The sequence below is a fragment of the Bos taurus genome, chromosome 7 (genome assembly GCF_002263795.3).
Source record: "Bos taurus isolate L1 Dominette 01449 registration number 42190680 breed Hereford chromosome 7, ARS-UCD2.0, whole genome shotgun sequence".
NCBI classification, from domain to species: domain Eukaryota; kingdom Metazoa; phylum Chordata; class Mammalia; order Artiodactyla; family Bovidae; genus Bos; species Bos taurus.
Genome location: NC_037334.1, coordinates 27,356,008 through 27,477,903, shown reverse-complemented (window position 1 = coordinate 27,477,903; position 121,896 = coordinate 27,356,008). Strand labels below are relative to the sequence as shown.

The following is a 121,896-nucleotide window of genomic DNA, read 5'->3' as shown; positions in this document are numbered from 1 at the left end:
CACTTCCATAAGAACTCTAGAGCTCTGCAGGTCCCAGAGACTCAGCACCACAGCACACAGCCTCCTGTGTGTCTTACCAAACATGGGCTATTTATTTCCTATACGTGTAAAGGTGTCAAGCGCATTCCCTGCCCTTTTGATCAGACTCGGGAGGTTAAAGAAAACATTTCTGCTTTTAATGTTTCGTTACTGCCTGTCTCTGCATCTCGGTCTTTTAAGTCTTTGAGTTTCCATAGACGTTTCTGCCTAAATCCAGAGTCATATGGTGTTCCTATTAGTAAACTGAAAGCTGAGTCTGCCAAACATGTTTATTTCTCCTTCAGAGCAAATGTGGGTAGGATGAAAACCACTCCATGTTATACTTACATGTTACTCATTAACTGGCTTCAAAAAAAAAAAAAAAAATCACCTCAGCTAGATTAGGAGTCATGTGAAGAAAGAGCTTCCTGCAATGCAGAAACCGAACAAGGCTGAAACTCAGAGATTTTCACATTATTGGGGAGCTTCAAAAATGAGCCCTTGAGTTTACTTCTTGAGTTGGTGATTGACAAGTGTACAATGGTGAAGAAAAGGCTCTCATCAGGCAATGATACAATGTTCCGGTCTGAGATTCCAGGCAGCCCAGGCAAGTCGGGTGCAGAGGCCCAGAACAGCATTCCTGACAGCCCCGGCTCAGTGTTTCTCAGGTGGGTACATCCTCTCTGCCCGCCCCCGACCCCATGGCTTTGGCCACCCAACAGATACTGCTTGGAGAGCTCCTTCCTCATCCCCAAAGGGAGGACTCTGCCAAAGAGAAAGAGAGGGCACAGCCCAGGCCCCTGGGCTGGTAGATTTTAAGGGAGTACCTAGCAAAGGATGTGATTTGTTGAACAAATAGAACTCTTATCACCATGAAGGGACAATAATTGTTGTTGACTTGTTAGCACTATTTAATACGTACCGGAAAACTCGCCAGCTATGCGGTTACTTGATTCCTGACCCACTCTCAGGTTCATAGTAAGTGAAACCAAATTGTTGTTGGTGGTGGTGCGGTGGTTGTTGTTTGGTCGCCAAGTCATGTCCAATGCTTTGAGACCCCATGGAATGTAGCACTCCAGCTTCCCTGTCCCTCACCATCTCCCAGAGGTTGCCCAAGTTCATGTCCATTGAATCAAACAGTTAAACCAAAAACCTCCCTTTGCTGTCAAAATTATGGTATAAGTATCAGAATATGCTGTGTGCTTAGTCATTCAGTTGTTTCCAACTCTGTGTGATCCCATGGACTGTAACCTGCCAGGCTCCTCTGTCCATGGGGATTCTCCAGGCAAGAATACTGGAGTGGGTTGCTATGCCCCCCTCCAGGGGATCCAACCCAGGGATCAAACCCAGGTCTCCTGCATTGCAGGCAGCTTCTTTACCATCTAAGCCACCAGGAAACCCAAGTATCAGAACAGTAATTATTAAAATATCAAAACAGTTTCCTTCTTTGGAGCTTTCTAAATTAAATGTTAAAATAATACTGGCTGTGGTCTGGTCCTGCTACTTACTGTAAAACGATTTATAGCAGCTTTGACTAGATTCAGAACATATCTTTTTTAGCTATAATTGTTAATACCTACATGAACACCACTCTGATAATTTATATTTTTAATGAAAATTCATTTATCTACTCTTCATTCATTTGTCTCAGAATAATTCTCCAGCAACTTATACAATGGGGAAACCAAAAATCCATTACAAGAAAGTTTTTCATCCAACTTTTTTAAAATTGAGGTTTAGTTGATTTACAAAACTATGTTAGTTTCAGATATACAATGCAATCAAATTTTTACAGATTATAACTCATACAACCTTGGTGTAAATTTTTTAATGGAGGTGATGTTGGTCTATAATATTATGTTTCATGTTTATAACATTTTATTTCTACTTCTATATACATTACAGCATGCTAACCACCTAAAATTTACTTTCCATCTAATGTAAATGTTAATGTAACTTCCATGTAAAGTAATCAAGTCAAGGTAGAAGAGGAACCTCCACATCTAAACTTCACTTTTGCATAGCACCGTATCCAGAAAGTCAATCATCTGATTTATTTTTTAATCATTTTAAATCATTTATGCAAAAAAGTACTCAAAATTATAGCTTTTAAAAATTAAATAGAAAATAAAGAAATCCCACTAATAGCATTCACATATTAGACTGTCAGTTTAGGAAGACAAATTCATTTTTTAAAAGTTTTTGACATCAAGAGCCTGAATTTACATAAAATGTTTCTCAATACATCTATTTAAAGTTAGTTTAATTTTTTTATCCATCAATAATATAAATCTACCTTACTTGCATTATAATTGTTTGAGTAAGAGTATAATTCTAATTGAAAATGTAAAACTCTTGGATTATTTCCATATTTTCCTGAAATTTGTTTCTTTAATTACTTTGCCTACCCAATCCTTCTTTTACATTGACTGTAGTGCAAACTCTTCTTGTAGCTCAAGATCTAAACAGGAAAAATTAAATTAAATGTATAAAACTATTAAAATGTATAAAATATGCAAAATATAATTTAAGTAAATATAATACATATGACTTAAATAAATATAGATAAATGGAATACTAATAAAATAAAAATCTAAATCAATCCATATTTAAGACATTTTTAAAAGAGCCCAGGCCTATTTTACCTGCATCTTTGAATATTCAAAATTAAATCTATATATTAGTATATGTAAGGGTTTTTTTATGTGTATTGGAACCTATCTTAAAACATTATTCATACCTCCGAATATTTTGGCTCTAGAATTTTAGTCTAGTTGAAAGATCTACTTAACATATTGTGTATAAAATCTTTTAAAATAATTTTTTGAAGCACTCAGTCATGTGTTGGTTAATTATTTGAGGTCAAAAATCAGATAGAAACCAATAAGGACCTACTGTAGAGCACAGGGATCTATACTCAAAATCTTGTAGTAACCTATAAGGAAAAAGAATCTGAAAAAAATATACGTATACATATAACAGAATCACTTTGCTGTACACCTGAAACTGACACAACCTTGAAGATTAACTATACTTCAATTTAAAAAAGAATCAAAAAAGATAAACACTTTCCTTTACCTTCTAAATAAATGTTGGGAATTTATGTGGCTGTTGTATTATCCCATTATCTTTCCCATGAACTAAAGCTAATCAAATGTACCCTCAGATCAACAAACTACTCAAACAGACACATAGAATTTATGCAGTTTTTTAATTAAACATTCAGTTCAACAAAGATTTATTGACTAAGTATTATATGCCAGGCTATGTGGAAGACATAGCAAGTCCAATCAAAAGCAAGATAGACCTATTCTGCTTCATCAACATTGCCATTATCTAAATTTTCATTTTTTTCTAATCTGGAGGGTGTGAAATGGCATTTCAAAATAAACGGTTTTAATGTGCATGTCTCTTATTAAGACAAGAGAAGCATCTTTTCAGTATGTTTATTGGTCATTTTCATTTCCTCGTCTTTTAAATTACTGTTTATGAATTTATGACCCTTTGGGGAAGCAGAAATGGAGAGAGATTACTAATTTTTCCTTATTTTTAGATAGCTTTTGAAATACTCCCAATACTGATCTTTTGTTAGCTTTGTATGTTGCAAATGTTTTATTCCAGCATATGACTTGTCTGTTCAAGTTGCCTATTATGTCTGAGCTCTTATTTTTAACTTATTAGTTTGCTTTTTTTAAATTGAGGTATAGTTGACTTACAACATTTCAGGTGTACAACATGGTAATTCAATACTTTTATAGACTGTACTCCATACAAAGTTACTATAAAATATTGACTATATTCCCTGTGCTAAACATTACATCCTTGTCAATTATTTATTTTGTACCTAGTAGCTTGTACCTTTTAATCACCTTGACCTATTTTGTCCCTGACCCTACCACTCTCCTCTCTGGTAATCACTGGTTTGTTCTCTATATCTGTGAGTCTATTACTGTTTTGTTATATTTTTTCATTTATTTCTTAGATTTCACATATAAGTGAAATCATACATTCTCTTTCTCTGACTTATTTGATTTATTTCACTAAAAATAATGTCCTGCAGGTCCATTCCTGTTGATGACAAAATTTCAATCTTTTTATAGTATATGAGTAATATTCTGTTGTATATATATACCAAACATTTATCCATTCTTCTGTTGATGGACACTTAGGTTGCTTCCATATCTTGACTTTTATAAATAATACTGCTATGAACACTGAAGTGCATACATCTATTTGAATTAGTGTTTTTATTTTCTTTGTATTAATACCCAGGAGTAAAAATACTGAATTGTATGATAGTTCTATTTTTAAGTTTGTGAAGTACCTCCATACAGTTTTTCATAGTGGCTGTACCAATTTACATTCCCACCAACAGTGCATGAAGTTTCCCTTTTTTCCATAGCCTCACCAATGCTAGTTATTTGTTGTCTTTTTGATAATAGCTATTCTGACTGGTTGTAAGGCAATATCTCATTTTCTTAATAATTTGCACTTTCTGTAATTTAAGAACTCCTTCCACTCTGAGGTTATAAGAATGTGCTTGTGTATTTTCCTCTAAAAATATGTTTTCTTTTCAAACTAGGATCCTTTATGTATTTGGAATATATTTTTGTTTCTGGTGTGAATTAAGGCATCATCTAATCATTTATAGGGATAATGAATTCTTCCCTGATGGCTTAGACCATAAAGAACCCATCTGCAAGGCAGGAGGCCTGGGTTTGATCCCTGGGTTAGGAAGATCCCCTGGAGCAGAGCATGGCAGTCCACTCCAGTATTCCTGCCTGGAGAATTCTATGGACAGAGGAGCCTGGCAGGCCACAGTCCAGGGGGTCACAAAGAGTTGGACATGACTAAGCCACTAAGCACAGTACAGCACATGTATTTGGAATTATTTTTGTTACTGCTGTGAATTAAGGAATCATCTAATCATTTATATGGATAATGAATCCTCCCACCTTATTTATCGAACAGTCTTTCCTTCCCCATTAATCTGCAATGCAGCTCTATCACACGTTGCTGTCTTCATTACTGTCACTTACAAGGAAAGTTTTTTATCTGATAAGACAAGACTTCTTACCTACTTCAGAAGTGATTTGCTACTTTTGACCCTTTGCTCTTCCATTTAAATTTTAGAATGTGGCTTGTCAAGTAAAGATTTATTTTAAAAGTTGAAATTGCAGAAAATCTATTGCTCAATTTGAGAAAATGTGACATTTTATGGTGTTCAATATATCTACTCATATACATGATGGGGCCTCCATTTATTACATCTTTAATATCCTTTGATAAAGTTTTAGAGAATTCTTCACAGAAGTCTTGCACATCATTTGTTAGACTTATTCCTAGGTACTTTACACCTTTGTTGTTTTTAGAAATTTTAATTGCATTTTATTTTGTTGATGTTGTACAGAAATATAATTGAATTTCTAAATGGATCTTATGTTCCACATTCTTGCTAAATCTTATTAATGTTAATAATCTGTAGACTGTGTTTTTTGTAGACAATAATATTATTTGAAATTTAAAAAAATTTTTTACCTTTCTGAACTTTAGTCCTTTTAAATCTTTTTTATTTAATTATACAATAAGAAACTCCATATAATGTTGAATATAAATAGTAATTCCAGGCTTTTTCATTTTGTTCCTAATTTAAAAGGGAATGCTTTTATTTCAGATTTTATCAACTTCTCTGAGGTTAAAGAAAAACCTCTTGTTGAGGTTTTTTAAAAGGTTGTTGAAACTACTGAGTGCTTTTCCGGCCTCCACTAAGATAATCCTCATTTGAAAATCTATATAGCACTTCATCTGAAGTTCATGAGAAGTCATCATTTCCCAAAACACAGAACACTGGAAGGTCTTGAAAAACACAAATTGCTTTAATCTTCATAAATAGACTGGAAAAGGCTCGGATGAATTAACAGTTCAATAAACTAGTCATTCAGCAAATAAAAATCGGGTATTTTTAAATTAGTTTTTGGAGATTTACTATACAAATTAGCCATTAGGTCTATTGCTTTTAAAAAATGTGTTTCTCCAAAATATTTCATTTTAGATTGTCAGTCTATTTCCATTTTAGACAAAGATGAAAGTTGCCCAGTGAAGCTAATGTGTTAAAAGGAGCGCCATGGGCTTTGGGGGCATAAACAAGGGCCAGGATGACAACAAAAGAGGGCAAACATGGGGCAGTTCCGAGCTGGAATGTGAAACTAGGATGGACCCAGTGCTGGGCTATGGTTTGGGGAACCACTCCAGGCTGCAGTGGACGATGAACTTGGTAGGTTCAAAACAGCCTTGAGTCACTTTCACTGTGCCCCCTCGTAGTGGCTCCAACGACTCTGCTTCCACTCCTCTGCTCATCAGATGTCATCAATGAGTGGTAGAGGAGATGTTGACCCTTCTTCCTTTCCACTCTCCCCTCCCAAGAGCCTTGCTTTTTCTTAGCCAGTCCCATTTCTGCAATTAGGGAAAGGATAGAAGACTATTTGGTACTTGAAGAACAGGAACACAATAGATACTATACCTTGATCCATTTTTACTAGGTAAGCCCCATGGCCTCAGCTCCTGTTCACAGGAGTTGAAGAGTTAAGAGTGATATTTAGAAGCTAAAGGGAGGTTGAGTTTTAGGAAATGAGCTTCCTTCTCCAGGAACAGGGGTGAAGGGTAGCAATCAAAGAAAGCAGGACTGTGTTAAGGGGAAAGATAATAGTGTCCTGAGTACGAGGCAAGTATTTCAGTGAATGGAGTGAGGTGAGGTGGGGTCAGGTGAGCAGGTGAGGGCAAGATGGCAGGATCAGTGAACTCTGCTGGGCCTTGGGGTACAATGATGTAGTAGAAGTTAGAATGAGGAGGTGACATACAGAGGAAGAGGCCTCTTTGATGGAAGAGTTAGAATTTTCCAAGAAGAAAAGAGAACTCCCCAGCACTAACATTGCCAGAAGAGGAGGGACCTACAGTCTCCTTCCCAAACTGTGCCAGACACTTCCCTACTGTCTAATGATTCTCACAATACGCATGCTCAAGCCTATTACCAGGCTTTTGTAAATGGAGTAAGTCTGAAAATTCCCATTCACCTTTCCAGATGCACCTCCTGAAAGGTTTAGTATAACATCAAAGCTCTTCCCTTGCCCCCTTACTTCTGCCCTCAAAACTAGAAGCCTTTTCTTATTATCCCATATTAACTATGTATCAGAGTGTATTGTCAAAAGGGAAGTATTTATTATGGTTATATAAAAAGAAAAGAAGCTTAATCTTCTACCTTCACTTATTTGGGCCCTTCCAAGGCCCTGGGAATGTCCCTAGCAAGATATTCATGTAGTTGTACATTTTAATAAACTTTTCAGATAATATTTTAACTACAATTATAATTGCCTTCTCTTCATTCCAATTTTCTCTCTGTTACATGTCCCCTCCAGTCAGGTAGCCAAGGGCATTTTTGGCACTGTGAACTAAGGGGAAGTTGTTTGGAGATACATTTAATTAGAGATAGGGGAATATATTTATGTGATTTGCCATCATTTCTATGTGCTAAGTTATCACTAGTCCTCCTAGCTTCCAGGAATACTCCACTAAGCAAATTCACCTTGCTTGGTGACACAGAAGTGCAGGAACAGGGACTACGCTGGTGGTCCAGTGGCTAAAACTCTGTGCTCCCAATGCAGGGAGCCCAGGCTTGAATCCTTGTCAGGGAACTAGAACCCACATGCCACAACTAAGAGTTCACATGCCACAGTGAAGATCCCGCATGCTGAAACTAAAACCTGTGATGGCCAAATAAATAAATAAATGTTAGAGGGGGAAAAGGTGCAGGACCCAAGATGATTCCATCATATAAACATGTCCTACAAGTGCCATGCATCAGAAGCGCGTAGGTAATAGAAGAGAAATTAAGTTGGAAATGTACAGAGCCAAAGGTTGTCTCCGGCAAGGTCTTCCCATCATCACACATGTAAATTGTAACTTCTGGGTTCTGTTCTCACTAACACCAAGTCAAACCAGAAATTCTCTCTCCTGTTATGACTTGATGCTTCATAATGCAGCTGATATAAGTATACCGAATTTTATTTATGCTCATTGCACAATTTGTCAGAATTCTTTATGGAGCACAAACCCAAGGTAATACTAAAAGCAGCCATTGTGTCTGTGTATCACATAGTACATCTTGCTGCTGCTGCTGCTGCTAAGTCGCTTCAGTCGCGTCCGACTCTGTGCGACCCCATAGACTGCAGCCTACCAGGCTCCCCGTCCCTGGGATTTTCCAGGCAAGAACCCTGGAGTGGGTTGCCATTTCCTTCCCCAATGCATGAAAGTGAAAAGTCAAAGGGAAGTCACTCAGTCATGTCTGACTCTTCGAGACCCCATGGACTGCAGCCTACCAGGCTCCTCCACCCATGGGATTTTCCAGGCAAGAGTACTGGAGTGGGGTGCCATCGCCTTCTCCGCTTAGTATGACATTATCAAGAACAGGTTTGAAACTGTCTGAAAATGTCTAACCTATTGATAAAACTCATGGCTTCCCCGGTGGCTCAGATGGTAAAGAGTCTGCTGGCAATGCAGGAGTCTCAGGTTCAATCCCTGGGTCAGGAAGATCCCCTGGAGAAGGAAATGGCAACCCACCCCAGAATTCTTGCTTAAAAAAATCCTACGGATGGAGGAGCCTGACAGGCTACAGTCCATGGGGTTGCAAAGAGTTGGACATGACTGAGTGACTAACACTTCCAATTTCAAACTTTTTCTAAAGACTGTATTATCTCTAATTGAAAATTACAAAACTTGTGCCATATGAAAGGATCAACAAGTACCAGTTAAAAATAAAACAGCATAGAATATGTCAGGCAGTTAATTTATAAGAGTGTTACATTAGTTTTTTGGATTTGGAGATATTGATGGAGTTTGTCAGCTATTTCTAAACTAATAACTTGACTTCCTTTCTCTTTCTAAATATATATTCCCTTTCATGCCTAATTTTTTTGTTCCTAATTTCTCTTAAAGAAGACCCTAAAGTAGTATAAGCCTTCGATCCACAAACTCCTGATATACTCCCGATTGACATACTCCTGATTCGAATTGTTTCTGTATCTGTGTTCTCCAGGAGATCTGAGCCTTTTAGTCTTAAAACTTCATGTAAATCTATGGATATGGATAAGTTTAGCTTAAAGTCCCACTTTCATTAAGAGTTTTTTTGTTGTAACAGATTTTTAAAAGTCAGACTCATTTCCATGCCTTCATCTCTTTCCTCCCCTCTCTATCTCTTTTTCCCTCCCTTCCTCCCTTCTACCTCTCCTCCATGTTTAACCAAATAAAACCAGCCAAAGGTAACTGATGTGGAAATTCTAGGAGTTTCCTCCATGTGTATCTATGTGGGGCTGGATGAGGGAGATTGAAAGCCCTGCCAAGAAGTACATAAGTAATGAGTAACTGTTTCTACATAAGCCAGCAGTAACAATAATAGTCTCCTCTATTTGCAGTGTGGCACACTCATGGGAACTTTTTAAAGATATGACCTTATAAACTTTGGTGGCTTTTTCCTGTGATAGATGGATTATGGTTACTCTCTATGTTGCTTAGGTGAGGAAAGCAAGTAACAGAAAAGGAAGAGAAGTTTTATGTTGTTGCCATATGGCAAAACTGAAGCAGTGAAATGAGTTCATGCAGTGAATAGGCAGCCAGTTACAAAAGCAAAATAGTTATCCAACTTCATTAACCAATTTATTCACCTGGCTTGGCTCCAATTATTTGGGTTACTTCCAAAAATCAAATCCAAACTTCAAGGGTCATTTCATTCAGTTTCTTCATGGTGATTTTTACAACCCCAGAGGGGACACTGGTTTCAGAGACAGGCATAATTCTCTGTTTGAAAAAACGAAGTTAAGAAGACTTTTCTGGGATTCTGATTTTTACATTTAGTCCTTTTATGATCCTGTGAGTTTCAGTTAAATTTATGTTAAAAGACAATGGTATTTGCTCCATGTACTTTTGAGCAATAACAAAAGAACAAGTATGGTGGGTAATTTCATTTATTAGAAAGTTATAGAATACTTTCTAAGATGTCTAGGTAAGGATGCTCTGTCTAGGGAGTATTGCTTGGTGTACATCTGGTTTCATCACTTTCTAAACTGTGTAATTCCTCAGTGCCTCACTTTCCTCAACTGTAAGACAGAGATAATCATAGGATTGTGGAGAGTATTAAGTGAGATAATACAGAAGGTGCTTGGCACACAGCAAATGTTCTGACACTAGCTGTGATTATTATAAGGCAATGGGAGAGTAATAATGGTGATATTCACTTGTCACCTAGAGCTCTTAGAGGCTAGGAACACATCCTTGTCTCTGTATCCCTAGCACCTAGCACAAAGAAGAAACTCTATGATAAGGAGAGACTCCTGTGGAGTAAAGAAATGGCTAAAGAAGGGATGGGATGGGGAGGGAGGTAGGAGGGGGGTTCAGGATGGGGAACACATGTACACCCATGGCTGATTCATGTCAATGTATGGCAAAAACCACTACAATATTGTAAAATAACTAGCCTCCAATTAAAATAAAAAGAAAAAATTAAAAAAAAAAAAGAAAGAAAGAAATGGCTAAAGAGTCAGATCCTATTTCCAAGGGACTTCAGTTTCTGCTGGAGACAGACACACACTCAGACAACCATAAAGCGTAGGGAAGGTGCATGTACCTTGAAGATTATTGACTGAACTCTCCAAGCTATAATTTCCCACAGCATATTTCCTGTTAATCTCAATGTTGCAATACTTAGATCTAGAAATAAACTACACATTCAAAATGTTTGTGGGACAGAATAAACTTTTCCTAATGTGGAAGTCTCACAGCTGCCAGGATGATCCTGGAGGAAAAGAAACTTTTACTTTATTCCCTCCAACAAACCCAAAGGGGCAGAACAGGATGCCAAGAACAAGCCTCACTCCAAGCGTATGTGTTCAGTCATGTCAGACTCTGCAACCCCAAGTAGCCTGTCAGGCTCCTCTGTCCATGGAATATTCCAGGCAAGAGTAATGGAGCGGGTTGCCATTACCTACTCCAAAGGATCTTCCCAACTCAGGGATCGAACCCACTATTGAATCTCCTGCTTTGGCAGGTGGGTTCTTCACCACTGTACCACCTGGGAAGCCTTTCTCACTCCAACCATGCTCCTGCAAAAGGAAAAAGAAACTTGGAAGCAGGAATGGTCGTATCATACGAGAGTGTTGATTTATCTCTGAGCATTGTCCTTTGGACTGTGAGGAGGGCACTCTGTGACCTGGTCGGCTTCTCTGTCACATCTCTTGCCCTGTTTGTATCCCAGAGAGATTACATTCCAGCTACACATGCTAATTCTGGGCCTTTGAACCTTCTTCTCTGCCTACAAGAGTGGGACACAACTGACTGACGAACACACACACACTGCCTACGACACACGGGCAGAGTCAAGTCTGAGCTGTCTTTCAAAGCTGGACCAGGTACCACCGCCTTCAGAAAGTCTACCCTGACCTCATCCCCCTTTCTCTGGACTTACATTGTACCTTTTGTTTACTTTCATTACTGCATTTATCACACACTCAATCTTACTTGTTGTTCAATTTCTGGGTTGGGAAGACCCCCTGGAGAAGGAAATGGCAACTCACTCCAGTATTCTTGCCTGGGAAATCCTATGGACAGAGGAGCCTGGCAGGCTACCAGTCCACAGGGTCCCAAAAAGAGTCAGATATGACAACTTAAACAACAACAATAAATAATACCAAAAGTCCATGTGCCCAATACACAGAGAACAAACAATACCAAAATGTCACAGTTTGGAACAGAGAAAGGTTTACTGCAGGACCATCAAAGAGACAGGTCAGTTATGACTTGAAAACCCCCAAGCTCCCTGAAAGTTTTCAGCGAAGCCCTTTTGTAATAAGTTTTGCAAACTTTTTGGTGTCACATCCTTCATTCTTGAGTTCGGGTCATGGTCAGGTAAGGATGTTCCCGTAAATCTCTATCAAATGAATGTTTTTCTCTGTTCTGACAAGAAAGGGCAAGATTCCAAGGCATAGTTTTCACCCTCCAAGGTCCCAGTCCTGGCTAAGGAGGCAGATATCAGTTGGCAGCTCCCTCAGGGCCAGGTTCCCAGACCCTGTCCAGCCAACTGGCCCTCAGGTCCTCAGGCCACCCAAATGATGGGAGCCAGGTCCCGAAGACTGCATCTTAAGCAAACGGCTCCTGCCATTAGGTCGCAGAGGCAGGGATCGGGGAGAGGCTCCACCGTGGCCCGACCAGCCTTGCTGAGGGCTCTAGAGCCCTGCAAAACATAGCTCTTAGCCTGTTCCCTGGGCCCGCCACCCCCAACCCCCACCCACCACTCACCTGCTGGCCCAGAGCCTGTGAACTGGAGGGTCTGGGGTAGAAGGCCAGGAATGGCCTCTTACATTGCTCTCTGTATGAAGACTGCCACTTTGCGCAGGCCCACCATTGATTCAATGCACTCGCTAACCGGCGGCTCTTTGACGGTTGCTTGTGGGCAAGTCCAGCTGCGGCGCTGACCAATGACTAAGTAGGACCACGAACAGTCCCCCTGGCTCAGCGTTCAAGACTCTGCCTGCAACGCAGGAGACCCGGTTAGATCCCTCTCACTTTGACTTTCACAACCGTTGTCTGGTAACAGGGTAGGTAGGGGCTCTTGCACGGGTGATGCACAGGTGTGGATGTTTGTTGCTCAGTCGTGTCCGACTGTTTGTGACCCCATGGACTGGAGGCCGCCCGGCTCCTCTGTCCATGGGATTTCTCAGGCGGGAATACTGGAGTGAGTTGCCATTTCCTTCTCCAGATCTTCCCAAAGTCAACTAAACAATAAAACAATTCAATGAGAGCTAAAAACAGGGGGGTAAAGTAGATGAAGCTAAAAAAAAATACTTTTTTATTTATTTGAAACATGGAAACACTTGAGAATTTAAGATTCAAACTTGAAGAGCCAAGCAGCTGTCAAAGTATTTCATTTCTTAATTGTGACTGAAGTCCATGTTATGATGGTCTTAGAAAAATATGAAATAAGAATTTAAAAAAAAAAAAAAAAAAAACAACCGATGCTGGGCTAAGTAGTTTCCTCAAAATTACACTACTTTGTGTGGAGGCAGGGGGCAGGGAGGGATGTGATTATCTCTAGGGAAAAAAAAAAGGTTCAAAATGTCTGTGTCACATGAAAATGAAAGGTTTTCCCAACATTGCTACCAGTTACAAGGTGAAACAATGTTCTATACTCAGGAATTCGACACTTTGGGCTTTGAATTTTGTTGTAAATTTGTCCAACAATGTTCTGTACTCAGGAATTCCACATTTTGGGCTTTCACTTTGTTGTAAATTTGTCCCAGCTTAGCTTCTTCTCCAGTAAAGTAACACTAATGACCCTAAGAAAAGAAGCTTCTTTGTGTCTGATACAAAATATTCTTTCTTCAAATTCATCTGCTGAAAAGAATAGTGGAAAGACCCCTAACAGGCTTCTGTGACATAGAGCAAATCACTGACCCTTTCTTCTTCCTCATCTCACAAAATGGAGAGATCTGTTGTGAATAAAGTTTTTCCAGACAACTGAGAAATTAAAAGGAGAAAAAAAAATCAGATGAGGTGATATATAAAGTTTAAAATTACAAGATCCTTCTGAGGAAAAAAAAATGTGAAGTACTCTTTTGGGGTATTTTATTCTTGTGGAATTTTTTTCAAATTTTATTTTAGTTACTATCTGAAGTGGTGCTTTATCATTTAGGCTAATTAAGCTGAAACTTTTAGGGCCTATCAGAATGAAGCACTTCTAATTCAATATTCATTCTTTGCACCTAATTTTGTAGTGCTTCTGAAAGAAGTCCTCCATATTGTTTAGGCTTTAGACCCTACAAAACTGAGCCTGCTGTAGTTGCTGAAGTTTTCAGTCAAGACTAATAGACATTATCATCAATATTTCATAAAAGCAAAATGGGAAATAATCTAACAGTTTAAAAAATCTATGCAGGAAGCTATTGTGATGGTATGAAAGGGTATTTGCAAAATTGGAAAATATGGAAATAAAACGTATTCCCTACACAGACATACTTTGAAGGAGACCATTCATACTGTCATACAAGATGACCACATTATATAATCCATATATACTACAGTATGTGACATATGCTTAATGTAGAATGTAATTTTAGAGTAAAACATAAAGGTGGTAACATCTTTAAAAGAGAGAAAGGAGTTATCAGATCTTTTATTTATATGCATTATTATATCCCACATCTGGGGAGTTTTGAAGAAGTAGAGGTTCCACAAATCCAAAAGCTACTCTACTAATAATAATTCTTCTCTGAGTTAAGAAGTAGCGTAGGAGAGTAGTTAAGAAGACCAATTCCTCAGCCAGATTGCCTGGGAGCCCACCTCATTTGAGTAGCTTGTCGTGTCTGTACTTCATTTGCCTCTCCTATTAAAGTGGGGGAAGGGTGATAGCACCTACTTCAAAAAGCCATTGTAAGGATTGAATGAATAACTGGATTTAAGTGCTTAGAAATCTGCCTACCATATATAAGTGCTACCTGTGAACTTGTATGCTCAGTCATGCCCAACTCTTTGCGACCCCATGAACTGTAGACCACCAGGCTCAGCTGCCCATGGAATTTTCCAGGCAATAAATGTTACTTAACACACCTTTGGCTGATTTCTAACTTTGGCTATCACCTCACAAATTGCTTTATCAACTTTATGAAATGTTTCATCTTATCCTACTGTCGTTCTCCCATTAATGATAGTATGTTGCCTCTAGATCACCTACTGAATTGCCAAATTTTTAGTCAGAAAGAATGTGTTATTCATCTTTGTATCCCCTTAAGTTTATTGGCTAGTCTTCTGGCCTTATTAAGGATGGAAGTAATCACTAAATATTTCTGAATTGCAACTTAACAAGTGAAATAGAAAATCGTGTGGCAGAGCTTAAATGTTTCGCAGCATAGGATTATTATGGGTTTTTTCAAAAGGGTTTTTAATATTTGCTAAATTTTCCACATTAAGAAGTATAATTATGCCAATTACTGAGCAAGAGTTGAACTTTTCGATGATGAATAAAATAACAAAATTTTAGGTCGAGTTGGTTAAACAGAAGATATTAAAAAGCTTCTTTCTCTTAAGTTATCAATAAGATATTTCTACTGGAAACTGCCTCATTTATTAGTCTAACTGCCACACAGGAGAAGCCTATTAAGATGGTTTTACTTTGAACTTTCCCCAATACCTGGGTTTTTCATAATAAAACAGAGTATGTTTTTATGCCCTAAACTACTCTGTTTATGTGAGCACTAAATGAATGGGTTAGTTCTAAAGTGATGTTGTAAAGTATGGAAAATATTTAATGGAAATATTGAGTGACCATTCTTAAAGTCCCTTACCTAAGTGACAGGTAGAGAGTTTTGTTCATTTCATAGTTGTATAAATGGCCCTAAATTAATGATAAATAATAAGAAACACATGCTGATGCTGACACCACAGTTTTTTGGGTCTAGGTCTCTTCTTTGGATCCCAAAGAGAAATAGCTTTGTTTATTCCTGAATTCAAAAGAAATAAAATTATCCCTACTGTGTGCCTATCAGGTTTTTCCATAGTGCTGGAAAACTATATAATAATAAGCAAATCTGCAGTTCTATGTAGTTTTAGCAGCCTATCCAAAATACACAGAAACAGAGTGATAGCTCTACTTCTACTTAGTAATTCTTGATTAGGTCCAGGCTCAGTTCCACCTTCTCTTAATAAAAATGACAATAGACTAGTGTATATTAGATACCTCCTATGTGCCAGGTACCACGGTAAACTCTTTTTGCAGTTTAGCTAATTCAAATTTCACAATGGCCTTATGAAGTAGTAACTACCCAATTTTGCAAATAGAAAGCTGAAGTTTGGAAAATTAAGTACTTATATTCCATGACAGATGAGTTGGGCTCAATCTTTAGATTTTAGGCGCATGCTCTTTCTATCTCGCTATACTCTAACCCCTTCCACTTTTAATCTCCTTCCATCATGGAGTAGCAGTACTGGCTAATGGGTGTGGACATTCTAAAGTAAGTGGGGTGATCTAAATCCCCACCAAAACTGGAGAATTAAATGTGACGCCAAAAGCCTAAGTTACAAAAGAAATAATAAATTGGACCCCATCAACGATAAATACCAAAGACCATCAAGAAAATGAAAACAATCCACAGAATGACAGAAAATATTTATAAACTGTGTTTCTGATAAAAGTATAGCATCTGGAGTATATAAAGAATTTCTTACAACTCAATAATGAAAAGACAATTCATTTTTAAATGGGTAAAAGATTTGAGTAGCTTTTTCTTCAGAAAAGATGTATAAATGTCCAATAAGAAGTAATATGGTGATCAACATTATCATTCACTAGGAAAATACAAATTAAAGCCACAACGAGATGCCACTTCCCATCTAGTAGAATGACTATACTCAAAAAAGAGAAAAAAACAAGTGTTAGTGAGCATGTTTGAGAAACTGGAACCCTCATACACTGTTGGGAGTGTAAAATGGTACAACCACTTTGGAAAAAATTTGGCAGTTCCTCTAAAATCTAAACTTAAAGTAGCTGTGTGACCCATCAATACCACCCCCAAGTATATACCCAAGATAACTGAAAACACCTGTCTAGGCCAAAACTTGAACATGAATATTCATAATAAACTAAAAAGTGGAAAAAACCCAAATGCCTATCTATTGATCAATAAAATGTGGTATATCCACAAGATGGAATATTATTTGGTATAAAAAAGGGATGAAGTACTGTTACACGTCACAACATGGATGAAAGAAGTTAGTGACAAAAGACTTCATCATTCTATTTATATGAAGTGTCCAGAAGAGGCAAATCTATGGAGATAGAAAGTAGAATAGTGGTTACCAAGGGCTAAGGAAAAGGGACAATGGGGATTTACTACTAATGGTGACAGGGTTTCATTTTGAGGTAATGAAAATGTTCTGGAATTAGTGGTAACAGCTGCATAACTCTATATAATGATACTAAGACCCCTGAATCACATAGCCTTCAAAAGAATGAACTTGATGGTATATGACATATATCTCAATTAAGCTGTTATTTTTTTAAATGCTAGTGAAAGATTATAAGAAATCATTTATTTTTTTTTTGCAAGTTCATATTCTGTAAGTATAAAGTATGTAAATAAGTTTTCCATGACTGATGAATTGGCTTGTGCATGCGTGCTCATATCCGACTCTTCGTGACCCCATGGACTGTAGCCTGCCAGGCTCCTCTCCCCATGGAATTTCCCAAGCAAGAAAACTGGAGTGGGTTGCCATTTCCTACTCCAAGGAATCTTCCCAACCCAGGGATCAAATCTGCATCTCCTGCATTGGTAGGTGGATTCTTTAACACTGAACCACCTGGCAAGCTCTTTAGATTGGCTTCCTGACTTTTAAAAGGAATGACATGTTTTTACTGAACCAGATCTTCTAGATCAATATTTTCTTTATTTGCCACTTAACTTTTTAAAAATGCTTCCCTTTTACCCTTTCACCAGAATTGTGTAGCATTAGGATAGGAATACTAGAGTACTATAAGAAAGGGGTTGTGTCAGAGGTCCCCCAGAACAGCCCACACTCAGAGATTCATATTGCAGGGAGATTCTTTACCATCTGAGCCACCAGGGAAGCCCCAGAAAGACTCACAGAACTCAGCATATGGTTGTACACGTGGCTAGGATTTATTACAGTGACATAGTAAGTTGGGCCATAAGGGGAAAAGATACTGGTGGAGTCAGGAGTCTGTGTATAGGATTCCTAATGCTCTCTCCCTCCCTGGGTTACAGGGAATGCATTCCTCCCCCAGCAACAAAAATGTAGCAAGATGCTTATGATATTTCTGCCCAGAGAAGCCCATTAGAGATTCAGGACCCAAGGTTTTTATTGGCAGCTAGTCACTTAGGCACCCTCTGCCTAGTTCATACTCCAAATACAAACTCTCAGAAAAAAAGGCAGATGATCAGAGAATTCTATGGTGGTCCAGTGGTTAGGACTCGACACTTTCACAGCTGAGGGCTTTGATTCAATCCCTAGTTGGGCAACTAGGATTCCACAAGCTGTGTGATGCAGCCAAAAAAAGGCAGATGATAGGCATAAATTATATTATCTGTATATTCTAGGCTCAGTGAGGTGGAGAACAGTGGAAATACCCCAAAATCCAAATTCCCAAATGCCAACTACGAGTCAACCTTGCAAACAGGTCTTTCTTAGAAGTCTCAGACATGCTATGTTACCTCATCTCTGCACAGGAGTGGAAAATGAAGATCTCAAAACCAGCATCCCATGAAAATAGATTCGTGAGGGAAAGAGGAAGAGGATTAAGAGTTTTGAAATAGACTCAGAAGGATTTCAGGGCCAGGGGGACACTGTAAGCTTTGGTTTTCAAGTCAGAAGTCTATTGACTCCACAACCTTGGCAAGAAGATTGATTCACTAGTCTTAGGACCACTTAGGCCTGATCACTTTGAAGTAGTCCCAGGAGTTTCTAGCTTAAAGTCCTGTCTGTTACCACCATCATGGCCTTCCACTCTCCAGCCTTCCAAGTGAAAGTAAACCCCTGATCCTTTCTGGGCATCTACATGTTCCAACAGAAAGAAGAATGTCTGAATTACAAACATTCTTTGATTCTTACCAAAAGGTAAGAATGGAATGCCCTGGCATTCCATAAAGAATCCTCACAGATGAACAGATGCTGAAATGGTTATCAGTAAGAGCAGAGTTCATGACACACCCTCGGAATACTTATCAGCCCAGCAGTTCTTATTAGCCCAGATGTGATCATCAAAGATGTAACCTTGAGGAATAAGCCCTATGCAGGAGGGCTCCAATTTAGTCCTTTTCTTTCCTGCAAATACTGAATAAGAATAATCTTCTATCTCATGGAAGTGTAGAACAATCTGTTGGCTGTTCCCGCTCTTTTTGGAACCAACTAACACCATAAATCAACTAGAATGCGTCTAAAAAAGGAAATGAAAGGGAAGTGAAAGGGAAGTGAAAGGAAGTCTTTTTTCCCAGGGCAATGAATTTCTATTACATAAGAATTGTTAAACTTTGACCATTGAGTTACTAAATATATCATAATGCAGAACTCAAAGTGCATGCAAGAAAGCAGGAAAGGACTCTCTGGCCACTTGGAAATACTTAGACATTCTACCTTCACCGTCCCATTTCACTCCCCACCCCTCTCCTCCTTTCCACTCCCTACCTTCACCCATCAGCTTCCTTCTCTTGCTCCTCCTGTTTTCCATCATCCCACCTCCCCAAACAATTATAAACTGACTGTAATTTCAGAGGATTCAAATAGATGCAAAGAATTTTGTTTTCCTTTACAATTTTATTTCTCTACCCAAATGTGAACATTTATCTCACTCATAGATTATTTCTAGTAAAAATACCTACATATTTACATGTACCTGCATCTTCTACATTAATGTCATTGTTACTGTTCAGTTGTTAAGTCGTATCAGATGCTCTGCAACCCCATGGACTGCAGCGCGCCAAGCTTGCCTGTCCTTCACTATGTTCCAGAGTTTGCTCAAACTCATGTTCATTGAGTCGGTGATGCCATCAACCATCTCATCCTCTGTTTCCCCCTTCTTCTCCTGCCCTCAATTAATAGTTTGATTTAAAAATTATCTTTAGACAATATTAAAGTTCATGAAAAATCAATAAATTCTTTTTGCTAAACTGTGTCTTTTTAGCCCTATGGGGGAAAAATATGGTAAATTCATTTTCAGCAACTGCCTTTCAAAATCTTCAGAATTCTATCATAACTGTCAGGCATCCACATGGGGAGACGTTAGTTTCCCAGAATCAGACTTGGCAGTCCTAATGATTGGCTTGGATGCCACAAAAGAAACATTCCTGACAGAGATCACACAGGGAGAAATGCTCCATCTAACTCCCTAGATTTAATCTTCACAAAGATTCAAATTATCTTGAATCCAGATAAGTCCTCTTGGAAACAAGACACAACAGATAAACCATTAGCAGATTAAACCTACCTCCAAGATAATAATTATCTCCCATTTAATTTGCCTTCCTTTTAGGTAGGATCTGTCCAGACTAAATTAGAAGTTCTCTCTGAAAAGCTGAAAAAATGGATTTATCAAAAAAAAATTAGAAAGTTAATTTGATATTAAAAAGCACCAATAGACTCTAGAATGCAGAAGGTAACCATCCCATGCAAGTCAGGCCTTCTCTGACCATCCTGCCTACTTACAGGTGGGGGAATCTGAAAGCATGCAGAGACACTAATATCTACACCACTTGTGGATGAACTAGGGTTATTAGTCTGCAGAAGCAAAGCGCAGAGGCCAGGCGGGGAGAGTAGGGCATGAGGGTGAGCTCAGATATTTAAAGGTTTGTCACATTGTAGAGCAAGTCTGTGCAGCCTGATGGGGTAAAATGGAACAAATATGTGGGAAGAGATAACAACCGAACCATTGTAAAGAGGAACTCTGAACAACCAGAAATGCCCAAGCATGAATTAGGCTGTTTTGAATGGTAATGAGTTCCTGTAGTCAGAGTTTTCAAGTCTTTGATAGTTTCATTCAATATTCTACATTCCTTTTATCAGATACTTACTCTGAAGGCTCAACATAGGCTGCTGCTGCTGCTGCTAAGTCGCTTCAGTCGTGTCCGACTCTGTGCGACCCCATAGACGGCAGCCCACCAGGTTTCCCCATCCCTGGGATTCTCCAGGCAAGAACACTGGAGTGGGTTGCCATTTCCTTCTCCAATTCATGAAAGTGAAAAGTGAAAGTGAAGTCACTCAGTCGTGTCCGACTCTAGCGACCCCATGGACTGCAGCCTACCAGGCTCCTCGGTCCATGGGATTGTCTAGGTAAAAGTACTGGAGTGGGGTGCCATTGCCTTCTCCACAACATAGGCTACACACAGGTAAATTAAATAACCATGGTTCCTGCACTCATCCAACAGAGGAGACTCAAACATACATCTAAGGCAGGACCTGTGAAATTTTTCCTAACCTCAAGAAACTATGAAGTAAAATCCATATTTTTTCCTACATTTGAAGAGCCCCAGATATGTTTTTATTCTTACCAAGAATGAGCCACCCAGATTGATAACACTTAGTTATGAAACAGCTGAAGGCTAGCATAAAGAGTATTTGGGATACTATTGGGATCAAGCCATTGAAGTTATAACTGTTGGTCTCCAAATTGCATTAATAAGGAACCTCAAGTCTATCTTCCTAAAGTGAATTATTTAGAATCATCCTATTGTTCTTGCAACAGGTTTCATGGTTAGAAGATATTGAGTTGGCCAAAAAGTTTGTTCAGATTTTCTGAATAACTCTTTGGCCAACCCAAAAGTTTTCCTTTGGAAAAATGGAATAACAGTATTTCATAATTAAGAAAGAAACACAAGGCTGGTATATATTGAAAAAGGTTTTTTTTTTAATGGTTAACATTAAAAACATTAGTCTCAGAATTAAATCCCTTAATGAACAAAGCTGGTTAAGTATTTATAATCTATCCTTGCCTATTAATGTTGGTTATTGAAGTTCATTTCTAATTATTTACCTAATCAGCACATTCCAGGACATGATTAGTTTACCTTAATCTGAATTTAACAACTATGATCTTAGACTTGGATCACATGATAGCTTGGAAAAATGACCTTTTGTAGCTAAAAGGCACCTTAGAGTTTGCATAGATTGTCAGGAGGTAGAGGAGAGAAACTCTAGGGAAATTCCAGGGGGTTAGACTCACTGAACCTCCCAGCATGGCTCCAGGCAACAGAGTACTCACAAATATGCCTTCATGGAAAATATTCTGGCACTAACAAAAGCTCATTTCTTTAAAAAAAAAAAAACACTTTACTTTTATTGCTAAGACTAATCCCCAAAACTTCTAAAAGCGAGCTATGTGTTAATCAAAGCTAGAATGCAGAAGAGAATAAGAAAAAAACAAAACAACGTCAGGGATTGAAAAGTCAAAAGCAGCAGGAGAGAGCCTGCTATCTCAGTTTCTAGAATGAGAAGCAGTGTTTTATGGAAACTTCTGGATTTAGGTCTACTTTATTTCTACTTAAACAGGAGAATGGGCTTCCCTGGTGCCTTGGTGGTAAAGAATCTGTCTGCCAATACAGGAGATGCAAGAGACACGGGTTCAATGCCTGGGTCAGGAAGATCCCCTGGAGAAGGAAATGGCAACCCACTCCAGTATTCTTGCCTAGAGAATCCGCATGGACAGAGGAGCCTGGTGGGCTACAATCCATGGAGTCTCAAAGAGCTGGACACAACCCAGAGCACATGCACACATTGCAGAACTGAATTGAAGAGATTTAAGGCTATGAACAATGTCTATTTATCTCACTTCATGGGAATATTCACTCATTTAGCTAAAGAAATATTATTGTGTTGAATTACAAGCTGGTGATATTATATAACATGCAACATATGTCATATTACCTGCCTAAAATCCAAAAATCTCTCTGAATTCCAAAACACACCTGTCCCCAGGAATTTTGGATATAGGTTTGTTAGATCGGTAATAGAGTCAAAATTAGTTCTAGAGGTTTTTTTCAATATTTTATACAGGATTGTGGCTAATAGAGAGAGGCCATGTATAGAAAATTAGAAGTCCTCATAATTGAGTGGAAAGTGCTCGGAATTTAATGGAAAGTGAGTACCTCTATAGAGCTTGACTTAGGGTAGAGTGTCTCCCAAAGCCCTGGAGAAGACAGTGTTTACCCTTTGACAGCCAGTTCCTTGTCTTTCTGGACGCCTGTGTGCATGCTCAGTCGCTTCAGTCATGTCTGACTCTTTGCAACCCTATGAACTGTAGCCCACCAGGCTCCTCTGTCCACAGGGTTTTCTAGGCAAGGACACTGGAGTGGGTTGCCCAGCCCTCCTCCAAAGGATCTTCCTGCCCCAGGGACTAAATCTGCATCTCCTGCAGTTCCTATGTTGCAGGCAGATTCTTTACCTCTGAGCCACCAGGGAACCCTATCTCTCTAGATTCCTTTGACAAATATTCACCCAGGGAGGAAACTACATGGAGAGAAACCTGTTCTTGAAGTCAGTGCAGAATTCCCTGTGGGATAAAATATCTCATCGCTGTACAAATTTTAAAGTGATGATTTGATTCCTGAGCTAACCCCCCAAAAGTTTGCTCCTAGCATAGCAAAAGCAGTAGAATTTGTAATATGGGATAAGCTCACTTTTAAGAATGAATCTATGGATCTGAGTTCTTTTTCACAGTACTGTTTAATATGAAAAAAATGTGTTCTGCATCCCAAACAATGATATGCAAAATGTCATTTAGAACACAATGCATTTCTACATTGGATGTTGCCTGTGATACGCAGTATTTTCCTAATTGTCATCATTCATTGTTCAGGAAATATTTACTGAGCACTACTCGTAGGTACTGGAAATAGAGAGTTCAACAAGAGACAATGAACCAGCCCTCATATAGTTTAGATGCTAGGGGGAGAGACAGTAGGAAAAAACATGAAAGTAAGCTTTTCTTTTTAGATTGAAGTAAAGTTAATTTACAATGCTGTGCCAATCTCTGCTATACAGCAAAGTGATCAGTTATACACACACATACATTCTTTTTTTTAATTTTCTTTTCCATTATGGTTTATCCCAGGAGATGGATACAGTTCCCTGTGCTGTATAGTATTCAATTGGACCTTGCTGTTTATCCATTCTTAATGTAATAATTTGCATCTACCAACCCCAAACTCCAAGTCCATCCCTCTGGCTCTCCCCTCTCTCCCTTGGCAATCACAGGTCTGATCTCTATGTCTATGAGTCTGTTTCCATTTTACAGAAAGGTTCATATGTGCCATACTTTAGATTCCACATGTAAGTGATGTTATATAGTATTTGTCTTTCTCTTTCTGATTTTCTTCACTCAGTATGATAATCTCTAGTTGCATCCATGTTGCTGCAAATGGCATCATTTTGTTCTTTTTATGGCTGAGCAGTATTGCATTGTACATATGTACCACATTTGCTTTAACCACTAGTCTATTGGTGGACATTGAGGGTGTTTGCATGTTTTGGCTATTGTGAATAGTGCTTCTATGAACAGAGGGGTGCATGTATCTTTTTGAATTACAGTTTTGTCCATGTATACATCCAGGAGTGGAATTGCTGGTTCATACGGTAACTCTGTTTTTAGTTTTCTGAGCAACCTCCCATACTGTTTTCCATAGTGGCTATACCAACTTACATTCCCATCAGCATTGTAGGGGGGTTCTTTTTTGCCACATCTTCTCCAGCATTTGTTATTTAGGCTTTTTAATGATGGCTATTCTGACTGGTGTGAGGTAGTAACTCAGTGTAATTTTGATTTGCATTTCTCTAATAATCAGCAATGTTGAACATCATTTCAAGTGCTTACTGGCCATTTGTATTTCTTCTTTGGATAAATGTCTATTAAGTCCTGTCCATTTTCAATTGTTTGTTTTTTTGTTATTGAGTTGTACAATTTGTATATTTTGGAGATTAAGCCCCTGTCAGTCACATCACTCGCAAATATTTTTCCCCATTCTGTAGATTTTCTTTTTTTTTCCCCAATGGTTTCCTTTGCTGTGCAAAATCTTGTAAGTTTGATTAATTCCCACTAGTTTATTTTTGTTTTTGTTTCTATTGCCTTGGGAGACTGACCTAAGAAAATCTCGGTACAATTTATGTCAGAGAATGTTTTGCTTATGCTCTCTTCTTGAAGTAAACTCATCTTAATGTAAAATTAAGTATTCATAAAGTTACATTTCTCTTATAATTTATACATCAAAACACTTGCATGATGAGTTCTACCTTATTTAAAAGCAATTTCAGATTTCCTGATACTGAGTTTGACACATTCAAAGATTCACACCGAATAACTCAAAAGTCTCCAAACTTGCAGAGAAGGCAATGGCACCCCACTCCAGTGCTCTTGCCTGGAGAATCCCAGGGACGGGGGAGCCTGGTGGGCTGCCGTCTATGGGGTCGCACAGAGTTGGACACGACCGAAGCAACTTAGCAGCTGCAGTAGCAGCTCCAAACCTTCACAAAGGCCAGGGAGGCTTTCTAAATACATGTATTCATCCTCCGGGTTCTGCTATTAAGGAAGAGGTTATCTGGAAGGAACAACTTACACAGTGGAATAATAGCGTCATTTTTCCAAAACTCAGAGACGTTAAACAATATTTGAATCTTAAGACAATAGTGTTGAATTTGTCATTAAACACACACACACATAACTTTGCCAAAAAAGGATAGAATGCTAATTATGTTTGATTGTGGTAGTCCACATTTTTAGAAATATTCCATATATCATACTTTGGAAAACAATAGTTTCGTGCTACTGAAATGCCGAGGTTAAATTTTCTGAGTGGAAATCAAAAAACACCAGCGACCTCCCTGAAATCAGGAAATCTCAGGATTCCAGTCTCGACACAACCCAAGGAAATGAAGCCTTGGACTTTTCTGTGATGGGAATACTTGATAGAGAGTGTAGTGTGAAGGGAGGCAAAAAGAGATAAAGACCTGACTTTTTCTCCTGGCAGCTTGAAGGTGGAGTTAAAGAAACAGTGCCGGTGGAAATGGGAAGCTATAGGCAGACAGCACATGCTGGGATTCCTTGCTTGTTACAGTAATCCAGTTTGCATCAACCACATAACACCAAGGATAGAAAGGCAACACATGCTTGATGTTAATCCCCTAAAGGAACAACAGAGAAATAACTAATTCCTGAATTGAATCATGAGCAAATGCAACTACCCCTGTACTTTTAGATTTCTAAAAGCAATGAGGAATTCTTGGGATAAATGCTAACTGAGAAGTCTTTTCATCAGGGTTGTCAAGAATAGCAGGATAATGTTTGGATTCTGCCCTTGATGGAGTTGTTGATGCTATGCTAGGTCGCTTCAGTCGTGTCCGACTCTGTGCGACCCCATAGACGGCAGCCCACTAGGCTCCTCTGTCCCTGGGATTCTCCAGGCAAGAATACTGGAGTGGGTTGCCATTTCCTTCTCCAATGCATGAAAGTGAAAAATGAAAGGGAAGTCGCTCAGTCGTGTCCGACTCCTAGCGACCCCATGGACTGCAGCCTACCAGGCTCCTCCATCCATGGGATTTTCCAGGCAAGAGTACTGGAGTGGGGATGGAGTTGTTAACTAGTGATATTTGGAAGATTTGAAAACTCGTTAGTTAGGTAAATGAAATCAATTCAACAGGTCTTTGTTCTATGTCTAGAATTGGTTTTTTGTTTCTTTTTTAAATTTTTTGTTGTACCCCTCCATTTCTGACATGTGGGACCTTAGTTCTTTGACCAGGGATCAAAGCTGCACCCCTTGTATTGGAAGGCAAATTCTTAACCACCAGAGTGCTGAGGAACTCCCGTGTCTAGAATTGTTAAAAATCAATCTTAGCACTGAAGGGAGAATTACCAAGATGTGCCAGACCCATCTCAATCCCACCAGAAAGGCAAGCCTACACACATTTAACCATAAATCAAGAGAGAAATATTATACTACATAACAACAAAAATGAATCGCTGATATTCATGAGACACTTATTACATACCATACCCCATTTTAAAGGGCTACCGGTGTTTTTTTGTTTGTTTATTTTTCTGATAGAGGCAGATTCTGTGTCCCCCAGAATCTTAAGGTCCCCAGGGCCCTTAAATTTCTATAGCATCTGCTGCTAGTAGGCTTCCAAAGGGAAAGAGAAAGGGAAAGTACAATCTGATGCAATGAACATTTTAATCACATGACAATATATTGCTGCTGCTGCTGCTGCTGCTAAGTCACTTCAGTCATGTCCGACTCTGTGCGACCCCATAGACGGCAGCCCACCAGGCTCCCCCATCCCTGGGATTCTCCAGGCAAGAACACTGGAGTGGGTTGCCATTTCCTTTCCAATGCGTGAAAGTGAAAAGTGAAAAGTGAAAGTGAAGTCGCTCAGTCATATTGTTCCACTTGTAAATAAAGCCTATGAAGCATATCACGAACATCAATCTACTTGTTTTTTTCCACTGTTAGTAAATGGTCTAGAAGAAAGGTCCTGTATATAGAGACTGAACAGAAATACCCTGAAACATATGAAGTGAGCTTATACTGTGCAATGAATAAGAACAAAATTTCAGTGTCTCTAACAAAGTTTCTTGCTCACTACACATGTCCAACATAGGTTTATTGGGAGAAAGGCTATCTATGTTTTAATACATTAAATTTAATCCATGTTTTATTAATACATTTAATTATCACAACCACTCTACGAGACAGGTACTATTATTTTCTTCTTTTTCACAATGAAGACACTGAAGCTCAGAGAGGTTAAGTAACTTAATCATGGTCACGCATCTCGTACATGGTAGATAGGGGATTTAAACTCAGGCTCCAAAAGTCATTCTTTCATACCATAAAATATATACAAATGATTTTAATTCTGATTAGGGTAGGTTAGTGAGGCAGGATGAGGTAGGGAGATGAGAGAAGTAGAGGGAGCTTCCAAAAAGAAATAACAATTGAGCTGTGTGCTGTCCAGGTAGACAAAAAATAACCTCCTTAGACCCAGTTCCTTACCTCCAAACAAGTGGGACTGATGAGATTATCTCTAAAATCCCTTTGAATTTTTTAATCACTTCAGAACCCACCTCTTGTGATACTACTGGAGATAACACAAAAGGAGTAAGCTTCAAAAATCAACATAACTGAATTATTAGCTGTGTGATCTCTGAAGAGTTGTTTATTTTTCTGAACCTTAGTGTTTTTTCATTGATGCAATACGAAAATCCTCATAGGGTTGTTGTGAAGATTAGCTATCTACGCACAGTGCCAGGCACATAGAAGGCACTCAAGTAATTTTTATCTCTCTTTTCCCTTAGCTGTGTGTACTATTCTCAGTCACTCAGTCATGTCTGACTCTTTGCGACCCCATGGACTGTAGCCCGCCAGGCTCCTCTGTTGATAGAATTTTCCAGGCAAGAAACTGGAAAGGTTGTCATGCCCTCCTCCAGGGGATCTTTTCAACACAAGGATCAAACCCTCATCTCTTGGGTCTCCTTCGTTGGCAGGCAGGTTCTTTACCACTGCGCCACCTGAGAAACCCCTTCCCCCTTACTTTTTCTTTAACTGTATATAATTAAAGTTCTTGAACTGACCTAAATCTTAGACCACTGTGTGGCTACACAGTAGTAGGGTACCATTTGGAGGCAGATAGTAAAGTAAAAGAGGATATTTGAGGGCATCGAATATTTTCTAAAATATACATTAGATCTAATTTGCAGTGCATTTGTTTGGGGAAGGGAATGGCTACCCACTCCAGTATTATTGCCTAGAGAATTCCATGGACAGAGGATCCTGGTAGGCTATAGTCCATGAGATTTCAAAACTCAGAGTCGACTGAGAGACTTTCACTTTCACTTTCTTCAAATGCTATTTGCTTCTTTTGCTGTTTTTGTTTCTATAACTCAGCTGACTTATTAAACCATCACATGATAAACTGGAAATCAAGAGGTGAAGCTACATACTATTTATAAGCTGTGACTGATATGGCTCAGGAAGCTTTCAGTAGATACTGCATGGGTTGTGCAAAAGGTTCATAGTTAAGAGTTTTAAATTTTGTAATGTCACATACTGAAGTAAACATGTGAATGGAAGTAAGAAGAAAAAGTCCTATTAAAAAACTCTTTTGTCATAATTTCAACTTTTATTATCAAAGATGGAGATAATAAGATATACATCCATAGAAAACAGTAAGAAACAAAGATCATATTCATAACTAAGAGAAAAAAATAGATATAAAGAACTTTATTTATGTAGGTGTTTTGTTTCTTCTCTCTGTTACTTTATTAACCAGAATACATTTTTTTAAACTAGCTCTGACTAAAGAGATTTGATGCTCTTCATTTTACTTCTTTTAATTGAGGTTTACCTTATATATACATCTGTGCTTCCCGGGTGACTCAGATGGTAAAGAATCTGCTGCAATGCAGGAGACCCAGGTTCGATCCCTGGGTCGGAAAGATTCCCTGGAGAAGGGAACGGCTACCAACTCCAGTATTCTTGCCTGGAGAATTCCATGGTCAGAGGAGGCCGGCGGGCTACCTGGGGTCACAAAGAGTCAGACACGACCTGAGTGATTTTCCTTATTTCATTATACACATTAAAATGCACAAATTTTGGCGGTACACTCAAAAACTTTTACCTAGGCATATGCCCATGTAACCACACTCAAATATATATATAGAACATTTCTAGTGCCCTTGAAAGTTCTCTACCCTCTTCTTAGTCCATACCCACAAGGTAACTACTATTCACATTTTAAACAAAGCAGGTAACAAAAATAGAAAATGATAAATGAAAAAGTAAAGGAATCCTAAACCTGATATTTTGTTTTCTGTTCTAAGAGTTTTTCTTTACAAAACTTACATTGGTGGTTTAGTAACCATTAGATACCCAAGGCTCTAAGGAATTAGCTCATTAAGTGGTAAACTAAAAACCACAGCCTGGTTAACAGAGGCAGCAGACTTCAAATTCTTTCTGTAGAAGAGTCAGGCAGCCAGTTCTTTCTTCCGAAGACACATGATAAAAGAAGACATCTGGAGAATTAAATTGGACTGTCTACAACTTCAGTATCAACATAAGTACAACTCAATTAGGTCTAAGCAAAAAGTCTGCGTTGTGTTTAGCAAAGTCAAGATAAGTAATAACAGTGAGACACTTAAACCCAAACTCCTGGTTGGATCATGAAGCTATCAACTCTGTGAACAATTTGACACTAATGGAGCATGAACTTTGAGTTGTTTTTCAAGTAACTGTGGTAATTTGACGTTCTTGTATACAACGATTTTCACCCCAGCATTCCATACTTTCAGGTTATTAAATAAATTTGGGGGCACAGTGAGTGACAGAGGGTACTCTACTGAGCAGCAAGACAATAAGATCCAAGAGTCTGGTCCATCAGATGCCTAGCCTAACAACTGAACTGACATGATATTTCACTTTGGCCAGTACTATATGTTGGCTATCAATAAATTATCCAAATAGGCACACCTTTTGAGAGTAAAAGGGGCCACTATTATAAGTATGCCAGAATAGTAGAACTAAATCAGGACTAACCCAAGCAAACCAGGATATACAGTCATCTTAGCTATCACAAGCCTTCAATCCATAAAAGTTCATGCTGATTAACTCTTGATTCCAACGATTCATTTACTAGTTAAGCTAAAGCTTTTACAGTGGCAAAGACATCTGAGAGAGAGGAGGGAAAAAAAAAAAAACAAAGGATGACCCAGAGATTATAGCTGAGTTCCAGCAAGTTAAACATATCGAAGCCACTGATACAAGGATGCAGCCTTGGCTTCTGACATGAGAAAACCAACCTGAAGAGGGTCGAGGACTCAGAGGAAGAGAAGTTACATCTATAGCTTTTGTAAATCTGTCTAGCATGTGACATAATGCTCCACACACTGTCTTTAAATACTGAGAGCTGATGAACTAAGGAGGGCAGTACCCTCATTTGTTAAGATATTATCTTGCTCAGTAATAATGTAATAAGGATCATCAGTAGTTTATACAACTTGAGTGCTTACTATGTACCTGGCAATGTGTGCTAATTCCTTTATATATATTTGCTCTTTAAATTCCCCAATGAGCCTTCAAGATAATTTAACTTCTGTTCCCATTCTTTCCCCACAGATAAGGAAATTGAGGCTTAGAGGAGGTTAAGACATTGGTCCAGGATGTACGGTGCATACTAGGACTCTAAGATCTGTCTGACTCTTAGCTGTGCTCTGGTTTTACACTACATCCACCCCTCCTGAAAGTGAAAATGATAGTCATTGAGTCATGTCCAACTATTTGCAACCCCATAGACTGTAACCCATCAGGCACCTCTGTCTTTGGAATTCTCCAGGCAACAATACTGGTGTGGGTAGCCATTCCCTTCTCCACCCCTCCTAGGGCTCTTTAATTGGGGATAAATTCATTCAACTAGCTCAAACAAGGGATATGTTTACTGACAGGATAGCACGGGAAAACACTTAGATATCAAGGGCAGAAAAGCAAATACTGTAGGACCACCTGGGGCAGGCAACTGAGAAGCTAGGAACCAAAACCATTCCCAACAGCTCTCATCCCCTGTTTCTCTGCAGTGTCTACTACAATTTTTTACAATATATTTTTGAAACCTGGGGACTTGGGATTCTATACCACCAAGCATTTCCAATGTCTAAATCTCCCTCTACTATATGTCATTTAAAAAAAACACACACACATTTTTTGATACGGAGGATGAACTTTTCATTTTGTTGACTACTACTCAAACTAAAAATTAAATTCTGATTTTACTTAGTCTGTGATCTTAACACATAGGAAAACATTCTCTTTTCATCTGGTTTGCTTTTAAAAGTAGAAATGAATGCAAAGAAGCACAAAGTCCTACAGGAAGGAGGTCAAGGCCCTAGCTTCCCACAGGAAATAGGTTTCCATGATTACTCTCTCCTCATGAGAGAGTAAAAAATTAATTTATTTAAAATTGGCATTTTGCAATGGGTAAATGCAACATTTCTGTGTAAAAGGTGTTTTGTTTTTTTTTTTTTCCTCATTCTTACAGTCAATCTGTGTAAAGCAGAAAGTGATGAAGCTACAACTGTGAGATATAGGGTCCTTCCCTTGAGGCCAGTGTTGTTACTTCAATGCCATGTTCCATGAATAGATCCACATTCCAGCTCCAAGCACAGTGCTTGGACTAGAGCCCAGTCCTCCTGACTTCCAGCCTAGAGCCTTTTCAACAAGTTGTGCAGATGTCTGGGGATGGAGGAGGGGGTGGCTGGTGTATGACCCAAAAAACAAGAACCTGAAGACTCAAATGTCCATCTCCTGCCCCTCCCATGACTTTACATCATGATGTTACTTGATCCAAGTGTCTTGTTGTGATATATGAAGGTGAGTTTTTGACTAAGGTTTTGTGTGTGTATGTTTTGTAAATATCTGTATAATGAACTTTCCCATTGCACTGCAAACTCACAGCAAGCAGACTGTGTGACTATGTGCGTGCTCAGTCATGTCCGACTCTTTGGAACCCCATGGACCATAGTCTACCAGAATCCTCTGTGGGATTCTCCAGGCAAGAATACCAGAGTGGGTTGCCATTTCCTTCTCCAGGGGAACTTCCTGACCCAGAGATCGAACCCACACCTCTTGAGTCTCCTGCATTGGCAGGAGGATTCTTTACTGCTGAGCCATCAGGGAAACCACACCCAGAATATAGCCTTGCACATAAAAGGCATCAAAAAGTGTTGATTGGAGGGAAGGGAAAAGGAAAGGAGGAAGAAAGGAAGGGAAAAAGGAAGGACAGATAGACTGCACAATTTGCCTCAAATGTAGGTTCTGTTTATGAATCAGCCAAAAAGTAAAAGCAAAGTAAACTTGAGAGATAAATAAATTTTATTTGCCTGAGGTGTTTTTTGTTTCCCTCTCCCATGTTCCTTCTTTGTCAGGTTATTTGTTAGACAAATTTTTTAAAATAAATAGCGCTACATGGAGAACAGATTGGAAGAAGAGATAACCAAATGCTAACAGGAATTGTCAAAAAAAAAAAAATGAAGGTATGTAAAAAAAGAATGAAAAGCCATTAAAAGTCTATGATATTGGTGACATTAAGAAAAAATGCAACTTGAAGAAACTAATAATAATTAAATGTTACCTGGCTTTGAAACAGTGTGCTGATTGTGCTACATAGACTGCCTTGTCAAACATTTCATAGGGAGGGAAACAGAACATGCCAAACCAGGGTGCAAAGAAAGAGAAAGGCCAGTCCGCATGCTCATGGCATGATCCTTAGTTCCCAAAACAAGGAAAGGAAGTAGCTGTATGAATGTTTCTCTATGAAAATAGGAGTGATTCCATCACTTTAAATTGTTGCCTGTGGGTTATAAACAGTAATTCTTGGACTTCCTCTGGAGCTAGACCATCTGGGAGTCATGTGACCTCTCTGACCTGTTTGAAGCACTTGTCCTCAGCTAGCAGACAAGCGAGAAGCAGCACAGGCCTAAGGTTTTCCTTCCTAAATTGGGAGGGAGGATTTAGAAAGGATTTAAGTTCTATTTCTTTTCATGCACTCTTTTTTTACCCCCTGCAAATTGAAAAAAAAAAAAAAGACTGATATTATTCAACATCAACATCTCAGGAGAGCTGGAGTGTGGTTGAGAACCACTGGCTGGAAACAGTCATTCAATGATTCATTCATTCATTCAGCACGTATTTATTGAGCATCTAACATGAACCAGGTACTGTGAATACAGTGGCTAACACAACAGACAAGTCTTTTATTTTTGAAAAGATTTCATTCAAGCAGGAGAGGACAGATAATAAACAAATGGGCAGAGAAGATAATATCTCTATGAGACCATCTCCCTCCACCCTTCTCTTCCCTCCTTTTACTCCAGGTGAGGTGTACAACAGTGACCTTCTTGCCCCTCCTCAAATATGCCAAGCTTAGTCCCACCTGGAGGCCTTTCCCCATGTCCTTCCCTGTGGCTGGTAAGCTTTGCCCCCAGATGTCATATAGCTTCTGTCTTCCTCTCCTTCAAGTCTCAGCAGAGATGTCACCTGTTACAGAGGCTTCCTTGATCTTCCTATGTAAAACAGTCTTTGATCTCTTCCACGAGAATGTAAGCAGTATGGGTTTTTCTTGTTTTGTCTATGTCCACATCTCTCAAGTTTAGAACAGTGCTGTTAGAAATGCCCATTTACGCACATGCCCAATGACAATGTATCTAGCCTCAGAGGACCTCATCTCTTGTCTGCACTGTGGTAGCTGGTCTCCAAAGTTGGCCCACAGTGAACTGCACTCCTGGTATTCACACCTTGGGTAGTTCTTTTGCCTTGAACCTGAGCTGGCACTGTGCCTCATCTGTGTCCAACAGAATGAAGCAGAGGTGACACCTGATGTCCCAGGCTATCGCATAGGAAGCCTTGCAGATTCCATCTCGGTATCATGGAACACATATTCTGGAGGAAGCCAACCCCCAAGTTAAAAAACCCAGCTATATTGGGACTTCCATGTGTAAGAAAGCCCAATCTAGCCACGTGGAGGGCCATGCAGAGAGACTCAAATGTTCAGCTGGTCCCCAGCCAGTTCACTTATCTCAGTTGAAGCATGGATATGAGTGCGCACATCCATCAGCTGAACTTTCAAATGGCTCCAACCCTGGGGCCATCCGACTGCAGCTGCATGAGAGGCCCCAAATGGGAACTAGCCAGCTGAGCTCCATCAGTACACTGAACCATAAGAGAAAATAATACATATTGTTTTAAGCCACCAAGCTTTGAGGTGGTTAGTCATGCAGCAATAACTGCAGATAACTGTGAAATGCGGCCACCAAAGCTAGCTCCTGGTGGCTCAGTGGTAAAGAATCCACCTGTCAGTGCAGGAGACAAGGGTTCAATCCCTGATCCGGGACAATCCCACAAGCTGCGGAGCAGCTAAGCCCATGTGCCACAAATATTGAGTCTGTGGGCCACAACTACTGAAGCCCATGCGCCCTAGAGCCTGTGCTGCACAATGAGAGTAGCCACCACAGTGAGAAGTCTGTGTTCAGTAACTAGAGAGCAGCCCCCACCCACCACAGCTAGAGAAAACCTTGTGCAGCAACAAAGACCCAGCCCAGACAAAATTAATAAATAGATAAAAAATTTGAATTGTATAGAAAAAGATAGCTCTAGATTCATACATTATGTTCCTTGTAAGCATAACATATGTCTAAGGGTCCTTGGGCTTTGCCCACCCCCAACTCTTTAATAAGGCAGGTGCCTCTGCAATTAACAGACTTTGTTTGCACTGTTCACTCTCTTATTCTCCTTTATAAGCACCCACTGGAAGTCAGAAAAGCTGGTTCTTCATCCTCATGGGACCACTGTAATTCTGGGTAAGTCACAAAACTCTAGTTCAGTTCAGTTCAATCACTCAGTCATGTCCGACTCTTTGCAACCCCGTGGACTGCAGCATGCCAGGCCTCCCTGTCCATCACCAACTCCCAGAACTTACTCAAACTCATGTCCATTGAGTCGGTGATACCATCCAACCATCTCATCCACTGTCATCCCCTTCTCCTCCCACCTTCAATCTTTCCCAGCATCAGGGTCTTTTTAAATGAGTCAGTTCTTCACATCAAGTGGCCAAAGTATTGGAGTTTCCACTTCAGCATCAGTTCTTCCAATGAATATTCAGGACTGATTTCCTTTAGGATGGACAGGTTGGATCTCCTTGCTGTTCAAGGGACTCTCAAGAGTCTTATCCAACACCACATTTCAAAAGCATCAATTCTTGGGCGCTCAGCCTTCTTCACAGTCCAACTCTCACATCCATACATGACTACTGGAAAAACTATAGCCTTGACTAGATGGGCCTTTGTTGGCAAAGTAATGTCTCTGCTTTTTAATATGCTGTCTAGGTTGGTCATAGCTTTTCTTCCAAGGAGCAAGCATCTTTTAATTTCATGGTGACAGTCACCATCTGCAGTGATTTTGGAGCCCATGAAAATAAACTCTGTCACTGTTTCTATTGTTTCCCCCTCTTTTTGCCATGAAGTAATGGGACCAGATGCCATGATCTTAGTTTTCTGAATGTTGAGTTTTAAGCCAACTTTCTCACTCTCCTCTTATATGAAAAATCATAGTAGGGGTTTGATTTTTTAACTCTGGGTAGTGTGTGATACACAACCCGTTCCCCCCTCCCTCCAACTGAAACTAACACAAAAAAGAAATCAATGAAAGAGATACAAGTGGAAGAGTTCTGTTGGAAGCAGGACAGGCTATGTATTGGTGTTGTGGTCAGAAGTAGAGACTGGAATCAGAAGACCTAAGCTCAAATGCCAGCTCCTCCCCTAACCATCTGCCAGAATCTTATAGTGTGAAAAGCACTATATGGGGTGGTCTCAGAGGCCTCCCCACTTTACATATTGTGGTTTTTAACATTTATCACACAGAAAATAGATACATAACTTCAGGGTAGATTTTAATTCATTGTTTATATGGTGGTACTTTATTTTTTGTTTATATAAGAGTTTATTTATTATTACTTGTTTATGTGGCTGCACTGGGTCTTAGTTGCAGCATATGGAATCTTTGAGTTGCAGCATTCGGAATGCTTTGTTGTGGCATGTGGGATTTAGTTCCTTGACCAGTATCAGACCTTGACCCCCTGCATAAGAGTGCAGTCTTAGTTACTAGACCACTGGGGAAGACCCCTCCTTTTTTTTCAAGTTAAAAACAGAGTACTGAGCTGGAAGAGTTTTGTTATTGCTTCTGCTTTCTTATAGAAACAGATTTATACTAGTTTTTCCCAACCACTATCTGCCCCTAGAGCAGTAAGCCCTTATGATCTTGCCTGTTCATTTCAATACAGGTGCTAAACTTAGTTCTTGCCTCATCCTTAGAGAAAGAAATCGAGTATTTCAAAAAAAAAAAAAGAAATCGAGTATTTCAAATTTCCCCATCTGCAGAATAACTTGGCTTGGGAAATACTGGCTTGAAATCATTGTATTTGATTTTTTAAATTAATTCATTCATTCATTTTTGGTTCCACTGGGTCTTCATTGCTGTGTGCAGGCTTTCTCTAGTTGCAGTGAGAAAGGGGGCTGTTCCTTGTCATGGTTCACAGACTTCTCATTGCTGTGGCTTCCATCATGGAGCAAGGCTCTCGGCACACAGGCTTCAGGAGTTTCAGCATTCCAGCTCAGTAGCTGCAGCTCTTGGACTGTAGAGCTCAGGCTCAGTAGCCGTGGCACAAAGGCTTTTTTTGCTCCTTGGCATGTTCTTCCCAGGCCAGGGATCAAATGTGTGTTCCCTGCATTGGCAGGTGGATTTCTATTCACTGTACCACCAGGGAAGTCCCATTCTATTTGATTTTTAAAATATTTTCAAAGGCCTCTACAGTAGGAGACTTCATAGCCTACTATATACATTCCCACTCCAACATTTAATGAGTGTATTCATTAGGAAACTTTCCTTAATTTTTGACAAAAATCACTCAGTAGAGGTCCCCTTCACATAATGCTTCTTAACTTTCATATAAGTTTTTTTAAAGTCATCTAATTAAGTTTTTAAGTGTCACTGTACTACTACTACTAAGTCACTTCAGTCGTGTCTGACTCTGTGTGACCCCAGAGACAGCAGCCCACCAGGTTCCCCCGTCCCTGGGATTCTCCAGGCAAGAACCCTGGAGTGGGTTGCCATTTCCTTCCCCAATGCATGAAAGTGAAAAGTGAAAGTGAAGTCGATCAGTCGTGTCCGACCCTTAGCGATCCCATGGACTGCAGCCTACCAGGCTCCTCCATCCATGGGATTTTCCAGGCAAGAGTACTGGAGTGGGGTGCCATTGCCTTCTCCAGTCACTGTACTAGCGCTCCTCTGAACTCTCTCAATCTTTTCTCATTTTCTCCTCTGCATAGTGACCTTAAATTGAAAACAGGAATGGTCCGAAGAGAGTTCCTAAAATTATTTGACTTGTGATGTATATTAAATAATATGCATAGTTAAATTATTACAGCACTTCCAGGTTGCATATTGATAAGAGCATCAACATCTTCTAAGACATACGTCATCAGACATTATGCATAAAATTACAGGATTGTGATGACACTTTACATGTGCTAATGTTGACTAATAATTACATACCCTGCCCTGTGTTGTAAATTACATAACTACTTGACCATACATTGCAACCAAATAGCCACTCAAATCTCCAAACTCATATTTGAACTCTGCCCCAAGACTATGGACAGATGTCCAGTGTATCTGATCATGTTAAAAGCAGACCACAATCTGATCAATATTTGACTGAAGAAACACTGCACAACTTGAAAGTTTCGAGTTGAGCTTTATTTGAGGATCTTACTGAGGACTATGTCCCAGGAGACAGTCTCTCATAGCAAAGAGGTAGAGGAGGCAACAGAGGAGCCAGGATATATACGAATTTTTTGCTGGGGGGAAAAAAAATATGCAGTCAAATGTCAAAAAGTCACTGCTAATCACAAAGAATAGACATCTCAATGTTTTTAATGTTTTTCTATATGCTGGAAGATATAAGACTCAGTTCATTACAATTATTCCTTAGATATGTATGCATCTTAACTATCTAGTATCTAGGACCAGTATCCAAAGTACATAAAATCTTCCTGGTTTTCTCTATCCTGAATTCCCCTCAGGGTGCACCATCGATGGTTACCTGGAGTGGCTAATGGCTTGATCCTTGTAGAAAAGAGATGATGGGCAACATCCTTTGTTTAGGAAATGTCAGGCAATGTTCTCTATTCACAATATTCTAAGCTATTGAATGGAAACCCCTATATCCTGAAAGGTGATAGGTTAGACATTTTCTGCTAGAACTGCTTCAACACCTGGAAAAAGTATCAGCTAGAATTTTTCTTTGATATCAGAAAGAAGAAATTTTGTTCCCAGAGTCTTGTAGGAAGGAAAATAGAGGGTAGAGCTTTTTTTTCACTGGTGTGAAATCAAAGGGTATCCCCAAAATGTATTTTAGACATAATCTTATGTCTATTTTATCACACTATAATTAAGTTTCCCCTATTGTTTCACTGCTGTGCATGCTCAGTCGCTCAGTTGTGTCGACTCTTTGAGACCCCTTGGACTGTAGCCCACCAGGCTCCTTTGTCCATGGACTCTCCAGGCAAGAATACTGGAATGAGTTGCCATTTCCTTCTCCAGGACATCTTCCTGATCCAGGAATCGAACCTGGGTCTCCTGCATTGGCAGGAGGATTCTTTACCACGGAGCCACCAGGGAAGCCTTATTGTAGAACAGCTCAAATTATGAAGCTGTCTGACAGCATCTTTTACACTTAATCAAATGCCACTAAGTAAAATAATGTCATTTACTAGCTCCTTTCTTTCTTTTTTTCAAATTCATTTGGCTTCACCAGGTCTTAGTTGCAGCACACAGCATCTTTGTTGTAGGATCCAGGATCTGGTTGCCTGATCAGAGATCAAACCCAGGCCCCTTGCACTGAGAGCAGGGAGTCTTAGCCACTGGACTAAGGGAAGTCCCCCTAGCTCCTTTCTAATTCCTCCCCACACTATCAACTATTTTCCCCACCTGCTCCTCCTCAAATCCCTCCCTTACCCCTACCTTTCTCTCCCTTTCTCACTTAAGATCACACTTCTGGAATTCCTCATCTCAGGCACTGAGGAACACATTTCAGGGCAACTGAACTTAGTTCAACTGTAAGCCTGTGCAGGGAAGCTATGAACACTGGCCCTTACTCATGCATCAGAAGAAATCTGACCATGGTTTCTGAAAAGGTTGAACCTAGAACTACCAAAAGATCCAGCATTTCACTCCTAGGTATATACCCAAAAGAATTGAAAGTGGGAACTCAAACAGATATTTGTACATCAGTGTTCATTCCAGAATTATTCACAATAGCCAAAAGGTAGAAACAATCCAAGTGTTCCAGGGATGAATGAATAAACAAGTGTGGAATATGCATATACAATCAAATATTATTTAACAACAACAAAAAAGAGAATAAAATACTAATAAATGCTACAACTTGGATGGACCTGGAAACATTATGCTTCATGAAATAAAGCAGACACAGAAGGAAAAATGTTGTCTGATTCCACTTTCATGAAGGCCCCAGAATGGAGAAATTCATAGTGACAGAAAATAGAATAGACGTTACCAAGGCCTGGGAGAAGGTGGGATGGAGGAATTATTGTTGAATAGATATAGTTATGTTGGGGTGATTTTTTTAAGTTTTGAGTCTAGATGGTGGTGATGGTTACATACATCATGAATGTAATGTCCCTAAATTGTACACTTACCAATGCTTAAAATATTATGTTACATACTTTAACAGCAATAAAAAAAAATTACTTAGGGGGCCGAAAAGTCATTTCTGATCTGAATCCTGCAGTGAGGGTGGCTTGAAGTACACCTGAGTTTTAATGAGAGAGTCACTACCCAGAGTTTGGGATGGTGATAACCTCCTCTATATTCTAAATCCATACCCATCCCAAGTACAATGGTGAATTAGAGAAGGGACCGGGAGCCTGAAGGCATGAGTAATATCTCCAAGCCTCTGGGTCACCCAGAGCCTTCCCCACCCTGCCCAGAGAGGCTCGTGCAGAGGAAAAAAAAAAAAAAAACAGGGAGAGAGAGGTCTGACCAAGCCAACTCAAATGGAATTTCTGTAAACTTTTTTCTTTTACTTACTTTTCAAGTGTCATGAGAGTCATTTTTGGAGCAAGAAGGTCACAAAAAGATGTTTTTGTCCTCTCAGCTACTAAACATAGAGGGAACAGGAAAACTTCGGAGAAAGGACTTTCACTTTCAAAATGTTTGAGGTTATTTAGAAGGATACGTTTTGGTTTTTTTATACACACATTGTTGACTGAAAAAAGTGCACAACCTAAAAGCTGAGAATTATATTGTATTCCATGGAATGGGAGACAGTTTCTCAGATTGCTCTGAGGCACTGTTCCAAAGAGGTAAGGGGGGAGCCAGATTATAGTTTTTGCAAAAAACAAAAACAAAGCCCTAACAACACAGGTAGTTGAACCAAAAGATTACTGTTAAAGAAAGCCAGAAACTTCAAATTAATAAATTTAGCATTTTTCTGTGTAAGGGAAGATGCAAGAATCTGGGTTTATTGAAATAATACCTTTGATGTGCACGTTACCTGTCTAGGGCCAGTATCCTGTTTTTCTCCATCGTGAATCCCCTCAGGGTGCACAGTTGTGGGTAGCTCCAGTGGCTTGTTGGCAGGCAACATTTTTCCTCCACAAATAAATGTTATGGTTGCCTATTCTTTGTAATTATTCTTAAATCTAAAATCATTTTTAAAAGAAAAATTGAAAGCAGCCCCAGAGCATAGAGTCAGTCATTTTTTTCCCAGCCATAAAGTTAAACCTCCAACAATAAGGTTTTATATTCGTTTTTCTTAATCCTAACTACTCTGTAGTAAATCAGAAATCTACCAACACATACCTTATTTGCTATTGTAGGGGAGCAAAATTTGCCATTCCGAAATGTATCCATTTGGCATGCAGATTATTTCAAGCTAAAAATAATCAAGGCTCAAAAGATTGGAGAAGAATCTTTGACCTCTCCTCTAACTGCCAAAGAAAATTTAGCTAGAAGACCTGATCCAGGAAGGGACTTGTCACTGTAGATTACTACAGTATGATACAAACTAGGCGTGTACACAGGGAGGAACCTAAGCAGAGTCTGTTTGTTAAAATTCCTCTCTGTGTTCCATTGTTTCTGTATGGCCCAGCAAACATTTTATCAAATATTTGCTCATTTTAATCTTTTTGTGAATGGCCTTCCTTCCCTTTTGTGGATAAGAATGTTGCCTGCCGTATTAGTAAACAACAGATATTACAGCCCCATCAACTGTGCACCCTGATGGGATTTAGGATGGAAAAAAGGACACTGGCCCTAGACAGTTAAGGTGGATATCAAGGAACGATTTCAATAAATACAGAGTCTTGCATCTCCCCATACATAGTCAGTTCAGTCAGTTCAGTCGCTCAGTCGTGTCCGACTCTTTGTGACCCCATGAACTGCAGCACACCAGGCCTCCCTGTCCATCACCAACTCCCGGAGTTTACCCAAACTCATGTCCATCGAGTTGGTGATGCCATCAAGTCGGTGATGCCATCCAGCCATCTCATCCTCTGTTGTCCCCTTCTCCTCCTAGAAAAGTGCTAAATTCATTAACTGAGATGTCTGTTTTTTCTTTGCATGCTAAGGCACTTCAGTTGTGTCCAACTCTTTGCCACATTATCAACTGTAGCCCGACAGGCTCCTCTGTCCATGGCATTCTCCAGGCAAGAATACTGAAGTGCATTTCCATGCCCTCCTCCAGGGGATCTTCCCCACCCAAGGATGGAAGCCACCTCTCTTATGTTTCCTGCATTGGCAGGTGGGTTCTTTACCACTAGAGCCACCTGGGAAGCTCAATTATTCTTTGATTAATAGTCATCTTTTAAGGTTTTTGTTGCCAAAACTCCTATATATCCCGGCTCTTCCCTTACTTCAATCAGCCTTTTAGTACTATCTGAAATGCTGTCTGTTGGGCTTAAGTCTGCCAAATAAAACATAATTCTCAACTTTTAGATTGGGCAGGGTTTTTTTTTTTTTTTTTTTTTTCAGTTGACACTTTGAAGTCCCAAATCCCTGCCTGCCCTATTCTCTTTTCTCAGGTGGCTCATAAGCCTCAATTGCCTGACTTGTTCTTGGGTCTCATATGTTTGGGCAGTTCCCTGAACGCAGGTAATTAAATTTGATCTTATCCTGTTAATCTATCTCACTTCAGTGTAATTCTTCAACTAGCCAGAAGAACCTAGAAGGGCAGAGGAAAGTTTTTTCTTTTCTCTTTCTACTAAATGGATGTTTAGAGTAATGCCTGGAACATGGTAGCTCTGAGTAAGTGGATGCTCCAAACACAAAACTTCAGATAGAATCAGCAAGATGGGGAAGAAGAGGCATTCGTTTCATTGGCTGGGCGCATAGTAGGCAAGTTGCTGGTGAGATTGTGATGGCTGCTTCTCCATCCGCCCCTCTACCCTCATCAACTAGGAAGGGTTAACCAGGCAACCAGCTCATATCACCTCTGCTGCACGACCGACCTATTGCTTAAGCTCTGTCAGGCAGTCCTCAAGAAGGCTACTCCCTGCTTGAATAATGTGGGCTGGGGAACAGGCCTGCCTACCCAGCGCATCCGTGCGCGATAAGCCCTATGGTTTCCCGTATCTAAGCTGGTTGCCCACTGTTCAACCTCCATAGTTACAGTCTAAATAGAAGAAAAAAAAAAGGCCCAGTTTCCTAGGAGGCTACTTATAGGGCGCCGGGTTAGGCAAATATTTCACCTGCTTGGCCAATTAGCTTCCTCTCCCAGAAAGACGAGTTCTACAGGTTTCCTTTTTCTCTTCCTCTGCCTCCTGGGTTGGGAGGAGAGGCTGTCACTTCGCTTCGACCCTCCCCTTCCCTCCCTCCCGGCTCGGCCCCTCTCGCCCGGACCAATCGCGCCTGCCCGAACGTGTCCAGGTTGGCGGCCCCCGGCGCGGGCGGCCCGGATGCACCGAGCGGCCCAGGGCGCGGGGGAGGGCGCGGAGGGCTCGCGGGGCCTGCAACCCGGACGGTGGGAGCCGGGGAAGCGGGGAGGAGGAGACGGTGTGAAGGTGCCCTCCAGACGTGGCCCTGATGACCGAACTACAGCAAGATGTGGACGACACAAAGTCTGCCAAAGTGCTCGGGAAGAGGGAGAGCAAAGTTGGCTCAGCCCAGTAAGTATCCTCCGGTGGACCCAGCCGGGGCGGGAGGACGCGCGCTGCCCAAACTTCTCCGCCAGGGGCGAGTTGGAAGTGGACACGGCTTTCTGGAGCTTTAAACGTGGACAGACTTGTGCTTGAACTCTTTCTGTGGCGCCCGGCCTCTTTTTTTGCCCCCGATTCTATAGTAGAGAAAAGGCATGGCAGAGTTTTGTGGAATGCACTGCAGCATGCATTCCCGCGGGGCTGGGAATTATTTGAGCCGAAAGCACCGTTGGTGTTTTATAAATCCCTAGGGAGGTCTGGGGCGAACTTTCAGATTTCCAAGCCGAGAAACAGCGCTTCACATTTATTCTAATTGTCTTACTTCTTAAGGACGCGTGTGCAGATGCCGCTGTCCCGTAGATGGCATCTCATCAATAGCTTCACAACGATGCGTATTTTGGCATTCTGATTCGGACGTGAGGGTGTTTTTCCCTCATCCCCTTCCCTGTTTACCCTCTAGAGACCGCAAAAATAGTGGAAAACATGAAACATGTTTTATTTCTCCCCCTCAAAGACTGCCTGCCTTTGTTGGATACTTAACACAAACTTGTTACACAGTTTTTAAAAGTGTATAAAAAGGGAGGATGCGGGGGTGGAGAAGCACAATAAAAGTATAACAAAATAAAACACAACAAATATTGAACGGTGACTGTCCTCTTAGAGGACTCTTGTGGGTAATAGGATTTGCACATTGTTTGACCTATAAACTTTTCTGGTTTAAGAAACTCAAATATTTGATCACAAGGATTGGCTTCGTGTAACATTTATCGCGTGTACTTAAAAAAAAAAAATCCAGCATTATGGTTGTTGTATGATTGTTATTCCTAAACTCTTCTTTTAAAAAGGAGAAGAATCTTTATTTGCTTATTTTCTGCATCACTCTAACATTAAGTAGGAGTAAAGTAAATATCTAAATAAGCCCAGTTTTACTTTTTATGGTACCAAGCTGTTGGGTATCTAAAATGCTTTATTGATACTAATATAAAAAGATGATACACTTTTTAATAGTAAAGATTCAATCCAAAAAAAAAAAAGAGAAAAGATTAAAAAAATCCAATCCCCATCATTCATTATTTCAGCACTTACTGGTTTTTTAAAAACACAGCCTGGTTCAACATAAAGATGTGCATTTGCAAAAGCATATTCCACCTATTTATTGAAGTTTGAGCTGACCTTTTAGAAAAAAAGAATAGCTTTTATTCACTGCTTTGATTTGTGGTTTCAAAAGTTTTGGTCACATTCTCTTCCAGTGTCTGCTTTCTTTGGCTTCTCTTACGTTTTCCCTCCATCTTCATCAACATAAACTGATGTTCTTTCCTTTCTACTGATTGAAAAAAGATGATTGAGGGAAAAATTCCTATAGGTATAACTCTCAGAACATATTCTTGTTTCCTCGCCCTCAAATAAAATCCATATTTTATACTAATAATTCAAACCCAAGAAAAAGATGAACTAGCAAATGATGTAGATTTCCTTTATACTTAATCATTCTTTTATGAACTTTACTTCCCTGAATAAGAGGTGTCACCATTTCATAGATGTCTGAGGTGGTAATGGGCACAGGGAAGACTGGAACTCTAAACTCCTAGTTCAGAATTCATCCAAAGGCAGTATTTATTTCCAGCTACATAAGGCAGAATGAGTCAAGTCTACCCCACAGATCTTAAGTTTTAAGTTGTCACATTCCTAGTCCTTTAGGTACTCAGTCAACGAGCTCATTTTGATTGATTGCAAACATCTATTATAGACTAAATGTCTGCTATTTAGACTAATTTAGTTAAACTAAAACTCTTTAGATATTGAGAAAATAATTATGTAGAATATAAGCACAACAGCACTGAAGCTCAAGGCCCCAAATGGCCAGCCCCTTCCTTTGAAGCCCATTCTATTTCACAAATTCATTTCAGTTCTATAAATATTGGAATATTTACTGTTTCTTCAATAACGGTGGGGAATACAAGAATGAATGTGATTCGGTATCCATCCTTCTGTACCTCCAAGAGTAGCGTTTAGGGGAGGCACATATGTGTATTACCATTAAACGCAAAAGAATCTATAAAAAGTTTGGCCTACAACTGAATCTTCTCCACAGTTCGGATGTTTGTCCACTTGGCAGTCCTTGGTTTATTGGGGTTTTGGTTTGCTTTTCCCAACAAAATGGTAATTCCTAGATCCATTGAAGTCACTTCTGATTCAGTCTAAGATTTTAGACACCATTTTATTCTGAGCTCTTAACCTCTTGCTTTGGTAACAGAATAAATATCATTTAAAGACATAGGTAGATATATTATCACAGTGATATTGCTGTGATGACTCCATATTTGAAGTCATGGTGACATTTTTATGCTTGGAAACTCAAGTCTAACTTCTCTGTTTTGAATTTCCTGTTTTAGATTAATTATCACTAAACTCCCAAGTTGTTGAAACCTGGGTGTCCCAAGGGACATTTTCTTCAAGAGTGTTAGAATGGCTTGCTCCCTCCCCAGTCTCTACATCTGTAACTTCACCCACAGGAGCCTCATCACCTAAGACCTTAGCCTCTTAATTAATAATAGATGCCAATTATGGAGAATGCCTGCTATGTTACAGACCACGTGCTCAAAACTTCGCATTCATTTTCATACAAATTCAGGTCGACACTATGACTATGGCCATTTTTAAGTAGTAACATTGAAACTCTGAGAAGTAACTCGGCAGGCAGAGACACAGTTAATAAGAGAACAGCTCATATTCAAGTCCAGGACTCCTCTAAGTCTAGAGCCTGAACTTGAATCTTTATCTCTGCTCCTATACTGCGGAAACTTTGATGGCCCTCTATGACCTACTCTAAGAAACAGGGTCCTCTGCCAAGATTTTAAGACCGTTGGTGATCTGGACACACATAGACCATTTCCTAATATACGTTTCCTAGTACTAGTCAGCTTGCACGGAAGCTCGCACCTATTCTGCAGCCAACAGTCACAGCAGCAGCTCTGTAATTCAGAGGTGATAACGCAGAAGAATAAGTAGTATTCAGTCGTAGTACTGAATCAAGCTTCCTCATCCTTCCTGCCTCCTCAGCTCTATTACTTTGCTCAAGCAGTGTGCTCTCTTCTTTCTCTTAAGATACTTCTGTAAATCAGCTCAAGCTTTCCTTCATTTAAAGCCTCTCCTATCACTGGCCACACTCTCCTCTTTCTTACCAGTGCTCGCTTTGTATGTATGTGGTCAGCCCAGAGACGTGAGCTGCTACTGTTATTAATTTTTATTAATAGTTAATGTTTACATAACATTTAGTATGTACAGAGTACTGCTTTGTTAACATGTATTAATTCAGACACTAGTCCAGTGTACCTTAGTTAACTGTCCCCAAATAAATTGCAAACTCCAGTCACATTTTTTTTGTATTGAATTTCTCAAAGAACTTGGCAAATAATCACTTTCAGTAACTATCTGTTGATGAACTATGAAGGCTAAGACCCATCCCACCTACTTAAGGTATGTAATATGCTTATAGCTGACTTTCAGTTTGACTATCTCAGGGGAAATTATACTTTTAATCAAATTTTCTGTCAGTAGCAGGAGAATTTTTAGATACCTTTACTTGCCTGCGGAGAAGGCAATGGCACCCCACTCCAGTACTCTTGCCTGGAAAAGCCCATGGACGGAGGAGCCTGGTGGGCTGCAGTCCATGGGGTCGCTAAGAGTCAGACAGGACTGAGCGTCTTAACTTTCACTTTTCACTTTCATGCATTGGAGAAGGAAATGGCAACCCACTCCAGTGTTCTTGCCTGGAGAATCCCAGGGACGGGGGAGCCTGGTGGGCTGCCATCTGTGGGGTCGCACAGAGTCGGACACAACTGAAGCGATTTAGCAGCCATAGCAGCAATTACTTGCCTGAGAGCTGTGGCTTATTTATTCATCTTTGTGCTAGAAGTGAGACTGCACATTTGCTTACCACCAAAATACATATTTGACTTAAAAAATAACACTCCCCCTTTTTTTAACCAAGAATTGGTAGTTTTCGCTACATATTTCTTTTTGAGAGCCTAGTTTTTCTCTGCTTTATCTTTTTCATTCTTGATTTCTTTCATGTTCACAATACATAGATATTTCTAACATAGACTAACTTTTTTAGATACACTTTTATGTCTTAAAGTCTCTGATGGATCTAAGTTACTTTTAATGAATTTCAAAAAGTATCTAAAACTAATACAGAATTCTGGGCAGTTGATTCATATTTCAAATAATGAATTATATCACATATATACTTGTGATACAATTTGGTTTTTTTAATACTAATTTTTTTAGTACACAGCTGTTGATTTATTTTTGGCTGCACTGGGTCTTTGTAGCTGCAGGCTTTCTCTAGTTATGGCGTGCAGGGGCTGCTCCCTAGTTGCAATGTGCAGGCTTCTCATTGCAGTAGTGGGTTCTCTCGTTGCAGAGCACAGGCTCTAAAGCAGTGGGCTTAGCTGTGCCTTGGCATGCCCACACGAGCAGGGATCTAACCTGTGTCCCCTGCATTGACAGGTGAATTCTTAAATATTGGACCGCCAGGGAATTCCCTGCAGTTTGAATTTTAAACATGTAAGCTTTAATACCTTAGGACATAATAATTCTAGAAATTTATTCAGTTTCTTATACGTGGAGAAAGAGAAGGTAAATGAAAGAAAAAGTGAATTTGCTCAGTCGTGTCCGACTCTTTTCGACCCTGTGGACTGTAGCCTACCAGGCTCCTCCATCCATGGGATTCTCCAGGCGAGAATACTGGAGTGGGTTGCCGTTTCCTTCTCCAGGGGATCTTCCCCACCCAGGAATTGAACCTGGATCTCCCGCATTGCAGGAAGACTCTTTAACCTCTGAGCCACCAGGGAAGTATGCAATACAAGCATTTTTACCTTAAAAGGAAGTTCTCTGGGATTATCAAGAAATAATAATTATTTGCGACATATACTTTAAATAGTGAATTCAAGTAAAAATAAATTACCTGTAGTGAAGGTATTTATCTTCCAATTACATTGTCCTTGTGGGTACTTGACAAACAGAAGGGTTGCAGTTGGGGCTTGATCTTGCATTGGAAGCAAGAGGAGTAAAGATGAATACTTATTGAATGTAGCTTGATTTCTTAGTGCTTTCTTAACTCCAGACTTTGAAAGTGCCTATTTAGTAAGAAAATCTCTATAATTATCTGTATATTATATATCTTCCCATAGGTGTGTATATTTTTTTTCTTTTTTAATTCTAATTTTCAGGTAACTCTGACAGGATATCCATGGTACTTTTTAATATAAACTTCTGGATAAGAGGAAAAAATTATAACATATTAGAAAATATTTAAATTATATTAAGGTACAGTGCTTAATTGAGGAGTTTGAAAAAATGGAGAAAAATAAACAGTGTTTTAGTTTGAACTGTTTTGAAAAGAAATTTAATGACCCAAATCAGCTCCATGGCTAAATGTCATTAGAAATTGCTAATTTGTCAAGGCAGTACAGAAAAAGATTAAGAACGCAGGCTCTAGAAAACGAGGATTTGAAATATGACTTTCTTGTCTTCTACGAATGTGACCCTGGAGGTGTTACTTAGCACCTCCAAGCTTTGTTATATAAAGAATAATAAAGTCAGCTGTGGGAATTCCCTGGCAGTCCGTGGTTAGAACTCCAAGCTTCCACTGCCCCAGAGCACGGGTTCAGTCCTTGGTCGGAAATCCAGCAAACCCCATGGCACGACAAAAAATAAATAAAGTCAGCTGTTTCATATAGGTTTACTTTGAGGTTTAACTGGGAAACGTCAGAAACTCATTTCACCTAGTTCCTGAAATGGTTGTGAGTAAGTGAGTGAAGTCGCTCCGTCGTGTCCAGCTGTTTGCGACCCTGTGGACTGTGGCCCACCAGCCTCCTCCGTCCATGGGATTCTCCTGAAATGGTTAGTGTTCCAGAAACCATGTGGTAGTGCTTGCTGTTGAAGGTCTGGGACATGCTGTGGGGTGGGGAAGAAGCGTGACATAAAATGTACTTAAACAAAATAGTCAAAATTCAAAAGACCTAGTTCTAACAGTCACAGGTGCCAGTCCTGTTAAGTAAGCCTCTGTTCCATCAACTAGACTTATCTGGCACTCATGATAGCCACTAAACATTTCCACGAATCCAACTTGGCAGCTTGGTCGTTAATTTATGCTAAAAGGATCCCACGCCATAACTCTTCAGTGGCCTGCAAGCTCATTTCCATGTTGCTTACTGATTTGGTGTTCTCCCATCTACTATCAGGGCTTCCCAGATGGCTCGGGGTAAAAAATTCCGCCTGCCAATGAAGGATACACAATAGACGCGGTTTGATCCCTGGGTTAAGAAGATTCCTTGGAGAAGGAAATGGAAACCCACGCCAATATTCTTGCCATGGCGTCACAGAATTGGACAAGACTGAGTGCACACACACGCACACAGCTATTATCAGTGCATTTCTCTCTGACCCGTTGATTATACATCCTGCGTCCTGGTTCTGAGCTTTTCTGCATGGCTCCTCATCTTTTTTCCTTTGATAAGCAATATTAATAGATTTATTATTATAGGACGCTTGTAAGAGATGCTGGTGGGGAAGCTCTGCCTCATGGCTCCTCATCTTTAAACTGCTGAGTTGTTTCCATTAGCTAAATTTTCAGTAGACTTGTCCTTCAGCATCTTCCTAATTCTTTAAGTGCCCAGCTTTAGGCATTTTACACGTTTTCAAGTGCCATAAAGCACAGGTCCTCAGGAGAAACTCCTCCACCACCACTTGAGTGACTTAAAGTGACTTCTTACTCCTTAAAGAAAAGAGGGTATTTTTATCTATGCCTAAATTTGATTATTTACCCTTAGAAGAGAAGCAGAACCAACTTAAACTCCAGTCCCTAATTTATTAATAAACTAATTCATATGTTCTCATTGGTCACTCCACACATACTAGAGGTTCCCACATTCACGATGGGACACGATGACCAAAGATGCTGGTGATTTTTAACAGCTTTATTGAGGCATATTTTACACATCATAAAATTTACCTGTGTCAAGTAGACAATTCAGTGACTTGTAATAACTTGACTGAGTGGTGCGCCATCACTATAACCAGGTTTTAGAACATTTTCACACACTTCCCCTTTAAGAGCCATTGGGCCCATTTATACTAACTACCATTAGCACGACATAAATTGTAGTTTTAAAAATAGTTAAAGTTCATCCCCAGCCCCACTATTTTCTGTCTCTCTAAATTTCCTGTTTCTGAGCTTTTCATACAAATAGAGTCACATGTAATTTGTGACCTCTCGTGTCTGCTTCTTTCACTTAATATCATGTTTTTGAGGTTCATCCATGAAGTAGCATGTGTCAGTGGCCCATTCCTTTTCGTTCCCGAATAGTATTCCACTGTGTGGATAGACCATTTGTCTGTATGTCCACCTGTTCATGAACATAATGTGTAATGCTGCCTTGAATACTTGTGTGAAAGTCTTTCTGTGGATATATGTTTTCATTTCTCTCAAGCATGTACCTAGAAATGTGATTACTGGATCATATTGTAACTCTGTGTTTTAACTTTTTGAGGAACTGGCAGACTACTGAAGCAGCTACACCATGTTACATGCCCACTAGCAGTGTATGAGGGCCCGTGGTTAGATGTAAGAGAAAGTGCTTCCACATAGCAGGGGAACAAGACTGTAAGCACCTTAAAGATATGTCAGTACCTTACACTTAATAACATAACAGGTATCTGTTGCATTGTTAACTGAGTGACATTAATACTTACGATTTTGAAAACTTACCCCAAACGACAGTGTTAAAAAGTTAACTCAGGCTGTCATACTTGGGACCTGTTTTTGCAATCTCTTAAAATTTTGCAGGTAACATTTATTACTGGATTATTTTTAATGATGAAATTTACAAAGAAGAGATTTTTAAACAAGACTATAGCGTTCCCCCATATGTGCTAACATATTTAAAAGCTAAAAAATTAAAACAGTATAGATAGGTATAAAATGAAAAGTGAAAGTATTCCTCCTCTCTTCTACTTGACAGTTCCTGTTCCTTGTCTCAAAGGTAACCACTTGCCAAGAGTTCAGGTTTTGTTCTTTTTTTTTTTTTTAATAATGTATTTTGTTTATTTATTTGGCTGTGCTGCTGGCTCTTATTTGCGGCACTTGAGATCACTGATCGTTTCGGCATGCAAGATCTTGTAGTTGCAACATACAGGCTCTCTTTTTTAGTTGGGGCCTCAGAATCTTTAGTTTCAGCATGTGGGATCTAATTCCTTGACCAGGGATCGAACCTGTTCCCCTTGCACTGGAAACATGGAGTCTTATCCTCTGGACCACCAGAGAAGTCCCTTTGGATTTTGTTCTTATGCTATTGTCATTTAAAGCCAGAGTCAAGTTTTTTTGTTGATTTTTCTTTTTCTTTAGAATAGCCACCTCCCAGTATGACTCTTAAGTGTGCTGTACTTGGCACAATGAAGCACCTCATGAGGTTGTCAGGAGGATTAAGTGTGATCCTACAGTATCTGGACTGTACACCGTAAGAGAGCTCAATAAACAGCAGCCATTATTCTCATGAGCAACTTTTCCCAAACTTCTTTGCAGAATAATTAATTATCTAGGTGACCTGGGCTTCTCTGGTGGCTCAGAGGTAAAGAACCCGCCTGCCAATGCAGGAGACACAGGTTCCATCCCTGGGTTGGGAAGATCCCCTGGAGAAGGAAATGGCACCCTACTCCAGTATTTTTGCCTGGGAAATCCCATGGACAGAAGAACCTGGCAGGCTACAATCCATGAGGTCGAAAAGAGTCAGACACAGCTTAGTGACTGAGCGTGAGCAAGATGACATACAGAGTTTAAATATTGATGAATAAATAAATCCATGAGAACAGAGGTTTGCCTTAGCCAGGTAGACTTGGAGTGTTAGATGGAAGAGTTGATGTCCTACTGACCTATCCTCAAGTTACCAGTTCATCTTCTAATCTTTTCTTTGCCTCTGTCCTACCTGGATGAGCCTAGAAAGACTTCTGGTCAAATGAAGCAGCAAGAAATCTGGACTACCTCGTGAACAACTAGATAAAAGTCACAGTAGTGACGAGACAAGAGCAGAGCAGAGACCAGAAATGGAGAAATGGAAATGTGACATTGGAGGCAATGAGTAAGCAGATGGGGAGAGAATAGAAGAGCTTTAGAAAGACGAGAGGAAGATTGAGTCATACTGAAAAGATGAAAAAACAAATGGTACTTCACCACTGACCTGTCTAATCTCCCCCTTCTCTCCTGAAAGATGCTCCTCCTTGTCTCTCCCGGTGCTGTTCTGTGTCTTGTCACTGAAGCTGGGTGGCTGACATGCCTCTCCTTCCCTAATGGAGATGCTAATCTCTGTACAAGTGTTGGTGTTTTCTTAAAGTCTGTGTATGTCAGGTTTATGATTATATCCATGTTTATTACCTTCTAGATTTTTCAAATTGTGTCTTGCATCCTGTTCAATGAGTTAAAAAATGGGAAGAACTCAGAATACTCTAATTTTTGTGTCTTTTACTGTTAAGGATTATTATCTGAAAACAGTTATCTTATGATCCTACAGATTATTTTGAAACATCTAATGTGTAGAGCTATAAAAGCTGCATTGTGAGTTGAGTTGCCATGTCAACAGTGAAGGAAAACTATTCATCATGACAAGTTTTATTATCACTGTACTGTTTCTGTAATTCATAGGAAAATGGTTCCTCATTTGATCTTAACAACTTAAATGTTTGTATAACATGTAAGGTGGTCCTCTGAGAGCCTATGCAAACTGTCAAGAATGTTTTTTCCCCTCCCTCTTCCCCTTCCGCTCATCTGAAGTTGAACTAGTTTTGACATGAACCTGGTAGATAGCTTATATTTTTTCCTGATTTGATCAGAATCTTTTCTGAAATTGTTATATACAAAGAATCACAACACATTTTCTAAATTCAAATTCTGAAATCACCACATGTCATACTTCTCAACAGAACCTGAGATGAGAGAATAATAAATGGTATATGAGCCAGGAGAAAGGCAATATTTTAACAGTTGATAAGGACCAGAGAGATTTGCTCATGTTGTCAGCTGACATTTATTAAGGAGTTCTGTGTATTGGGCACTGTGCTGTGTCATGGCAGTCACCAAGATGAAGATGGGGCCTTTCCCCATACAAAAAAGAGTAAAGGAAAGGAATATTTTTTTTTTGAGATTTCTTTCAAAGAAGAAACTAGGTAGCTCCAGAAAATGTATATCAAATATAGCAGCTGATATATTTAGATGAGATGAGATAATATTATTGTTATATGCTAGATCCTTTTCAAAGTACTTGTATATATATACATGTACAATGGAAGGGACAGTTACCATCACATTTTTATGCATAACAGAGACACAGTGACTTGCCCAAGTTTATAATAGCTGTTGAAATGTTGGAGCCAGAATTCAAATATAGGCAGTCTAATCTGAGCCAGGCTCCTAAAATCATTAATTCTACAGGCTCACTAGAGTTGGGAAGAGCAAAAAATGCAGAAGACAAAGTGGCTTCCATTAGGTATCTGTGCAGCCCAGTTTAGATTTGTTAACTTTTATAGGTCTGCTTTCTCAACTATAAAACCAAGACTCATTTCCTTTCTTTCTCATTTCCTTCCTTTCTACAGTTCTAACACTGAAAGGATTTCTAATGGTCTTTTAGAGGACAGAGTAGAGAGAGCACCTGTAGCTGCCAGGTGGGAGCCAGTGCTCTGTGTACTGTCAGACACAGGTGCCTTTCTGGATTCTTTTGTCTCTATCTGAGCTCAGACCTGACTATGTAGACCTGAAACTTTATTGTTTCAGTTCCAGCTTCACATGGTGATTTGCATAGCAGTCATTCAGATTCCGATTTTTAAAAACCATGCTTAGGTTCTTCTTTGCAGAAGTACATAGTGTTTCTGTGAAGTAATGTGACCGATTTTGTTTTTAAAACCATGTGAATTTTTTTAAATAATTGCCGAAGGGACCAAGAACTTTTGTAAAAATTCTGCAATTGCACAGAATCTTTTTGAAATTTTTGTGAAGTTACTTTCAGAGCCTGGAGCTCATTCTTTGAATAGTCATAAGGTTGGCAAATCCTCTTTCTTTGAAAATGAATTCAACTTTGGGAAACAGCCTGAAACCAAATTTGGTGAATAAGAATAGTTTAAACACCTTTAAACCAGTCTATGGATAAGATCATTTTTGATCCAAAAAGATGTGACTATAAAATAATAAGTCGGAATTTCTGATGAGACTTACAAACCAATTTCTACACCCAATTTAGGCTTATGACTTTGTAACCTCATTATGAAAACAGTAAAATGTTCTACTTACTGTTCTGTTCTAAAATCTTCTTCAGTGTATATAGACAGTGACGTAAGCAAAAGGCTCAGCTATCACAATCATCTTGTTCTCTCTTCTGCTTCGTTACACACTGTGGGAATTTGTATACACATTATATTTTCTCAGGTCCACTCCCCATATCCTCAGTTTATACCAGATGGACTTTCCCACTGGTGTATTCAAGGCATGACTCATGCCTTTCCCATATGATAGCAATCAATTAGCTATGAAGCTTGTGAGGCTTTCCATTTTTCTGTTCTTGTTTTTTTCCCATTCTAATTACCTGCTAGTTAATATCTGTGAGCCGACTGGTCTACTACCTACCAGTCCTGGAGCCTACTTAAAAACAAGCATATTTTGTTATTCCCTTTTCTTGCTTTTGAGTTGGAATGGATTCCTTATCATAGCATATCTCAGATCTGATTTGAATCTCGTGTTGTTTGGTAACTTCTATGTAACATATCTCTACTCTTCTCTAATTCAGTGTAATTAAGCAAGCATTTCTTTTTTTTTTTTAATTTTAATTGGAGGCTAATTACTTTACAATATTGTGGTGGCTTTTGCCGTACATGCACATGAATCAGCCATGGGTGTACATGTGTTCCCTATCCTGAAACCCTCCCCCACCTCCCTCCCCATCCCATCCCTCAGGGCCATCCCAGTGCACCAGCCCTGAGCACCCTGCCTCATGCATCGAACCTGGACTGGCGATCTGTTTTACATATGATAATATACATGTTTCAGTGCTATTCTCTCAAATCATCCCACCCTTACTTTCTCCCACGGAGTCCAACAGTCTGTTCTTTACATCTGTGTCTCTTTTGCTCTCTCGCATATAGGGTCATCATTACCATCTTTCTAAATTCCATATATATGTGTTAATATACTGTATTGGTGTTTTTCTTTCTGACTTATTACACTCTGTATAATAGGCTCCAGTTTCATCTACCTTATTAGAAATGATTCAAATGCATTCTTTTTAATAGCTGAGTAATATTCCATTGTGTATATGTACCACAGCTTTCTTATCCATTCGTCTGCTGATGGACATCTAGGTTGCTTCCATGTCCTGGCTATTGTAAACAGTGCTGCGATGAACGTTGGGGTACACATGTCTCTTTCAATTCTGGTTTCCTCGGTGTGTATGCCTAGCAGTGGGATTGCTGGGTCGTATGGCAGTTTTATTTCCAGTTTTTTAAGGAATCTCCACACTGTTCTCCATAGTGGCTGTACTAGTTTGCATTCCCACCAATAGTGTAAGAGGGTTCCTTTTTCTCCACACCCTTTCCAGCATTTATTGTTTGTAGACTTTTTGATAGCAGCCATTCTGACCGGCGTGAGATGGGACCTCGTTCTTAATCATGTACTCTGTGCTGGGAATGCATGACTGAGAGAGATGTAGACAGTGCATCTGAGTGAGAGTTTTAGGAGCTCTCAGTCTGGTGAGAGGAGCGTGGAACACACATACACACACACATACACACACCCCACACACACAAGCAATATTATGTGATAAAAATTCCGCAATAATTCTCAAATGCTAATAGAAATGGTATAGCTCATTACCTCCACACAGCTCCCTTAGAGACTTTGAGTGTCATGTGCCAGACATAGATTCGTCAAGGAATTGGGGGCACCACAGTAAGGAGACTTCCATCTCTCTTCTACGCCTGGCTTCTGAAAAGTTTGCGGGTTTTGTTTCTGGCCTTTTTTTTTTTTTTTTGAGGTGAGCTGAGCTAAGTGCTGGTGTCTAAAATGCAGCTGATGGGTAAGAAAGAATTTGTCCTCAGCTAAGGGAAAAATTATTCCAGGCGAGGGGTGAGCAAGGGCAGGCTTGGAAGTTCAAATGTGTGTTTTCGATGAATCCTTAGGGTCTGCTGTGGCTGGGCTGTTGACTGGTCGGGGCAGGAAAGCAGAACTGGGGAGGACCTGGAGCCCCCATTTACCAATAGAATTCCCCTGCTTGGCTCTCTGTGCTTCGCTTCTGGCTTTGGCTATACTGTTGATTCTTTGAACTTTGGGGAAGCTGTTTTCTTTGGTCTTCAATTAACTCCTCTATAAAGAGAGAGGGCTGAGTGACCTGATTTGTTCAATCCCTTCCAACCTGAAGAGTATGAGTTCTTTGAAGAAACTGCCCTACTTCTCTGCGCTCTTCTGGAGCCTTTATGTGAAGAATTCTATCAGACTGAACACGCTGAGGAAAGTGTTTTGAATAAGAATAGAATCCTCGCTTTCTTACTTGGTTTGGCCTCTTTTTTTTTTTCCTTCTTTTTGGTTAACTTATACTTGGCTAAGGCAGACTGCCGCTGAAACATACCTCAAGTCCCTCCCACATATTTATAGATACACATCAGCATCCATGTCGGTTTTGGACAACACTGGCTTGCCCTTTGGCTACAGGTGACAGGACCACAATGCCTTCTGAACAACTTGTAGTAGAAAGGTCTAAGCAAGTAACAATGTAAAACCTATATAACACAAACGGGGAGCAAATTCATTACCAGTGGCACTGCAGGTTTCTCTGGTCTACTTCAAATCTGAAAGTAATCATATATAGCACTTGAATACAAAAGACAATTTAAAGTTAAAAAGCCCTTTCCTCGGATACGAAGTCGAGGATACTAGCTTATCCTTTCCAATTAGTAAGTATTAACAGCATTTTAATTGGAAAGAGTAAGCTGGTGTCATTGACTTGGTATCTGAGTCAGGAAGATCCCTTGGAGAAGGGAATGGCAACCCACTCCTGTATTCTTGCCTGAGAATTCCATGGACAGAGGAGCTTGGCGGGCTACAGTCCATGGGGTCCCAGAGTCGGAGACAACTGACTAACACACACACACACACACACACACACACACACACACACACAGCAGTTTAACACACTTTGTATCCTTTAAAGTACTTTTATTTGTAGCAGTAGTTGGAATTTAGCACAGTTTTTGTGTTAAGTGCTTGACACTATCGTCAAGCACTATAGTGTGTTATAGGAATATTAGGATATAGTAGATGTGGACCTTGCCCTCAAGAACATCACAGCAGATTTCACTATAACTTGAGCAGTATCTTACCATGACGCTAAATACCAACTTCAGCCTATTGTGATAAATAAGAATATTGTACGGGCATTTTAAGAGAATAGTGGAGAACCAACCAGCCCAGTGCAGGGATTGTATAAAAGCCTTCTTAGAAGAAATGGTGATACCCAAATTTTGAAGGAGGAATAGGAGTTAGTTAGCTAAAAAAAAAAAATTAGAGAGATCATTTATTCCAAACAGAATAGCCTAGATGAATGCAGAGTAATGTGAAACAGTCTGGTGATTATGGGGAACTAATATTACTAGAACATAAAATATATATTCAGTGGCAGTACCTGGGCAGACACAATGGACTGAAGGAAGGTCACAGAGGATGACCTTGTATGCCATGAGAAGGAGCTTGGACTTACCTATAAGACATGGGAGTCACTGAAAGGTTCACACAGGTATGTGATAAAGTCAAGTTTTAGTTTTTCAGGTCCAGTAGCAAGGTTTAAAGTAGACTTGATGGAGAACAAAATAGGAAGCAAGGATTAGCTGTCTGTGAAACAATCCAAATGAGATTGATTTAGTAGGAAAATGGGAGAACAGGTTTGAGAAATGTCAAGGAGATAAAATCGGAAGAACCAGGTGATGGATTGGATTGACAGAAGAAGGAAGGTAGAGAGACTCTTATCTTCTTTCTGCATGAAGGCTGCATGGATTGTGATGCTGTTAATTAAGCCATGGAACATAGGAAAAGAGAGATTGGGGTGGAGGTTTGTTCTGTAATAAATATATTTGGTCTTTATCCCCAGTTTCTGGCATAGAGTCCCAGAATTGGAATTTCCTGATAGGAAGGAGTGTCTCTTGTTATTCATAATGATGCGTTTTGATCACACCTGAGTTTATGCTAATGAGATGGTTTAGGGCAGTACACCTAGATAGCCTCAGGGTGGGGCTGGCCACCAGCAAGGCCAGGTGATTAGAGGTTGGGAGCTTTTGGCCCCATCCCTGGCCTCCTGGGAGGGGAGGGCACCAAGAGATTAAGTAGTATAATAAGATTTGATGCACTTGATTGGTGAATGAACACATCAAGATACTAGAAGGGCAGTGCACCGGAGAGAACATGAAAAGTCCACACACCCCCATACCCTGCCTTATGCAACTCTTCCATCTGGCTATCCTTGAGTCGTCTTGCATAATAAAGTAGTAAATGTAAGTTAAGCATTCCCCTGGGGTCTATGAGCCATTCTAGCAAAGTATCAAACCGAATGGGGGAGGAGAGAGGTAGCTTGGAAACCTCTGATTTATAGCCACTTGGCCTGGGACTTGCAGCTGACATCTGAAGCAGAGGCAGTCAAGTCCTTAACCTATGAGATTGGATCCAACTGTGGGCCATTAGTGCCAGAATTGAACTGGACTGTTGGATATCCAGTTGGTATCTGGAGAATCAGAGAATTGGCTGTTGGTGTCAGAAAATACCCCAGAAGGTCAGAGCTGGGACACAGAGCTGGGAAATGCCAGCATAGAAGTGATAGTTAAAATCCAGTGGGTGGAATTTCCCAGTGGATGGAATGGATGGAATTTCCCAGTGGAGCAAAGAGGACCAAAGAGAGAACCTAGGAATGATGCTGCGTTGAAATAAAGGTCAAAGAAGAGGCTGCAAAGGTGATGGAGAATAAATAGTAGAGCAGAAAATAAAGCAAAGGCAAACAAACAGAATGGTGTAGAAACAGGAGGAAAAAACAAGAGAAGGGAAATCTCAAGATACAGTCAACAGTGAGAGGTGCCACCAACAGCAGCACTGAGAGAGCTCCTTACATGCCACCGGCATTTAGCAATGTAGAGATTGCTGGTGAACTCTGCCAGAGAAATACTAGTGAAGCAGTGGGAATGGAGGCCAGACTGTAGTCGAGTGGGTTAATGGGAAATGTGGAAACAGACCCAGCATGGGTGGACTGGCTTTGACAGCCTTGACTGAGAACTGAAGGAAAAACAGGAAGGTAACCCTTAGGAAGTGAGAACTAAATAAGATTTTGGCTTTTTTGATAGAGAGCTTCGTGAGCCTGTATATAAATTAGGAGAAAGAACCAGCAAAGAGGAAAAGATGAAGATGTGGCCCAAAGATAGAATACCTGATAGAACAAGCCCAGAGGTATCAGAAAGTGGGCTTGGACATCGACTGGAGGAATGTATGATGCAGTAGATGGAAGTTTAGGTGATGGTAGTCAGGGGAAGACATACCCTTGTCTGAATACTTCAGTTTTCAGTTGACTCAGCACAGTGATAAGGTAAGCCGTTTCATCCAAAGGTATGAACTGTGTTTGGTTAGGGACTTGAGAGCCTGCAGAATGTTTGGCACACAAGTTGAGGGAATAGGAGAGAACTGGCAAGGGCCCAGCTGACAACAAATGTACCAGTCCAGCATAAGGGCTGAGTTCTCCCCCTTTAACAGTGTGCAGAGCTGGTCTTGGGGTAGTTGTGCTGAATGGCTGTGCAAAAGAATGGGCATAACTGCAAACTAAAGGTGATCAGTCATGTGTGTGTATATATATGTGTGGTCTGAGCTGCTTCAAGAAATAAATCCAGAAGGGATTGATTCAACTAGAAGAACATGGAAATATCAAGGACTGTAGTCTGTGTGAGGCCAAAAAGTACATGAGGTGGAAACTGGAGAGATAACAGGCTGAGAGTGGAAAGTTAGAGATGTCCTCAATTTCTGGATGGAACAATCTGAATAATGTTGAAAGCAAGACACTGGTGGTGGTTTATTCTATTGTATTCTGTGCATGGCTGCCCAGTCATGTCCCACTCTCTGTAACCTGTTAGACTGTAGCCTACCAGGCTCCTCTGTCCATGGGATTTTTCAGGCCAGAGTACTTGAGTGGGTTGCTGTATCCTCCTCCAGGGGATCTTCCTGACCCAAGGATCTGGCCCACATCTCCTGCTTTGTAGGCAGATTCTTTTCTACAGAGCCACTGGGAAATTGTGAAGTGAAAATAAAGGTCACTGGACTTAATGCCAAGTTGTTGGATGCCATCCCTCTTGAACATTGGACTTTGAAGGACCAAGATGTCAACATTCTCAAGAAATGGAACATGACCAGTATGTTAGAGGATGAAAGCAATAAAGAACTAGGTCAGTGTAACTCACAGGAGGTTGGACCTTCTGTATGCTGAGCACAGGTAAAAATTAATTTTAGTGTTTAAAATCAAGTAAGCTAACAAATTTAGAAACAAGAATATTCAATAAGTTAATTATCTGAAATATTTTTTTAATTTAATTTTATTTTTAAACTTTACAATATTAGTTTTGCCAAATATCGAAATGAATTCACCACAGGTATACATGTGGTATCTGAAATATTTTAAAAATTAACAGCAGAAACTAACACACCATTTAAGTCAACTATAGTGAAAGTGAAAGTCGCTCAGTTGTGTCTGACTCTTTGTGACCTCAAGGACTCTAGAGTCCATGGAATTCTCCAGGCGAGAATACTGGAGTGGGTATAGTCTTTCCCTTGTCCAGGGGATCTTCCCAACCCAGGGATCAAACGCAGGTCTTCTGCATTGTAGGCAAATCTTCACAGACTGAACCACCAGGGAAGCCCAATAATACTGGAGTGGGTAGCCTATCCCTTCTCCTGAGGATCTTCCTGACCCAGGCATTGAACCATAGTCTCCTGCATTGCAGGTGGACTTTTTACCAGCTGAGCTGTCAGGGAAGCCCTTTAAGTCAACTATAAGCCAATAAAATGTTTTTAAAGAATCAATTACTTTCTAACAATGCTAATTTGAAAAGTAAACTGGAGGAAGAAAAGACCCTGAGAGCTGAAAACTCCCAGAAATAGATGTTAGGACTTAAAGTAAAACTATATACCTACTAAAGTGAAAGTGAAAGTCACTCAGTCATGTCCAACTGTTTGCAACCCCATGGACTATACAGTCCATGGAATTATACCTACTAAATGGGACAACTTAAACGGAGTGGTTACCTCCTTTTAAAAGGAAACCTTCACATTTTATATAAAGATAGCTTCATTCCTTAAATTTATAAATTCAGTACAACCAAACAGAATATCAGTGACTCTCTTAAGAAACATTAAGGGTGGTCCAATGGCTAGACAATGCAGGGAGAACGATTCCATCCCTGATCAGGGAACTAGATCCCACACGCGGCAACTAAGAATTTTCATGCTGTAACTGAAAGACCCCCTGTGCCGCAACTAAGACCCAGCACAGCCAAATAAATAAATGTGTTTTTTTTTTAATTACAGAATGATTCTAAAATTCTTCCGAAAGGATAAGCCTGTAAGAATATCCAGCCTAAATCTACATGACAGAAGAAAGGCTCATAACTTGTCTCCCTGATGTATTGTCAAGCTATTGGATTTAAATTTACCATATTAACCCATTAACTCCTAATCTCATATTCAGCTGCCTTCCTTACCTCAGTATTTACATCAGTCATCATTTTGAAATAAGCTCCTTCAAAACCCTATTTAAGATGTAAAGAACTTTTAAACAATATCTTAGCGAAAGTCACTTATGTCTGATCTGCAACCCCATGGACTCTTAACAGTCCATGAAATTCTCCAGGCCAGAATACTGGAATGAGTAGCCTTTCCCTTGTCCAGGGGATCTTACCAACCCAGGGATCGAACCCAGGTCTCCCTCATAGCAGGTGGATTCTTTACCAGCTGAGCCTCAAGGGAAGCCCAAACAACATCTATGATTATAGTAAGTTCCTCTGCGTTTTCTGCCGTAAGGGTGGTGTCATCTGCATATCTGAGGTTATTGATATTTCTCCTGGCAGTCTTGATTCTAGCTTGTGCTTCATCCAGTTGGCATTTCACATGATGTACTCTGCATATAAGTTAAATAAGCAGGGTGACAATATACAGGTTTGATATACTCCTTTTCCAATTTGGAACCAGTCCATTGTTCCGTGTCTGGTTCTAACTGTTGCTTCTTGACCTGCATACAGATTTCTCAGGAGGCAGTTAAGGTGGCCTGGTATTCCCATCCCTTTAAGAATTTTCCAGTTTGTTGCGATCCACACAGTCAAAGGCTTTAGCGTAGTCAATGAAGCAGAAGTAGATGTTTTTTTGGAATTCTCTTGCTTTTTCTATCATCCAACAGATGTTGGCAGTTTGATCTCTGGTTCCTCTGCCTTTTCTAAATTCATCTTGAGAATCTGGAAGTTCTTGGTTCACATACTGTTGAAACCTAGCCTGGAGAATTTTGAGCACTACTTTGCTAGCATGTGAGATGAGTGCAATTGTGTAGTAATTTGAACATTCTTTGGCATTGTCTTTCTTTGGGATTGGAATGAAAACTGACCTTTTCAAGTCCCGTGGCCACTGCTGAGTTTTCCACATTTGCTGGCATATTGAGTGCAGCATCTTTTAGGATTTGAAATAGCTCCAACTGGAATTCCATCACCCTAGCTTTGTTCATAGTGATGCTTCCTAAGGCCCACTTGACTTCACATTCCAGAGTGTCTGGCTCTAGGTGAGTGATCACACCATCGTGATTATCTGGGTCATTAAGATCTTTTTTGTACAGTTCTGTGTATTCTTGTCACCTTTTCTTAATCTCTTCTGCTACTGTTAGATCTATACCATTTCTGTCCTTTATTATGCCTATTTTTTCATGAAATGTTCCCTTGATATCTCTAACATCCTTGAAGAGATCTCTAGTCTTTCCCATTCTGTTGTTTTACTCTATTTCTTTGTATTGTTTAATTAAGAAGGCTTTCTTATCTCTCCTTGGTATTCTTTGGAACTCTGCATTCAGAAGGGTTTATCTTTCCTTTTCTCCTTTGCTTTTTGCTTCTCCTCTTCTCTCAGGTATTTGTAAAACCTCCTCAGACAACCATTTGCCTTTTTGCATTTTGGAGGGTGGGGGGGATGGTTTTGATCACCGCCTCCTGTATTGTGTTCAGTTCAGTTCAGTTCAGTCGCTCAGTCGTGTCTGACTCTTTGCGACCCCATGAATCGCAGCACGCCAGGCCTCCCTGTCTATCACCAACCCCCGGAGTTCACTCAGACTCACGTCCATCGAGTCAGTGATGCCATCCAGCCATCTCATCCTCTGTCGTCCCCTTCTCCTCCTGCCCCCAATCCCTCCCAGCATCAGAGGCTTTTCCAGTGAGTCAACTCTTCGCATGAGGTGGCCAAAGTACTGGAGTTTCAGCTTTAGCATCATTCCTTCCAAAGAAATCCCAGGGCTGATCTCCTTCAGAATGGACTGGTTGGATCTCCTTGCAGTCCAAGGGACCCTCAAGAGTCTTCTCCAACACCACAGTTCAAAAGCATCAATTCTTCAGTGTTCAGCCTTCTTCACAGTCCAACTCTCACATCCATACATGACCACAGGAAAAACCATAGCCTTGACTAGATGGACCTTAGTTGGCAAGGTAATGTCTCTGCTTTTGAATATGCTATCTAGGTTGGTCATAATTTTTCTTCCAAGGAGTAAGCATCTTTTAATTTCATGGCTGCAATCGCCATCTGCAGTGATTTTGGAGCCCCAAAAAGTCTGACACTGTTTCCCCATCTATTTCCCATGAAGTGATGGGACCAGATCTTCGTTTTCTGAATGTTGAGCTTTAAGCCAACTTTTTCACTCTCCACTTTCACTTTCATCAAGAGGCTCTTTAGTTCCTCTTCACTTTCTGCCATAAGAGTGGTGTCATCTGCATATCTAAGGTTATTGACATTTCTCCCGGCAATCTTGATTCCAGCTTGTGCTTCTTCCAGCTCACCGTTTCTCATGATGTACTCTGCATATAAGTTAAATAAGCAGGGTGACAATATACAGCCTTGACGTACTCCTTTTCCTATTTGGAACCAGTCTATTGTTCCATGTTCAGTTCTCACTGTTGCTTCCTGACCTGCATACAGGTTTCTCAAGAGGCAGGTCAGGTGGTCTGGTATTCCCATCTCTTTCAGAATTTTCCACAGTTTGTTGTGATCCACACAGTCAAAGGCTTTGGCATAGTCAATAAAGCAGAAATAGATGTTTTTCTGGAATTCTCTTGCTTTTTCGATCATCCAGCAGATGTTGGCAATTTGATCTCTGGTTCCTCTGCCTTTTCTAAAACCAGCTTGAACATCTGGAATTTCATGGTTCACGTATTGCTGAAGCCTGGCTTGGAGAATTTTGAGCATTACTTTACTAGCGTGTGAGATGAGTGCAATTGTGCAGTAGTTTGGGCATTCTTTGGCATTGCCTTTCTTTGGGATTGGAATGAAAACTGACCTTTTCCAGTCCTGTGGCCACTGCTGAGTTTTCCAAATTTGCTGGCATATTGAGTGCAGCACTTTCATAGCATCATCTTTCAAGATTTGAAATAGCGCCACTGGAATTCCATCACCCCCACTAGCTTTGTTCGTAGTGATGCTTTCTAAGGCCCACTTGACTTCACATTCCAGGATGTCTGGCTCTAGGTGAGTGATCACACCATCATGATTATCTTGGTTGTGAAGATCTTTTTTGTACAGTTCTTCTGAGTATTCTTGTCACCTCTTCTTAATTTCTTCTGCTTCTGTTAGGTCCATACCATTTCTGTCCTTTATTGAGCTCATCTTTGCATGAAATGTTCCCTTGGTATCTCTAATTTTCTTGAAGCGGTCTCTAGTCTTTCCCATTCTATTGTTTTCCTCTATTTCTTTGCATTGATCACTGAGGAAGGCTTTGTTATCTCTTCTTGCTATTCTTTGGAACTCTGCATTCAGATGCTTATATTTTTCCTTTTCTCCTTTGCTTTTCGCTTCTCTTCTTTTCACAGCTATTTGTAAGGACTCCCCAGACAGCCATTTTGCTTTTTTACATTTCTTTTCCATGGGGATGGTCTTGATCCCTGTCTCCTGTACAGTGTCACAAACCTAAGTCCATAGTTCATCAGGCACTCTGTCTATCAAATCTAGTCCCTTAAATCTATTTCTCACTTCCACTGTATAATCATAAGGGATTTGATTTAGGTCATACCTGAATGGTCTAGTGGTTTTCCCTACTGTCTTCAATTTAAGTCTGAATGGTAATAAGGAGTTCATAATCTGAGCCATAGTCAGCTCCTTGTCTTGTTTTTGTTGACTGCATAAAGCTTCTCCATCTTTGGCTGCAAAGAATATAATCAATCTGATTTCGGTGTTTACCATCTGGTGATGTCCATGTGTAGAGTCTTCTCTTGTGTTGTTGGAAGAGGGTTTTTGCTATGACCAGTGCATTTTCTTGGCAAAACTCTATTAGCCTTTGCCCTGCTTCATTCCATATTCCAAGGCCAAACTTGCCTGTTACTCCAGGTGTTTCTTGACTTCCTACTTTTGCATTCCAGTCCCCTATAATGAAAAGGACATCTTTTTTGGGCATTAGTTCTAAAAGGTCTTGTAGGTCTTCATAGAACCGTTCAACTTCAGCTTCTTCAGCATTACTGGTTGGGGCATAGACTTGGGTTACCGTGATATTGAATGGTTTGCCTTGGAAATGTACTATGTTACAAACCTCTATTCATAGATCTTCAGGCACTCTGTCTGTAAGATCTAATCCTTTCAGTCTGTTTGTCACTACCACTGTATAATCGTAAGGGATTTGATTTAGGTCATACCTGAAAGGTCTAGTGGTTTTCCCTTCTTTCTTCAGTTTAATTCTGAATTTGGCAATAAGGAGTTCGTGATCTGAGCCACAGTCAGCTCTTGGTCTTGTTTTTGTTGACTGTATGGAGCTTCTCCATCTTATTTTTGCTTTTTTTTTTTTTTAAACCATAAATCAAAGCAAAAAAAAAAGGAAAAGAAAAACAACCAGTAATTGTGTCTACCAAAGAGTTTTAGATAGTACATTTAACTAACATAGAAACTTCATTCCTAAAGTATAATTACACATTCTTCGGTAAGGGGGATTATTTTTCCAGAAGTACTTGTTTGTGCTGATAAATTAACCCTTCTCTTCCAGTCCTCATCATACAATTGCTGGTTTTAAAGAAAAAAAAAGTCAGTTGTTTTCCACTCGGCTCAGTAATCTTGGCTTGGTTGACACTCAGCTCAGTAGTTTCAAGATTTTAATGATTATAAGACTTCAAGGGGTCTGAAGGTGGGCTAAGAACGTGCATTTTTACGTTAACGTGTGGTTAGACCCTCCCCTAACCACAGATGGGTCTGAGATAGAAGGTCCTTAGGTCCCACTCTGAGAACCGCTAAATTGTAGAATTCACAGACTGATCTTACCAGAAACTGCATGGCTCAAGCACACCTAAAATACACACCCTGGAGGACAGAAACATTTTTTAGCCTAATTTGTCTTCTCGGTCTTGGTTTTGGTACGTGTTGTTTTAGTCTGTATATTTGTGTCCTGAGCCCAGGGTTCCATTAGCTAGTTAAAAGAAAATAGGATCCAGGCAAAACCTTGAGGACCCAGAGCCCTCCCACATCCTCTTTCACATCTCTCTTCTCTTGTGTTTCCAAAGACACCTTCTACCCAGTCACCTACTGTTGTCCCCGCGGAGAGGTTGACACAGTGATGACTTTGACCTTGCTGTGGTGGAGAGACACCCTCAGTTACTTCACGTATCAGTAGGTTCATCAGAACCATTTTTCTAGATTCCACATATATATATACACATATATATGTGGAATTCCGTATATAGATTAATATATAGATTAATCTAGATTCCATATATATTAATATACGATATTTGTCTCTTTCTGACTTACTTCGCTCTGTATAACAAGCTCTAGGTTCATCCACCTCAGTTCAACTCAAATTCGTTCCTTTTTATGGCTGAGTTTTTTGCATTGTATGTATGTACCACAACTTCTTTGTCTATTCATCTATCAATAGACATCTAGGTTGCTTCCATGTCCTGACTATTGCAAATAATGCTGCAGTGAACACTGGGGTGTGTGTGTCTTTTTCAATTATGGTTTCCTCAGGGTATGTGCCAAGTAGTGAGATTGCTGGGTCATAGAGTAGTTTTAGTCCTAGTTTTTTATGGAACCTGCATACTGTTCTCCACAGGGGCTGTGTCAGTCTACATTCCCACCAACAGTGCAAAAGGGTTCCTTTTTCTTTTTGATGATGGCCATTCTGACCCGTGTGAGGTAGAATCTAATGCTTTGAGAGTGCTGCTGTTTGCACCTAGAGCTCCAGATTGTGTTTCAAACCTACATCCTGCTTGCTTTTTATATGGTGCAGAACTGACACTCTTCTGTGCTCAGGAGGTGTGACCTAACGCTGTAAATTCTCAAAGGCAGAGGACCACATGTGTGGGAAAGCCCAGAGAGTCTCGGTGCCAGGATAGCCCGAGGCTTCGCTGACACCTACTGTTGATGGGCCAGAGGAAATGGCAGCTGCACTATCACATCACCAACTGTGTCTGCTCTGCTCAGGTTTCTCTCGAGGCTGTCCTTTGGATGTGAGCGGGGGGAGGTTGGAGAGGAGCAGCTGCTGCATGAGGCGCAGGCAGGCTACAGGCGTGACTCCATGGTCCCACCTAGAGTTACCGTAGCTCATTCAGTTGGATGCTCTTTGCTCATAATTACAGTCGGAAATGACTGAGCGACTTCACTTTCGTTTATGTTCATGTTAACCCATGTAATTTTGAATCTTTTTTCCTTCACCCCCAAGAAAACCTAATCTGGCCCACATATTGAGATTAGGGAATTTCACGTCTGTTTTTTACTCTCCCCAGAGTAGCCAGGGCACCTAGGCTCCCAAGAGAAAAGGTACGCCTAGCAAGTAAAGATACCAAGGTGGGTTCCTTCTACTGCCAAGCTGGTAACAGCCACATGGACTCATACAAGAAATGTGAACTCTCCCAGATCCCATATTGGATGCTCAAATATCCATTTCTGTTTAGAGATGATTCAGTTCCTACAGTCCTAAATACTGGACAGCAAGAAAAATAATTTTCTCTCTACCCTTCTGAGTTCTTAGCTATATATATATATATATAGCTATATATATATATATATATATATATATATATATATATAGGTTCTGAGACACCTATAATACAAGACAGGTTAACAAGAGAAAAGCAAAGAGAAGTTTATTAACAGGTAGAATTCATGTATACCTGGGAGATTCCCCAGGGGAAAATGAGTAACTCCAGGTGGTTGTAGAATTCAGGATTAAATACCATCTTAAAAAAGAAAGAGGAGAGAGGATATAGTCCTCCTGGGGGAGAGTAAATGATTTTTAGGAAAGATGAAGGGCCCATAGAATAAAGGGGAGGTGTTATAATTGTGACAGAATTTGTCTGGGTGTGGTGTAAGCTCCTAGTCTCCTCTCTGATGAAGTCAGTCCTCCCTGGTTGATGAGACTTGGGGAGGAGATTTATGGCAATTGAGTTCCTCTGGGAGAATCTGTCTTCAGGCAGACATGAGACATTCAGAGAAAGCCCCTCCTGGAATTCGCTGTTCTTCAGGTACCTACAAGTAGCTCAAAATCATTATATAATACCAAATTGACATCTTTTATGGTAGCATGCTCTGCTACTCTTCCTTAATAATTCATAATGCTAGAGACTTCCCTGGCGGTCCGGTGGTTAAGACTCTGTGCTTCCATTGCAGGGGGCACAGGTTCAATCCCTAGTCAGGGAACTAAGATCCTACACGCTGAAGAGCGTGGCAAAAAAAGAAAAGAAAGAAAGAAATTGTCTTCCACCCTGAAATAATAAAGTGTTTATTCTAAAAAATAATAATTTGTAATGCCAAAACCTTCCCTGAAGAACAGCTAGATTTCACATGTTTTTTGTTGATTACAATTAGTTAACTAATCCTTTTTTGAATGTTACTGGTATTGTGTTTATCTTTTTTGAAAAAGTGCTTATCTTTTACAGCTATGTATTAATTACAGATGTGAAGATAATGTGGCTATTTGTTGCACAAAAATATGAAGTGGGAGGAATGGACAGAGATACAGGTGAAAAAAGATACTCATCTGAGCTATGAGTAGATAATCATTCTTCTGCCTACTATATTTTATAAAATTTTCAAAGTAGGTGGTTGGAAATTTTTGCAATCATTTATGAAAGTAAGTGAAAGGGTAGCTTTAATTACTCAGCTATGATGTAAATTGGGCTTTCCTGGTAGTTCAGCTGGTAAAGAATCTGCCTGCAATGCAGGAGACCCCAGTTTGATGCCTGGGTTGGGAAGATCCCCTGAGAAGGGATAGGCTACCCACTTAAGTATTCTTGGGCTTCACTGGTGGCTCAGTTGGTGAAGAATTTACCTGCAATGCAGGAGACCTGACTTTCATCCCTGGGTTAGGAAGATCCCCTGGAGCAGGGCATGGCAACGCACTCCAGTTTTCTTGCCTGGAGAATCCCCATGGATAGAGGAGCCTGGTGGGCTGCAGTCCATGGGGTCGCAAAGAGTCAGACACTCCTGAGCGGCTAAGCACAGCACAACACATGATGTAAATTACTAACCCCAAGAAGTAGAGAGTCCAAGTTTTTCTGATGAAATCTATGCCTGATCTTCAAAAATTGCCACTATTCCTCTTGTCAGTGCCACCTAGCTTCATGTAAACTCCTTTATTTCCTCCTCCTCTGCTTTTTTTTAAATGAAAACAGAATGTGTTTTCTAAAATCAACTTTGATGTGACAGAGAGCAGCTCTGTACAGTGCTGCTTAAACACATGCTGTGGAAGGGAGGATCTGGTGTGGAGATGAGAAAGTCAGGCTCTTATCAAGACACTGAAATATGATAAATATCCCTTGTGAAGATGCCACTCCCAGAAACCATGCATTGGGTTACTCTTAGAAAGTCACAGCATTGATTCCTCTCCTTGAGCCTTAATCCAGTTCAGAGGTGCAAAATGAAGAAAAGCAGTCCTGTTCTCTTTCTGTTTCTTAGAATCTGCAATAACCAAGCATTGCCCTTTAAACTCTTAAAGGAAAGCCACTTAAGGTGTAGCAGCCCCTCCCAGCTGTATGACAGCTCATTTGCCCTTCCTAAGGTTGACTCCATTACCTTTCACCCAGTTTGGGAGGAAGGAATGGTTGAAGCTTCCTCAATGGGAATGTTTCTTCTCTGCCCCCAACATTTGCAGGTTCCGTTTGTCAGATCTTTGTCTGGCAGGCTTGGAAAGGCAGGGCATGGCCCCACTGAAACTGCTACTGATTAGTTTTAGTCTCAGATCAGATCAGTCGCTCAGTCGTGTCCGACTCTTCGCGACCTCATGAATCGCAGCACGCCAGGCCTCCCTGTCCATCACCAACCCCCGGAGTTCAGTCGGACTCACGTCCATCGAGTCAGTGATGCCATCCAGCCATCTCATCCTCTGTCGTCCCCTTCTCCTCCTGCCCCCAATCCCTCCCAGCATCAGAGGCTTTTCCAATGAGTCAACTCTTCGCATGAGGTGGCCAAAGTACTGGAGTTTCAGCTTTAGCATCATTCCTTCCAAAGAAATCCCAGGGCTGATCTCCTTCAGAATGGACTGGTTGGATCTCCTTGCAGTCCAAGGGACTCTCAAGAGTCTTCTCCAACACCACAGTTCAAAAGCATCAATTCTTCAGCGCTCAGCCTTCTTCACAGTCCAACTCTCACATCCATACATGACCACAGGAAAAACCATAGCCTTGACTAGACAAACCTTTGTTGGCAAAGTAATGTCTCTGCTTTTGAATATGCTATCTAGGTTGGTCATAACTTTCCTTCCAAAGTTTTCGTCTAAGTTTGCCAAATATGACCCAGCCTCCAGCAGAAAAGTTCCCTGATCTTTCCCATGCCAGTTTTCCTGAGTCCAGGAATTCACAGTGGAGTATATCGCTTCTTATTGCTATTTATAAGGTCTTTGTAGTTAAAAAAGGGTTCTGGGCTAGAAATAATATATCTGGCCTCAGTTGTGATATAAGGAACATGAAATGAATAGAGTCCCCCCTCCCCGGGCCCCACCCCCACGTCCCATACAGAGATAGATAATACCCAGGCCCTGCCCTCCAGGGGTTACGGTCTAAGAGTAAAGGTGAACAAATAATAGCCCATTCATAATTCTTAAACCCCATATTAAAGCATACAGTTCACATGGCAGTCGTACCTTTTAGGGTACTGGGGAGAATCATTAAGTAAAGGAGGGTTGGTCCTCAGGGCACAGAAAGGACTGGGGAAGGCTTCCTGTAGGAGGAGACCCCAGCCAGAGCTAAATCCTGGAAGATGCCCAGTGCTTGCCAGAACCCTGAAAGAAGGCTTGGGCAGCCCGAGCACAGGGCTGGACAGAACATGGCAAGAGGGTGAATGCCAGTGAGGAGGCTCCAGATTGCAGAACGCCTCCTGTACTCAACTTCAGTTTTATCCTGTAGGCAGTGGAGGTGAGGTTGGGGAGATGATGTGAATATTATAGTATATTTGGGCTTTTCAAAGATCACAGGACAACGTGATCTTCCACACAGATGGAAGGAGAAAGTGTTGGATATCATTCAGATGAGGTGGGGAAGTTTAGGGGTATGGACAGGAAACACAGGACCCTAGCTAACCCAGTAGTCCTGGGAAAGAGCAGGAGGGGTCATAAGTGGAATATGTTAAGGATGTAAAATCCACAGTTTTTGGTGTCTGACTAGCTTTGGTAGGAGACGGATAGTCAAAGTATTAGAACTATGGAGGTTCCAGTCACTCAGATTGTTCTTTGGTCACTCAAGGCTTTCATCTGAGTTTCCTTATTTGTGAAATATGGATAACCCCTGTCTTACATACCTGGCTCATAAGGTTGGCATGAGGACTAGTATGGCATGGTGGTGTGGGTGTGAATGCTCTTTAAGAACAATGCAACTGGAAAGTCATCTGGAAAGTCCACCAGGAGGGTGTGGCAAGGAAGAGGGGAGGGGCCAAGAATAGGTGTTTTCCAAAGCAATATATGTTTTAGCACAGGTAGAGAAAATGCATATTTGTAGTGGGAGAGAGAAAGGATAGGAAATAAGGATATCAGATGTAAGATTTATTAGACTTGTACTATTTATTTCCTTGAAAGAGGTACTCATTATTATGTATAAATTACATTAATTATAATTATAAGCATTTCTTTTCAACAGAGTTGCTAGTTCTACAATTATTCCATACTTTGATACATATATCAATTATATATTATATAATACATGTTATACAGCATATAATATGTATTCTTTTAATGATATTTTATGATATTAATATTCTGATATATACTACTTATATATATTATATAATTATGGAATTCCATATTGAAATAATTTAAAATGTACTCTTTTATTTTCACCATAGGGTAGCATGAACTGTTCTTCCCCTAAGTATGTCTAGTTTGGAAGTGTTTTGGTTAAACCAAAGCCTGTTAATGAAAACTGTTTTCTCTAATGTAGAGTTTTCCCATTTTTTAAAAAGTGATAGTCTCTGTCTTCTTTAGAAATTGAGTCCCACTACTTTTTCATTAGGAAGAAATCCTGAGTTTCAGTAATACTGTCTAGCATTCAAGCAGAGAGAATTTTCCTCTGTGGTAATGACATCCATAAGGTCCCATGCCCATTTTCTTCACTGGGGATGATGTGGCATTTCCCAGTGACCTCTGGGAAATTCCTGTGTGCTCCATCACGAGCTGTCCTCATACACATGTAGTTCTGCACCTTGAGATCAGAATACAGGACAGTGAGACAGTGGTTCTGCCAGTTTTAAGTGGGGGGAATCAAAGGAGAAATAAGTTTCTAGATGGCTCTCTGGTACTATTTTGGACTCTTGTGGCAACTTTTAACTCTCAATGCCTACGTACCTTGGTCTTTCAGCTCTCTTGCATTTGATCTTTTCTCCTCCTCCCCTACATGAAACTGAAAGATAGAGTTCCAGGAAATGAAGGGTATAAGAGGAAAGAAAACACTTAAGTCATCACAGATGGCCACCAGGGTAGTAGGAGACAGCTCATATCTCCAATGCTTCCAGTCCAAACACCTCCTGCAATAGCTAAGGGCCGGAGGAACACAGCTGGTCTCCACAGGGACCAGGATTCCTGAAAACAAAGCAAATGTTTCTCTCTTCCCAAGTCAACTTCTAAATGGCCTTGTAGTGTTAGAGTTTTCTTTAACCTTAAATGTTACTGTGCTATTCATTGGTAAAATATTCCCTTCTGGCTAAATGCATGCATTTCTGGCATGGTACGTTCTGTTTCTCTGTTGCTCTCCAGATAAAAGTTATTACTGTAGGTATGGTAACAAGAGAAAGGAAGTCTAACTCAAAAGGAATTTCCGTGAACATAAAACACTGTTCTGCCAATGCAGTTTACTAAGACTCCATCCCTTTGGGGTGTCTCTCCCTCCTCTTCCTTTTCCCATTTACCACTTGGTCCTCATTCCTTCTCTTTCCTGGAAGAGTGCCTCTAAAATGGAACTCCCTAACGGGATCCTCTTCCAGCACCCACATATCAGAAAATACACACCAATCTTCTTAGGAGTCGCATTTCCATAAAGCTGAGCCTCATTTCAGGAGACCGTGGCAGGGCTCTGTTAGTCTCTTGCAGACTCAGAACTCCTCTGCTCAGCTGCACCCTCATCCCTCCAGGCTTAAGGACAGCACCTCAGACACCCAGTTCTTTGTAGTCCTACTCACCTCCCAGATTCTAACACTACAGATACCTTCTCATTGGCATTCCTGATACAAAGCACTTGTTCTTTTTTTTCCTCCTTCTTTGCATACTGTAAAGTTTTTATGACTTTGCCTGCAATCCTCATCCTCCCAGTTCTTGATCCTCTGTTCCTTTAAAATGGGGTTTCAAACTGATCTGCTGTGAGAAGGATTCCACTTACTTCTGAAAAACCCAAAATAGAGGTCTTAACTTTTTTTATATATTCTGGATTTTAATGGGGTTCTTTTGACAGTGGGTTTAGTTTTCTTCTGTGTGTGCTTAATCTACAGTTCTCAAGGCAAGAATACTGAAGTGGTTTGCCATTCAGAAAACTAAGATCATGGCATCTGGTCCCATCACTTCATGGCAAATAGATGGGAAAACAGTGGAAACAGAAACTTTATTTTTCTGGGCTCCAAAATCACTGCAGATGGTGATTACGGCCATGAAATTAAAAGACTCTTACTCCTTGAAAGGAAAGTTATGACCAACCTAGACAGCATATTAAAAAGCAGAGACATTACATTGTCAACAAAGGTCCGTCTAGTCAAGGCTGTGGTTTTTCCAGTGGTTATGTATGGACGTGAGAGTTGGACTATAAAGAAAGCTGAGCACCGAAAAATTGATGCTTTTGAACTGTGGTGTTGGAGAAGACTCTTGAGAGTCCCTTGGACTGCAAGGACATCCAACCAGTGCATTCTAAAGGAGATCAGTCCTGGGTGTTCATTGGAAGGACTGATGTTGAAGCTGAAACTCCAATACTTTGGCCACCTGATGCAAAGAGCTGACTCATTTGAAAAGACCCTGATGCTGGGAAAGATTGAAGGTGGGAGGAGAAGGGGACGACAGAGGATGAGATGGCTGGATGGCATCACCGACTCGATGAGCATGGGTTTGGGTGGACTCCGGGAGTTGGTGATGGACAGGGAGGCCTGGTGTGCTGCGGTTCATGGGGTCACAAAGAGTCAGACACGACTGAGCGACTGAACTGACTGAATCAATAGTACCTGAGTAATTTCCAATCTTATTTGATATTTATGATTTTTTGAATATTTGCCATAATAGCTGAAAATTTGTTAATCCTGTGTTGTTGTTTAGTTGCTGAGTCGTGTGTGACCCTTTATGGCCCCACTGACTGTAGGCAGCCAGGCTCCTCTGTCCATGGGATTCTCCAGGCAAGAGTACTGGAGTGGGCTGCAATTTCCTGCATTTCATGCCCTACCTGAAATTTTCATTCTTATCTTTCTGTTTTGGTAAGTTTCTCATTACACTTTTAAAAATCTAAGTCGTTCCCAAACACTTCCTTCTGGCCAAAGCCTTAATTAAATAGATTTCCTTTAACGTATCTTAGGTATATTAAAAGTGTCAGTTGGTGGAAGAACACTTTCAAAACAAGAGTAGAGATAGAAATACAAAAAAATATTTAAAGTTCTTGCCCCTGGGAAGATTATTAGTTTGAAGGAGATATATATATTTTAGAAACTTTGTTAGCATGAGCAATGTACTATACAAAATTGTGTTTACATGCTGAGGGTATAAATAACAAAACAGAGCTATCAGCAGCATCAATCTACCTTTCCTGGAAATTGGAAAAGTCAATTGCTGTCTCCTTGATTCATTTTCTTGTCACTTTCTTTTGTTGTTTTCCAGTTGTGCTTGGCGTCAAAATACCACTGTCGAGAAGTTACTTAGTTTGATTATGATTTTGCTTACAATTGTTTCTTCCAACAATGAAGACAGTCAGTTTTCATATATTTCAAATTATTATTCACCTAACTAATGATCATTTTGAAAGATAAGTTTGCACACAATCAATGAAAGGAAATCAATGAATCAATGAAAGGAAAAGATGACTTTCTTTCTCCCCTCTTCCATCTTCATCCTGGTCCTCTTCCAACAGAATTTAAAATCACACTTGGAGTTTTGTACATAGTTCTTGAGATTAAATTTAAGCTCAAGCCCCTTTTCCAGTGCTGATTATTGTTCTGAACTCTATACATACTCAAAATTGTCCAGTCAATGAATATTAATTACATAATTTTTTTATGTCCAGACATTAGAGGTAAAGAGATAGGGGCTAATATCAAGAGGGACATGTCCTAGGCATGGAACAATGAATAGTTGTGGGTCGTTAGGAAGAAGCAGAAAGGACAGTCTAGGCTAGACGAGCCAAGAGTCATACACAGAGGAAGGATGAAATACATAAGTAAGGCTATGGGCTTCCCTGGTGACTTAATCAGTAAGGAATCCGCCTGCAATGCAGGAGACCCCAGTTCTATCTCTGGGTTGGGAAGATCCCCTGGACAAATGAATGGCAACCCATTTCAGTATTCTTGCCTGGAGAATCCCATGGACAGAGGAACCTGGCAGGCTACAGTCCACGGGGTTGCAAGAGTCAGGCACAACTTAGCGACTAAACCACCATGGTGAGAGGCCCAACATGGCTGGAATGGAGGAATCATTTTAGAAAGTAGAGAGAGACTGCAAAACTCTGGAGAGTCTTGACTCACATCCAGATGCCTCATTCTGATGCTCAATAGGAAGCCGTTGTTACTTCTGGAACAGGGGCATGACATAATGGAGGCAGTGTCTCAGGGGGATGAATGGGGCATTGATGTCCCAGAAGACTTGGAGAGGGAGACCCTGGAGATCACTGCTGCGTGTCTCCAAGGTTGTGTCTGCAGCTGCAGCTCTTCTCTACTGTTAACTTCATCCTCAAGCAGTGACAGAAGCCCTTGTGGATGGCTTTTTAAAAAATAAAAACATAAGCCAGTTTGAGTTGAGCTTCTCTTCTTTCAGAATCAAAATCTTAATATTTGAACACACTTTAAAGTTATTGTGAGTTGCCTTAGGCTTTGAAAGAAAATCAAGGAAAACAGAATTCAGTTCAGTTCAATCACTCAGTCGTGTCCGACTCTTTGCGACCCCATGGACTACAGCACCAGGCTTCCTTGTCCATCACCAACTCCCACAGCTTGCTCAAACTCATGTCCATTGAATCAGTGATGCTGTGCAACCATCTCATCTTCTGTCATCCCTTCTCTTCCCACCTTCAATCTTTCCCAGCCCAGCATCAGGGTCTTTTCAAATGAGTCAGTTCTTCACATCAAGTGGCCAAAGTATTGGAGTTTCAGCTTCGGCATCAGTCCTTTCAATGAACATTTAGTACTGATTTCCTTTAGGATGGACTGGTTGGATCTCCTTGCAGTCCAAGAAATTCTCAAGTGTCTTCTCCAACACCACAATTCAAAAGCATCAATTCTTTGGCGCTGAGCTTTCTTGATAGTGCAACTCTCACATCCATACATGACTACTGGAAAAACCATAGCTTTCACTAGATGGACCTTTGTTGGCAAAGTAATGTCTTTGCTTCTCAATATGCTGCCTAGGTTGGTCACAGCTTCTCTTCCAGGGAGCAATCATCTTTTAATTTCATGGCTGCAGTCACCATCTGCAGTGATTTTGAAGCCCAAAAAATAGTCTGTCACTATTTCCACTGTTTCCCCATCTATTTGCCATCAAGTGATGGGACCAGATGCCATGATTTTTGTTTTCTAAATGTTGAGTTTTAAGCCAGCTTTTTCACTCTCCTCTTTCACTTTCATCAAGAGCCTCTCTAGTTCTTCTTCGCTTTCTTCCATAAGGGTGGTGTCATCTGCATATCTGAGATTATTGAGATTTCTCCCAGCAATCTTGATTCCAGGTTGTGCTTCATCCAGCCTGGCATTCTGCATGATGTACTCTGCATAGAAGTTAAATAAGCAAGGTGAGAATATACAGCCTTGATGTACTCCTTTTCCTATTTGGAACCAGTCTGTTGTTCCATGTCCAGTTCTAACTGCTGCTTCCTGACCTGCGTACAGATTTCTCAGGAGGTAGGTCAGGTGGTCTGGTATTCCCATCTCTTTCAGAATTTTCCACAGTTTATTGTGTCCCACACAGTCCAAGGCTTTGGCATAGTCAATAAAGCAGAGGTAGATGTTTTTTAGAACTCTCTTGCTTTTTTGATGATCCAAAGGATCAATTTGATCTCTGGTTCCTCTGCCTTTTCTATATCTTGTGCCTCTTGAATAGCACAAACAAAACCTTGTGTGTACCAGGACCCAGGAGAAAGGTGCTATGACCCCACAAGAGACTGACCCAGACTTCCCCATGAGTGTCCAAGAGTCGTCAGCGGAGGCGTGGGTCAGTGGTGGCCCCCCTGAGCAGGACTGGGGGCACTGAGTGCAGCAGTGCATGCACCGGCCATTATCTTCATTGCCTCCACCTGATTTTAGCCTCTGGTCAAACAACAGGGAGGGAACACAGCCCCACCCATCAACAGAAAATTGGATTAGATTTACTGAGTGTGGCCCCGCCCATCAGTACAAGATCCAGTTTCCCCCTCAGTCCCCCTCAATCAGGAAGCTTCCATAAGCCTCTTATCCTTATCCAACAGAGGGCAGACAGAATGAAAACCACAGTTACAAAAAGAAAGAAAGTGAAAGTGAAGTCCCTCAGTTATGTCTTTGTGACCCCATGGACTGTAGCCTACCAGGCTCCTCCATCCGTGGAATTTTCCAGGCAGGAGTACTGGAGTGGGTTTCCATTTCCTTCTCCAGGGGATCTTCCCAACCCAGGGATCAAACCTGGGTGTCCTGCATTGCTGGCAGACACTTTACCGTCTGAGCCACCTGGGAAGCCACAGTGACAGAAAACTAACCCAACTGATCACATGGACTGCAGCCTTATCTAACTTGGTGTAACTATGAGCCACGCCATGTAGGGCCACCCAAGACAGATTGGTCATGGTGGAGAGTTCTGTCAAAACATGGTCCACTGGAAAAGGGAATGGCAAACCACTTCAGTATTCTTGCCTTGAGAACCCCATGAATAGTATGAAAAGGCAAAAACATAGGACACTGAAAGATGAACTCCCCAGATCGGTAGGTGCCCAATATGCTACTGGAAATCAGTGGGGAAATAACTCCAGAAAGAATGAAGAGACGGAGCCAAAGGAAAAACAACACCCAGTTGTGGATGTGACTGCTGATGGAAGTAAAGTCCAATGCTGTAAAGAACAATATTGCATAGAAACTTGGAATGTTAGGTCCATAAATCAAGGCAAATTGGAAGTGGTCAAACAGGAGATGGTAAGAGTGAACGTCGACATTTTAGGAATCAGTAAACTAAAATGGACTGGAATGGGTGAATTTAACTCAGATGACCATTATATCTACTACAGTGGGCAAGAATCCCTTAGAAGAAATAGACTAGCCTTCATAGTCAACAAGAGTCTGAAATGCAGTACTTGGATGCAATCTCAAAAATGACAGAATGGTCTCTGTTCATTTCCAAGGCAAACCATTCAATATCACAGTAATCCAAGTCTATGCCCCAACCAGTAATGCTGAAAATAGAATTGGGAGTAGGTATAAAGGTAGGAATGAATAATATGATTGTTCATGGAACCAGGTTATAGGGCCATGTTGGGGCCAGCTGGTGGTCTGTGCTCAGCCATTCCTCCAGCCCTGATATTGCAGCTAAGATTTAGAGCTTCCCTGATAGCTGAGTTGGTAAAGAATCTGCCTGCAATGCAGCAGACGCTGGTTCAATTTCTGGGTCGGGAAGATCCACTGGAGAATGTATAGGCTACCCACTCCAGTATTCTTGGGCATCCCTGTGGCTCAGCTGGTAAAGAATGCGCCTGCAATTCAGGAGACCTAGGTTTGACCCCTGGGTTGGGAAGATCCCCTGGAGAAGGGAAAGGCTACCCACTGCAGTATTCTTGCCTGGAGAATTCCATGGACTGTATAGTCCATGGGGTCACAAAGAGTCGGACATGAATGAGCATCTTTCATTTTCACTTGCTATGGCAGTGTGCTTGGGACTCAACAGAAATCATTTCCAACTGAAAGAAACCTTCCTCTGCGAAGACAGTATCTTTTTGTTGTTCTCTGGGCTCTGCTGGTTTTCATATAGTTTTTTTACCTGCTACCAATATATGTCTATTATATGGCAAACTAGATTTGCAAAATCACTCCCACAAAACTACAGTTCTTCTTGTGTTCGCTGTAACTATCCCTGGTGGTGCTGATCTTCTCCACTCCCCAGATAACCTTTGGGTTATCTTGGATGTTCCTCTTCATTGCTTGTTCTCCCACTTGATCTGGTGTTATCTCTCAATTATCTCTCCAGCGTCTGCCTCTCTGGAGGTCAGACTCCTCCCCTATCTGCCTTTCTGTGTTCTCACTGTCTCCAGCCCCCACCTGCGCCCATTCCCTGTTCTTGTACATTGATGCGAGTGTAACCCTCCATGAGGACGTGTATCATCAGGCCCCTTGTATGTGCCAGAAGAGGTAAGCACTGAGTAATATCTCATCTTCATCGTTTCATCCCTTCTGTCTAAAAATCTTCAATTAATCCCCACTGCCAACCAAATAGGAGAAGGCAATGGCACCCCACTCCAGTACTTTTGCCTAGAAAATCCCATGGATGGAGGAGCTTGGTAGGCTGCAGTCCATGGGGTCGCTAGAGTCGGACACGACTGAGCGACTTCACTTTCACTTTTCACTTTCATGCATTGGAAAGGAAATGGCAACCCACTCCAGTGTTCTTTCCTGGAGAATCCCAGGGACGGGGAAGCCTGGTCGGCTGCCGTCTATGGGGTCTCACAGAGTCAGACACGATTGAAGCGACTTAGCAGCAGCAGCAGCCACCAACCAAATAAAGTCTAAACACAGCCCTCTCTCATTAAGAACCAAACTTAACTACAGTTTAATTTGCTTCTTTCTGCTGCCTTACTCCAGAGAAAAAACAAACTACTAAGTTTTTCATCTGCCTCCCCAATAACTTTTAACAATGCTTGATTTTTTTTTTTTTTTTAAATATGAACCATATTTAAAGTCTTTTATTGAATTTGTTACAATATTGCTTCTGTTTCATGTTTTGGTTCTTTGGCCAGGAGGTATGTGGGATCTTAGTTCCCCAACCAGGGATCGAACCTGCACCCCCTGCATTGGGAGGTGAAATTTTAACCACTGGACCACCGGGGAAATCCCCAATGCTTGATTTTAGTGGTAGTGTTACTTCATTATCTATAAAAATGTATGCATCCTGTTCTTTCTTGCTTACTAATTCTCTACTTTCTCAGCTTCCTGTTTTGATGGAACATAAGTGTCAACTCATTTATACTAACTTCCCTGCTTGCCTCTCTTCCTGCATATCACTTTCTCCTTCCTATTTTCATGCATTTGCCTCTTTAAAAAACACCCTGACCAAAATATCTTGTGAAGTTAATTTGACTCCCAACTTTTTAGAATAAGAAGTTAGGAACCTCTGCCCTTCTTTGACCTCTTTACCACTCATATTTTTTGTTTAATAATACCTTCTCCTTTTTTTCTTTTCTTTTTAGAATTCCTGTTCATTTGATAAGGAAGTACCTGGCTTAAACATGTCTTGTTTTCCCTCTTACATTTTCTCTTTTCAGATTTCTGTATCTTGATGCTAGTTTCCAACCCTTTGATTACATAAATAGGTCTCATTCAGTTCAGTTCAGTTGCTCAGTCGTGTCCGACTCTTTGCGACCCCATGGACTGCAGCCCGCCAGGCCTCGCTGTCCATCAACAACTCCTGGAGTTTACTCATGCCCATTGATCGGTGATGCCATCCAACCATCTCATCCTCTGTCATCCCTTCTCCTCCCAGCTTCAGTCTTTCCCAGCATCAGGGTCTTTTCAAATGAGTCAGCTCTTCACATTAGGTGGCCAAAGTATTGGAGTTTCAGCTTCAACATCAGTCCTTCCAATGAATATTCAAAACTGATTTCCTTTAGGATGGACTGGTTGGATCTCCTTGCAGTCCAGGTGACTCTCAAGAATCTTCTCCAAGACTACAGTTCAAAATCATCAATTCTTCAATGCTTAGCTTTCTTTATAGTCCAACTCTCACATCCATACGTGACTATTGGAAAAACCATAGCCTTGTCTTGATGGACCTTTGTTGGCAAAGTATTTCTCTGCTTTTTAATAATAAGCTGTCTAGGTTGGTCATAACTTTCCTTCCATTGAGTAAGCATCTTTTAATTTCATGGCTGAACTCACCATCTGCACTGATTTTGAAGCCCCAGAAAATGAAGTTTGCCACTGTTTCCACTGTTTCTCCATCTATTTGCCATGAAGTGATGGGACCAGATGCCATGATCTTTGTTTTCTGAATGTTGAGCTTTAAGCCAATTTTTTCACTCTACTCTTTCACTTTCATCAACAGCCTCTTTATTTCTTCTTCACTTTCTGCCATAAGGATGGTGTCATCTGCATATCTGAAGTTATTGAGATTTCTCCCAGCAATCTTGATTCCAGCTTGTGCTTCTTCCAGCCCAGCGTTTCTCATGATGTACTCTGCATAGAAGTTAAATAAGCAAGGTGACAATATACAGCCTTGACGTACTCCTTTTCCTATTTGGAACCAGTCTGTTGTTCCATGTCCAGTTCTAACTGTTGCTTCCTGACCTGCATACAGCTTTCTCAAGAGGCAGGTCTGGTGGTCTGGTATTCCCATCTCTTTCAGAATTTTCCACAGTTTGTTGTGATCCACACAGTCAAAGGCTTTGGCATAGTCAATAAAGCAGACATAGATGTTTTTCTGGAACTCTCTTGCTTTTTCCATGATCCAGCGGATGTTGGCAATTTGATCTCTGGTTCCTCTGCCTTTTCTAAAACCAGCTTGAACATCAGGAAGTTCATGGTTCATGTATTGTTGAAACCTGGCTTGGAGAATTTTGAGCATCACTTTACTAGCCTGTGAGATAAGTGCAATTGTGCAGTAGTTTGAGCATTCTTTGGCATTGCCTTCCTTTGGGATTGGAATGAAAACTGACCTTTTCCAGTCCTGTGGCCACTGCTGAGTTTTCCAAATTTGCTGGCATATTGAGTGCAGCACTTTCACAGCATCATCTTTTAGGATTTGAAATAGCTCAACTGGAATTCCATCACTTCCACTAGCTTTGTTAGTAGTGATGCTTCCTAAGGCCCACTTGACTTCAGATTCCAGGATGTCTGGCTCTAGGTGAGTGATCACACCATCATGATTATCTGAGTGGTGAAGATCTTTTTTGTACAGTTCTTCTATGTATTCTTGCCACCTCTTCTTAATACCTTCTGCTTCTGTTAGGTCCATACCATTTCTGTTGTTTTTCAAGCCCATCTTTGCATGAAATGTTCCCTTGGTACCTCTAATTTTCTTGAAGTGGTCTCTAGTCTTTCCCATTCTATTGTTTTCCTCTATTTCTTTGCATTGATCGCTGAGGGAGGCTTTCTTATCTCTCCTTGGTATTCTTTGGAACTCTGCATTCAAATGGGTATATCTTTCCTTTTCTCCTTTGCTTTTCGCTTCTCTTCTTTTCACAGCTATTTGTAAGGCCTCCTCAGACAACCATTTTGCCTTTTTGCATTTCTTTTTCTTGGGGATGGTCTTGATCCCTGTCCCCTGTACAGTGTCACGAACCTCCGTCCATAGTTTATCAGGCACCCTGTCTATCAGATCTAGTCCCTTAAATCTATTTTTCACTTCCACTGTATAATCATAAGGAATTTGATTTAGGTCATACCTGAATGGTCTAGTGGTTTTCCCCACTTTCTTCAATTTAAGTCTGAATTTGGCATTAAGGAGTTCATGATCTGAACCACAGTCAGCTCCTGGTCCTGTTTTTGCTGACTGTATAGAGCTTCTCCGTCTTTGGCTGCAAAGAATATAATCAATCTGATTTCAGTATTGACCATCTGGTGATGTCTATGTGTAGAGTCTTCTCTTGTGTTGTTGGAAGAAGGTGTTTGCTATGACCAGTGCATTCTCTTGGCAAAACTATTAGCCTTTGACCTGCTTCATTCTGTACTCCAAGGCCAAATTTACCTTGTTACCTCAGGTGTTTCTTAAGAACATAATATTTGAGTAATGACTTAGGGAAAGGAGAGAGAAAATTATGTGTTGCCCTTAATGGGGACAACGGCACTCTAGGCAGAGGGAACAGGCAGTGCACAGATTTTCTTGTGGGAGCATAAACTGAGAAAAGGGAGTTAGAGGAATCCAGAGGGGCAGAGAGGGCAGATCTGGAAGTGCTGTGTAGGCTATTAAGGATTTGAACTCAGTCCTTTTGCATAATACTGTGGTCTGTTTTATGAGTTCCGTCTTCTCTCTGAAGATATTAATTAGAACGTTTTGGGTTTCTGTTTTTCTTGTTTGCTTGTTTATTTTCTTCTGTTCTCTGAAGTCAGTTTTCTAGGGGTTTTACCTTCTTGTTGGTTTATCCTGGTCTTTTCTTTAAGACTTCAGATTTTCTTCAAGGGTCTAGCAATCCTTTGCTGTCATTTCATATGTAAGAATGAGGGACTGGTGGGCGGTGGGGGGTCAGATGAGGAATTAGAGTAGTTCAATAGAACATGGATAGGGAATTGGTACTTAGCTTGGGACCACTTTGTTCAAAATGGAAAAAAGAGAAGGGATTTATTCTGGGGTTTCACCCTCCATACTAGGTACCCTGATTTCCTGCTGCTAAATTATTCGTTTTTTAAATTGACTACCTTTTGACGGTGAGGGTGGGATGATTTGGAAGAATGGCATTGAAACATGTATATTATCATATGTGAAACGAATCACCAGTCCAGGTTCAATGCATGAGACGGTGCTCGGGGCTAGTACACTGGGATAACCCAGAAGGATGGGATGGGGAGGGAGGTGGCAGGGGGGTTCAGGATGGGGAACACCTGTACACCCGTGGTGGATTCATGTCAATGTATGGCAAAACCTCTACAATATTGTAAAGTAATTAGTCTCCAATTAAAATAAATAAATTTATATTAAAAAAATAAATTGACAACCTTTCTAATTTTTTTTTTTCCTCACAGGCTGAGTAGCTGACTGTCTGACATTTCGGTATTGAGGTCGGGCAGGGGGTGGTGACTTGGAGGGTGAGGGTGGTGAGTTGGAGGATGGGCAGAGATTTTGAGCACCTACACACACACCTTTAATTTTGTTTAATGTTTTCCACACTTCTTACATCCTCCTCTTATAGCACCTTATTGGATTCTGAGAAACAGGTTGCTATTCTCTTATCTTCCACTGATGCCCAAATTCTAAAATACGACTTCCTCTGCTTTGCTGCATGAGTTCATGTTGTACTTCACTTTCATTTTCCAGATATATGGGGAAATCATCTTCTGTGGATGGTCTCCCACCATTATTGTAAGCAGGATTATTATTTCTCATTTTAATAGGCCTCAGAAAGGAGAGGCAAACACCTGTGCTCCTGTTCTCCATCCCGAGCTGGAAGCCTGTCAGGTTTCATCACAGGTTTTGCTGAAACCAAAGAATACTATGTTTTTGGCTTTTCTTTTTAAAATCTGCCAGTAAGCCTATCCAGAAAAAAGGAAAAGTTAACTTGTCATTAATGTTTTATTTTAACGTTATGCTGACCTCTAATATCCATTTAACTTTTCTAAATGTTTATTTATTTAAAAGGTCAATTCCAGGATATTGCCAAGAATTTGGTGATGCAGTTATAACCAGAATTGTTTTCCCTAAATGTTTCTATCAGCAGCCCATCAGAAAAATTGGCAAAATGTACATACAAATAGCTAATTTGCAAAACAGGAAATAAAGAACACATATGAAAATACACTCAACCGTACTCATCAGAAGAGAAATGTAAATCAAATCAAAACTATAATGGGATTTTTTTTTTTACCTCTCACATTTGTAGAGATCAAAAATTTTAGCAGTTTAAAAAAAAAAAAACTTTAACACTAGTCATTGGTAAAATTGTTATTCTCTGTGCTAGGTACCTGCTAGGCACTCTGGATTATTTTTTTTTTAAGTTTAACACTTTGTTAGAAATGTGTAAACTCTGATACGTATTATGGGTGTGAGTCACAAAACCTTTACTAAAGGCAATTTGACAATAACTGTAAAAATTTTTTTATTTGTGTACATTTTAACACAGCAGTTTCATTTCCAGGAAATTATCCTGTGGAGGTATTCACACATAATAACATATGAGGACATTCTTAGTAATGTTTGTATTTATGATAAGACTGAAATCACCTAAATGCCCATAAATAAGGAACTGGTTAAATTATAAGTCAGCCATTACAGTGGAACTCTATGCTGTCATTAAAAAGAATGAGGAAGCTCTATGGGTACTAATAGGAAAAGAGTACCAAGATATCGTACGTTGAAAAAAAGGGGGTCAGGGGTATAGAATAGCATGCTATCACTTATGCTTAAAACACACACACACTCGTGGGCACTCAGATTCCCTGGAAGGATACACAGGAGCTGGGAACAGTAGGTGCCTCTGCAGAGAAACAGGGTGACCGTGAAACAGGGGTGGGCACAGGGGAGATTTGTTTTTCCATTTGTAACTTTGAATTGTATTGTTGTGCTTCTAGTACCTGTTCAGGAATAAATATGTCAATAGATAAATACAATGTAACGTTTCCAGATAAAGATATACTTACAGCAGAATTGTAAATGAAAGACCATTCTTCCTGACTTACAAAATCTAGTTTGCTCCCAGACTAGACTGAGTTTGCTTTGCACTTGGGAGAGGCTCAGAGGTCTTGGAGAGGTACTGATTTCCATCACCAGCTCCTGCACCTTGTGTACCCCATGCTGCTTTCTGCTTCCCGTTACTATGATTCTGGTTACCGTATGGCTGCTGAACAGTGGTCCCCAGGGTCCTCCTCTGTCCCTGCAGCCCATCGCTCTGCTTCCCAAGTACTAGCCACTCTTGCCCACCAGCCACGGGGTCGCCAAGCAGGCAGCATACTAGGAGCAAGTCTGAGGCTACAGATCTTGGCAAGTCCAGGGGCAGCCTACTTTTCAGCACAGGGTTTCCGTGTCATTGTGCTTTCACACACCTGACCTTAATCATGACCATCCAATTTCCAGGATTTTATTTTCTGGTGAAACATATGCTATCTTCAGGTCCCTTCTTAACCTTTGCTGGGCAAGACTGTGGTTTCGAGAAATGATAATCAGGGAGTTTTTTAAATGATAGTAGATGTAAAACTATCTCACTGGTACTACCATAAAGGAATTTAGTGACCTTTTTTATGCCCAAGCTTAGACTAATTTAACTTGAAGGGAGACAAACACAGGTTTATCACTGTAGTTAGGAAGGAACACAGCTTCCTGGACTGAACCAAAGTGAGGCACTTGTTTGCATTTATCTGAGATACAGTATAATCATTCACCTGAGACAGAACCTAATCGTCACTGAGATGTGATGGTGCCTGAGTACAACACAGCCTCAGCAGGAGAGGCAAAGAGCCTGGGAGATAGAAATGACAGGAGAGAGGTGTTGAGTTTACTCTAAACTCAGAGACTCTCCAGGAGGAATAATAGTGGACTCCACATAAAAATTCTAATTCTGAAACATTGTGAAGTCTGAATCAACTCATCATCAAACTAATGAGGTCCAGGAAGTAAGGAATATCAGACTGTTGATAGGGATTGTCAACCTGGTTTTTTAATTTATAGATTGTGTAACAGTGTGTGGCAGTGTATTATTGAAACCATCACTGGTTTCAATGTGGTAGCTGGTAATACATATGCTACTGCCTAGCAGGTGAAGTCAGACTTGGTTAGTATAAGTGTGTCTGTCTTATCTCCCAAGCATTGCCACCCTTGTCTCTCTATGGCAATTGTTCAGAAACTCCCTACTGAGAAGGTTTCAGGGCCCATAACTGATGCTTAAATTGGGTTCGAGATTGGAGAAGATTGGTGAAGATGGATCCCCTGTTCCCAGCATCTTCTCCCGCTTCTCTGCTTCCTTAAAATGGAAACTCATTTATCCGTCTCACCAGCAGGGCCAGCAGGGACCCATAAACAAGTGTTTGTTGAGAGAAAAGGATCCTTGACTTGGCTTTTTTTTTTTTTTAGTTAATTCTTATAGTCAGTGTCCTTGAAAGAACCTTATCTTCTTGTTTCTGGTTTGTTTGTTTTGTTTTTTAAAGTGATTTCCTTGTTTTCATGACTTAAGTGAGACCTGTTATTTCATCTGCCTTGTCAGTGAGAGTTCAGCTTCACTGATGGTAACTTTACGGTGACTGAGAGGCACTGAGGAAGTGGTTTCTTTCTTCCCCTACGCCCTCCTCACTCAAGCACAGGCAAGTCTCTGTTTTTCGGATTCTAGCAGTTAGAGTCTGCTGCTGACAAGACGACCTCTGGGCTAAGGGGTGCCTCCAAGAATCATCTCACCAGTGTTAGGAATTAGCTTGCTTGAGTTTCCTTAGCATCTTTGAGTAAACAAAAACCCCAAATTGAATTGGCCATAGACATTACAGAATCAGTAATTGTCAATCCCATATTGATCAACACCAGCAAATGACCACAGTAAGCAAAATGCTTCCTCCAAGTCTTGGCACTGGGCTCTTTCTGCCCAGAGCGAGGGGCACCGTTTCTCTGGCAGGCCATGTGTCCACTGGGCTAAATCAGACAGACAGCACCGTTTCCTGGGTGCCTTTGACTGGGCATGGCTCTTTCTGAGTCCACAAAGGTGCTGTCCAGGATGGGCCTGAATCTGACCCTTCAGAGAGGTTGGTAAATATTTGAAGGAATGCTAAAGTGGATTATTGAAGTTCCACACACACTTTGTCTCCCTACTTCAAGAGGGACTCTCAAGTGGATTTCTTTTTCTTTTTTTGGTTTATTCAATTTCCTTGACTAGGTTGTGGGAACTTTTTTCCTGTGTCCACCGCACTGGCCCTCCTCCATCCTTAATGGTTCAGCATGTGGCCCTCTGACTTACTGTCCCGTCTTCTCCCTCTTTCACCAAGGTCAGACCTAGTTTTCCGAAAGCCCATTAGGCACGATTACATACCAGCACTGTCCTAGACCCTGAGGTCAGTATAAAGATCAATGAGATTTTCACCCCAGCCTGGGGCTTCCACATCACAGAACTAGTAAGAGGGTTCAGAGGATAGATTAGGTGGTTGGGGGGATGGATGAATGCAAAGAAAGAAAATTTGAGTATGGCCTTCTACACAAAGGCCTCTCAGATGGACAGACCTGAGTTTGAATCACAACTCAGACAGGCCAGTTCTATGAACTGGGGTGAGTAATTCACCATGTAAGAGCCTCAGGTTCTTCCTGTGTGAAATGGGGGTAGTAATTCCCACCTAGCCTAGGTGGTGGTGTGGATTAGAGATAGTAATTGCTGAGAGAGGCACTTGGTAAAATTAGCAACCACCCAAGCCAAGTCCTATAGGTCTACAACAAAAGATGATAAGTGACAAATGCAAACAAAACGGGTGGGGGCTCCTGGGGGACAACTCACACCTGGCAGGAGGCCACACGTGAGCAGGTTCAAGAGGCCCTCCCAGCCTCCAGGTTATCTGCCACCTCCGTGCTGGGCAGGGCTGAGCCAGGCAGTACAGGGCTCATGGGCGACAGACCGGGGAGCCAGCGAGTCCCTACAAAGTCGGACATTTACCTCCATGTAAACCTGCAGGTGTGTCTGAAGCCAGCATGACCCAGAGCTCCTCCTCCTCTGGCACCAGCGGAGGGGCCAGAATGGAGGGATGGGAAGGGCACAGCTGTCCTTGTTGACTTCAGCCTGTCGCAGGATTGAAAGTCATTCCACTCTCAGAAAAGTGAGCTCACGTCATCGTCTTTCCATCCTCCCCACCCTGGATGTCTAAGGTGAAGCGTTTTCTCTTCCCCAGCTCAGAGGCTGAGAATGGTGTGGAGGAGAAAAAGAAGGTATGCAGGTCGCCAGGAGCGCTGTCTCCCACCCCATCCAGCGAGGCCGAGTCCCAGGACCAGAAGAGAACCATTTCCCTGCGGTGAGTCCTCACATGACTCCCTCTGTTTTTTTTTTTTTTTTTTTTGGCTTTTCAGAGGGAGGGGTTGCTGGAAAGAGCTGGTATTTCTAGTTTTATGGTGGTGGCTAAGACGAAAGCTCTCCTACAGGCAGGGAACACCCCTGAGAGAGAAGTGAGGTGTTTTTCCTTCACATCCAGGCACTGGCACCTGCTTTCTCTCTGAGCTCTTCCTAGCAGTCTCTCTTCTCCTTCCCACCCCAGTCTTCTGCAAACTTTCTGCCCCTTTCTTAAGCACTGATTTTGCTACGTGATAAAGCCTGGGTGGCACAGAGTTAGAAAGCACCTGGAAAGACTGGCAGCGTTACTGATGAGGCCACCCCGGCTGAACTGTGTGCTCAGCCTTTGGGTGTGCACAGCTGCCGTCTCGCTTCCCTGGCAGCTGCAGAAATGAGAGGAGGGAAAAAGCCTTGCCCGGGATCCCTGGGCAGGGTGTGCACTGCCTGTTTCCGGGGGCCAGTGCTGGAAACCAGGCTCAGTTTGATCGTGGGACTGTGAGGAGAGAGGAGGTTTGAGACATGGACTTCTGCTCCCCATCACTCTCAGGGGCACCAATTATGTGCTTTTTTTCACATGGAAGAAAGAAGTAGGAATTTCAAGTTGCTTTTCTGCCCTTAAAGGAGAATGGTTAAGCCAACGATCAATCACAAGTAACTCCGGCCGTTCATCTACACCGAGTGGAGTGATAGCTCTCTTCCCCTTATTAGAACTGTCAGAACTGCTGCCTTCTACGACTTTGGGCCTCTGCTAAAGGATGATTCAATAACTCCTACTTTTCCCTTCCTTCCTGGCCACCCCAGCCCACGTCTTCTCTGCTAATCTATTCCTCACTCAGGACCAAGCATAAGTCTTTACTGTGCCCCCTGCGTGTTCTTTTCTCCCACTCCCAATTCTCTCTCCATCTTTTCTGCAAGTCTGTTGTGGCGCATCTCACTTTCAACCGTTCTTTCTGCAGCTGTTTTCCTGTCAGAGCATCCTGCCTTACTCAGCAAAGACATAAAGCCCGTTGTTTCTTGTGACTTTCGGCACCATTGACTGCCTACCACAGGTGCTCTGAAATGCACTACACATGTAACTCCACCTTCCCTAGGCTTTACACGAGACTAATACGCTCATCGTCTTACACCAAACACCAGGGCTTGTGAAACTTCTCCAAAGTCTGATCTGTGTAGTGCAGAGAGCTCTGCACTTGGTTGAAGGCTCTGCTCTCACTGTCTGGAAGTTCTGAATTTTTGAATAAAAATATTTGCACTAGGCTTCAGGTCCTGCTCATAGTCATTTGTAAGAAGTGAGAAGTTGAAAAGGCACAAAGAAATCATGTGTGTAAATGAACATCCCTCCCACCCTTACTTCAGGCCAGTGCTGTGCAGACAAACCCTTCTGCCTGTGCCACTTGGAACCAAGGGCACAATGGCCCTTCTGTCACATTTGCGACAGTTCTTCGAAAGGTCTGATCATTGCCTTGACAGTACCATTAACATTTATTAATTTGAATCAATAGAGGTGATAAATTCAAATTAGTGGCTAATATAAATAATAGGTAATTTGACATTTGTAAAAAGTTTTATTTTCAAGTAGAGTACAAATGTTTACTCATAGTTTTTTGTTTTTTTTTTTAAAGTAATTCCTAGAATTCTAAAGGCATTTATATCCATAAATTGGTTCAATGGCCAGTACTTGAATCCAAATCTCTGTGCCTTGAATTGAATGATAGTATCTTGGACACAAACTGTAGGGGCTGGCAGAGGCCTGGGGCATTGCATGCTCCATAGCCTCATAGCTGAGAAAACCAGAGCCTAAAGTCTCTCTAACTTCATTTCTATTTCTGGGTCACACCCATATGCCACCCCAATTGCTTAAGAGTCTTCTTAAATTCACTTTGAACCAAACATTGTTTTTAACTGCACCTTGATCTAAAGAATCCTGTTGTGGAATCATGAATTTCATGTGCCATGTTCCCCCCAAGAAACAGAAAAAAATCTATATAGCTGTATCACGAAACTTGTTCATGCATATACCTCTAAAAGTCATGCACTCAATCCACACTGACATGGCTGTGTTTTGCTGTATGGTTGAAGATGCAAATGCTACCCAAATGGAGAAGCAGGACTGGAATCATTTTGGAAAGAAGTCGGGGAGCTCTGACCTCTGCCCTTATGAGAACAAAGGAAGGACTTCCAAACATGGTCTTTTTTTATCATGATTTCACTTCTTTATTCCCACTCTGTGATGATCTGTCTCTCTTTTCCTCATACCTAGTTCCTGCTCATCCTGTTAGGCCAAGTATATTAAACCCATGTTGTCCTGTTGGTCTCTTCTCTTCCCTCCTGTTGGACTTATTGTCTCTGTATCTCCTCCTAACGCCTGTGATAGGCATTGTTTTGATGCTGTATCACATCCTGCCTTTTTAAAGAGATGCTTGATGTGTGCACAGGCTCCTTAAGGATAAAGACTGTCTTGTCTGTTCTGATGCATTTAATGCAGCACCTCACTGAATTAACACTTGAGAAGTATTGACAGAATTTTGAAACCAAATATTCCTGGATTGAACTGTAGCTGCAGCTTCCATTATTGGCCTCCAGTACTACTCTGTATACTGCTTGACGTACTTTTGAGATGATATAATTACTTTCACAGCTCGATCAATACTTCTTTCTTCCATAAGATATGATTTCTGCAGTTTGGGATGACCAGCTGCTGAAATCACCCCGTCACCCACATCACTTGCTGGGTAAATGCCCTTAGAGTACTGAGTGATCATTGATATCTAGAAGAGAAAAACCAATGAAAGGCTTTGTTGTGAGCTGGCGTGATAATTAAGATGTAGTAATAAAATTAGTGGGTAGCATAAAAAATTTCATTTTATAGACTCCCTGGATTTTCTTTCCTCAGGTCAAAATCCAGTTTCGATGGGGCCCCTGTAGCAAATGAGAAAAGCGACTGTAAAACTGAAAGCAAGAATGACTCTAAGATTGAAAGGAAAAAGTCCTCATCTTCAAGCCAGGTAATTTAGGAACGAGATGTGTGTCGTCTCAGAGGGCAAAAGGGGCATTGATTTGAAGCCAGCTGGAGGAAGGAACGCAAGGGCCAGGACTAACGCTGGTACAGATTTAGAGAACAAGGGATTTCACAGCTGACCTTCCAGCATGTGCTGAATGGTAGTGAGTCCTGCACTGTGGCCCCGTACTCTGACAAGTACCCAGAGAGCAGGGGCCAACCCAGATTCATGTGCTTGTCTAATAATTAGCCAAGCGCAGGAGAACTGTGACATCCTCACACTGCAGTTACAGCCTGATAAGGCATCTGTGTGAATAGAAGGCCTCCCAAGTACACACAGAGGAGCAAAGCCTGGAACAGGGTGATGATTCTTCTCCAGAAGAATATACCCAGACAGATCTGTGGCATAGAGTATGACATACTGGGGTTTTTTGACACTTTACTCCTAAAATACTTGAATATGTGTCTCCTAACAACTAGAATAAGAAACTGTTGACTCACCCGAGAAATTTAACTAAATAGTAAATTTATGAAGATATTACTAACGTAAAATCCATTTTCAGATTCCACAGTTGTCCCAGTAGTCAATGTCTTTTACAGAGGTGTTTTTTCCCCCCACTCTCTAGAATCCAGTTGAGCCATGCATTGCATTTCTTTATCATGTCATGTTTAATTTAGATCAGTCCCTGCCTTTTTTTAATTTGATTTTTATCCACATTTTTGAAGATTTCATTGCCCAGATATTTTTAAATCAAGCATGCAGCCAGTACTCACTGTAGCCATTAAAAAGAAAATCTCAGCAAAGCTCTGAGAGAACACCTAGCTTTTTAAATTTTTACTGGAGTATAGTTGATTTACAGTGTTGTGTTCATTTCTGCTGAACCGCAATGTGAATCAGTTATACATATATCCACTTTTTTAGATGCTATTCCCAGATAGGCCATTACAGAATATTGGAGTTTCCTATGCTATCCAGTAGATTCTTATTAGTTATCTGTTTCTTTAGAATAGTGTGTATATGTCAATCCTAATCTCCCCATTTATGCCTCCCTCCCACCCCCACTTTCCCCACTGGTAACCATAAGTTTTAGAACAACGTCTAGCTTTAATCAGAGGGAACTTTCTGGATGCCAGACGTACTCCAAGAAGCAGCATGAGCGAACCTACTTTATGTGAAGTGTTCATCCATGAATTAGTTGTCTCGAGGGGACTGTCTGTCGTATGAATGACCTTTGTGGCCATACTAGGACCATTTATGCCATTGAGACCACTTCTAGTTTAGATAGTAAATCATCAAGGGCCAATTTGTGGCATCTCTTTTCTGCTCATAAGATTCTGCCTGCTGGATGCTTTTGAAGAAGCGTGATCCTGTGGACAGAGGGCCCAGCTCTACCTCTCAGTAGATGTGTGGAGCCAGTTAAGTCCCCAAGTGTCCCTGAGGCACAGGTCCCTGGATGGTGCAGTACGAACATCAGTTCCCAGGTTATTGTGGAGCTGGGAGTGGACGGTGCAGTACGAACATCAGTTCCCAGGTTATTGTGGAGCTGGGAGTGGTGTTTTGTGAATGCCCTTTACAGGCTGTAAAGGAGAAGGCAATGGCACCCGACTCCAGTACTCTTGCCTGGAAAATCCCATGGGCGGAGGAACCTGGTAGGATGCAGTCCATGGGGTCGCTACGAGTCGGACACGACTGAGTGACTTCACTTTCACTTTACAGGCTGTAAAGTGCTGTCTGTACATTGTTATCATAACTGGAAACAGGTGCCTTGAAGATGAAGTGATTTGTAGCATTTCAGACTCTTGGGCCTTTCACTGCCCTGGAGAGCTAAATCTTTCATATGAAATCCTATTTGTCATCTCCCGCAACACTGGTTAAGGAAATACCTTCACCACAGTAATAGTGATAGGGACACACCCAGAGCAGGTCCTGGAGATATATCACCCCATTTAAGCCCTAGGACATCCTTCTGACGCAGATACAGAAAACTGAGGCCCAGAGAGGTTAAGTTACCAGGCCAGGATCACATACCACAGAAGAGGTGCAGCCAAGACTTAAACTCAGGGTTATCTGATACAGAGCTTTTAACCACTACCCTCTTCTGAGAGTACTCACTGGGATCTTGAGTGCCCTGGGATTCACACTACCTGGTGAGATTCTGACAGTTGTACCTCATTTCTTATTAGGGATACCCTTGTCCAGCCACTTCTGCAGAAAGCTGCCCACCAGCTACTTCATGATTATAGATACATGTCGAGTCAGCAGGTCACTAATCTTGTTGGAAAATGAAACCTTTGTGACCTCCACTGTTTTTCCCTGAAGGACTGTGTTGGAGACTATAAGATCAGGGAGAAGGAATTCCTAAAGATTCTTTATTTAAGAGTGGGGAGACTTGTTATATAATTTCGATTGAAGTTAAAATTTGTTTATGTTTGACAAGAATGCCGAGAACAGTGACTTCTGTCTGTGTTTTGTCTTCCTTGTAGGACAAAGCAAACATGCACTTCCACAAACTGTTTCTAGATGTCCCCACGGAGGAACCGTTGAGACAAAGTAAGTTCTGACCTGGTTGACTTTGAAAAGATGCTAATTGGTTTTGGGGGTGAAAGAGCCTGGGGACTGAATCACCAAGGGGAATAGGTTTCTGAAAGTCATGATGTGACAGTAATGCTGACCTCACTCAGCTCTCACCCAGCACCTTGAGAGATAAGAGAGGAGAATGGGGAACTGACTCCCTCCATGTGATACAGAGTTATCCCAGAGGTTTCCAGAATGTCCTCGCCTTCCATATTCGTGCTAACATGCATTGTGATTAGACTGTGCTGAGTTTTAGGATAACAAGACCAAGCAAGACCAGACTGGAAGAAAGCAACACAGACCTAGGTCGACAGACATGGTGACCCCTGCACTGTTCAGGGCTCAGCGGTCACACCTAAACACCCGGCCCAGCACGCCATTCAGCACCTGCTTGTCTCCTCCTGGGAGCAGAGGGACCCAGGGTTCCATTCCAGCCTCCCTCAGTACACAAGGCTAAGGCAGCGTGCTGGGTTCCTGCCATTGTCTCCACACAGGAAGGTGTGGGTCATGCGCTCTTCCCACAATGAGACCATCTATTTCAAAAGAGTCATTATGACCATCCCAGGGAAGGAGGGGCAGGCAGCAGTGTCAACATTAGCACAAGGGTGACACACGTCCCCAAACGGAGATTTTTGAAGCACCATTCTGAACCCTCATCTTCAATGACAGACTTGCCTTTCTGTTGTGATGTTTATACTGAAGTTTGTAAGACTTGGAATTAAAAAACAAACTCTCATCTCCTAGCTTCATTCCACTAAAGATGACGGAAAAGCAGGGGAGAGATCTTTTGAGCATGAGTGTGTTATCTGCCCATCCCTGAGTCATCAACAGATATATACAATTTTCATCTTAAATGGAAATTGTAAATGATGTTATACCTGTGTATATCTTCCCAGGTTTTACGTGTGCTCTACAGAAAGAAATATTATACCAAGGGAAGCTCTTTGTATCAGAAAACTGGATTTGTTTTCATTCCAAGGTCTTTGGAAAAGACACTAAGGTTAGTATTTTTTAAAAAAGAAAACTAACCCTGCATTTTCTTACATATTGTTAATATTAATTGTTAAATGTAGCAATGTTTATAAATATTTGTGTCATTATGATACCTTTATACCAAGTTTCCTTTACTGTAGTCCCAAATACTACAGGTTCTAAATGCCTCTGCATGAGTGCTAAGTCTCTTCAGTCATGTCTGACTCCTTGTGACCCCATGGACTATAGCCTGCCAGGCTCTTCTGTCCATGGGATTCTCCAGGCAAGAATAATGGAGTAGGTTGCCATGCCCTTCTCAAAAGGATATTCCCAACCCAGGGATAGAACCAGTGTCTCTTCCGTCTTCTGCATTGGCAGGCGGGTTCTTTACTACTAGAGCCACCTGGGAAGCCCCCTAAATGCCTCTAGATGACACAAACTTCTCTTTTTCCCTAACTTACACTCTTTTCATTCTTTTCCTTGCATACATATATCCCTCCTAAAATCCTGCCTTAAATCCTTTTTACCAAGATGTCACCAGCACACTCAAAGTTCTTCATATGGAGAATTTGTTTCAAAGACATACATTAAACCCAAAACAGTTCTTTAAAAAAAAAAATTTTACACCATATTCACACAGTTACCAGGAGAAATCTAGGTAAACAGGCCTATAAATAAGCTACTTATTAGAGCTCCCTTTGTCACTAATACAAAATGAGCAGGCTTTGGAGCTTTTTGGTCCTGGTCTGGGAATCACATACAATCTCCAGTAGATGCGGACTGACATCTTTTCCTTCTCACTAAATACAGATTTGGGGGAGCAGAGTCCCATGATACCTGAGCCATTAAGGAGAAGAGCCTGAAGGAGTTGGTAGTTTTCCCAGGGCACCACCTTTTAAAACAAGGCCCTTGGGAGTTTGATGTAAGAAAGGAAAAAGCTTATTCCTTCCCACTGACATTCTTTCCCTTTGAGCTATGACGTCACATCACACAGTTCAGCCAGGCCAGCAGAACAAGGAGGCAAAGAAACACCTGGGGTTTGCGTGACCGTGGTGAGTTTTTAATCATTCTGATTCATGATTATGAATAAGCAACTTTTATATTCATGAAGTAGCTGATTAAAAACTCCTCTTGTTTTGACTGGTAGATATGTTTTATTTAAATACTCTTCCTAAAGCTACTGGCAGTCTTATAAATAAAGGCCACTTAACAAATATAGTAGAAATTCTTTATGTTGGTGTTGAGTCAGCAGAGTAGCATCAAACATGTAATTTTTATTGTATAGAGTTGTGTTGAGATAAACGTAGTTTAGATTCACAGTATTATTTGAATCAGTATAATGGAAAGCGATATTGAGTAATATTACACCATGTTTCTAGATTTCTGGATTATAAGCTCTTGTGCATAGAGTGGATAAGGAGACTTGACTTCCGGTTCTGTGGGATAAAGATAATTCTCAGAAATAGCAAAAGCTAACACCTCTGACCAAAGCAGCAGGGATTGAAAACATTAGAGAACAAAAGAATTAGCCTTTGTTAAGGGATGAGGAATTCACAAAGCCAGTAAGTGGTTTCAAGCTAATATTATTCTAGTAATGGTTTCAAAATCCCTCCTCTAGCTAAGAAAGAACTGACCAAAAAAAAAAGATTGACCTGGATTTTTCAAGACAAGGACACATGGGATTGCTTTTGCCTGTGCTGTATCTAATCTAAGAGGGGTGGGAAGATAAGAACCACAATAGTGACTTGCACATTCCTTCTCCACTGAGGATGGTGTCATGGAAACTTGGGCTTCAGTCCTCCGGCAGAATTTGCTCCCTGCCAACAGACCTTGGCCAAACGCAATCTAGCATGAACTAAAAGGAGCCAAGCAATCTGCACCAGGAAGGGGAATTTTCTGAGCACCCTACCCTGGAGAAATGTTAATAATAAAGTGTAACCTTAATTTAATCAAGACCTTTTCAGCCTGTGTGTATTTTCAGATGCTAGTAAAATTAAAGGCATGTATCACATTCCATCTAAGCTCAAACAGAGAAATGATTCATGCTTTATTTCTCCAGTGTTATCTAGTTGTCATTTTATACTTATGAAGCAATTGATTGAAAATTCCATCTTAAGGGTGTTCCATGCCTCAGATTCTGCAAAAATCCAAATTTATAGCTCTTGTCACTGTGTATTCGTGTTGCTGCTGAGAATCGAAATTAGACTCATTGTTATATCATCATCTTTCTTGGAAGATACTAAGTTCTTTTTTCCAAAGTAATCCCAGTGTATCGCTTCTGAATTATTTCCCCAACTTCAAAAGTTTTGTGGGTAGAGTTCTTTGGTGAAATAGCTTTCTTTCCTCTAGTGTCTAATTTAGATCAGCCCCTCTTTCTTCATAATCTTCCCATCTTGGGCAGTAGAACAACTCCATCTTGTAAACCTCAGTATGAACACAAATATCCTAAATTTAAGCATAAGAAAATTACAAGTTCAGTTTTGGTCGTTCAAGCTGGAAGTACTAGCATAAGGCCCTCCTCCCCTCCAACCGACCCTGTTGATTTCTTTCAGAATATATAAAGCATTTTTACAAAATGTATGTTCACGTGAGTGTGTGCACCCGTGGGTAAATTCAGGCCCTTATTACCAGGAGTGTGGGTGCCTCTGTTTTCAGGGATCAAAGTAATATGATCCATTTTCCTTTGAGATCAAACCTGGTTGATCTCATAAAAATTAACCAGGTTTGATTAAAATATGAGGAACATCTACTATTTATGGCATCTGGTACGTTCTTGCAGTACATTGTATAAAAAAGAATCCCTATTTTGGATCAGATTGGTTCAGATTCTATCTTTGTAACTTATTTATGACCCTGAGAAAGTCATGTGTGTTAGTCATTCAGTCATGTCTTACTCTTTGAGACCACAGGGACTGGAGCCCACCAGACTCCTCTGCCCATGGAAATCTCCAGACAAGAATGCTAGAATGGGTAGCCATTCCCTTCTCCAGGAGATCTTTCTGACCCAGGGATCGAACCCAGGTCTCCTGCATTGCAGGCAGACTCTTTACAATCTGAGCCACCAGGAAAGCCCTGGTGAAAGTCATATACCTCTCTAAACAAACATCCTTATCTCTTTATATCTATATTATAGGAATGTCATAATTAAATAAAATTGTCATCTAGTGAATAGGTATTGATAATGGTAGCTGCTGTAATTGTCATTACTTCTTATTGTTTGAATCAGAAAAGAACTTAGTTCTTTTATTTCACCCATCCTCTTTTTTAAGAGACAGATGAAATGAATGATATTTTTATTGAGTGCTAGGTATTTTCCATCTGTTATCTCATTTAATCCACAGAAAATCCTGGGAAGTAGGTTAAGACTGTCCCTATAAATCAGGGAACTGAGGCCAAGAAAGGACAGCTTACAAGGTTGGATCGGTCATGTAGATAGTAACAGAACTGAGAATTCAGGTCCCAGGATTCCTGTCTCCAAATGGGTCTGCTACACCAGTGCTTTCAGCCTCTTCCCCTAAGGACAGAGGAGAGCAGGGTGGTTGGAGATGAGCTCAGAGTGGGTAACCAAAAGCACGTAATTTCTTTAGGGTCTTAGGATCACCTTTAAAATGACTGTACATTTTGCATTCTGTTCCCATGTCTAAAGATAAAGATTTCCCACCAAACCCTTCAACAGACTCAGTGATCTACACTTATCCTCCTGCTTTGCAAACACCAGGTTGAGACCTTGGTGACACACCCATACCACTCTTTAAGATTCCCTTTTCTTCATGGAGACTGAAGAGCCAGCTATTGGTTTTATCTTTTCTTTTTCCTTTAACGTGAAGATTTGGAATGCTGCTCTGTGAAGCCTGAACCCATGTTAACTCAGTGATTCTGTTTCAGATCTCGATTCCAGCTTTCTCAGTAACCTTGATAAAGAAAACCAAAACTGCCCTCTTGGTGCCAAATGCCCTGATTATAGCGACAGTCACAGACAGGGTGAGTACGCGTGGGCACCCTGCTTTGTCCTTGTCTGGGTTTCATTGCCTTAGAGGCCTCTTGCCAAGTACCAAGACCCTGAACCATAAATACCATGAATTGGGAGATACTCTAGAAGACTAATTTTTAAAATCACAGTTTCAGATATTTGTATAGTGTGGTTTCCCCTGACAAGGTGATTTATTCTAATCATTGCCTATTTTGAATTTCCTGCTGACTTCATTATACTTGCTTGACCAAGGTCCAAAAAATTAAAATTCTTTCCCAACTTCCCTTTCCCTAACATCTATCAGGTCAGGTCAAGCTAAAGGGATATATTTCATTTCTTTATTATTATTTAAAACACTACCACTGCCTTCCTTACAGGGTGAGGCAGGGTGATAGGAGGAGTCCCTGGGGTGGGGGTGGCCAGTCTCCCTGTAACTCCATTGGTGCCTCTCCAGAGCCAACCTGAAAACATAAAGGTGGGGTCTGCTATTCGGGTGCAGCTTCAGGCCCAATCTAGGCCCTCTCTGCTTCCCTCTCTGCTTCTTTGATACAGAAGTTCTGGAGTTGTCATTGGCCTTGGGCTACCCCAGGCATGGACAACCTGAAATATTTGCATGGAGAGCAATGTTTCTTTCATCTTGGCAAGAGAGAGGCAGTGGAATGGTTTGGTTACTCATTTTTCACTTGAATTTTTTTTTTAATCTTTTCCCTATTGTTTTTCTGAAAGCATAAAAGCTAATTTCTAACCCTACTAAATAACTTAAAGAGGGAAGGAAAGAGAAGGGAAGATTAAAATAAGCTATTCTGATGAGCTAGGAAATATGCTGATACCTATTGTGAGAATTTTTTTTTTTTAATACTAATGGCTAGCAAGCATCAGGTACTTCTTGCCAGACAAACACAAGATACTTTCCTTGTATGTACACGTTTATCCCACACTGCCATACTATGAGGGTAGGGACTGTTAAGAAAACAGAAACTAAGAGGCATTAAGTAAGCAATTTGCCCAGTGTCACCCACTTGGTAAGTAAAGGAGCCAAAATTTGCAACTCGGTCCACCTACCACCAGAACCCATCATGTTAACTACTTTGGAATACAGTATTTGCTTGGAAAGTATATCAAGTTCTCTCATGGGTGAGCAAGAGAGGGTAGTCACAAACTTTGGAAAGCGAGTGTGAAAAGACTGTGTGACTCGAACAGATGGAAAAAGAGTGAGCCTTTTTATTGTTAACATGTGGTTGATGGTAAAATCATTTTTCCTTATGTTATTTGTCTCCAAATGACTTGTCTAGCTCTGACTTTACTTCTTTCTCATAACTTACTTATAAGCGTCCACTAGGAAATCTCCATATTTGTGCAAGAAAGAATCTGGAAGTGGCTTGAAAAAAAATGAGCCTGTTAGAGCGGCTGGGAAATTTTCAATGGAAATCTAGGTCAGAGCAGAGACAGCAGACCCTTGGGAACTGTTAAATACCTTCTCAAAAGGAGGTGGGGAGGGGCGGGAGAGAGACTTAAAAGAGGACTTGGCAAAAACACCACGGGCCTTTCTTTACTATTCAGGTCCCTTTCTGTCCAAGCTTGTCTGGGGCACCAAGGTTAGGGTATCAGAGCTTTCCTTTTGCTATACATTTCTCTATTATTTAAGTTCGGTTTGAGAGTTTTGTTGCTATTGTGGGAGAACATATCCACTTTATTCCAGGAATGGAATAAAAACTCTATGTGTGGGTGAGAGGAAGGAGAGTATAGACTCTATATAGAATATAGGCTACATTGTTTGAAAAAATATGGATAGAAAAAATTTTTAACTCTTATCTAGTCAAGCAGTATCTGTTAATAATTATTATTTTGTTTTTCAGTACATATTTGTCTCCTTACTCTCCAGAGATTCAACTTACAAGCTACTGAAATCTGTGTGTGGACACTTAGAAGTGAGTATGACATCTCTGAGCCTCAGCTGCTCTCTCTCTTCTGTATTTCTTAGTTTGGGAGTTGATCTGGTTTTTCCATTTTGTAAAAATAATTTTGTTTCAATAATTTCAGAATACAGGTATTGGCAGTGGTCCCAGTCCATCTTCTCTTGAAAACAGTTTCCGGGCAGACCGCCCTTCATCTCTGCCTCTGGTGAGTTGCCTACATAATGATCACAGTGCAAGAAGGTCCCACAGTGGCTCTGCTCCTTACACCATGACCAGGGTGTGGGAGGAACGTAGGACCATGGTGTCTGAGGCAGAGTTGAAGAGGGCATTTCTGTCCTGAAGAAGAGAGGACCATAGGAAGTCATAAACTTATTCAGGTAATTGAAGAGCCATCCTGCAAAAGAAAAGAAACAGGTTAGTTGGCTGACTTGGCCAGTTACAGGTCCACAAAGGTATTCATCAAATCTTGATGTATTTATCAGTGTTGTTTAGAGGGATTCACCAATTTATTTGGAGAGGGCATGATTCAGTCCCACAAATCATTGAACGTCTTCTGCGTTCAAGGCACCATGCTAGCATAGTATAGCCATAAAGACACCAGGAAAAATCAAAACTAGTTCTTACCTTCAAAGATTTTACAGCTTAGTAGATGATGAGGGATACCCAGAAATAACTGTGGAAGAAGAAAGCTGTAATGCCCAAGTGAAAGGCAGAGAGATTCTTTGATTCCCTTAGACGTTTTGACTATAGCGTAAATCTCTAATGGGAAATAGCTCCCCCCAATTTGTATAAGATTTATACCTGAGATGGTATAATATAAGACCAAGAAGTCCCAGCCATGTTGTTCAAATGGTTATTCCCGAATTGATGATTGTTAAATGTTTTAATACCTTTGGTGAAGTGGGATGAGTCCAGAGTTTCAGCATCTACACATCTTTATTTTTTTTTCAGAGCTGTTAAAAAGTACTGGGATTGAAAACATGTTCACACAAGAACTTAAACCAGAATGTTCATAGCTGCATTATACATCACAGCCCAAAAGTAGAAGCAACCCCAATACCCATCAGCTGATACATGGATAAATAAAATGTAATATATCTATATAGTGAAATATTATTTGACCTAAAAGGAAGAACTATCAATACATAATACAGCATGGATAAATCTTGAACACATTATGCTAAGGGGAAGAAGGCAGACACAAAAGGCCACATATTGTATGATTCATTTATATGAAATGTTCAGAATAGATGAATCCATAGGGACAGAAAATGCATTGGTGGTCACCAGGGGACGAAAGGAGGGAGAAACTGGAGTGACTGATGATGGATAAAGAGTTTCTTTTGGTGGGGAGATGGGCATATCAAGAAATAAGACAGGGGTGATGGTTGTACAATAATCTAATTATTCTGAAAACCACTACATTGTATACTTAAATCAGTGAATTTTATCTCAATTAAAAAAAAAAATCTACCTTAAAAAAACAGTGAGAAATAGGATAAAACACTTATGATTTGGAATCCATCAAACCTGGTTTCAAATCTCAGTTCCACCCAGCTGAGCTATGCCATCGGGCAAGCTCTTTAATTACTCTGACTCAGTTTCTTCATCTGGTAAAATGCCAAGCTCCTTACATGGCTGTGAAAATTAAATGCAGTCATGAAATCATAGGTATGGAGCTTTGCATACTGCCTGATCTATGGTAGGCATTCCATTAATACTTATTAAATTGAGGAGATTTGAATTGTTTAATTTTCCTTCCCCCATAAACTCTTGCATGAAGTTGCAATGGCTGTTGAAATGATCAAGAGACAGCTAATTGAAGGTGAAATGTTGGTAATTTGCTTACAGGCCATGTTTCCTTTTCTTCACTTGGTCGCTAAATAAATTGTGAAAAGCTCGCCTAACTGTACCTTTGCCTAATCGCTTAATTGTACTTTCACCGGCACATTTTAGTGACGCCTCTTGTCTCTTCATTTCTTCAGCACTTTGGGGAACAAGTAGGGTACACAGCAAAAACATCCCACTTTTTCCCAACTCCACACTCCTGTATAACCCTTCTGTCATTTAGAAGTATGTTACTGACCCTGTTTTGATTTGTTTGAGGGAAGAAAAAAGCTAAAACTCTCCCTTCAGTGTCCAGTTTGCTTAAGCCATTTTCCCTTTTCTGTTTCCAATACCTCTGTTAAAACTATAATTTGAAAAAACCTTTCTCTGCATTTGTTGTTGTTTAGTCACTAAGTCACATCTGACTCTTGTGATCCCAGAGACTGCAGCACACCAGGCTTCCCTGTCCTTCACCATCTCCAGGAATTTGTTCAAACTCATGTCCATTGTATCAGTGATGCCATGCAATCATCTCATCCTCTGTCACCCACCTCTTTCCCAGCATCAGGGTCTTTCCCGTTGAGTCAGCTCTTCATATCAGGTGACCAGAATATTGAAGCTTCAGCATCAGTCCTTCCAATGAATGTTCAGGGTTGATTTCCTTAAGGATTGACTGGTTTGATCTCCTTGCGTTCCAAAGGACTCTGCATTTAGAACATACATTTAGAACTTTCTGGCAACTTTTTTGTTATATATATGTATTTCAGTCACTTTTTCTCATTACAAAATGCAAATGAGACTTCTCCAGCTTTACCCGGAAGCTTTTCTGCCATTAGCATTCCAGTTTTTTCCCTAGACATTTGTTGTTTCAAACAAGTTGGCCACTGTGTGTTAACAGAGTTCTGACTGCCCAGAAAATCAGCAATCAGATACTCTGATCTGTTGAGGAAACCCAGTAGGATGGGGTAATCCTTCCTTATTTGTATTTTATAGGTCAGGCCTAAGTGAAAGGCCTACATGTTGAATAAAGGATAATGGGCCTCTTTGCATTTCATTATTTCCCTTCAGGATTTCAATGATGAATTTTCAGATCTGGATGGAGTGGTGCGCCGAAGAAGGCAAGACATGGAAGGATACAGTAGTTCTGGATCTCAGACCCCTGAATCTGAGAACTCTCGAGGTCTGGGAGATTTTTGTATCTTTACTTTCAGTAATTCTCCACAAAACATCCTTACCTCAACCAAAAACAAAACCAACCAATAAACAACACATCTTCTGAGCTTACAGTTAAAATGGGACTCTAAACAAAGGGTAGTTTGAAAGTTCAAGGGAAACGAATTGCCTGTGTGGTAAAAACCCATTTCTGTTTAAATGCATGTAACAAATGTCTCTTTGAGAATGCCCTGATGGTCCAGTGGTTAAGGCTCCACGGTTTCACTGCAGAGGGCCCAGGTCTAATCCCTGGTTGGGGAACTAAAATCCCACAAGCTGTGTGGTGTCGGGGTTGGGGGGGGAAATCATCTCTCAAATAGACACAATGTTGGAGTGGTCGAAAGACAGAAACATGCAATATTTTCTTACCTCTTCTTTATAATATTATTAATTATTATAGCCGAATGATCCCCATGAGTCAGTGGGATAAGGACAAACTGCCTTTGTATCGTTTTATTTCTTATTTGCTTAAACATTGAATTTCATCCCCAAACCACTCAACCAGCTTGTGAGAAGATCCATTTATATTCCTGACCATTATGTGTATATTCAGGGATTGATTTGCTTTGTGGTTGATCCTACGTGTGTCAACGCACTGGAGGGAAAACTTACCCAGCCCTGTTTCATCTTGGTAGATTTCCACGTGACAGAATCCCAGACAGTTCTGAATGTCTCCAAGGGAGAAGCAAAACCAACTCGGGCAGATCCCCTTGTGAACAGAGTACCTGAGGGAAAAGCCAAGAGTCTCCCTGGGCATGGTAAAGAACGGATTATGATGCCAGGTGGGTAGTGGGGGCATCTGCTTGTAACTTTAAAAGGTCCTCATGTTTCACTTTATGACTGCCTTTCCTGTTCCCTCTCCTCTCTTCCTGCTGTAGGTCTTTGCATATTAGTTCATTTATTCACTCAACAGACAGTACCCAGTTCTGTGCTTTACTGTAAGGGATGCAAAGATGAATAGCTTCTGTAGAGGACCTTTCATCATTCTGAATACATTGAGACTATGATTCAAAAATTACCCATAAAACTTAATTACTTAATTATTATTTACTGATTATTATCATAACTGGTCACCAGTTGTCCCGGTAGGAGATCAAGGCTGGGGTCTCTATTGTTCACCAGTCACTCACTATCCCAAGGCTTGGCACAGAGAAGGCTCTCAACAAAAATACTGAATGAAACATGTGGGAAGGAATTGTAACTACTGATTGAAATGAAAACTGGAAGGCTTCAGGTAGTATTTTCTCTGATTCCAATTGCCTGGAAATAATTCTGTCTCTCAAGTACTTCTTCCCTATAGGGATACTGCTGCATGAAGGAGATATGTTATCACTTTAAAACATGTATTTTGTTTTCCATTCAGCAGGTCAGTCAGAAACCACTGGAATCATACCCAGAGTAAAGTCTGAGAAATGTCCAACTCTCCACCATATTCTTATATTCTATGCAATTGTGTAAGTAAATGTATTTATTGTGAATGACTTAAGACTTGTATTTTACTGTTAATGACTTAAGAAAATGATTCATTTCACTAAAGGAAAAATCTCTTCACATTGTTAAGAGCCATGAATCTCTAATGTCTCTAATGTGACCCAGATCTTTCGGGGGGCAATTTTCATCTCCTACTTCAACATTTTTTTCTTAAACTTAGGTCATGTTTTCATATTCATCCCTTTTTATTTAAATAAATAGCGGAGAAGGGAAGAAAAAAGAGCAAAATATGCCAGATCCAGGACTTAAGTTCTGAGTAGATACTCTTAGTAGAGAAATTGTTGCCTGAAATATGATGCATCTTTGTTCTTGTTTATTTTTTCATCTATCCAATGTCCTCCGGTTAGAAACCAAAACAACTTTAAAATGTCATCCCCTTAAAATTGGACAGCTACAAGTAAATCAATGAAGTTAGAACACACCATCTCACCATACACAAAACTAAACTCAAAATAGCTTAAAGACTTAAACATAAGACATGACACCATAAAACTCCTAGAATAAAACATGGGCAAAACATCCTTAGCAATGTTTTCTTAGCTCAGTCTCCCAAGGCAATAGAAATAATAACAAAAATAAACAAATGGGACCTAGTCAAAATTTTACAAGCTTTTCCACAGCAAAGGAAACTGTAAACAAAATTAAAATCCACAGATTGGCAAAAGTATTTGCAAATGATGTGAACAAGAAGGGCTTAATTTCCAAAATACATAAACAGTTCATCCAACCCAACTACAACAAAAAAAACCACAACACAATTGGTAAATAGCAGAAGACCTAAATAGATAGTTCTCCAAAGAACAGCTGCATATGGCCGAGAGGCACATGAAAAGGTGTTCAGCACTGCTAATTATTAGAAAATTGCAATGCAAAACTACAGTGAGGTACCACCTCACAGCAGTCAGGATGGCCATTGTTAAAAAGCTCAGAAATGCTGGAGAGTGTGGAGAAAGGGAACCCTGCTACACTGTTGGTGGGAATGTAAACTGGTGCAACCACTGTGGAATACAGTATGGAGTTTCCTCAGAAAACTAAAAATAGAACTACCATGTGATCCGGCAATCCCATTCGTGGGCAAATCTCCAGACGAAACTATAATTCAAAAAGACACATGCACGCCGATGTTCTTAGCACTATTCATAGTAGCCAAGACATGGAAGCAACCTAAATGTCCATCAGCAGATGAATGTAAAAAGATATTGTGTATACACACACAATGGAATAATAGCCATAAAAAAGAATGAAATTTGCAGTAACATGGATGTAACTAGAGATTATATACTAAGTAAGTCAGAAAGACAAATATCATTTCGATATCATTTAAATGCAGAGTCTAAAATATGACACAAATCAACCTATCTGTGAAATAGAAACAGACTCATGGACACAGGGAGAAGGCGATGGCACCACACTCCAGTCCTCTTGCCTAGAAAATCCCATGGGCGGAGGAGCCTGGTGGGCTGCAGTCCATGGGGCCGCACAGGGTCAGACATGACTGAGCAACTTCACTTTCACTTTTCACTCTCATGCATTGGAGAAGGAAATGGCACCCCACTCCAGTGTTCTTGCCTGGAGAATCCCAGGGATGGTGGAGCCTGGTGGGCTGCTGTCTATGGGGGTCTTACAGAGTCGGACAAAACTGAACCGACTTAGCAGCAGCAGCAGCAGCATGAACACAGAGAACAGACTGGTAGTTTCTAAGAGAGAGAGGGTGGGGGGATAAAGTGGGAGGTTGGGGTTAGCAGATGCAAATTATATACAGTTATAAAATATAATTGTATAGGAGAAACAACAAAGTCCTACTGTATAGGACAGAGAACTATATTCAATATCCTATAATAAACCACAGGATAATACAAAAGAATGTTGAAAAAATGGAAAATATTTTAAAAGAATATCAAAAAATAGTATTAAAGACTGTTTCTAAAAATATAAATATATGTATAACAATCACTTTGCTGTACAGCAGTAATTAACACAACACTGTAAATCAACTAATCCCCTTCAATAAAAACTTAGGCATTGACTTTTTTTAAATCCCCCCTCAGCTTCCTCTCTGTAACCAGTTGTTCTTCTGAAAATAGCCTGACCCAGTTCGAAGCTGTTGCTCACAACCGAGGAGGATGTGCCCAGTTTGGTTTTCAGATAAAGCAGGGAATTTGTGAGTCACAAGACCTCAAGACCCAGACACTCCCTGGCCAGGACTTCCGACAGTACCTGGCGGGAGGAGGAGCCCCAGCTTGACAATCTACATTGGCTGGCTTTGAGTAAGACTCCTAAATGGCCATTATTTGTAAATTGAGGGACTAGAGAATTTAATATCTTAGTTCTAAAGTATGCTGCAAGCATCAGTCTGTTAAAAAAAAAAAATGACCTTTTTAAAGTCTCTGTAGTCAAGTTAGTTTGGGTAAATTCCTTGCCTCGAATGTATAGATTTTACATTTCTTGCTTTAGGAACATCAGTCAGGCCCTGGCCATTAACCAATTGATGATTTCTCTTTTATCTCTTTCCAGTGTCTGTGCACTGATCATCTCGACCTTCTACATGAGATACAGAATTAATACTCTGGAGGAGCAGCTGGGGTCACTAACCTCCATTGTGGACACCCATCAGACTGAGTAAGACAGTTCGCTCCAGTTCTGTCTTCTGCTTGCTTTTCACATTGGTATAATGTTTGACCTGAGCATGGCATCCTTCTGGCAAGCATTAATTGAGGATACATTCTGTGTGAGACATTTTGCTAAGTGTACATGTAGAAAATAAAGAGGTAGGTGGACCCTGGAGAAAAAAATGAATGACCTGACTCTGCATGTTTTTGACTTGCTATAGTGTTGCCAACAAGAAGGCAAGAAACAAGCCTAATTTTACATTATCTTGTTCTCTTATCCTAAGCTCCATTGTGACCTTGGCCCATTTATTAAAATATTCAAGTTTATCTTTGTAAAACGGCAGTGAGTCAAGTCATTCATATAAAAGAAGCAATTCAAGTAACTCAGCACATTTCATCATTTATAGCTCTTTATAGGAACTCATTATTTATAAAACTCTTGACCACTATAAAGATCCATGTGACCAGTAATTCACTGAATGTGTCTGTAAAGATTTTCTACCACAGTATTTTTAATAGGCCCCAACTAATTACCACCCTTATGGCAGAAAGTGAAGAGGAACTAAAAAGCCTCTTGATGAAAGTGAAAGTGGAGAGTGAAAAAGTTGGCTTAAAGCTCAACATTCAGAAAATGAAGATCATGGCATCCGGTCCCATCACTTCATGGGAAATAGATGGGGAAACAGTGGAAACAGTGTCAGACTTTATTTTTTTGGGTTCCAAAATCACTTCAGATGGTGAATGCAGCCATGAAATTAAAAGACGCTTACTCCTTGGAAGGAAAGTTATGTCCAACCTAGATAGCATATTGAAAAGCAGAGACATTACTTTGCCAACAAAGGTCCGTCTAGTCAAGGCTATGGTTTTTCCTGTGGTCATGTATGGATGTGAGAGTTGGACTGTGAAGAAGGCTGAGCACCGACGAATTGATGCTTCTGAACTGTGGTGTTGGAGAAGACTCTTGAGAGTCCCTTGGACTGCAAGGAGATCCAACCAGTCCATTCTAAAGGAGATCCGCCCTGGGATTTCTTTGGAAGGAATGATGCTAAAGCTGAAACTCCAGTACTTTGGCCACCTCATGCGAAGAGTTGACTCATTGGAAAAGACTCTGATGCTGGGAGGGATTGGGGGCAGGAGGAGAAGGGGATGACAGAGGATGAGATGGCTGGATGGCATCACTGACTCGATGGACATGAGTCCGACTGAACTCCGGGGGTTGGTGATGGACAGGGAGGCCTGGCGTGCTGTGATTCATGGGGTTGCAAAGTGTCGGACACGACTGAGCGACTGAACTGAACTGAATTAAATCTATTGACATAGCAGTCTTTCCTATAAACCCATTTACATGAGGATTTTGACACATTCCCTAAAAAGTAAAATAAAAGCATACTGCTAGCTAAAGTTTTAAAAGTAGAGATATTTCTTTATAGAGTATGTATCATGTGCTAGAGAAACTGTTGAAATAGATACTTTCACACACCAACAATGTTCTCTCATTATATCTTCACCATAACCCTGTAAGAAGTGAAGTGACGTCACTTAGTTTTGCCAGACTCTTTGCGACCCTGTGGACTATAGTTTACAAGGCTCCTCTGTCCATGGAATTTTCCAGGCAAGAGTACTGGAGTGGGTTGCCATTTCCTTCTCCAGGCGATCTTCCCGACCCAGGGATAGAACCCAGGTCTCCACATTGCAGGCAGACGCTTTACCGTCTGAGCCACCAGGGAAGCCCAAATCCAGTTTCTGATCCTGAGGGGTTGTGGTTCAGATATATGCTGGGAGAAATTTACTCTGTGAGGTCTGTAGTCTTGTTCCCTTAATCCCTGTGACAAACCCAGACATATCCATCTAGCTGAAAAAGTGCTTCTAAATAGTATTATCTGTGTGACGCCATGGACTATAGCCTACCAGGCTCCTCTGTCCATGGGATTTTTCAGGCAATAGTACTGGAGTGGATTGCCATTTCCTTCTCCAGGGAATCTTCCCAACCCAGAGATCGAACCCGGGTCTCCCACATTATAGACAGACGCTTTACCGTCTGAGCCACTAGGGAAGTAACCCTATAAGATAGGTGTTATTCCCTCCTTTACAGATGAGAAAACTGAGACTCAGAGAAATAGTTTGTAAAAAAAAAAAAAAAGAAATAACAGAATCAGGATTCAGGTCTATATGACCATAGAAACTTAGTCTACCAGTGGTTCCTTGCATGTAAGGAATAACTGAGAAGGGAGTCGGTATATTTTCATTGTGTATCAGAATCATCTGGACAGCTTATTAAAATAGACTGCAGGGCCCATTCTCCAAGCTTCTGGTGCTGGTCTGGGGTCTACACTTTAAGAACTATTATGCTATATCATTCTGGGGCCTTTCTTGACACTCGTAACAGTTACCTAAAAGTTTTGTTCTATGGCTTATGTGTATGCTGTCACACAGATTATTTTTGTACCATGAACATACATTTGAAGCAATAATAAGAAGTCTAATGAATGGTTTGGGACAGATTTATACCCTGCCCTTACTCTCTCCCATGTTGTTCAGAATGTTAATAATACACCTAGAGCTAGAAGGTGACTCTACATTACTGTAAACTATTAGTATTAGTTCACTATAAATGATATAAGTGATTTTATTAGGGAAATGTACCTCCTGTCCTGTTATCATTTAATTAACTTGGTGACAATGAGGGGGAAACTCTATTAATGAAAGTCAAATGGAATATTTATTCTACTATTTAGTCAACCCAAGAGGAGGTAACAGTCTGAAAAACAATCATTTAAAAGGAAACTCATAGAGGTCACATATGACATGAGGTCAGGGAACATCTATGATGGGAAAGTCTGTTAATAGAGTAATTTAACAGAGCCTGAATTTCCTCTGTATCTTACTTTATCCAGGGTCATCCATCCATGCTGCCCAGGTAGCTAAACCCACACTTGTAATCTGCTTTCATTGGTACAGAACCATTTTTTTTTAATATATACATTGTACTAGCTTTGTTAGTGGGTTCACAGCCTGTGGACTAACAGAATTTCATGTGGATAAATCAGTACCTTGAGTCTCATATCCCTCGTTTAGAAACCAAAAGATTTCACCAGGTACTTCCCTGGTGGTCCAGTGGCTAGCCCTCACACTCCAATGCAGGGGACCGGATTCAGTCCCTAGTCAAGGAACTAGATCCCACATGCTGCAACTAAGACCCAGTACAGCCAAATAAATAATACATATATTTTTTAAGATTTAAACTCAGTTTCCTTTCTGGGATATAAGACTTTGATACTATGGATCAAGGTTAAAGAAAAAACTGTTTCACCTCTGCTCAATGAAAAACATGTTTGCTTTCTTAACATTTAGATAATCATCAATAAGTTACCAAGTATCTATGGCTCAAAAATGGATCCTATGTAAAATAAATTAGACCAATTAGTGCCATCTAAAAACTTCACAGCTTATAACAAGCACATGAAAAGATGCTCAACATCACACATTATTAGAGAAGTGCAGATCAAAACTACAATGAGCTATCACCTCACACCAGTCAGAATGGCCATCACCAAAAAGTCTGCAAACAATAAATGCTGGAGAAGAGGGAACACTCTTTCACTGTTGGTGGGAATGTAAATTGATACAGCCCCTATGGAAGATGGAGAAGGCAATGGCACCCCACTCCAGTACTCTTGCCTGGAAAATCCCATGGACGGAGGAGCCTGGTAGGCTGCAGTCCATGGGGCTGCTAGGAGTTGGACACGACTGAGCGACTTCACTTTCACTTTTCACTTCCATGCATTGGAGAAGGAAATGGCAATCCACTCCAATGTTCTTGCCTGGAGAATCCCAGGGACAGGGGAGCCTGGTGGGCTGTCGTCTATGGGGTCGCACAGAGTTGGACACGACTGAAGCAACTTAGCAGTAGCAGCTAAGTTGTGACCCAGCAATCCCACTCCTAGGCATATACCCTGAGGAAACCAAAATTGAAAATGACACATGTATCCCATTGTTCATCGCAACACTGTTTACAACAGCTAGAACATGGAAGCAACCTAGATGTCCATGGACAGATGAATGGATAAAGAATTGTGGTACATAAACACAATGGAATATTACTCAGCCATAAAAAAGAACACATTTGAGTCAGTTCTAATGAGGTGGATGAACCTAGAGCCTGTTATACAGAGAAGTAAGTCAGAAAGAGAAAGATAAATATCATATTTTACACATATATATGGAATCTAGAAAAATGGTACTGAAAAATTTATTTACAGGGCAGCAATAGAGAAACAGACACAGAGAACAGACTGATGAACATGGGGAGAGGGGTGGAGAGGGTGAGATGTATGGAAAGACTAACGTGGAAACTTACATTACCATATGTAAATAGGTAGGCAACAGGAATTTGCTGTATGGCTCAGGAAACTCAAACAGGGGCTCTGTATCAACCTAGAGTGGATGGGGAGGGAGATGGGAGGGAGGAGGATATATGTGTACCTATGGCTGATTCATGCTGAGGTTTGACAAAAAACAAAATTCTGTAAAGCAACTATACTTAAATTAAAAAAAAAAAACTTTACAGCTAAAATTAAATTACAACCAAGAAACAGAGAAAATACAAACAATGGTGCTTGACCTTAACATGAAAATCTGATCAATGGTTTTTGAGCAGCTCTCCAGGAAAATGTATACATATCTCTAAATGTCCTACAGTTTTAGCTGGTATAGGACCCCAGTGGACCCCAGAGTAAGAACCCATGCCTTTAACACTCGAGTGGTAAATAGTGAATAATCAGTTATATTACTAGACAAGGGCAATTAACATTTATATGGCAGGTCTCAAGGAAGGAAATACAGAAGTCACATACATCAACAGAAATTTGATTCAAGACAGGCTCCTCTGTCCATGGAATTCTTCAGGCAAGGACACTGGAGTGGGTTGCCATTCCCGTCTCCAGGGGATCTTCCTGACCCAGGGATTGAACCTGGGTCTGTTGCATTGCAGGCAGATTCTTTACCGTTTGAACCACCAGGGAAGCTCAAACATGAAAGTTCTAGTGTAAATGATTGCTTCTCCCATAAACAGTACTAATATGACTGAGAAAAGCAATAGTCCTTAAAAATGCATGCCATCATGGACAGAGAGGAAGTATCAGCGGTTAATAAAAGGAGTCTAAGAAACCACATGCTTGAGAATAATTGATTCTTGTTTGGAAGCCGAGGTACAACCCAGCCACTTAGACAAAAATAGCTTAAGAGATTTCCAGCTGATCTTTGTAGAATTAGTCTCCTAAACATCTAGTCTGGAGTTGTAGATTACTGCAGGGCCTTTCTGATGTTAGCAGGTTAAATGCACACTGTCTTCTATTATAACCTAGTTTTCTGTTCAAATAAATTTAAAATGTGTTCATTCCACTTGTTTCTTTGCCATTCCTGCCCACAGTAATTTTTCTCTTGGTTCTTACAGACAGACAGCACCATCTGGCCTGGGGTCACAAGTACAGTTAAATGTGGAGGCCTTGTGCCAAGAGCTTACAGCTAACATAATGAGATTAGAAAAGGTGAGTGCTTTCTTTCCTGTGTTGGGGCAGTCACTATACTTACTGCCTCAGTCAATCAGTTCAGTCGCTCAGTCATGTCTGACGCTTTGCAACCCCATGGACAGCAGCATGCCAGGCTTCCCTGTCCATCACCAACTCCCAGAACTTACTCAAACTCATGTCCATTGAGTCAGTGATGCCATCCAACCATCTCATCCTCTGTCATCCCCTTCTCCTCTCACCCTCAATCTTTCCCAGCATCAGGGTCTTTTCAAATGAGTCAGCTCTTCATATCAGGTGGCCAAAGTATTGGAGTTTCAGCTTCAACATCAGTCCTTCCAATGAATATTCAGGACTGATTTCCTTTAGGATGGACTGGTTGGATCTCCTTGCAGTCCAAGGGATTCTCAAGAGTCTTCTCCAACACCACAGTTCAAAAGCATCAATTGTTCAGCGCTCAGCTTTCTTCACCATCCAACTCTCACATCCATACATGACCACTGGAAAAACCATAGCCTTAACTAGACGGACCTTTGTTGGCAAAGTAATGTCTCTGCTTTTTAATATGCTATCTAGATTGGTCTTACTGCTTGGTGACAGTTTTTATGCTAAGATTCCTATGAGCAATGTGTGCAACTTACGACTATTTATAACGTCAATCCATGCATTTTGACCCAGAATCCTCTTTTCTGCTTCTGCTTTGGGACACAGGTTTATGTTGGTACTATAGGCCCCCTACCACCGTAGGGCAGGGGTTACACACACATGGGTGTGCAACAAGCCATTGAAATGACTAAACCTCGCCAGGGGATTTTCCACAAAGAAATAGGTTTCAGCTCATTTTCCTTGTTATTAATAGTAGATTTTGTGGTTTTCCTCCTTGGTTAGAAATTATTCTCTTGTCCTAGGCCCCAAGGATAAGTGATATCTGACATGGGGATAAGGTCACTGAAGAGTGAGGCAAACAGGAGAAGATGGTGGGAGCCAGAAATATCCTGAAGTTAAACCTTGTTAACATTTCTTCTCTCTTCTTTCAGCATGTCTATTCCTTCCCATCTGATGCTTTGTTTTGATCCTTATCTCAGGAAAGGTTTAGTGAATTATTCAATTCTAATTGCTGCCACAAATGCTTGGTATTTGGTGGATTTCCATAATAGTACAGTTATGCTTACTTGGGAAGAAACATAAAACACAAATGAGTCAAATTAAGTTTGTCCTGTGATACCAAATGGTATCTAGCACTTAACCACTTAAGTATGGAGAGCAAAGGAGTCCACAGGTTTCTATTCTAAACCAAGGCATGACAGATAATTCCCACTGAATTACTGTATCAGTGGGCAGACTCAGACATTCTCTCTTTTCGATCCATAATCAAGCTAGAGAAGGTATGGAGTAGCAACCAGAACTGTTTTCCTTTCTAAAACATTAGTTGCTAGAATTGAAGATAATTAGACATGTTTAGAGCTTCCCTGATAGCTCAGTTGGTAAAGAATCTGCCTGCAATGCAGGAGACCCCAGTTCAATTCCTGGGTCGGGAAGATCTGCTGGAGAAGGGATAGGCTACCCACTCCAGTATTCTTGGGCTTCCCCTGTGGCTCAGCTGGTTGAGAATCTGCCTGCAATGCAGAAGACCTGGGTTTGATCCCTGGGTTGGGAAGATCCCCTGGACAAGGGAAAAGCTACCCACTCCAAATTCTGCCTGGAGAATTCCATGGACTATATCACAAAGAGTTGGACATGACTGAGTGACTTTCACTTTAGATATGTTTGACTTCCATGCTGACCTGGAGAATGGAGTGATAATTTTCTCTTTTGTTCATGCTGGCACTTGGTGATGTTCTTTGGACTGGGAAGCATGCAGAACCCAGCCACCCTCTTGTGCATTTCTTCCATTCTCCTGTGGATCCTGGCAGGGACAACACTTTCTGTAATGAGGGACAGGAAAGCAGGAGAGACAGCTGGCCACGTCTTGCGCAGAACCCAGCCACTCGGCTAGGGTGCCAACATAAACCTGTGTCCCAAAGCAGAAGCGGAAAGAGGGGATTTAGGGTCAAAATGAATGTGTTGACCTTATAAATAATCATAAGTTGCACTCATTGCTCATAGGAATCTTGGCATAAAAAGAGTCACCAGGGCACACCCATGTGCTTGTTACTCAGGCTGTACCCCCCAGCCCCGCCCTCCCCAGGCAGGCTGGTGATGACCTAGCAGTGCATGGCGGAGGTGGAGCAGCCATGGGGAGGTAGGAGCCACGTCTCGGCTGTTTCTACTCAACACCAGCAACTCTCTTTTATTCTCCCGCAGGGACTGGTCATGTCTCAGCCTCCTGATCTGCCTGCTTATATCTTACCCATTTCTGTTCATGGCATCACTGCCCTTTCAGTCATTCCTGTGGGAAATTGAAGAATATTTTAACTCCTTCCTCTTTTTTTTACTTGCACAAGACTTTGTTCACTAATTATCTTCAAATGTCTCCTCAGATTCTCTAATGTAGACACCATCTTAAGCCATTCTGGCCCCCTCCCACATCCTAGACCGAGTGTGAAGTCAGATCTCATGGTTTATATTTACATTTTCCTGATTAATACTGTGGTTGAACATCATTTCATATATTCTTCATATGGATTTCCTTTTGTAAACTGCCCGTTTATCTCCTTTGCATAGAAAACCTGCCTGTGTGTGTGAACGTGTGTGTGGTTAAGGTGAGCATACATGAAGTTCCTGGGACATACTTATTAGACCTCCTCCTCTCCATTTACTCTGTGGATACCAGTAGGACATCACAGAATATTCCTGCAAAAGAAGACTATGTTCTCTTTCCCTTGTTCCACAGAGTTCCCTATTCCCTTCACAGTCTTGATCCTTAAAAACACCCTGCTCTGGATTCTTTCAAATTCGTTTACCCACACATTTACCAAACCCATTTTCAATGCCCAACACTATCCTGTGGTCTTGAGATCCACAGCTAGGCAGTGTCCTGTGAAATTCTGTCTTCTGGGGAATGTTATATTGTGGTTTGTCCGATTCAGACCATCAGATGGGCTTTGTCAACGACAGTCTCCCATTGCCTCTGAGTGCACTTGGGTCACACCTGGTGTTGCCAAGGTTTTTGTTCTATTTCTCTTAGTCTCTACTGACATCGTCACCTTTGTGCCATTCTTTCATTTTTTGCCCTGTCTTTTTTCATTTTAAAGTGGACTGTCCAACAGTTTTGTGCCATGATAGTGCATTTATTTGCCTGATCTAAATTTAACCCATGTGTAGCTTTTAATTCAAGGTAGAAGAGATTAATCTCAAGCATTATATGAACCCCCGCAAATACGCCATTACTGTATACTCCACTCTATGGACTAACAGGAGCTTTTCTCTCTATTATTTCAAGATACAAAACAACTTACAAAAGCTGCTTGAGAATGGTGACTGAAGCTCGAGCCACGCAGTACCTCGTACTTCCCTTCAAGTAGGTGCTCCCAGGGTGTTCTGGTGGAGTGCTCCCTGCTGGCCAGAGGAGCTAGCGGGCGGGCAGCCTCGCTTGCCCTTGGAGGTCTCAGACTCAGGAAAGGGGGGAATGGGGAATAATTCTGGTTCCTGTGCAATAAAAGTTGACCTTGACTCTCTGAGGAAGTTTTCAGCGCTGGTGCCTGAAGAAAACACCCGTCTCTGGAGGTCTCAGAAGGGCCCGGCGGACACTTGGATGATTGTGGTTCGGCAGGTTATTGTGACTGTGTCAGCAAACATATTCCACTCCAGCCTTTTCAGTCCTACCCATCAGCCTTTTCTCTCATGTATCCACCCCCGCCTTAGCCAGCCTTCAACGGAAGGGATAAATCATGTGCCAACAAACTCGATACAGTCCCTTAAAGAATTTGCCATGACTTTCCAAAAGGGCAAAAAAAAAAAACTCTCATGGACAAACTTGCTTCAAACAAGTAGCATTTGAGTTTGGGGGTTTTTTCCCTTTCTGATGTTATGTTCTGGTTTAAGTTACGTGTGTATCTTAACGTCTCAGCTGCGTATTGGCAAGAAAATCAGGCAAAGCTGATTAAACGATCCCATTTTATGTTTTGTTTTGTTCCTCTCATTAATACTTAGTAGGATTAATTCTCACCCACCCCAAGTCAAGAATCTGTGAGACTTGAGACTAAAGTACTAAATATATACTGACTCTGAAACCAAAACTAATCTTTAAACCAAAAAATATAATAGTGATTTGATACTGGATGGAAGATACTGCATTTTTAAGATTGTAGGTGGACTGTGTTTGTTTTGAAACAGGATGTCTATAATTAATGGTGAAACCCATCAGCATGATGATAACATGCTTTACTCTTTTGCTGACTAAAATATATAACTGGTAGTTTGCTAACTTCTATTTACCATATGGATTGGCTGGTTTTTATTAATAATTATTTAGGTACCCTAAGATTTGTTAATATAAAAGATATTCTGTTTATCTATAATGCATTTTATAATCATTTCTATGAAATGTATTTTGTTTAATCAGATAAGCTAATAAGTGAATTGGTTACATCATTTGTATTTGTTAGCCTAGTGGACAGGACTTGTGCCTGGTGCGCCCCTGGCTTTTAATAAATACTCATTGGTTTAAATACCTTGCTAACACTGTCTTTTGTCAGTCTGTAAATTCTTGTAACTAAGACTTTTTAACTGCTTTTTAACTGCTTCTCATCCCTCTCTACTACTTCCAAATCACCCATTCTTTTTTCCTCCCTAGTATTCACTTGCAAAAAAATTGATTTAAGTTCTTATGTTACAACAATACAGGGGAAAGAAATGAGCTTTGTTATCAGAACATCAATGCATGATTCCTGGATCCACATTTTCGAATATGTGACTATAAGCAAGATATTTGGTTATTTTGCCCCATTTTGATGAGGATAAAAGTACCACGGGAAAGTGTCCTTGTGAGAATTAAACGTGATAATCTTTCTGAAGCTGATGGCCTCGTGGGGCAAGAAATATACTCTTTTAATAGGAACCGTATTCATTTTTTCTTAAAATGTTTGCATATCTGACAGTCCGGTGTTATCAAAGTTCTACGTCAGTGTTTTATAGTTAAAACCATGAAAGATTCAAGAGTGTCAGCCACCTCTGGAGAGAAATTTTGCAACTGTCTGAGGAGCCTTTATTTCACTAAATTAGTAAGGCTATCCAGGAATTTATCCCAAAGCAATAAGAGATTTCCTCAAAGATTTACATACAAAAATATACTTTGAAGCCTTAAGGGCAGAACATTAGTGACATGTACTGAATAGTAGCAGAGCACTTAAATTATGTCACTGTGTAGAATGGCACTGTCAAAATTTGGCATAGAAAATAGCATTAAAAAGGTAAGCATCATGGAGATAATGTGGAGATAAGAGAACTCTCCTACACTGTTGGTGGGAATGAAGATTGGTGCAGTCACTATGGAAAACAGTATGGAGATTCCTCAAAACACTAGAGCTACCATATGATCCAGAAATCTGACTCCTGGGCATATATCCAGACAAAACTCTAATCCAAAAAGATACATGCACCCCTATGTTCGTAGCAGCACCACTCACAATAGCCAAGACATGGAAACAACCTAAACATCCATCTACAGATGAATAGATAAAGATGTGGTCCATATATACAACGGACTACGGCTCAGCCACAAAAAATGATGCTATTTGTACAACATGGATGCAACTAGAGAGTATCATACTAAATGAAGTAACTCAGAAAAATTCCATATGATAAAAATATGACACAGATGAACCTATCTTCAGACAGACTTACATAGAGAATCTGTGATTAAAAACATACTATTTAGGTGAGTAGAAATGACCAGTCTTACATATGGAAAGGAGACATGATTATTGATCTCTCAAGCTGTGTGAATGTTGAAGATATTTTCCTAAATATACACAACACTCCAAGGCATTTCCCAGCTATTCATTTATGTAGTTCTTTAAAACCATCCCTGACACATTTTTTATGTATTAAGCCTAATTTATTTCGAAGATAAAAATTATTCGTACACATACATACAGATGCAGAAAGAGCAATCTTTTCAAACAATAAATGCATTCCTGTCTCTCCTCTTTTTTTTAATTGAAGTATAACTGATTTACAATGTTCTGTTTATTTCTGATGTACAGCAAAGTGATTCAGAAATATACACACACACACATATACACACCCTTTTCATATTCTTTTCCACTCTAGGTTATTACAAGAGACTGAGTATAGTTCCCTGTACTAGGACCCTGTTGTTTATCTGTTTCATATACAGTAGTTTATATATGCTAATCCCAAACTGCTAATTTATTCCTCACCAATCCCTTTTCCCTTTGTAACCATAAATTTGTTTTGTACCAGACACATTTGGGGGGGGGCGGGGCGCTGTGCTATGAGGCTTAAGGGATCTTAGTTCCCCGACCAGGGATTGAACCCAGGCCCCCTGCAGTGGAAGCGCAGAGTCCTAATCGCTGGACTGCCAGAGAATTCCCTACCAGACACATTATTTAATGCTTTTTCCTTGCCTTATACAACTCACCCTAATTCATAAATTCATAGAGTCAGACTGAAAATTTTCCAACCTATATGTTAATTGTGTTGTATGCTGTTTTGATTTATGTATCCTAAAATTT

General features: G+C 40.7%; 1 protein-coding gene, 2 long non-coding RNA genes and 1 other non-coding gene across 8 annotated transcripts; 2 read left to right on the top strand and 2 right to left on the bottom strand.

Moving 5' to 3' along the window:
- Nucleotides 1–421: 421 nt before the first annotated feature.
- Nucleotides 422–119,870, top strand: GRAMD2B (GRAM domain containing 2B). 4 transcript variants are annotated; one of them, XM_005209088.5, is made up of 14 exons: nt 422–686; nt 90,009–90,128; nt 93,057–93,168; nt 95,646–95,712; nt 96,633–96,736; nt 100,594–100,689; nt 102,535–102,606; nt 102,719–102,799; nt 105,490–105,601; nt 106,269–106,415; nt 106,997–107,087; nt 109,639–109,743; nt 115,186–115,279; nt 118,641–119,870. In XM_005209088.5, exons 1-14 carry the CDS (start codon nt 559–561, stop codon nt 118,680–118,682), a joined length of 1,371 nt encoding a protein of 456 aa, XP_005209145.1. In that variant the 5' UTR covers nt 422–558; the 3' UTR covers nt 118,683–119,870. The 4 variants fall into 4 exon arrangements, with proteins under 4 accessions (XP_005209145.1, XP_005209146.1, XP_005209147.1 ...); XM_005209089.5 differs by having other exon boundaries at nt 437–686; nt 107,000–107,087; XM_005209090.5 differs by lacking the exon at nt 422–686 and adding an exon at nt 43,122–43,333.
- Nucleotides 5,874–12,498, bottom strand: LOC112447386 (uncharacterized). The gene is made up of 2 exons (XR_003035555.2): nt 12,358–12,498; nt 5,874–6,471 (listed from the first exon to the last, which is right to left on the bottom strand). It is a non-coding gene; the product is annotated as an uncharacterized lncRNA (long non-coding RNA).
- MIR2458 (microRNA mir-2458) lies at nt 57,329–57,395 on the top strand. Its single transcript, NR_031214.1, has one exon. It is a non-coding gene; the product is annotated as a microRNA mir-2458 (primary transcript).
- LOC112447385 (uncharacterized) lies at nt 102,794–106,334 on the bottom strand. Of its 2 annotated transcripts, none has more exons than XR_009495218.1 (3): nt 106,246–106,334; nt 103,485–105,125; nt 102,794–102,988 (listed from the first exon to the last, which is right to left on the bottom strand). It is a non-coding gene; the product is annotated as an uncharacterized lncRNA (long non-coding RNA). The 2 variants fall into 2 exon arrangements; XR_003035554.2 differs by having other exon boundaries at nt 104,973–105,125.
- Nucleotides 119,871–121,896: the final 2,026 nt, after the last annotated feature.

What these genes read in the sequence shown, in the direction of transcription:
- GRAMD2B (XM_005209088.5), top strand. Translation starts at nt 559, where the DNA reads ATGGTGAAGAAAAGGCTCTCATCAGGCAATGATACAATGTTCCGGTCT. An exon ending in CCCGGCTCAGTGTTTCTCAG is followed by an intron (nt 687 to 90,008) that starts GTGGGTACATCC and finishes TCTCTTCCCCAG; the next exon opens with CTCAGAGGCTGAGAATGGTG. An exon ending in TGAATCTGAGAACTCTCGAG is followed by an intron (nt 105,602 to 106,268) that starts GTCTGGGAGATT and finishes TCATCTTGGTAG; the next exon opens with ATTTCCACGTGACAGAATCC.